General features: G+C 43.4%; 2 protein-coding genes across 15 annotated transcripts; one reads left to right on the top strand and one right to left on the bottom strand.

Moving 5' to 3' along the window:
- Positions 1–11,518: 11,518 nt before the first annotated feature.
- Positions 11,519–36,264, bottom strand: Znf346 (zinc finger protein 346). 3 transcript variants are annotated; one of them, XM_013119337.3, is made up of 7 exons: positions 36,032–36,264; positions 28,689–28,792; positions 28,070–28,162; positions 26,362–26,506; positions 20,912–21,145; positions 16,407–16,500; positions 11,519–13,991 (listed from the first exon to the last, which is right to left on the bottom strand). In XM_013119337.3, exons 1-7 carry the CDS (start codon positions 36,204–36,206, stop codon positions 13,904–13,906), a joined length of 933 nt encoding a protein of 310 aa, XP_012974791.1. In that variant the 5' UTR covers positions 36,207–36,264; the 3' UTR covers positions 11,519–13,903. The 3 variants fall into 3 exon arrangements, with proteins under 3 accessions (XP_012974791.1, XP_005078512.1, XP_021087678.1); XM_005078455.4 differs by having other exon boundaries at positions 20,912–21,097; XM_021232019.2 differs by lacking the exon at positions 16,407–16,500.
- A 74-nt stretch (positions 36,265–36,338) lies between these two features.
- Uimc1 (ubiquitin interaction motif containing 1) lies at positions 36,339–99,478 on the top strand. Of its 12 annotated transcripts, none has more exons than XM_040756020.1 (17): positions 36,350–36,479; positions 45,611–45,721; positions 47,062–47,167; positions 47,532–47,683; positions 54,095–54,179; positions 56,067–56,191; positions 57,187–57,292; positions 57,603–58,339; positions 62,838–62,923; positions 70,138–70,214; positions 77,217–77,320; positions 83,195–83,345; positions 89,457–89,535; positions 94,170–94,347; positions 96,849–96,912; positions 97,907–97,949; positions 98,806–99,478. In XM_040756020.1, the coding sequence occupies exons 4-17, from the start codon at positions 47,540–47,542 to the stop codon at positions 99,002–99,004; spliced, it is 2,178 nt and encodes a 725-aa protein (XP_040611954.1). In that variant the 5' UTR covers positions 36,350–36,479; positions 45,611–45,721; positions 47,062–47,167; positions 47,532–47,539; the 3' UTR covers positions 99,005–99,478. The 12 variants fall into 12 exon arrangements, with proteins under 12 accessions (XP_040611953.1, XP_040611954.1, XP_040611961.1 ...); XM_040756026.1 differs by lacking the exon at positions 36,350–36,479 and adding an exon at positions 44,650–44,754 and having other exon boundaries at positions 47,095–47,167; XM_040756018.1 differs by lacking the exon at positions 36,350–36,479 and adding an exon at positions 44,650–44,754.
- Positions 99,479–102,766: the final 3,288 nt, after the last annotated feature.

Below are 102,766 nucleotides of genomic sequence, written 5' to 3'. Positions count from 1 at the left end.
GCAAGCTTGGTGTGTGTGTATGTGTGTATATATATGTGTGTGTGTGTGTGTGTGTGTGTATATGTGTGTGTGTGTGTGTGTGTGTGTATATGTGTGTGTGTGTGTGTGTGTGTGTGTGTGACTGTCCTTATGAACCATCCAATGTGAGTTCTGGAAAGAGCTGCAAGCACTCTAAACTACTCGGCCAATTCTCCTGTTTTCCTTTCCTATTTAAAATTTAATTTTTAATCTTACTTTATTTTTTAATTTAATTACTTCATGTGTGGGTGTTTTATGTGAATGTATGACTGTGCACCACAAGTTAGATCCCCTAGAACTGAAGTTATGGTATACTGATGGTTGTGAGCCATCATAGGGTGCTGGGAACTGAGCCTGGGTCTTTTGCATGAGTAAGTGCTCACTGTGTCTTCTCTCCAGCCCCAAACTTTAATCTTTTATTTTATTTTATCCTGATTATCAGACCCCGGAATTTGACGGTTCTTGGCATGTCCGAAGCCACCCTGTCCATCCTTTTGTATTGTTATTCAGGATAGCATATCTCTTCACTTTCACTCCGAAAAAGATAGTGGCATTTCTGTGTGGCTAAAGGTTCATCTGCTCTGTCTCTGTCTCTCTGTATCTCTCTCTGTCTCTCTCTCTCTCTCTCTCTCTCTGTGTGTGTGTGTGTTTGAGACAGTTTTATTGTGTAGTTCTGGCTAACCTTGAACTCATTACTAGCACACTGAGCAACATTTTGCTTTTTTAGTTTTTCCTTCCTTTCTCTAACAAAAAGGATTGACTCTTCCCAAAGATGAATCAGAAAATCACTAGTTAGCATTGTTTTTGAAAGCAGCTTGCCCTAACCAGGAAGTGGTGACCAGGCCTTCAGGAAGAGGATCACTGTGGATTTGAGGGGCCAGCCTTGGCTACTTAGTGAGCACGAGGACAGCTAGAAGTACTGAGTGAGAACCTGTCTCAAGAAAAACACAAACAAACACACACATAGGGTGGAGTAGGGGGAGAAAATGAAAAGAAAAAGTTCGTGGCGATCCCCTGTCCAGAATCTAGCCTTTAGCTTGGTCCAGGAAGAAAGAGGCTTTTAGCCTGAGGGCCTGCCTGGCTGAGAGATTACATCTGAACTCCAGGACCTTTTGTCCTTGGTGAGCTGGCAGCAGAGCTAGATCCTACAGCACAGATTTCATTATAATTCTGGGGTGTTTCCCATTTCCCAGGTTCTCCTGTGCGCAGCGCTAATTAACTAGAAGCTTCCGTAGGCAGCTGCTATAACCCCACTCTCTCCCAAGACCCCCAAGGCCCTCAGATTGCTACCCACTCCCGTTCCCAAGATTCATTTTCTAAGTCTCTTGACTTAACTGTTTCCTACATTTACAACGTTGACTCTCACAGGACGGTTGATCCACTCACACCTTGGACTGGTATCTCACTGAAGGTCTGGTAGGTGATGTGCCCTGCTCTACACGGCCCAGCACACTCCTGCCACACAACCCACTTCCTGTGCGCAACCTTCTCTTTCTGTTTTCGCTGCTTCCCTTCCTTTTTGTGCCGGGAGGTTCACCGCCACACCCCGATTTCATGAACTCCTTTAAATTCCTTGGGTAAGGCGGTGAAGCAGATCCTTCTCCAGGCAGATAAGCAAGATTACTGGGAGGAAGGAAGAAGGCCGGAGGGAGGGTGGGAGGGCTTCATTCTCTGGTTCCTGTGTGTGTGGGTATGTGGGGGTGGGGGCCGACGCTATTTAGCCCAGGCTTTCGCCCTGTAGACCTGTAGATCAGGGTTGCCTTCCAGCAGTTTTCCTACCTCATCCTCCCAAGTGTTTCAATTATAGGTTTGAGCCACCGCACTGGCTTCTAGGCTCCCGGCATTTCCTAGAAGGTAGGAACTCACCGGAAGGTGCAAGGAGAGGGACGAGGAATGTGGGGGCCGGGCAGATGCTGCTTTCCCTCCCTTTTTACTCCAGTGCTGATGAGGCAGCTGTGCCACAAGCCGTGGGTGCAAGTTTGCAGACTCTGTGTTCTTGGAGTGCCAGGCATGGGAAGGAGGGTCTCTGAGAGCAGTCCTCATCTACCCCCACCTGCCCTGAGGGAGAGCTGTCCAGGGAGCGAGCAGAGGCTGCCTGGTGCCGGTGATGTTGCTCTTGGCCAGCAGCCTGCTTCAGGAAACACTGAGCTGTGTGTGTGTGGAGGGGCTGCCACTGAGCCAGCCCAAGCCCTGCCCAGGCCCCATGCCAGCCCAAGCCTAGCCCTAGTTCTAATCCCATCCCCTGACCCAGGCCTCATCTTAATTCTTTGCTTCATTTCTGTCTTTTAAAAAACGTTTGAGAGTTTTAAAATATAGTAACATGTTATATTAAGATGCTTTAGTCAACCACAGACCACACATTCGATGGTGGTCCCTTAAGATTACAGTGGAGAGAAAATTCCTACAGCTAGTGCTTTACTGTACCTTTATTGTGCTTTGATAAGTTTGGATACACAAACACCATTGTGTTAAAACTGTCTACAGTATTCAGTACAGTAATATGCTGTGAGGTTTGCAGCCTTGTAGCCTAGGAACAGTAGGCTCTCCCTCCCTCCCTCCCTTCCTCCTTCCCTCTCTCTCTCTCTCTATATATATATATGTGTGTGTGTGTGTGTATGTATGTATATATACCATATGTGTGTCATAGCCTGTAGCATGTAGATTTGTATAAATGTGTTCAGGGCCGGGCGTTGGTGGCACACGCCTTTAATCCCAGCACTCGGGAGGCAGAGGCAGGCGGATGGATCTCTGTGAGTTCGAGGCCAGCCTGGTCTACAAAGTGAGTTCCAGGACAGCCTCCAAAGCTATAGAGAAACCCTGTCTCAGAAAACAAAAAAAATGTGTTCAGGATGTCTATACAATAACGAATAATAAGTAATATTCTCAGACCGTATCCCTGTCAGTAATTGATACTTTACAGAACGGACACAGTGCAGACCTGCAGGCCTGGGGACAACTCAGTGCCTAAGAGTACTGGATGCTCTTTAAGAGGAACAGGGTTAGACCACAGCACCCACACGGGGTCTAACAGTTCTCTTCTAGATTCCAAAGGCCCTGCAAGAATGTGGTGCACAGACATACATGCAGGCAAAACACCCATACACATAAAAATGAGTACACACACCGGGCGATGGTGGCGCATGCCTTTAATGTCAGCACTCAGGAGGCAGAGGCAGGTGGATCTCTGTGAGTTTGAGACCAGCCTGGTCTACAGAATGAGTTTCAGGACAGCCAGGGCCACACAGAGAAACCCTGTCTTGAAAAAAAAAATTAGTACACGATAACCCATGTATAAAACCAATGCTCAGGCCGGGCAGTGGTAGTGCACGCCTTTAATCCCAGCACTTGGGAGGCAGAGGCAGGAGGATCTCTGTGAACTCGAGACCAGCCTGGTCTACAAGAACTAGTTCCAGGACAGCCTCCAAAGCCACAAAGAAACCCTGTCTTGAAAAAACAACAACAAAATTAATGGATTATTACTTTATAGTTTTTTTCCAGCCTCTTTTTGTTGTTTTTGGAACAGGGTCTCACTATGAGGGCCTGGAAAGTCTAGAATTTGCTAGGTAGATCTGCATGGCCTGGAACTTGCAGCAATCCTCCTGCTTCTGCCTCTTGAATTCTGAGATTACAGGCTTGCACCATTGATCCTACTTCCCAACTTTTTTGAGATTTATTTTCTATCCTAAAGCATGTGCACATATGTGTATTGTGTTGGAGTGTGCATGTGTGAGAGCAAGTGTCCACATGGGTTAGAAGAGGGTATCAGATTCCCAGGAACCAGCGTTGGGCAGTTATGAGAGCTGGGAACTAAAGTCAGGTTCTCTGCAACAACAGTGAGTGTTCTTAACCACTAAGCCATCGTCTCTCTAGCCCCCTCCGGCCGCTTTTATTATTTCAAGATTTGTTTTTACTATTTTATTATTTCAAGATTTGTTCTTATTATTTTATTATTTCAAGATTTGTTTTTATCATTTTATAGATACATGTGTATGTTCACAAATGCTCTTGGATCCCCTGGAGCTGGAGTTACAGGCAATTGTGAGCCACCCAACATGTGCTGGGAATTGAACTCCAGTCCTCTGGGAGAGCAGCAAATGCTCTTAAGTGCTGAGCAGTCCCTGCAGCCCTTCCGCCCTCTTTTTAGACCCTGCTTTCTCCAGGCTTCGGGAGGTCCAGTCCGGTGGTCAGAACAGATGGCCAGTGGTAACAACTGAGTGGTCGTTTGAGGTTGCATCTGGAAACGAACTGGTTTTGTGACAGGGGATGACACGAGATGACTTATTTATTCCCAGCTGGTTTCGCCTCCTGTGAAGTGCGATGCGTTCATGATGATTCAGGGTGATGATGTGAGAGGCACAGGGTCAATGCTGGCGCACGGTCCATGCCCAGCAAAGCACAGTCGATACTTTAGACCCAACAGTCCCCATCAATACTTTAGACCCAACAGTCCCCAGCAAAGCACAGTCTATACAGACATAGCCACTTTAGACCCAACAGTCACTCAGAAATGTAGCCAAGACTCTTGGGACCCAGAGGAACTTGAAAAGACTTTCAGGAAACAACATAATGGCACACGCCTGTTACCCCTGCGCTTGAGAGGCAGCGGCAGGAAGGCTGCTGCAAATTTGAGATCAGCCTTGTCTACTTGCTAGGCTGGGTGTGGTGGTTAACGTCTGTAGTCCCAGCGCTTAGGAGGCAGAATAGGGATGGGGGGGGGGGAGAGAGAGACTAAGATCCAAGAGACAGAGACAGAGACAGACAGATAGACAGACACAGAGATACAGAGAGAAACAGAGACACACACACACACACAGAGAGAGAGAGAGAGAGAGAGAGAGAGAGAGAGAGAGAGAGAGAGAGAGAGGGAGGGAGGGAGGGAGGGAGGGAGGGAGGGAGGGAGGGAGGGAGGGAGGGAGGGAGGGAGGGAGGTAATTTTTGGTTCCAGATATGGCTGAATCCAGGCACACCCCATCTCTTTGCCCTTCTGTTTTCATGCTGGCTTCCTTCATAGGCAGCCTGCTCTCCCAAGCAGCTCTAGGCGTCCACATTTACAGCTCCCCAGGGAGTCTTAATTAGTCCCAGTGCAGAATCCAGATGGTTCCCAAGTTTAGGATTTGTGCTTATGCTCATTCCTAAGTAAATCCCAACAGCCCCAAATTTTGAATATTCCTCTATGAGTTAATTAAATGTACTGTTATTGGGGGAACTTGTACTACAGCATTGTGGGAGTCAGAGGAAAGTGTGAAGTCTGCTCTCTCCTTCCACCTTTATGTGGGTTCTGGGGATGAAACACAGGTCACCAGGCTTGGCAGCCAGTGTCCTTATCCTCTGAGCCATCCTGCTACCTCCCCTGTATTTATTTAGTTATTTACTTCTTTCAAACATTTGTCCAGTTGTGGTGGCACACAATACTAAGCACTTGAGAGGCAGAGACAGGAGGATCTCTGTACATTCTAGACCAAATTGGTCAATAATGAGCCCCAGGCCAGGGTTACAAGGTGAGACACTGTTTCAAAAAAAAAAAGATTTATTTATGTGTATGGGTGTTTTTGCTTGCGGGTAAATATGTGTACCATATGTATGCCTGGTGCCGGGAAGGCCAGAAGAGGGCATAGGATCCTCTGGAATTAAAGTTACAGATGGCTGCTGGTATGTGGATGCTAGGAATTGAACCCAGTAAGTGCTCTTAACTGCAGAACCATCTCTCCAGCTGTCCTCCATTTTTCAAAAGATTGGTTCTCACTGTATAGTCCAGACCTGCCTGGAACTCACCGTGCAAGGTTCCTGTTGGTTCTCCTGTCTCAGCCTCCTGATGCTGGGGTTACAAGTGAAGGCCACTACCTGGCTGGTTTGGGATACACGTATCCCACAACAGACAGGTAGAGTTCCCAAGACTCCCATGAACTGTGACTACAGGAGGACTTGGCACCAGCAAAGAACGGAGGGGCTGTTTCCAGAGAGAGAGACATGGGCAGAGATGTGTTGTCAGGGGCCTTAAGAGGGAATATCTGAGGAGTGTTCAGCATGCTGAATGACAGGAAGCAGGGAACGAGAGGCATGACAGAGGAAGGACTACGCCGGGCAGAAAGAAGAGCAGTAGGGTCAGAGGCAGTGGGGTGTGAACCCCTCAGATGCATTCCGGAGGGCCTGTCTGGAGCTTCAGACAGCTGGGGAACATAAGGTGTGACTGGGATGCCCACAGACTGGACAGGAGGCAGAGGCAGAGGCTGAGAAGGGCTGTGAACTTGAGTGCGGAGCTCACGCTGCAGTGTGTGGCGGGGAGAGGTAGAAGAGGAGACAGGTTTACCCACACACATTTTTTGTTTGTTTGTTTTTTGAGCCAGGGTCTCATGTATACCAGGTTGGCCTTGAGCACAGGACTAGAAGATGACCTTGAACTTCTGATCCTTCTGTTTCTGTCTCCCAGGTATGAAGCTGGGGCCAACCTAGGCTGCATAAGACTGTGTTTCAAAACAAAAGGAAAATAACACCTAATAAACAAACAAAAACCCAAGGCAGACGTATCTGGTAGAGATGAAGGAGAAAGACCTTATTTAGGAGCATTGTAATAGGGACAGAGGCGGCTTCTGCCCTGGGTCGTTTAGTGGGGGACAGAGATGGGACAACTCTAAATGCAGCATGGGCAAGTGAGGTCCTACAGTCAAGGAGCCGCGGACTCAGAAGGCAGAGTAGGACCAAGAGGAGACATCGGGGGTGAGGGGATTCTGCCCAACTGACCTAGCGTGATTCTTGCAGCAGACATGCCATGTGGACAGAATCCTGGGGTGGGGGTGGGGAGCAGTGAGTGGGAAGGGGTGGGCAGAGAGATGTCAAGGGTGACCAGATGCTGGGGATAGGGCATTATTCCCAGGGCTCTGTGCTAAATCTGGATTCTACGAGAAAATGCAGATGGGCTCACTAACTACTTGGAGCTGGCCTAGAACTTGTTACATGACTCAGGCTGGCCTTAAACTCATGATTCTGCTGTCTCAGCCTCAGTGCTGGGATTAAAGGCGTATACAGTCATGCATGGCCCACTTTGTTGTATCTTACTTTGTTTCATTTTATTTCTTGAGACAAGTATAAAGTCCAACCTGGTCTCATACTCTGTGCCTGTATCTGAGGATAAGCTTGGCCTTCCCATCTTCCTGCCTCTACTTTCCAATGCTGGCATGATAGGGTTGTGTCACCAGGCCTGGTTTACTCGGTACTGCCGATTGAACCTAGGACCTTGTTAGTGCTCAGTAAGCAGTCCACCAACTGTGCTACATCCCCAGCACCGGATGCCACTCCCTGGGCTGGGGTGTGCCTCAGCATCAGAACAGAGGCCTACACGCACAAGGCCTTGGGTTTGATCCACATCTCCAGAAGGAATTCAATTCCTCAGGGAGACCTAGCCTGTCTCAGCCCAGAGTGAGCTTTGTCTTCTGTCACGCTCTGGTTACACTGGGACTGTCCCTGTAGCACTTGGTCACAATTGTAGCCGCAGGACTTTGAGGTTGTTTCAGGACTTTGGCATACAGTAGGGTCTGAGGTAAAAAGAAATTCTCCTTTATACACTCCTTACCCCAGGGGTGGTGCCCTGAACCCTATAATACAGCAGACTGAGTGAGCCGTGAGCTCAAGAGAGTGAGCAGCTCCCTCCATGGCCTCTGCTTCAGCTCCTATCTCCAGGTTCCTGCCCTGTGTGAGCTGCTGTCCTGACCTCCTTCAGGGTTACCCAGAAATGTAAGTTAAAATAAACCCTTTCCTCCTCAAGCTGCTTTTGGTCAGTGTTTTATTACAGCAAAAGAAACCGTAAGACTTTTTTTTTCATTTGCCATTCTATGGATTAGCTAGGGTTGCTTATACTTCAGATCATCTGTGCTGAGGGCCCGTGATGACCTCTTTGGGTGGGGTTATTAATTCTGTGGTAAAGAGTTTGCCTAGCATGAACAAGGCCCCAGGTTCAACACCCAATACCATCACGAACAAAGCAACAACAAAACACACATACAGATAGAATGGCAGCTGTACGAAACTGGCTGTTGCCTCCCTCATCACACAATCACTCGTCTTCCTGCAGCTCAAGCCAGACTCCTGCACTGTGGCAGGGAGGGAGGCTGTAAGGACTCTTACATTCCAGCCTTGGGAGTCACACAGTGTCGTGACGTTGTATTCTCCAGTCCAATCCCTTCACAAGGCCAGCCAGCATCCAAGCCAAGCGACAGGGGAAAGGCCCTTTCCAGACAAGGCTGCACTGAGAGGGCATGGGGAGGCAAAGACTCATGGGAAGTCATCACTGAAGCCACCACTCTGCCCCACAGCCCACTTCTTTCTCCAAGCCCTGAAACCCGGCTTCTCTGACCTCTACAACAGCTAAAGGCTCATCTCTGGATGCTGGCAGGGATGAAGCCCGGCTTCTCTGACCTCTACAACAGCTAGAGGCTCATCTCTGGATGCTGGAGGGGAAGTGAGTCAGTGGTGGACCACTTGCCTCGTACACTGCAATTTCCGGGTTTAATCTCCAGTACTGAAAAACAAAAGTAAAACGGTGCACACCTTTAAGCCCAGCACTCAGGAGGCAGAGGCAGCATCTCTAAGAGTTTGAGTCTACATAGTGAGAGCCTATCTCAAAAAATAAAAAACAAACAAAAAACCAAAAAAAAAAACTAAACAAATGAACAACAAAACCCCAAACAAACAAAAAACCCTACCAGTTGTCCCTCCCAGGCAAACATGTTCTCTGCTATTCATCAGGGATCCAGTGTGGTAAGACCCAATTTCTGCACATAGGCAGCAGCTTCTAGGAGCCAGCTCTGGTGGTGAGCACCTATAATCCTAGTACCTGGGAGCCTGAGGCAGCAGGATCATTAGGTCCAGACCAACTTGGATTACACAGGGAAAAATGTCTCAAAAACAAAACAACAAAAAAAGCAAAAAGCAAACCCAAAAAGTCAGTTGAAGCGTTCGTCCTGACTCAGTGTATTAAGGGCAGGGTTTAAAGGGAGCACGAGGCACCTGGGTACAGGGAAGGTTGCCAAGTTAGTCCTGGGGCCAATGCTCTTTTGATGTTTACTCACAGCAGAGGTCTCTGGGCTGACAAGAGTACCTGGAGTAGCCTCCATCTGCCTTCCTTCTCTTCCTCCTCCTCCCACCACACACTGTCTACCCCCAGATACATGGTTTGAAGCAGGATGGTCTCCCACACAACAGTAGTGCTATACCTCCAAGGTGTGGCTCTAGCCCCTCGGCAGAACTAACTCTTCACTGAAAATGACAGGAATTAAACGCAGCAAACAGATTCAAGGAAAAGTCACAATTAGAAATTTCTAGGCTATTAGCTTTGGGCATAGCTAGATGGGGGACTCGTCGAAAATGTTTTTCTCACTTCTTAGCTGGATTGTGTTGGTTTAATTCTCAAGCAGATTTTCCTAAGACATTGGCAAAGGTACTCACTAACAGCTCTAAATTTATGCTTTAATTGCCTAGGCTGGATTGCAGTTAACAGACTGTTGTTAGTATTCAGGCATCTGTACTGGCCTGCCCTCAGGGTCCTGACAGGATACGCCCTCAGCTGCAGCCACCTGTGCACACTCACCCTTTTAAAAGGCGGGCCCTGCCCACCTCCCATCTCTCTCTTTCCCTCTTCCTCTCTCTCTTGCTAATCTTATCCCCAGGGATCCGTCTCTGCCCCCCCTCTGCCCTTTCTCTCTCCTCTTCCAATAAACCTCCCATGTGAGCCCTGGTTTATGATCTCTCTCTCTCTGTCTCTTTCTCTCACCATTTTAAAAATTAAAACACAGGCTGGAGAGATGGCTCAGAGATTAAGAGCACTGACTGTTCTTCCAGAGGCCCTGAGATCGATTCCCAGCAACCACATGGTGGCTCATAACCATCTGTAGTGAGATCTGATGCCCTCTTCTGGCCTGAAGGCATATGTGCAGGCAGAACACAATACAAAATAAATAAATACATCTTTAAAAAAAGTAAAATTGTAAGAATGGATAGAAACTTCAAAGCCAGCCCAGGTTACAGAGAGACAAACTCAAGTAAGAAAGGATCCCGAGTTGCTCCAACATCAGCTTACTGTTAGGCAGGTGGTTAATTTTGCAGCCTTTCAAGCCAAGTGTGATGTCAGAAGGCGAGATAGCCTGGGAAGTACAGATGGCAGCTCGTGTAAAGGAAGAGTCGGGAGCTGGTCAGAGATGGTTCAGGGAGCTTAGAACCCCACTCACCTGAGCTTGACCTCCGAATCTCACAGGAGGGAAGTTCTACAAGTTGTCCTCCGACCTCCACATGTGCCCAAGCAACCATAAAAATAGTAATAAACAAAAATATTAAAAGGCAGGGCAGTGGTGACACATACCTTTAATCCCAGCACTCAGGAGGCAGAGGCAAGTGGATCTCTGTGAGTTTGAAGCCAGCCTGGTCTACAGAGTGAGTTCCAGGGCAGTCAGGGCTACACAGAGAAACTGTCTCAAAAACAATAAAAAAGTTAAAAAGAAAATGATTTGGGAGCATGGGGTCAGATCTTTCCAAAGCTGCTTTGTTTTAAGAGTGCCTGCGACATGACTCATGCTTTTCCTGTGAAAACTGATCTTTTCTTTTTTCATTTGTCTTGAGGGTTAAATGAAATATCACACACAGAGACTTAAGACCACCCTATTCTTGTTGGCGTTAAACCAAATACTAAGGTCCTGGGATTGGTGTATTGGCCAGGAAAAAAAAAAAAAAAAAAAGGAAAAGGAGAAAAGGAGTGCCTTCCACCTAGTGGCCAGCATGGGTCACTGCCTGGTAAACTTGGTCCACTTTCATAATGGTTTTGATGTTTCTAGATTTATGGACAGTGACCAGGAGAGTGCTAAAAACGGATGTATGGCCTTTCTCTATAGTTCAGGCTTGGCACAGGCAGAGACTCTAAGGTCGGCACTGTTCCACATTGGGGGTGGGATGGGGCTAGCTAACCAAGGTCACAGAGCTTTGTGGAGAGTCCCCACTGCCTGATTGCAGCGCTTGAGTTCCCTGTGTTACTGCTTCTATAGGGCTCAGCCCTCTCTGTGAGACCTTCCTGGGTCACTACAATATGGGGGAGCTCTCTCTGATGCTTGCCCTGTGTGTGTGTGGACCTGTGCATTGATACCTGGCTTCATTCTAGGCTCCCGAATTCCACAAAAGCAGCCTGAATCTGGTGGCACACGCCTTTCATCCCAGCCCTCAGGAGGCGGAGGCAGGTAGATGACTGTGAGTTTGAGACCAGCCTGGTCTACACAAGTTCCAGAGAAGCCAGGGCTACAGAGACTTTTTTTTAATGATAAGAGTAGAGTGCCATTTATTAGAAGACTTGGTCCCTGAGCCCGACTTCCTGGTTGCCATCAGAAAATCCAACTTTAAAGACTGATAATTAGTACAGACAAGAGGCCTGGGGCCTTTACATTCTGAATGGGTGAGCATCAGAACCACTTTGGCTGAAAACTGTGCCTATCCCATCATCCGACTTCTGAGTGAAGGAACACATACACCAAATGACAGCAGCTTTATTTGGGACAACCCTCAAGGAGAAACACAACTGTCAGCAGTAGGAAGGCTCTGTTGTGACGAATTCAAATAAAGGATTACTGACAGCATTAAAAAAATGAATTTCTTGCCAGGCGGTGGTGGCACACGCCTTTAATCCCAGCACTGGAGACACAGAGGCAGGCAGATGTCTGTGAGTTCGAGGCCAGCCTGGCCTACAGAGTGAGTTCCAGGACAGCCAGCACTACATGACGAGACCCTGTCCCCTCAGAGATAAAACAAAAAGGACTTCTCACATACACAACAACACGGGTGAAGCTGAATGTGGTGGTGCGTGCCTGTCATTCTAGATGCAGGGAGGTAGAGGTCCAGGGTCAGAAGTTCAAAGCCAGCCTTGTGCATGACACGAATGAGACCAGCCAGCCTACATGAAACAAACTGGAAAACAAAGCCTCAAAAGTCACACAGACCACAAGTTCATTTCTGTCTTTTCATACTCCACGCTGGTAGTACTTGTGCCCAGGGCCTTCCCACATGCCCTTACATAACTCTCTAACTCATCGCTTTCCAAGTGTGTCCCCGGAGGGCAAAAGCTGGACATGCAGCTGCTAGGGATCCTGAATCTAGACAAGGTGGGCTTACGAGCTGAGAGTCACGGCAGGTCACCATTCATGACCTTGCCCTTCACTTCCTTACCTAGTAATCTTTACTAGTTTTGACACACTGGACTGCATACAACTATGGGAAAACTGTTGAGGCAGCCTATGGCAGGGAGGTGGAAAGCTGAGAGCCTATTCTAGGAGCCAAGGAGAGCTTCTCACAGCAGGCTAGGGGCAAGCGCCAGGACAGCGAGCTGCAGGGAGCCAGAGCCGAGGCTGCCATCAGTTCCCACGGTGGAGCACCCCTTGCATCGTCTGAGTTACAGAAAAGGCCCTTGGGGGGCCAGAAGCCTGTGAGATGCTCTGTGGAAACCCCTCCAGCTCTTTAACCTGAGCAGGAAGAGGACACCTGCCTTTATGCATCCTCACCCGATCACTCATATCCAGAACTTAAGACACAGCATCCTGGGCATGAGGTTGGGGAGATCTACCCTGAAGGGATGACCCTGGGGACAGCCTTAGGGACCCAGCGCTCACACTGGACTCCCTGCAGTCCTCCACTCAGTAGCTAGAATGACTATCTCAAGAATGAATCAGATTCTACAGCTTAGGTTCTCTCAAGACCTCTAGAAGGCCTATGTGAAAGGTAAATGTGGCTGGGTCGATGAACCAGGCTGGGTTTGGGCACCAGGAAGACTTTTTCTGGGGTATGATCATTACTGGGCTCTGACAGTGTGGGGATATTACAGCAATATCAACATGGCTGGTTATAAATCCTAGATCTGAAGTTACAGCCTAGTTCACAGAAGAAATTCTTTATATGGATGTCTGAGTGGCCAAAGCTTTAAGTTTAAGACCGGCCTCCATCTCTCTATGGTACCCAACTGTATTCCTAAGTGAAGTCTTAGGGTTACTTCCTAGAATCCTTGCTCCTAAGCAATGTGAAAAAACCGACTCGTAGTTCAGGCCCGGGGGACATTTCCCTCACACCAGTTCTCTAGTCCTCCTTCCTGGGCCCCCAAACCTCCTTGAGGATGACAAGGGAAGGATAGCACCACAGCAACCTGGGTGGGATCGTCTACTACACAAGGGCTCACAACTAATACCAGGTAGCCTTTCAGTAGGCTGGCACGAGGCCGTTTGCTGTTAAGGGCACAGAATCAAGGAACATAGCAGGTGGGAGACGTTCTTGCATGGCCTGGGGTCAGAGCACCTCTAATGAAGGACAAGGGCCCCCTGCGGTGCTTCCCACGATCCCACTGGGCACTCAGGTCTCCTCAGGCTCCTAGCTACTGTAGATGCCTGTGAGCACCACTGGGAACTGGAGAGATGGCAGCTGATGGCAGTGCTGTCAGGACAAGCAAGCCTGCACCCTGGCAGGATGGGGAGCGACATATCAGCTCCTAGTTTCTACACAGCAGTCACTCCAGTCTGCTGTCTGCTGCCCCGATGAAGTCCTCAGGATGGAGCCCAGAGATGGTGCTCTCCTTCATCTGCAGGAACTCGCTCCAAACTGACCTCAGGAGGAAAAACAGACACTGGGCCTGCAGGACACACACCACCTCAGGTCTTCTCAAGAGCCCTGTCTCCTCTATCATGACATGTAGGGCCACACTAAAGAGGCAGCAGGAAGAGCCTCATCCGGGCCAGTCAGAGGCTGTCTCAGCCCAATTTGGCCTCAAGCCTCCATATTCTTCTGCTATTAGACAGGAGGAGGGAGTCAAGGCTGCCCACAGTCACTGGGAACTGGCTTGCAGCTGTCCCAACAGGCTGAGCAGGCACAAACACCTCTAGTCCTCTGTCACACTCGAGTCCTTTGGAGTGGGCTGCGTTTGCACTGGCATTTGGCTTGTGGGTGACACCACAGTTTTGGGTGACCTGTAATTTGGGAAGAACAAAGGCACAAGGTGAGTGTGTGGCACGCATGCTCAGTAGCCTCTTCTAATAGTCGTATGGGCAGGGTGGCCTTCCTTTTCCTGAGGGCCACTGACTGCTAGGCCATTATCTCATTTCAACCTCATCTCAGTTCTGAATGGTGAAGAAAGCTTTTTATACAGGAAGCTGAACCTCACAAAGCCTAAATGACTGGCTTAAAATGTTTCTTTAGAAATTTGTGAAATTTAGGACCCACAAAGGAGAGAAAATGTGTTTTTAATGTTTGTCCCCCTGATTTGGCTTGTTTTGCTTAATATGGTGACCTTGAGTTGCATTTACTTTCCAACAAACGTAATTCCTTCTGTGTGTTTGTGTGAGAGTGTGTGTGAGAGAGAGGGACAGGGGAGGAGAATGAATATGACCTGGGGGGGAGTCAGTCCTTATTCCTTACGTGTTTTCTATTATTTTTCTCAAGACAGGGTCTTTCAGTGGTCTAGAACTTGCCAGTAGGTGGCACTGGACAGTGAGCCCAGGGGTCTTCCATCTCTGCCTTCCCAGTGCTGGCGTTACAAGCATATATTACCACATCCGGCTTTTTTTTGTTTTTGACACAGATTTGCAAGTAGCCCAGGTTGACCTTGAATTTCTGGTCCTCCTTGCCTCTACCTATGTAGATTACATGTCTATACCATGCTTGACTGCTTGGCTCCTGACTTTGTTTTTTTGGGGGGGTTGGAGTGGGGGTGTTCTAAGACAGTGTTTCACTATGTTGCCCTGGTTCTATGCTAGAATTCAATCTGAACCAGGCTGGCGTCAAAGTCATAGACATTCACTTGTCTCTTGATTTCTGGGATTAAAAGTGTACACCACCACCACCCAGCAGGAAAATTTATCTTAGCAGCAAACTTATTTATAGTGACACTTCACATGCTGCCTCTGACCCTTACACAGCCTTGGAAGGTGAGGCAGGCTAATGAGCTCCATGGGGCAGCAGAAGAGCAAAGTGAATAGTCTGCAGCCACACGGGGGTAAACTTTTGTTTAACTCCAAGTAGCTATGTGACCCCAGGGCAAACCACTCAGCCTTACTGACACTGGATGAAGGAGATGCTCTACTGGAGCTCTCCCTGAGGATGTAATGAAACGAGTTGTTCAATGATTGTAGTTTTACAGAAATAGTAGAGACTGAAAGGTCTATTGAATTACCAAGGTCACAACAGTAAACAACCCAAAACCCAAAGCAGAACTAACTCTGTCTTGCCTTCCTTCCTGGTGCAGTCTGTGAGCCTTTGGAGACAAGCACATGGCCAGACCCTCACCCTGAGGACCCCGAGTGTCAGATTCCACCCGCAGAACACTCTTAACTGCTAGTCCCTGCCCTACAGAGTAAAAAGCCGAAGCTCAGGACTTGAAATCCCACCAACCCCCACCCTGGAAAGCTCCGCCACCAAGAAACACTATAGAAACCCTGCTTTCGGCTCAGTTCTCTGCCGCTTCTCACCTGAGCAGAGTCGGCCACCTCCTGGGCTTTCCCCTCCCAATACATCTCTTATAGGAGGTAGTCCTTGGTTCCTGGCTGCCAGGAGGATACCTTTCTTTCCAGAGCTATAATACTTTACAGTTAGTCCAGGCTGGGCTGGATCTTGTTAGGTAGCTCATCCTGGCTTCTAATTCTCAGATCTTCTTCAGCTCCCCAAATCCTGGGGCTGCAGGGGTGCACCACTGTGTGTGGATGCACTACCAATCTCAAGTGTGAGTAGCTCTGAAGTTCTGGCTGGCTCCAGGCTGTCTACTGAAACTGCTGGATGCTAAACTGATCAAGTGTGTTTAAACACCAAGAACAAGGTTAGCACTAATTTCCCTGTGAGGGATGTCACAGCCCCTATGAGACAGGATCTCATGAATCTCAGGCTGGATTTGCTAGTATTTGAGGATAGTCTTGAACTCCTGATCCTCCTTCCACCTCCCGAGTGCTGAGATTACAGGCGTGCACTACCACACAAGCACCACGATGTTCACTGCTGGGTTATATGCTTTGTGCTTGCCATCAGAATGTAAGGTTGTGAGAGCAGGGACTGGGTTGCTTTGCCAGAACTTGGATGTCTTCTCACACTGGGTAGTAAGCTGTGGAGGGAGCTCCTGTACAAACTACTGATTGAAAAAGGGGCCCCAGACCAGCAGGAAAAACTCATGTTCTCCTACGCAAGCTGTACAGGGCAAGAAATCCAGGCGCTCTTTGGAAACTGCAATGGAAGTCACCGCGCATCTCTACTGAAACTCTCTTTCTTGTCTATCCACATGCTAGAGGGAAGCTGGCAGGGGAAGCCCAGGAGAACTGCTGCTAACTCACTAATCTTCTGCTGATTGAGAAACCCCAGACTCCTGCTGAACAGCTTGAGTTTCAAAGGCTGTTACTCACTGGTTCTTGTGCTTGAAGCCACTGACGTGAGCTTGGTACTGTTCTATGGAGTTCAGCACTATCTTACACGTCTTGCAGGGATAGCCCTTCCCAGCTGAAACACACATCAAAATGCAGCAGAGTCAGTTACCCGGCAGGAAGGAAGCAGAGGAGAGCCACTTTGCACAGAGCATGCAGAACCCTTCTGAAGATTGAGGGTGGAGCCGAGGGGCCTGCTTAAAACCCCAGAGGCCTGGGTGCTCTGGAGACACAGATTGTAGCCCTGTACCCTGACCCCCTAGTCTCATCAACTCATCCCAGTTCCTAGCCCAGCAAACACCAGACTAGACGGTTGCTGAGTAAATGAAGAACGAAAGAATATGAGCTGCCGAGATGGCCTAGTGGGCAAAGAAACTTGCATCCAAGCCTGATGACCTGGGTTCAATCCCCATGACCCGCAAGGGGCAGATCCGACTCCTCCAAGTTGTCCTTTGACTTCTACAGGCCCATCACAGCATGTGCGTGCACCACCCTCAACAAAATAAATACATCTAATAACAATAAAGGGCCACAGAACAAAGGTGACTTTTACTTTGCTTAGTGGCCTCATTAAGGGCGCCCCTTCCCTGAGAGAGCTCCTGGAAGGCCTGCAGTGACAGTAATTTAGGAATATAGCTGTTATGAAGACCAATCTGTCTTTGCACTGGGGTTCAGACACCCTGGGCTTACAACCAGGGGTCCTCTAGTGACATAGTGGCCTTGTGCCATATGGCTCCAGCAGTGAGTCAGGACTAAGAGGTCAGACTGGAACCCTGGCTCTGTTTCATGTGGTATGGCTAAGTCTTCTTCCTTCCAATGCTTAGCTTTTCACAACCACAAACTAATTATACTACCTTATACTTATAATACTTAGGATAAAACAGTTGCATCTTGGGATTTAATCCCAGCACTCAGGAGGTAGAGGCAGGCGGATTTCAGTGAGTTCCAGGACAGCTGGGACTATTACACAGAAAAACCCTGTCTTGAAACACAAAATAAATACATAAATTCACTTGCACATGTTTGTATGTATGTTGCCAGCTTGTGTGTACACATGTGTGCAGGTGCCTTCCAGAAGAGGAAGTCATATCCTTTGGAAACAGTGGAGGAGGCTGCGAGCCACCTGATACGGCCTGGATCAGACCCTCTTCAAGTCTAGCAAGTGCTGTTAACTGCTGCGCCATCTCTCTAGTGCCATGGTACATTGTATTTTTGAAGCGAGGTCTCACTACACGATGTAGCTCTTGCTGGCCTTAAAGCAATTATACTGTCTTGGTCTCTTGAGTGCTGCGATTATATATGTATCACCATGCCAGGCCAACATGTCTAACATGAGTCATATATTGCCTCTAATTTCTTTTGAGATCATCTCAGGCTAGGTTTCAACATGTGTCCCTCCAGTCTCACCTCCCAAGTGACAAGGTTGCAAGCATGCACTATCACACTTGGCTTATTTCACATACCTTATAATGCAGCACTCGCACAACTCGAAAGCCCCTCCCTCCTGTCCTGGCCCTGAGGCCTCTGAACCATCTGTTACCTTCAGATCTCAGCTCTGTAGTGAGGTCACCTATGCACACAGCTCACCTTTACTAACCCGTGGGACCCCAGGTCAGCTGTTTAACCTCTGACCTCCTTGTGTGGTAAAGGGCAGCTTCTCTATGAGTTTGGGTCCCTGATACATAAAATAGGGTTACTGTTAGTATCAGCCTCAAAAGGTTAAAATGATTTTAAAAAAGTATTGGAGTTGGGCATAGTGGTGCACACGCCTTTAATCCAGGCACCTGGGGAAGCAGGGGGAGGTGGATCTCTGGTTCTAGGACAGTTGGCGCTGCATAATAAGACCCTGTCCCCCAAAACAAAACAAAGAATACATAAAAGTATTGGTAAGGGGAAAAAGGATTATCAAGAACAAAGATATATATATATATATGAAAATGTCATAATGGAGACAAAACGAAATATAGCAAAATCCTTTGTTTAGATAGGGTCTTAGGTCTTATGTAGTCCAGGCTAGCATGGACTCTGGACGTAGCTAAAGCTGGCCTTGAACTCCCGGTCACCCTGCTCACATCTTTCAAGTGCTGGGATTATAGGTGATAGGCATGATTGGGTCTCATGTAACTCAACTGATCTTCAATTCTCTAGGCAGCCAGGAGTGACCTTTGACTCCTGACCTTCCTCTTTCACCTTTCTGGGATTCCGAGGAGTGCCTGGCTTACTAGAGCTTTGTAGTATGTCTGGAAAATCTGCAATGTCTCAAGTTTTGCTCTTTGTTTCTCAAGGTTGCCTTTGCTGCTGGAGGTCACGTGTGACACAATATACATTTAGGATATTTCTCTACTTTTATGAAGAATGTCACTGTCATCTGGATAGGAATTATCCCAAATCCACAAATCACTTATACTTTTACCAACACAGGACATGTCCCCATTTCAGGGATGGTGGTGCCTGTTTGCTTATTTTTTGGGGGAGGCCATGTGGCCCAAGCTGACCTGAAGACCAGTAAGAATGCAGCACAGACAGGCCTTGACCTTGAGGCAATTCTCCTACGTCAGGCTTGTGTGTGTGTGTGTGTGTGTGTGTGTGTTTTGAGACAAGATCTCAATGTGCAAACCATGGTAGGCTTGGACTCAACTAGTTTTCTGCCTTAGCTGTGTTAGTGCTGGGATTAGGCAGCAGCCACCTCACTTAGCCACTTACTAGAACTAACACACTGATTATTAGTGTTTCATGGGTACAGCTCAAATGCACAGCAGAAAGAAGGGAAACCCTGCTTTCATTGACACAGCAAACAGACCTCTGGGTGGGACAGAGACCACAGCTAGACTGAGGCAGAGCATCTTCTCACCCAACTGACAGTCTAACAGTCATCGAGATCAGATTTCCTCCATATCCCTTATAATTAATTATCTTGGTGGTTAATAGTAATAATTGTAAATAGTCCTACATTTAAAAATTTCCTATATCAAGTTGACCATGTTACAAAAATGTCCACATGAGTTGCAGTATTTTTTTTAACACTAAATGGAAGAAATAAGGAAGAGCTGGGTATACACTCAGGGGTAGAGCACTGGAAGGGCATCTTCCCCTTCAACAGTAAAGGATGTCATTGATGACTACACTAAGGGGAAGTGGATGACTCATAGTCAAAGGCACTCTTCTGAGAGGCCGTGGAGCCTTGGTCACAGAGATCACAGCAGGAAGGGCAGTTTACGTGGAAATGCCACTTTTGGTCCAGGCTATTTATTTCATGGATCCTTTTCTCATACTGCTCAACGTGTTGGAGTTATTTAGGATGCACACATGGATGCACGTACTGGGTACAGTATTGTGTTGTGCACTGTGCTGTGGCCTCTGATGCAGTGGACCTTCTGCAGTAGAAGGGTTTCCTGTGGGGAGAAGGGAGTCAGTGCTCACACTCAGTTTCTTAAGATGCTTATGGTGCACAGCCCTGCAAACGCAGCAGCTGGGAGCGGAGGAGGCAGTCAGTCCAGTCAGGAGTTTGTTGTCTGTGGAGACACAGCTATTCTGAGGCCAGCATGAGATATGTATGAAACTGTGTCTCAGAAAACAAAACAAACCCTAAATCCCCAAACCAAACTAAAATAACCCTGCTCTGAGTTACAGACTGGCAGGTTACATTCATAGCAAGAACAATGACCTTGCTTCCATTTATCTATTTAATTGCTTATGTGTGTGCACATGTGCATACTCCTGACCCTCCAGTCTAACTCCCAGCTAGTGCCATGTTTATGTGGTGCTGCTAACTGGGGCCAGCTCTTTGTGTGTATGTTGGGCAAGCGCTCTATCAACCAAGTAACATTACCAGTGCCAAACACACTAATAGGAAGGGCCCTTAATTATTTCCTGTGATGCCAGGTGACACTTTGAGGTTAAGGAAGCTAATGGGCTCCTCCTTCACTATGGCTCCCCAGGGATGCAGGCAGGTCTCGAAGGCGGAGGAAAGAGAGATATCCAAAGGATGCTCAGACTTTGGTAGAGGCTGCTGAGGCCTTCAATCAAGCAATATGGATCTTACCTAGGGACTTAAACCAGGGTTAAGGCTGGAGAGATGGCTACGCAGTTGAGAACACTTGCTGTTCTTCTGGAGGACCTGAGTTCAGTTCCTACCAGGTGGCACAACTACCTCTAACTCCAGCACCAGGGAATCAACCCCTTGCTCTGTTCTCCTTGGGCATCTGCAATTACCCATCCACAGAACACAAAATTTTAAAAAAATGTCTTTGGATCTTGTCACTGAATTTCCTGCTTATTCCCCTGCATCCCCTCAAGACAGGTTCCCACTGCATATCCTTGTGATCCTCCTGCGTCAGCCTCCTAAGTGCTGGGGTGAACACCAAGCCCAGCTTGCCTGCTTGCCAACTCTGCTTTAGAAGCTGCAGGAAGCAGCATACACTTGGGTAGTTCAAGGAGTTCCAGTGCTCAGCTCCTGAGCCAGCTGTGTGTGAGCCGCGCCCTCTCACCTGGTAAGTCAGAGACAGCAGGGTCCGCCAGCCGCCCATAGTGCGCCATGAGTTTGAGCTTGGTCTCCTGCTTCCTGTGTCTCTTGCCCATATAATGCTGTTGAGCCATTGCAGGGTCATTGAAGGTTGAATGGCAGAGGCTGCAGAACTTGTCTGGATCTAGGATCTCTCTACTCTGGTGCAAGGCTAAGGTGGAGGCCACAAGGAAAGGATTTGTAAGGTGTTTCGACAGAGCTGTGGTGAGAGAGTTCAAATAGAAACAATGAAAACCACCCGGAAGGTGCCAGGCTTTTGAGTATGCTTGAAGTGAAAGGCAGGCAGTGCCACCATCACACTTGGAGACTTGGCACCGCCCGCGAGACTCACACCACAAGTGCCTTCTCTGTCTGGGAAAGGTGGCACGAGCTGAGCACTCGAGCGCAAGGAACAACTAATTTGTCTGCCAGCTTTAGGAACATGAGCCCTGATGCTCTCACACTCCCCCCTTGTGCTATCCAGTGGCCTAATTGTGAAGACCAAGCAAACACACTTGCAGTCTCTCTAGCCATCAGAATTCCAAAGTGAGTAGGATAACAAGTGTGAATATTGCATTCCCATCCTCAATATACCTCAGTTACAAGCTGAGGTAGACATTCAAGCTCTGAGCCCATACAGAGTCAGGTAACCAGATTAGGAACTACTTTTATCCATTTATGTATGTATTTATTTATTTATTGAGAAAGGGTCTCACTAGGTAGCTATGTAGCTCTCTGGCTGGCCTAAGATTCAAGATGTAAACCAGGCTGGGACTGAAGTGTGTGCCACCACACCTGGCAGAGATGCCTGTTTAGACTACACTAGATTCTAGGCAACGTGAGGGAGAGAGAACGGTGGTAGTAACAATTATACAGTTTGTACATATATCTTCCCTTTTGGTTCTCACAAGTCCTCCAATGAGGTAGGTATTACTTTGCTATACTACAGAGAAGACTGAAGCTCAGACAGTAAAAATGACTTGCTCAAGATCACTAAGTCAGGGAGAGGGCCTTGGACCGCATGACCTGGAGCTATCTATCATTCTATGCCAGCATAGAGCACAGCAAGAAGGTCTGCAGGCTACCACTGATGCACCTTCACCAGAAAACACTCTGACTCTGCTCACAGAATTCACCCGGGCGGGGGAAGAGCAGGCTCGGTGACTAAGAACGCCTGCGGTTCTTCCAGAGGGCCGCGTTCAGTTCACAGCATCCTTGTCAGGTGGCTCACAAAGCCTTTATCCAATTATTCTGGCTTAGGCAGGCAAGTGTATTCACATGTACACACATGTATGTGTACACTTACACACACACACACACACACACACAGACACACACAATCTCTGTCCAACAAATAGAAATAATCTTTTCTTAAAAAAGAAACCAACTGCTGGGTGGGTGTTGGTAGTGCACGCCTTTAATCCCAGCACTAGGGAGGCAGAGGCAGGTAGATCTCTGTGAGTTCGAGGACAGCCTCCAAAGCCACAGAGAAACCCTGTCTTGAAAAACCAAAAAAAAAAAAAAAAAAAAACCAAAAAAAAAAAAAAAACCAAAAAAAAAACCCCAGCTAATCAGAGTCTGGTATGGACATATGTGTGAGCCTCTCATAGGTAAACATGGGATGTTGAGATCCCATGGATGTGTGTGTACATGTTTGTGCACTCATAGGTAGGTGTAGTTTGTGTGTCTGTGTGTGCCTCGATGTCCACGCCAGAGCACACGTGGAGAGGTCAGAGGTCAACCTTGTGACTCAGTTCTTTCCTCCCTCCCCCCCCCACATGGGCTCTGAGAGTCAGACTCCCAGGACTGTGTGGCAAGCAATGTGACCCACTGAGCCATCTTGATGGCCCAAGGTTATACTTTAAAACATACTAGAGGGTGGGACTGGAGACAGCTCAGTGGCTAAGAGTACTGACTGCTTTTTCAAAGGACATGGCCCCCACATGGTGGTACCACATGGTAGCTTTCAACCATTTGCAACTCCAGTCCTAGAGATCTGATACCCTCCTCTGGGGGTACTATACATACAGATATACAGGCAGGCAAAATATCCATATACACAAAAATAAATAAATATTGTTTAAAAAATACTGGAGGGAAGTAATATAGTGAGCTGTAAAACCAGAGGAGTTGTTTAGTGGATATCCAAAGCCAGCAAGAGCTAGAGTTTTCTATAAAGAAGTACCTGAAATATGCAAAGTATGTTCTCTAGGGATGACTATTGTATTTTTATAACACAAAGAAAAGGGGAGAGGAAAATGTAAAGATTCAATGTTACAAAAACCATCAAGTGGTTTGTATGACTGCTAAAAATACCTACAAAAAGTTTGTAATGACTTGGAGGAATTTCTTTATATCAAAGACTTTATTTTAATTGTGTGTGTCTCTGTGTGGTGAGTGCACACGGGAGCAGTGCCTATGGAAGCCAGAGGTGATGGAGAGCTCTGGAGCTGGAGCTACCAGGAGTCCTGAGCTGCCCCACAGGGTGCTGGGAACCAACCCTGAAACCTCTGCAAGAGCAGAGCTTTAACTGCTGAGCCTCTCTCCAGCTCCCAACATGAGGAATATTATACTAAGGAAGCTGAATCTACTATTCAATATGGTCAACGGTAAAAAGACTTTTGTGTTATCTATAAATATACTGGCATTTAAAAATGTCACCAACACACACACACACACACACACAAACACATGTCATGCAGCATATGGATATATTTGTCTGCTTATTCTTTTTTTTTGGTTTTACGAGACAGGGTTTCTCTGTATTGTTTTGGAGACTGTCAGTCCAGCCCGGCCTCAAACTCACAGAGATCCGCCTGCCTCTGCCTCCCGAGTACTGGGACTAAAGGCGTGTGCCACCACCGCCCGGCTGTCTGCTTATTCTTTTGAGTCAGGGTTTCCCTCTATAACCCAGGTTGGCCTAGACCTTCTTGTAGCCCAGGATAGCCTCAAACTCAGCAATCCTATCTTAGCCTCTCAAGTGCAGAGATTACAAGCATGAGCCACTGTTAACAGTGCTCCTCTCCTTAGAAGTAGGACGTGGGTGGCATTTTACTTGCTTCTTTCAATGTTTTGCATGTTGAACTGCAATTATCCATATATGTGCATCATTTTAACAGAAACAGAAAACTATGTAGTCTATGTTTATGAGCACATATACATGGAGTCAAGGAAGAACATAAAATACAACGCAAACAGATATACACACACACAGGGTGCACAATGCTATGTAAGAGCAATAGCACTCTAGAAGGTTAACAGCACTTTGAATGGTAAAATAATGGAAGTTCCTTTCAATGTATCTGTATTTTCTACAGCATGCATGTTTCACTTTTATGTTAGCCAAATGTTTAATTTCAGGATAGAGCTACAATATCCCCATGAAGAAACATGAATATATGTTTAAACTATAAGGCTAAATGAAAAGTAGTAGTAGAGTAGAAACAGCTGATGCACTAACTGAGTGTGATGTGGACAATAACTCATTGCTCAGAACAGAAGTACTGGGAGAAGGCATGTTCCACAGAATTTTCCCATTTGCGGGAAGCTAAGTCTAGGACATTACAAATTCAGTTCAGATAAGTTTCCTTGGCCTAAGGTTTAAACATTGTGGTGCTACTGTTGTTACCAGCTCTCACTTTATAGGCAAAAATCAATCAGTCCTCATTTAAGTTAACAATTCAACCATAAGAAAGGTCAATGGCACACTCCAGATTAGCAGTTCTCAACCTGTGGGTCTTGACCCCTTTGGGCACAGGTCAAATGATTTTCACAGGGGTTGCCTAAGACCATCAGAAAACAGATATTTACACTATGATTCATAACAGTAGCAAAATTACAGTTAAGAAGCAGCAACAAAAATAATTTTATGGCTGGGGATCACCAACATGAGGAGCTGTATTCAAGAGTTGCAGCGTTAGGAAGGCTGAGAACCCTGCTGTAGATAGTGGCTTCCTGATCAATGACTGCATTTTTAAAGGGATTTCACTCACTGGCTTTTTAATGGTGACAACAATAGGAACAATAGCTGTTGTTTAGTGAGTATCTGCTATATCCTAGACTTTTTTGGGGGGGTGTGTTTGCCTCTTATTAATTTTTTTGGGTGCCATATAGGCCAGGCTGGTCTCGAAGTTGTAGCTAAGGATGACACTGAACTCCTAATCTTCCTGCCTCCACTTCCCAAGTGCTGGGATTTGAGGTGTGCTATTACTCCTAACTGCCCAGTGTCTTTAGTGTTTATCTTCTTGACAAGCTCCAGAGGCAGATGGTGCTGATACTCTACAGGTGCAGAAAGTCAGGCATAAATGGTAAGCAAAAGTTCCAGGACTTAAATCTGTGCTGTTCTGACTTAAAAGTTTATATTCTATTGTTTCATACCCTGGGCAACTAGATTTGGATATGATTAGAGTGTATAATTATAAGTAGATGTTTCTATCTTCAAAACCTTCTAAAACACCATTGTCTTGTTTCAGTGACACAGTAAAACAAAAGGATCAAAAGTTATATGAATAGTGTGGTCTTGATCCCAATTAGATAAGACACACACACACACACACACACACACACACACACAGAGAGAGAGAGAGAGAGAGAGAGAGAGAGAGAGAGAGAGAGAGAGAGATCAAAGGCCTCCCACTTTTGACTAATTGCAGCTTGCCTAGGTTAAAAACCTCATGATTCAAGATGAAAGTGAAGGCTGGGCCAACAGTGACCGGATAACAGAAGCTAACTGTGAAGTCAGTGCTGGGGAGTGGATTCACGGCAGCTGCAAATAGTTTGCTGGACAACATAGCATGTCCTGCTTTGAAGGCTAGCCCCCGCCTTGAGAAGAGACGGCTTTTGTGGGTCAAAGTGAGCAGGGCATAACCTGAGCCCATGAGAAAGATGGGGAGTTAGTGGTCAACTAGCAACACTTAATAGTAAGAGCAGGTGGGTGACAGCAGGAGGGGCAGGCAACAGAATGCTCACGGTGTGTGCGGCCTTTGGCACTCCTGAGTTACAATTGCTGGTTAGGACAAAAGCCTGGGCTAGGCAGCTTCTACAGAAAATCTGCTAGAACAACACAAACGCAAGTAGAGTGAACCCAAGTCTGAGGCCAAAGTTCAACGAAGCAGGGGCTCATGTCGCCCAGGTTGGCTTCAAACTCCCTATGTAGCAGAGGATGGCCTTGAACTTCCAATTTTCCTGCCTCTATCTCCTGAATGCTGAGATTACAGGTGTGCACCACATGTGGCTTATGTAAGACTGGGGATGAAAGTCAAACATTAGGGAAGTATTCTACCAACTGAGTTACATGCCCAACTCTTATGTGGATTTTTCAGGGCTCTTAAAGGCAACCTCTTCAAGTCTGAGGCCTTGGTGAGCATTCTGGAAGCACCTGCCATTGGTGCCCTGAGAACGGGAGGGTCCCAAAAGCACTACTCAGGAAAGCAGTACCTGCCCCCTTGGTGGACTGCTGCTTCAGCTTTAAGTTCTTTGCGTGGGTCTTCCCCAGGTAGTGCGACTGTGCCACAACAGGGGAGGAAAAGGTCATGTTACAGATGGGGCAGCAGTGGTTCTTGTCTTTGCTTCTGCTGCTCTTCTGGTTGGGAGAGAGAACACAGGTCTGATCATGCCACTGCGCATCCAGAAAACCTCCAATGGTTCCCCTGCCCGTGGGCTGGTGGACAGTTAAGACCCCTGCACGTGCTAACCCCAACACACCTTTAAAGTCTTCTCCAGCTGCTTCATGTCAGGTTCTAGGCATGACTTCCCTTTTTATTCTGTTCCTTCCTTGCTTTGCTTGGGTTATCCCTACTGTCTAGAATGTTTCTCCACCTTCCTCCCTGGCATTAGGTCTGCTATCAGCCATTCAATGACTTTCACAAAAAAAAAAAAAAGACTGAACAGTCACCAAGCTCCCTCCTATGTATATGCAGGAAGAATTAACCTCTATCCTTATCTGTATTCCCAGAGTCTATCAGATTTCTATTATACCCTTTGTCACCCTAAACTGACAGCATAACAGCTTAGGAGACTTTTATGCGAGCTCCAGTGCAATGCTGGGTGTTGACAACTTGATTTATCTTTGTTAACTATCTTGTGCTCTACTGTGCCGAGCGCACAGTATAAACCCAGGGCTCTTAGAACGAGTGCATTATCAGGTTCCATTTGTTACTATGGTTATGCTAGAAAGTGTATTTTAATCTTCCCCAAAATCCTGTCCTCTAAAATAGCTGTTTCTTCAACATTTCTCAACCTTCGCACTGCAGACATTTTGGGTTAGTAATTCCTAGCTGGTGGTGGGTGCTGTGGTCTTATCTGCGTCACTCAGTCATCTGAAAAACTGAAGTGCAAAGGGGAGAAAGAAATGGTCTTTCCTCTCTGGGTTCAAGCCACCAGGGCCACTCAGAAGTGATTTCTGGAGGGGAAGCAAGGTCCCTTTAAACCTGCAGTCTTCCTACTTATCAAGCATTTTCTGGGGACTGAAACTTTACCTCATAGCACTAAAGAGGCAAGACCACCTTCACTTTATGAGTGAATCTCAGAGAGGATAAGTGACTTTGAAAGTCACAGTACACCCAAGGAATTAGGCTTGTTCCAACGTAATTCTTAGAGGAGGTATTTATTTTCCTTGATTGTTCAGGCCAAATGCTGAAAGTTTGTTTTCCCACAGCTCAAGAAAATGAGCGCCCAGGCTCCCTCCTACGTCCCCTCTTGTCTGCTTCAGTAACCCTCTAGTGGCAAAACACAAGAATGAACAATTCTAATTACTGCTCCTGCATGACAGAGTCAGGGTCTGGTGCTGTTTTAGAAGTCTTTTTCTACTTACAACCCCCCTGAAAGGTAGCTATCATGTCTTTTTAGTTTGTTTTGAGACACTGTAGCTCAGGCTGGCCCCAAACTTGCTATGCAGTGGAAGACAACCTTCAACTACTGGCGTTCCTGCCTCCACCTCCAAGTGCCTGGTCACATGTACACACCACCATGCTCAGAGTATTCCTGTTTTCACAGAGGAAGAAGTCAGGGCTTGGAGTTATGAGACTTGCCCAAGAGAGACACCAGGGCTGACACTGGCAGCTGAGTCAGTCTAAATCAAAGTCTGTGCTCACACCACACCAACCTGCTTGGGAAGCAAGCAGTCTCAACAAGGCAGCTATATTACCTGATCCGAGTCTAGCCTCTTCACGTCACCTTTCTGTGTCTCCATTCCATGGATTGCTAGGTATCTCTTCACTTTGTTGGCATGTTTTTTGCTCTGCAAGAACCCAAGAGAAAGATCAAAGATAGCCAAATGCCATTCATTTCACAGAGAAGGCAGCCATGACACTCCAGACTCTCACCTGATTTCCCCTCACAAAACTTGTGAGGATGAGAAAATGGGGGAAGAAAATTCATTTGCTGAGTTCCTATTACATGCTAGGCCCTTTACAGGCTATCACATTTAACCTTCAACAACCTATGAGAATACTGGTATCACATACATGGAGAAGCTCAGGCCAAGCACAGTGAAACTTCTTGCCTCTAAGGTGGCATAACAGAGTTGGATTCAAACTCAGATGTACGTAAAGTCAGAGGCCATACTTTCCACATATACTGATCCTGATTTGGATGGAGAGATGAGATTCACAGAAATTAAGTTAACTTCAAGTCCCAAGCAAACATGCATGAAAGAAGCATCTGGTAGCTATGGAGGACCCAGCCTTCATTGTGTTTTGCAGGAGAGGGGAGGGCTGGGCACTGGACTGGAAGGCAAGTGCAAGGCCACAGTAGAGATGGCCTACCTGGTAATGTGCCAGCTTCTGGGACTCAGAAATCAGCATGGCGCAGCAAACCTTGCACTGAGTGCTGGTGAAGAGACACTGGTTCTTCTGGATCATGTGTTCCACTACAGAGGGAAAAGAAATCATGAGGGTTGACAGATGTGACTTCAACAGCACTGTCTCTGATCTATCATAAACACAGACACTGAATAATGGAATCCACACCAGCACACATGCAGATCTCTGTTCCTCCTTGCCAGGGTGCCATGACCCATGCTATGCTTGCAAACCAACTGCTTTATTACTTATAATATATAGGCCAATGTTCTTTACTTAGTCCTACATTGGTGTTAGGAGACTGAGGTTGTCCTATGCTGCCCATGAACTCCTGGCTCAAGGGATCCTTCTGTCTTAGTAGATCTGACTACAGGCTCATACCACTATACATTGTAATCTTAGTTTTAAAGTAGGATGAAGAGATGCACACCTTTAATAACTGCACTCAAGTGACAGAGGCAGATGGATCTCTGAGTACAAGGCCAGCCTAGTCTACACAGTAAGTTCCAGGCTGTGTAGGGCTGTCTAGTAAGAACCTGTATCAAATAACATCAGTAACAGTTTTAATGTGGACTGAAGCATTAGAGGAGAGATAGCTATTCAGGAAAAGGGCAATACACACTGTGGTGGTTTGAAGGAAAATGGCCCCCAGAGAGAATGGTACTATTACGAGGTGTGGCCTTGTTGGATGGAGTAGGTGTGGTGTTGGAGGAAGTGTGTCACTGTGGAGGCAGGCTGCGAGGTCTCACTAACGCTCAAGCCGTGCCCAGTGAAGACAGTCCACTTCCTGTTGCCTTCTGATCAAGATGGAGCCAGCACCATGTCTGTTTGCACGCTGCCATGATGCACCATTATGATAATGGACTGAACCTCTGAAGATGTGAGCCACGCCAATGACATACTTTTCCTTTCTAATAGCTGCTGTGGTAATGGTGTCTCTTCACAGTAACAGAAGCCCTAAGTAAGACAAACACCCAAGCCATGATGTGCATCCCTTATTAGATAATTCCATAATTGAGTTTTAAAAATTACTTCATTTCATGTGTATGGGTATTTTGCTTACATGCATGTCTGAGCCATGGAGGCCAGATGAGGGCACTGGATCCCAGGGAAATGGAGTTTCAGGCAGTTGTGACTTGCCAAGTGGATTCTGGAAATCAAACCTGGATACTTTGCCAGAGCAGCCAGTGTTTTAAAGTGCCCTGGAACTTGTTAGATACACATCAGGTTGACCCTAACTCACAGAGACAAGCCTGCTTCTGCCTCTGAGTGTTGGATTAAAGGCATAGGCACCACACCTGATGGTAGCAAGCATTCCAAGTAATTGCACAGTATGAGAGCAGCAATCCAACCCTTTCTCACGGTTGGAAGGTAACTTTCAGCCTAGTGTATCCTGGCCTCCACAGAGGAACACAAGCACGGGTCTGCATTACTGAGAGCCAGCAGAGCCCAGGAAAAGATCCCTACAGAGGAAAACTTGATGCTCTGTACAAAGTCCTAGTTGAACAGAAAGGGTTTCTAGGAAGCTGGTCCAAGCAAAAACCAGTACCTGGATGTGGAGGTTTTCAGTTTCAGGCGTCTTTGAACAACTTCACTTTTACTTTTAACTTTTTAAATCAGACAGGACCAAATCAAGATGGTTAGACTTGTTGATATCCCTACTTCCCAACACTTAGGGACCTGCGAGTATTAGGTTAGCTTTCCAGCCCCAGCTCTGAGACAAAACTTGTCTCTACTCCTCTCCCTCACAAAATGGATTCTGTGCCTCTCAATGCTGAGGAGACCACTCAGTACTCTCCTTCTGAGACAGAGAGAGAGACAGACAGACACACACACACAGAGACACAGACACACACACACACACACACACACACAGACACACACACACAGAGACAGGAGGGGAGAGGAAAGAGTTCTTGTGTGAAATTTATCACTTTCTGCAGCTGCTTTCTCTACAAGTGTCATCTCACTACACTTTGTATCAACCACTGCTGACAAATCATTCATGCTTATATGCAAAACTTAAAAATGTTTACATTATTTTGAACCGTTGTTTTGGGGGGACTTTCTCTGGCAAGCCTCCTATGGCCGTTCAGAGTTGCTTCCAGCTGCCATTGTTCCCGGGAGTCTGTGAGGTGAACATCCTGAGCTTTGGCAGTGGGTGGATTTTTCTCTCTTCTGGTCTCTTTGGGGTCAGCTGGGAGAAAGAGAACCTCACAGCACACTTGTTTTCTGTTTGTTTGCTTTTTAAGATCTATTTCTAATTGTGTGTGTTTGTGTGTCTGTCTGTGAGAACTTGCATGTGACGCAGGAACCCTCAGCAGTTGGTATGGGTGCTGGTAACAAATTCCAGTCCTCGGGAAGAGCAAGACAGCTCTAAACTACTGAGCCACGTCTCCAGCTCCAAGTGCAACTATTTTGATGCAAAATATTGACAAGAGTCTCTTGAAATAAAGAATTAGTCCCTTAAAAAATTAAATAAACTAGCTTGTCCAAATACCTGTGTGCTCATATGTAAGGTGGCATAATTCGCCATAGACAGGCTATGACGTTAGCTAAATAAATGAATATAGAAAATGTAGGACTGGGGGTGGAGAGATGGCTCAGGGGTTAAGAGCACTGCTCTTCCAAAGGTCCTGAGTTCAATTCCTAGCACCTACATGGCAGCTTACAACTGCCCAATGCCCTCTTCTGGTGTGTAGATGTACATGCAGATAAAGTACCCATATACATAAATAAATCTTTTTTAAAAATATTTTATTTATTTATTTATTGTGTATATAGTCTTCTGTCTGCATGCCAGCGGAGGGCACCAGATCTCACTTAAGGTGGTTGTGAGCCACCATGTGGTCGCCGGGAATTAAACTCAGGACCTCTGGAAGAACAGTCAGTGCTCTTAACCTCTGAGCCATCTCTCCAGCCCAATAAATAAATCTTAAAAAAAAAAAATGTAGGACTAATGAAATGGCCCAGGAAGGTACTTATTGCCAAACAGGACTACCTGACTTTGGATCCTGGAACCCACTTGACAAAAGGAGAGAGCTCAGGGGCTAGAGAGATGGCTTAAGGGCTAAGAGCACAGGCAGCTCTTTCTGAGGTCGTGAGTTCAATTCCCAGCAAGCACATGGTGGCTCACAATCATGTACAATGAGATCTGGCGCCCTCTTCTGGCCTGCAGGGACACATGCTGACAGAACACTATACATAACGAATGAATAAATAAATCTTAAGAGAAGGAGAGAACTCCTGCAAGTTGTCCTCCAATTGCCACACATAGCCATGCCAGTCCCACACACAGTGTGCATTCACAAATAAAACAAAATAAAAAGAATACAGAAGACATGGGACACACACCCAACAGAACATTATACAGCCACAAAGACACGAGATCTGTCATCTGCAGCAAAATGAATAGAGCTTCAGGGCATTGTTTTAAGCGAGGAAAGACAGGCAAAGAAAAATAAGTGCCACACGTTCTTTTATATGGTAGAAGCTAATTATGCTTCAAAAGGCACTGTTTATAAAATAAACACAAGAGCCGGTGAGATGGCTCAGTGGGTTAAGGTGCTTGCTGCCAAGACTGATCTAAACTCCCAAGCCCAATCCCCGGGATCACACGATAGAAGGAAAAATTGACTACTACAAACTGTCCTCTAACCTCCACACGAGTGCCAAGGCACCCATGTGCCCACACACATACACATAAATGCAATGAAAAATAAAGAAGATAGCCAGACATGTGGTGCATTCTATGAGTCTGAGGCTGTACAGGTCAAATAGTACAACATAGGGAAACACCCCCAAAGAAGACAATCTTAACAAAATGAAACAAGAAATAAAGACAAGCCTCAAAGAAAACATATGTGGACATCATATCTGAAATATAGGATTTGCATCCAGAATATAAAATGGCTTATAATTCATCAATAAAACAACCAGGTTACAACATGAGCAACGATATGCCTAGATAGTTCACCAAAGTATATAAATGAGTAGGTGAAATGCTGGCCACTGTCACCAATACTCAGAAAACAAGAAACCACTACAACTCATAAAACAGCTGGTGTGGTGGTGCACGCCTTTAATCCCAGCACTCATGAGGTAGAGGCAGGTGGCTCTCTGTGAGTTTGAGGCCAGCCTGGTCTACAGAGCAAGTTCTAGGACAGCCTCCAAAACAATACAGAGAAACCCTGTCTCAAAAAAGAAAAAAGATACAGAGCTACCATGTAGCCTAGCAAATTCACTCCCAGGAAGAGACCCCTAAAAAATAATGGATGTCCACACAAAAACTCTGCACAATCCCACAGCAGAGTCAGTGGGACAACCCCATAATCCCACCATGGAAGAAGAGACCTCCACACAAACATCATGGCATTCATGAGGCTGTCCATATGTAGACACACAGACAGACAGACAGACACACACACACACACACACACACACACACACACACACACACAGAGTAAAGATTTTCTCACTGGGCATGATGGTGAGCACCATTTGCCCTGGAATTCAGTAGGCCAAGGCAGGTGGATTACTGTAGTTTTGAGGTCAACCTGATCTACACAGTGAGCTCCAGGCCAGCCATGGCTAGATAATGAGAGCCCTCTCCAAAAGAATTTCCCAGAATGAGGTCCAAACTAGAAACTACCCAGATATTCCAAATAGCAAATGTACAAGCACATATAATATACCCATACAGCAGGTTCCTTTTTTAAAATTTATTTTATTTTTAATTTTATGCTCATGCCTGTTTTGCCTGCGTGTGTGTCCGTGTGAGGTGTCAGAAGCCCCGGAACTGCAGTTACAGACAGCTGTGAGCTGCCGGTGGGTGCTGGGAATTGAACCCAGGTCCTCTGAAAGAGTAGTCAGTGCTTTTTTTTAAAATTTAAATTAGAAACAAGCTTTTTTTACATGTCAATCCCAGTTCCTTCTCCCTCCCCTGCCCCCCAGCCCCCTATTCCATCCCTTCTGCTCCCCAGGGAGGATGAGACCTTCTATGGGGAATCTTCAAAGTCTGTCATATCATTTGGAGCAGGGCCTAGACTCTCCCCCGTGTGTCAAGGCTGAGAGTGTCCCTCTACGTGGAGTGGGTTTTCGTGTGCTAGGGATCAGCCAGTGCTCTTAACCTTAACCACTGAGCCACCTCTTCAGCCCCAGCAGAGTTCTAATTAGCAATAAAAAGGAACACACATTGTGACTTGGCTAAGCCCCCAAAACAAGCAAAGAGAAGCTAAACACAAAAGACTGCACACTGTAGGGATCTGCTTGTATGAGATGTTGAGGAAAGGTAAATTTGTGGAGATGGAAACACATTAGTGGTTACCTAGGGCAGGTATGAGAGGAGACTCAGTGGGAAGGACCAGAGACGGGACACTACCTTCGATGATGGAAATGATCTAAAACAGGGTTGTGGTTAGGACTACACAAGTTTCGACTTTTACCAAGAGTCTCTGACTAGGTAAGTGAACTTGTCACTAACCTGACCCTGAGCTCGTTCCTCAAGACCTGCGTGTGGAGGGAGAGAACCAACTCCTGCAAGTTGTTCTTCGACCCCATACACACACCATGGTACGCGCGTGACCATGCGCACCACACTCTCTCTAAATAAAGGTAAGAAAAAAATTAAACCATTGAGTTGGGGGCTGCAGAGGCAGCTAGCCAGTAAGAACATGTGTTGCTCTTCTAGAGGACCTGAGTTCGGTTCATAGCACTCATGTTAGTTCACCATTGTCTGCAGCCCCAGTGCCAAGGGAGCCCATGCATCTGTATGTACTCTGATATGGACACACACATACACATGATCAAAATAGAAGAGCTATTTTAAATCAATGAGTGGTAGACCTACAAAGGTTGAATTTATGATATATGAATTATAATAATGGAGGTGCCGCAAAGAAAAGAAGTGGGCGGGTGAGATGCTCAGGTATGTGAGGCTGGAGGAGTGAAGACAGGGAAATGAACTGGGTTGTGCTATGATTACATATGTACGGTGCTCATGCATGTGAAGCAGATAGTTCATTGAGCAGCTGCCGTGTTCTCTGCTTCAAGGTCCAGGGCACACTCTCCCCATCCATCTCCAAGGCCACTTCCTTTCGTGTATCCCCAATTCTGAGACACCCTCAGCAGTTAAGAGCAGCTACTGCTTCTGTAGAGAACCAGGGGTCAGTTCCCAACCCCTAAATGGTAGCTCATAATGGTCTGTAACTCCAGTTTCAGGGGATATAATGCCATTTTCTGTCCTCCTTGGGTACCCCCTGCCACACACGGGCAAACATGTCTCCCTTGCACATGGTCGGAAATTTCAATCTTATCTAGGGCGAGCAGTTCACAAACACATTAAACTTTCCAAGACTAGTCTGCTGAGCAAGCAAACCATCCAGGACAGAAATCCGGTTTTTCTGTAGAGACCTGACTAGCACAGAAACCCAGATACAGTTCTTGTACGTCTGGGTTAGCATTAAGTAGCTGGCTCTGGAAAAGACTGTTGGAAGAGGCCAACTCTTCCGGCTCTCCTCCATCCTGTTACCCACCCAGTTTTGGGTCAAACAAAGCCATTTATTAACTGTTCAGCTCAGAGGCGAACCCCAACTTTCCATCATTGGGAGATGAGGCACCTGGAGACAGCCGATTACCTAGGCCAGTTTTCCTGGCTCCTGGATCTCCTCTTTGGAATACGGGCTTGGCAACAGACACATAGAAATATGGTACTGCGAGGCATGAAATACGGTATTGCAGGGTATGGTGATGCAAGCCAGTAATGCCAGCAACTAAGCGGGGTGAGGCCAAGTTCAAGGTCTACCAAGAAGGAAATATGTCAAGACAGACACAGACCCCGAGCTCAAGAGGAAGCTGGGGTTCCAAAGCTCAGACCCGTTGTAGGGCAGGAGGCCCGCCACGAGTTTTAGAGGTGTCACAAAACAAACAAATAAATAAATAAAGTAAACTGAATATAGCCATTCAGATCCGTCAGAACTGTAAGGCTTTGAGAGGAAGGGAAGCAATGTGGAGATGTGTAATTAAGGACAGATAGGAGTGGTAGCTGGCTCGGCTGCGGGTCCGGCTGGGAAGGTCCTGTCGATCTCCAAGAGGGCAAGCCCTGGAGTTTGGGGGAAACTGCCCTCGTGTGGATGCGAAAGGAGGGAGGAAAAATCCCTCAGGGCAGCGAGTTTCGTGGTCCCGCACCCTTCCCGAGAGCGAGTCAGGAGTTCCGGGACGTCGCGCACAGGCTGGCCCGCGTCAGGGCAGTGACAGGCGGCAGGCCGTCCCGCCCCCGTCAAGCCGCCGTCCCCGAGCCCCCGACTCACCTTCCTCCCTCCCCGCCGGCTGCGCCCCGGACACGGCTTCCAACAGGCGGCGCGCCCTCTCGCGGTCGAAGCGCACTCCGTCCGGTTCCCGACCCTCCTGCTCCTCAGAGCCGCTGTTCGGTCCGGCCCCTCCGGGGTCCGCAGCCTCCGCAGCACCAGGGGTAGGACACTCCATCTTTCCCGCAAGCCGCGCCGTTGAGGAGCTGCGCAGGCGCCCGTCGCCCACCGCGAGCGGCGGGTGGGCGGGGTTTGACCGGGACAGCGAGTCTCGCGAGGTTCGGGCTCCGCGGAGCACGTTGGGGCGGAGCCCTGAGGCTGGTTTTGTTTTGGTACCTCTGGAAGCTCGGGATGAGAGCAGAGAGTCGGGAAAACGGTGGGCGCTGCTTGCTACGTCAAGACCTCCTGGCGCCGGGCAGTTCTTAGCTCAGGGCGCTCGTCTTTGCTCACGGTGAGCCACTGACTGACACTTCTCATTTCTTTTTGTTATATGTGGAAAAGTTTCTCCCATTTCTTTGGTAGGGAACCTACCAGATTCTGGAAATGTTTGCTTTAGGAGTTCGTTAAAGCAGACGTGATTGATAATCATGCACCGGTGGCGCACACCTTTAATCCCAGCACTCTCGAGGCAGAGGAAGAAGGATCTCTGAGTTTGAGGCCAGCCTGGTTTACAGAGTGAATTCCGACACGGCCAGGGCTACACGTAAACCCTGTCTCGAAAAACAAACAAAACAAAACAGTAACCAAAAAGTATTTTAATACAACCATCTGCCCTTATAGTCTCAACTCACCCCAATAAATTTTATGGGATAGCATTCTTTCTGTTCTCTGGAGTAAGTCATTTACCGGTCTGTGCTTATGAGTAATGCCAAACAGATAGTGGTTTGGTACAGTCAGTCAGTCTTCTACCCTCAAAACAGAGTCAAAAGCTGCTTGTAAAATGGAATCTCTCAAGGCAAGACAAACAGTTACACCATTACATGATCACAACGTAAAGTAGGGCACAGGCTTGAATTATATCACAGTAATACTAGGCATCTTACTGGTATTTGAGGCAAGGTCTCTCTATGTAGCCCTGGCTGTCCTGGAACTCCCAAGGTAGACCAGAGGGACCTCAAACTCCCAAAGCCCCACCTGTTTCTGCCTCCCGAGTGCTGAGACTAAAGGCATACACAACCATGCCTTGATTTAGGTGTCGTTTTGAGGCACAATAAAAAGGCAGAAAACTAAGGAGACATTGAAGTGACAGGCACCCCTGGTGCAGGAATCTAGTTTGCTTCTCTGCTTACTGACAGTTGAAATTTCAAAATAACCAAAGGAGCCAAAGTTGCTTACGGAGACAGTGCTTGTCTTCCTAAAGACCTCTCAAAGGAAGATGCTACAAATAACAAACTAAGTTGGGTGTGCTGGGGCAGGCCTGTACTCCCACAGCTTGGGGGATAGAATTGGAAGATCAGGAGTTCAAGGCCAAGCTGAGATACAAGAGTCACTCACTCTTAAACCAGAAAAGGGCTGACTCAGCCTGTAAAGGTGCTTGCCACCGAGTTTGACAACCCGAGTTTGATCCCTGGGACTCTCACGTGGTGCACGGGTTAGTAGTGGTAGGGGTGGGCAGGGTCAAGGTTGAGTATTTCTACGTTTGTGGCCTCTTATTCAAAGAATTGAAAAGTGAGATTTGACTTTTCGGTGCCTGTGATAAAATACCAAGACTAGATTAAGACTGACTTACAAAAAGAAGGGTGTATTTTGGCTTATAGTTATGGAGCAAGAGTCCACAGTGGGAGGGTGGAAGGACAGCAAGAGGCCAGCCAGATCAGGGAACTTAGAGATCATAGCCACATGCAGAAGCAGAGAGTGGAATCTGGGAATGCAGCAAGGCTGTAACTCTCAAAGCCCACCCTGAGGGATGTGCTTCCTCCAGCAAGGCTCCACCCACTACCCCCCCAACAGCAACCCCAACAGGGGACCAATTGTGAACCTATGGAAGACATGTCTCACCCAATCCAGTAGGTAAGGGCTTACAAAGATTTGCAAAGGAAGCAAGACAACTTTATTTGGAGCAAAGCAATAATAGGTTTTATAGAGTATGACAGTTGACAGCAGGGCGCATGAGTGGGGGCATTCAAAGGCCTGAGTTGCACCTTGGAGTCTGTTTTTATTGGGTGTAAAGGAAGGTAGGGCTGGTTGCTAAGGACTGCAGTTCAGGTGGTTGTCTACTTTGATTGTTGGATTAGGCCATATATTGACTTTTCCTGGTGCTCATCTCCCTTCCCATAGTGTGTCTGATTTTAGAACTAGGCACACATAGCTATGCATAGACTTAAGATGTAAATAGGGGATTCTACTTAAAATGCTTCTAGGTATTTTGCTTTGCTGTACATCATCCAAAACCAGCTCATACCAGATTGGCCCTTCTGTTTTTTCATATCTGAATACATTGGGCACACATTTAAATAGAAACGTCTAAATTTGATTGTTAGTAGGAGTGAAGAAACTCCTGTTCAGAGATGGGAGCATGTATAGCCTGATGCAGGCTGGGGGTTGAGGTTTTGAGCTTGCTAGCTCTATTGGTTGGAGAGAAACGTGTTTGCATAGTACATACAGGTGGAGGAGCTGGGGTGTCAACTGCATTACAAGGGATGTATGTGTACACGTATAATCCAAACTCAAATAGGGTCCTAGGCTAAATTATCTCCTATGCATGCGTGCCTCAGACAGACAACAGACTCCTTCAAATTATCCTCTGACCTCTACAAGCTCATCATCTCACATGCAGGCCCAACACACACACACACACAGACACACACACAGAACAAGTAAATAAATGCAATTAAAATAAAAACCAGTTTATGTGTTCTTAGGGTCAAAATATTTGTGGCATTGAGTTTAACTCTTTGTCATACTTAAATCTAAATAAATGCACCTTACCTATAATTTTGTTTTTTAAAAATATTTCTTGCTAGGTGTTGTTGGTGCACACCTTTAATCCCAGCACTTGGGAGGCAGAGGCAGGTGGATCTCTGTGAGTTTGAGGCCAGCCTGGTCTACAGAACAAGTGCCAGGACAGGCTCCAAAGCTACACAGAGAAACCCTGTTTCGAAAAACCAAATAATATTTATTTCTTAATGTATTTATTTTACTTCATTACAATCTGGACAGTTAATGCTAGTGAGGCTTATTAGACATCTAAGTGCAACGTTCAATGAGCAAGTGAATATAGGTCTGGGGTTTTGCAGGGATGAGTTGCGGGTTGACCCTAGAATTCTACTATAATATTTTCCTTGCCTCTTTTGTATTTCATTGGGGAGGGTCTTTCTGCAGAGCCCTTCCTGTCCTGGAACTCACTATGCAAACCAAACTGGCCTTAAACTCAAAGAGATCCACCTGCCTCTGCCTCCTGAGTGCTGACATTAAAGGTGTGTACCACTATGCCTAGTCATTGTTTTATAAACTCACTAACCTTGCCTCTCTCTGGCTCCTGAAATTCCTTGTTTGTTGTTTATGAGACAGTCTCAGAGCCTGAAGGCTACCTCTGCATTTGCTGTAGCTGAGGATGGCCTTAAGCTCCTTTCTCCTCTACCTTACATGGGTTTACATGTGTGTGCCTCCATGCCTGACTTCATCCTGAAACCCTTTTTTGCAATGCATGTCAAGGACTTGGCCTTCTCTGACTGGAGCTCCCTACGGGGAGTGGGAACTCCTCATGCTGCTGATCGAGAGGCACTCCACTGGTAATTAGATGCTGCATGGTATGCTCAGGCCATCCTGGGCCACACAGGGGCACCCTACCCCAGAAATGCAATCTAGTGCTCTGCAGGAAAACCATAGTCTGTGAACATTGGGTGTGTGTTTGTGGGTAGGAGCGTGTTTGTACGGTGCTCTGCAGGAAAACCATAGTCTGTGAACACTGGGTGTGTGTGTGTATGTGTGAACTTGGGTGTGTGTAGTAGGAGCATGTTTGTGCCATGGTGGAGGCCAGATGACAACTTTTAGGGGCCCCTTCTCACCTTTTTTAAAAATTAACTTTTTTTTCACTGCAATCCCAGTTTCCCCTCCCTCCTCTTCTCCTGCTCCCCCCACTACATCCTCCTTCCACCTCCTGTCTGCTCCTTGGGGAGGGTAAGGCCCTAGGAAGTCGACTAAGTCTGTCTTATCATCTCATTGAGGCAGGACCAAGGTACCCCCACCCCAGGCTGAGTAAGGTATTTCTCCATATAGAATGGGCTCCACAAAGTCAGTTTGTGCATTAGTGTTGGATCTTGGACTCACTGCCAGTGGTCTCATATATTGTCCCAGCTGCACCACTGTCACCTATATTAAGGGAGTCTAGTTTGATCTTATGCAGGTTCCCCATTTTTCAGACTGGAGTCAGTGATCTCTCACTAGCTTGGGTCAGCTGATTCTATGGGTTTCCCCATCATGGTCTTGAGTCCTTTGTTCATATTATCACTCCTCCCTCACTTCAATTGTATTCTAGGAGCTTGGTCCATTGGTTAGTTGTGGATTTCTGCATCTGCTTCCATCTGTTTCTGGAAAAGGGTTCTAGCTTCTCTGGGGTTGTGGATTATAGGCTGGGTATCTTTTGCTTTATGTCTGCTATCCCCTTATGAGTGAGTACATACTATATTTATCTTTCTGGATCTGGTTTACCTCACTCAGGATGTTTTTTTTTCTACTTCTGTCCATTTGCCTGCAAATTTTAGAATGTCATTGTTTCTTACCACTGAGTAATACTCCATTATGTAAATGTACATTTTCTTTATCCGTTCTTTCGTTGAAGGGCATCTAAGTTGTTTCCAAGATCTGACTATTATGAATAATGTTGCTATGAACATAGTTGAGCAAAAATCCTTGTGGTGTGAGTGTGCCTCCTTTGGGTATATGCCCAAAAGTCGTAATGCAGGGTCTTGAGGTAGGTTGATCCCTAATTTTCTGAGAAATCACCATACTGATTTCTACAGTAGTTGTACAAGTTTGTACTCCCACCAGCAATGGAGGAGTATTCTTTTCTCAACATTCTCTCTAGCATAAGCAGTCATCAGTGATTTTGATCTTAGCCATTTTGATCAGTGTAAGATAGAATCACAGAGTTGTTTTGATTTGCATTTTTCCCTGGTGAGTAAGGATGTTGAACATTTCCTGAGTGTCTTTCCACCATTTGAGATTGTTTTGTTGAGAATTCTCTATTTAGATCTGTACCTCATTTTTTAATTGGATTATTTGGTAGTTTGATGTCTAGTTCCTTGGATTCTGTGTATATTTTTGAGAACAGCCCTCTGTCAGATCTGGGGTTGGCATTCTGTAGGGAGCCATTTTGTCTTGTTGACTGTGTTCTTTGCTTTACAGATGCTTCTCAGGCTCAAGAGGTCCCACTTATTAATTGCTGCTCTCAGTGTCTGTGCCACTGGTGTTCTATTTAGGATGTGGTACTGTGCCTATGCGTTCAGGTGTATTTCCCACTTTCTCTTCTATGAGGTTCAGGGTGGATGGATTTATATTGAGGTCTTTGATCCATTTGAACTTAAGTTTTGTGCATGGCAATAGATGTGGATCTATACCAGCACCTTTTGTTGAATATGAAAATCGTAGCCCTCCTATATATTTTCTCCCTATTTTTATAGTTTTAGCTTCTTTGTCAAAAATTAGGTGTTGATAGGTGTGTGGGTTGATATCAGGGTCTTTGATTTTATTCCACTGGTCCACCTGTCTGTTTTTATGCCAGTACCAAACTGCTTTCATTATTATAGGGCTATAATAGAGCTTGAAGTTAGGGATGGTGATACCCCCAGGTGATCCTTTATTGTACAGGGTTGTTTTGGCTACTCTGTTTTTTTTTTTTTTTTTCCACAGGTCTGTGAAGAGTTGTGCTGGGATTTTGGTAGAGATTGCATTGAATCTGTAGATTGCTTTTGGTTGGATTGCCATTTTTACTATGTTAATACTACCTATCCAAGAGCATAGGAGATATTTCCATTTTCTGACATCTTCTTTAATTTCTTTCTTTAAAGACTTGAAGCTTTGTTTGTTTGGTTTTTTGAGACAGGGGTTCTCTGTATTGTTTTGGAGGCTGTCTTGGAACTCACTCTGTAGACCAGGCTGGTCTCGAACTCACAGAGATCCGCCTGCCTCTGCCTCCCGAGTGCTGGGACTAAAGGCCACCAACGCCTGGCAGACTTGAAGTTCTTATCATACAGGTCTTTCACTTGTTTGGTTAGAGTTACCCCCAAGATATTCTATGTTATTTGTGGCTGTTGTAAAGGGTGATGTTTCTTTGATTTCTTTAGCCCATTTATCATCTGTATATAGGAGGGCTACTGATTTTTTTAAATTAATCCAGGGGTTATATGTGTATTTAAGTTGTTTATCTGTTCTTTATTTAATTTTGGTACGTAGTACTTATCTAGAAAATTGTCCATCTCCTTAAAGTTTTCCAATTTTGTGAATACAGGTTTATAGTTTTAGCTTCTTTGTCAAAAATTAGGTGTTCATAGGTGTGTGGGTTGATATCAGGGTCTTAGATTCTATTCCACTGGTGACCTGATGATTCTCTAGATTTCCTCAGTGTCTGTTGTTATGTCCCCCTTTTTGTTTCTGATTTTGTTAATTTGGATATTCTCTCTCTGTGTCTTTTGGTTGGTTTGGCTAAAGGTTTATCTGTTTTGTTGAATTTCTTGAAGAACCAACCCTTTGTCTCATTGATTCTTTGCATTGTTTTCTTTGTTTCTATTTTATTGATTTCAGCCCTCAATTTGACTATTTCTTGCCATCTACTCCTTCTGGTTGAGTTTGCTTCTTTGTGTTCTAGTGCTTTCAGTTGTGCTAATTTGCTAGTGTGGGATTTTCCCAGCTTCTTCTTTTTTTTTTTTTTTTTTTTTTTTTGGTTTTTCGAGGCAGGGTTTCTCTGTATTGTTTTGGAGTTTTATTTATTTATTTTTTTGGCCAGCTTCTTTATGTAGGCACTTAGTGCTGTGAACTTTCCTCTCAGCACTGCTTTCATTGGGTCCCATGAGCTTGGTATGTTGTGTGGTCATTTTCATTAAATTTTAGGAAGTCTTTAATTTCTTTCTTGACCCAGTGGTGACATAGTTGATCATTGTTCAATTTCCATGTGTTTGTGGGCTTTCTGAAGTTAATGTTGCTGTTGAATTCTAACTTTAAGTTGTGGTGATCTGATAGGGTACAAGGGTTTATTCCAATTTTTTTTTGTATCTGTTGAGGTTTGCTTTGTTATCAAGTATGTGGTTTATTTTTGAGAATGTCCCATGAGGTGCTGAGAAGAAAGCATATTCTTTTGTGTTTGGATGGAATGTTCTATAGATGTCTATTAAATCCGTTTAAGTCATAACTTCTGATAGTTCCCTTATTTCTCTGTCATCTCATCCAGGTTACTTCCTGCTCCAGGGCCTGAGTCTTGGGCCTCCTCTGATGCTGCTCCCAGACTGGTGGTTGGGGCCTCCCTTCCCCCAAGTTGAGTTTTAATTGTAGAATTTTATTGTATGAATATTTCATGTTTTATTCATCTTTGTTGTATTAGATGTTTCTGCTCTTGGCAATTTTTTTCAAGGAAATGGACTACCTGAAACTTATCTTCTTATGCCCGATTGTAGAAGTCAGTATTTTTAAGATTTTTTTTATTTTTAAGATTTTTAAAAAAAGATTTATTTATTTATTTATTACATAATACAGTGTTCTACCTACATGCCAGAAGAGGGCACCAGACAGATTGAATCGTAGATGGTTGTGAGCCACCATGTGGTTGCTGGGAATTGAACTCAGGGCCCCCGGAAGAGCAGTCAGTGCTCTTAACCACTGAGCCACCTCTCCAGCCCCTATTTTTAAGATTAAAAAAAAATATCTGTTATATGTGTATGTATCCCAGACTTGCAGGTGTTAGAAAGCATTGGATCCCCGGAGCTGGAGTTATATGCACTTGTGAGCCACCCTGTGTGAGTTCTAGGAACCATATGTGCGTCCTCTGCAAGAGCAATGCATGCTATTAACCACTGCGCCATCTTTCCAGCCTCATTTCTGTATTCTTCTACAAATGACATTGTCATAAAAATGCATGTTTTAGCTGGGCGGTAGTGGCATATGCCTTTCTTTAATCTCAGCGCTTGGGAGGCAGAGGCAGGCAGATCTCAGTGAGTTTGAGGCCAGCTGATCTTGAGTCCCAAGGAAGACAGGACTGTTACACAGAGAAATCGTGTCTTGAAAAACCATTAAAGAGAGAGAGAGAGAAAAATGCGTATTTTAAATTTTACCGCATGAGATCATCCTCAGAAGTGGCCCGTTCTAATTGCTACAGTGCCATAGTTAAGTTTCAGGATGTTCACTTTCTACTGAGATGATCAGACATTAATTTACTATCTGAGAGTTTCAAAGTAGTCATGTGAACATTTAATTTCAATGTAATTCAAAATTCATGCAAATAAAGTACCAGAGGAGGCTTGATGTAGCAGAGCTGATTTCGAAGGGTTTACTGTAGGTATTTGGGGACCCTAGTGACTTTCCTTGTTTTCCCTCAAACCTTGACCAAGTTCGAGGCAAAGCAGTCTTGAGGTCCGCGGCCCGTTCTGTGCGGTTAGTTCCGCCCACACTGCCCCCGCGCCTGCGCGCCCCGCCCCGCCCCGCCCCGCCCCCTCCGGTTCGCGCCGCTTTCTGAAGAGTTGCGGCCGCTCGCGACCCCCAGCGTTCAGGAGGCGCTCGGCGGAGCGGCCCGCGCCGCGGTGAGTATGCCTCGCCTCGGCTCGCTGCGGCCGTCAGCATCGCGCCTGCTTCTCGCTCTCCGCCCGGCGGCGGCCGCTCCGCCCGAGGCGTGCCTCGTAACGAGTAGGCCGCTCGGCCGGGCGGGAACCGGTGCGGGGTCGCGCTCGCCGCTTGGAGCCGGCGTGGCTTGCGAGTCCCCGGTGTCCCCCTCCCCGCGAGGGCGGCCTGCGGCCTCTCTCCCCCCCAGCCTCCTGGGAGGGCGGTAGCTGGTCGTCACCAGCCGGGCTAACGGACCCTCCGAGGGCGCGCGACGAGGCCCGCCGCCCCCCTCCACGTTACTTTGGTTGTCGAGTGGGAGTTGGTTTCACTAGTTCTTCGCCCAAGACACCGTCCCACCCGCGCCTCTGGGTGGTAGTAGCCCCGGCTGGCTTTGAACTCACTGGGTGCCCAAGATGGCCTCTAACTCGCAATCCTCCTGCGGCATTCTCCGAGAAAGATTTTCCCAGGAAATCGTATCATTTGCCACTCGCCGTCGTCGGTTCAGCTGGCGTTCCCCTGTGCACGATGCCAGGCTGTGCGTCCGAACCCGTGAGACCCGAGCTTTGGTCTCGGGATGGAGCTGGGTGTGAATCTGGTGTCTGCCTGACTCCAGTCTAACTGCAGTTTAGTCATTGTATCAAGCACGGGCAACGCTGAGGAGAGAGAGCTCAACACTTAGGGTTGTTTGTTGTGTTATGAGAGACAGTGCTTTGTGGTCGAGTCAAAGACAGTAGTTTGGAATCAGATACATTATATTTTATTTCCCAGCGTAGTCACTTGCCAGCTACTGTTTCCCCCCTTTGGTGTTTCTTTTTTAACTGTTTCCTTACATATTAGGTAGTGATGGCTACCATGGAAGAGTTCTTGGGAGGCGTAACCTCTGTAATGGTGTGATATACCTAGAAGTCTGTCCATTGATTCTGTCAGTGGTAACTGTTACTGCTCAAGGTGTGTTTGAAATCTTTTATTTTTGCCTGTTTGGGTACTTGTGAGTATGAACACACACACACACACACACACACACACACACACACACACACACACACACCCCTTCCACTGAGTTTAATCTCTACTTACTTTTAAGGAATACCATAAAGTTTTTAGTTTAAAAATTTTATATACGTTGTTAAAGTTATTCTTAAGAATATTATTATTATACAATAATTATTATACAACCCTTACAAACTTATGAACGGGTTACATATCAGATTTCCTGCATTTACTTACATTGCAATTCATAACTGTAGCAAAATTGCAGTTATGAAGTAGCAACAAAAATAATTTTATGGTTGGGGGCCACTACAACATGAGGGACTGTAGTGATATTTTGTTTATGTCCTAACAAATAAAGTTTGCCTGAAGATCAGAGTGTAGAGCTAAGCCACTAGTTAGCCATAGAGGTGGCCATACCTTTCATCCCAGCATCCTCTGGAGACAGAGGCAGATGGAGTTCTGTGAGTTCAAGGCCACCCTGAGCTACATGAGCCTGAATCTGTCTAAAAGAGTAACAGAGCTCACACAAAGGTGATCTCAGCACTTGGGATCACAAATCTTTAATTCCAGCATTAGGGAGGAGGAGACGGGTGATATGGCTGGGTGGAGAGAGGAAGATAAGGCAGGAGGTGACAGGAGTTGAGGGCAGTTTGGGGATTCATCTGAGGAGGCAGACTGAGGACAGGATCGCCCCTTTGGTCTGAGCATTGGTAGAAGTAAGGTCTCTAGTGCCTGGTCTCTCTGCTTCTCTGATCCTTCAGCTTCCACTCCCAACCCCCATAGCTAACTCCGGTTTTTATTATGAAGAACAATTAGAATTAGAATTCATACTACAAGGAACCTAATGGTTGCAGCATTAGGAAGGTTGAGAACCACTGGTATAGAGATGCTCAGAAGTTAAGAGTACTTGCTGCGTGTATAGAAGATTTAGGTTTGGTTCTTAGCACCTGTGAATAACTGCAGTTCCAGAGGATCTGGCACCCTCTTATGTCCTCTGAAGGCACCAGGCACACAAGTGGTACAAATAATACAGTAGACAGAACACTCATGTACAAAACTTAAATAAATGCATCTTTTAAAAAGTGGAGTTAGGAGATGGAAAGATGTGTCAGTGGTTATCCCTGTACCCACCTGGTGACTTAGAATCACCTGTAACTCTAGTTTGATGGGCTGCCACCTTCTGGCCTTTGAGGCACCTTTATTAACCTATCTAGAACTTGCAGTATAATCTTTGGTGATGAAAGCAAACGTTTTTTCCTTCTCTTTCTGAGGCATGATCTCACTATTTTGTTCAGTGTTGCTTCTACCTTATCATCCTCCTGCTTCAGCCTGCAAGTAAACTGGCATTATAGGCACAAGACATAGCCAAAGCAGACTAAAGGCGTGCACCATCAACACCTGGTGAGTATTAGTATTTTTTAGAAAGGTCTTTTGGGTAAATTGTTACTGTATACTTGAGGAAATCAGTTTGTAAATTAATGTATAAGAAAGCAAGATAAATTGTTTTTATGGTATTGAAATTTCATTAGAGAGATTAGACTTATTTGTATGTGTTTATATGGGCACATACGTATGTCTATCACCTGTATAGATATGTATATGCATATGTGTTTATATTCTTTTACAGAAAAAAGGTAAAATTTTTAATGAACAGAAAGTCTAAAAGCTAGAGTTATTTCCATTAAATAGTTGTCATATGACCAAATCGAATAGCCTCTAGATTAGAAATGTATACTTTGAGTAAAGTATTGAACTTGCATTTCAGGCAAAAGGATGCCACGAAGAAAGAAAAAAATTAAAGAAGCCTCTGAAAGCCAGAACTTGGAGAAGGATCAAGAAACCACCAGTTCTGTCAGTATGAAGAAGAAGCGTAGACTTGAGGACTTACTCATAGTGATATCTGATAGTGATGGAGAGGTCAGTATTTGACATGGCGTTGGAGGTCTCAGGCTACACAAGGGTTTGTTTCAACTGTGCCTGCACACTAGCAGTTTTTACTTGATGTTCTTTTGATTTCTAAGTGGAATTATGGGTTATTTAAAAGAAAGTAGCTATGTTGTTTCACTGGGGATGGATTATAGTTTTCCTTTTTGTAATATGTTAACCCCATTATGTTTTAGAACTGTTAGAGTAGGTTAAACCAGATATACAGTGTAATATTTGTTTGCAAAGTAAAAGGAAATGTGAGTGTTGCTTGGGATGGAGCCCAAGCTTTGTACAAGCTAAGGAAGCACACTACCAACTGAGCCAAGAAGTTTGCATTATTGTGGAAAAGTTTCTAGGAGAGAGTTTTCTAGATTTAACCCTTCTTTATCTACCATTTCTCTTTGTTTCTTTCTTATCTGCTTGTTAGGTCACATCCAGTGCATGATGAGCCAAGCCATTGTGTCTTTAATATCTTTCTTTCACTCAGTGGGAAAAGAATTCATTTTTCTCTATCAATTTCAGTGTCACCTTTGATTCCTTTTTTCATCTGTTAGCCCTAATTGGTCTCCATATGCTTTAGGTTTTACTTCTTAAGTGATACATCTGTTTCCATTTCCATTTCTTTGCCTGTTCATCTGTTCTGCAGATTTTTGCAATAGACTAAAATGCCTCTTTGGCCTTGTTTTTCCTCCCTATGTTTCACTTCATTTATTGCAACTATTTATTTAGGTGTGTGTCTCTGGGGGGTATGTATGTGAGTTTGCCCCTACTCATATGTATGTGAGGCAGAGCGTGAGTATCTTTTACTCACTACTGCAGAAACTTTGGTATTTTAGTGTGTTCCTCTCCTTTTGTTTTCCTTTCTTACTCATTGCTGTATTTTTCTTTCCTTTGCTTTTCTTTTCCTTAGTTTCCTTTTTAAAAATAGTTGGGTTTTTTTTTTTTTGGTTTTTCGAGACAGGGTTTCTCTGTATTGTTTGGAGGCTGTCCTAGAACTCGCTCTGTAGACCAGGCTGGCCTGAAAATAGACCTTTTTTATACAGCATATTCTGTTTATGATTTCCACTTTCCCAATTCCTTCTAGATCCTCCCCAGTTCCCCAACCAATCAGAGCCACACTCTTTCTCTCTCTCATTAGAATACAAACTGACATCAAAAAATAATAGTAAGATTAAATAATAAAAAAACTGGAATAGAACAAAACAAACAGAAGAAAAAAAACCAAAGAAAAAGCCCAAGAAACACACAAGTTCACACACAGCAACCCATAAAAACACAAATTGAAAACCATAATATATACCCAAAAGACCTGTAAGGAAAAAAGAAAAGTAGTGTCCAGATAAAGCACTATAAGACAGAACCTCCAAAAATGCCATTGAGTTTGTTTTGTGTTAGTTTTCTACTGCTGAACGTGGGTCTGTCCTTAAGAGTGGTTTGTATACCTAGTGAGACTTGATTGGAGAAAACTATTTTTCCTTTGTGAGTGGTTATCAGTTGGAGATGGCTCCTGGGTAAGGGATGAAGGCTTGTTTCTACTTTTCCTCCCAGCACTGGGACCCCAGCTGACTTAGACGTGTGCAGGCCCTGGGCATGTTGTCACAGTCTCTGAGTTCATGTATGCATCAGTCATGCTGTGTTTGAAAGGCTTTGTTTTCTTGGTGTCCTCCACCGCCTCTGGCTCTTACAATGTTTCCTTCTCTTCTTTGGCAGGGTTCCTTGAGCTCTGAGGGGAGGAGTTTGATGAGACATCCCCTCTAGGACTGGATGTTTCAAAGTCTGTTGCTCTCTTCACAGTGTCCATTGTGGATCTCTTTTTAGGCCCATCTACTGTAGAAGGGAGCTTCTCTGGTGATGGTTGATTTCCATGTTGGTGTGGCCTTTTCCTTAGTATGTGTGTATCTCTGTGAATGTACTCCATGTGAGCTAAGGCACTGCAGGAGGCCAGGACAGAGTGTCAGATCCCCTGGGGCTGGCTGAGCCACCTGTGGGTGCTGAGACTGAACTGTAGAGCAAGCAGGAAGTGCTTTCAGCCACTGATCCATCTTTCTCCACCCCCCTCCCATTTAGCTTTTTTGCATTTTAAAGAATACTTTTTTTATTTTGGTTTTTGGAGTCAGGGTTTCTCTGTATAGTAGTCCTTTTGTCCTGAAATTCACTTTGTATACTAGTCTGGCTACTAATCTGGCCTTGAACTTACTTAGATCTGCCTACCTCTGCCTTCTGAGTGCTGGGATTAAAGGCATGCACCACCACTGTCCAACAAAAAATACTTTAAATGACTGTTTTAGAGTATTAAGAAGCAGTTGGTATTAGGAAAAACAACTTTTTGGTTTTGTCAGTTGAAAGTCAGTATGAATGAGTCCATATTTCTTCTGACGTTTGTGTTACCGACTGTGCTTTTCAGCTTGGGTATCAGCTTTTTTGGTTTCTGTTGTAGATCTTCTAAGGCTAGGTCAGTTTCCTGATTCTTATAGTCCTTAGAACTTGTGCTTATTTCTGTGGTATTATTTGTCACTCTGAAATAATAAACTGTATTATTATTATTATTGGTTTTCCCAGACAGGGTTTCTCTGCGTCTTTGGAGGCTATCCTGGAACTAACTCTTGTAGACCAGGCTGGCCTCGAACTCACAGAGATCCGCTTGCCTCTGCCTCCCGAGTGCTGGGATTAAAGGCATTTGCTACCAACGCCTGCTTGTATTACGATTTTTAAAAATTACATTTTCATTATTTTGTGTGAATGTGTGTGGATGCATGCTTGTGGAGGCTAGGAGTTTGCTCTCTCCTACCATGTGTGTTTGGGAATTAAACTCAGACCATCTGGCTTGGTGGCAGGCATGTTTACCTCTGAACCATCTTGCTGGCCCCTGCCCATGATATTTTTTTAACCTCTATTATTGAACTATGCTTTTCTGGAGAGTAGTAATTTTGTATGTTAAGTATCTATCAGTAGAGCTTAGCTTTTAGCATTCTTAGAAAACACTTGCACCAGATTTTTCTTTTATTTAAAAAATTATTATTTATTTTAATGTATGTATGTGTTCTTGCATGAGTTTATGTGTACCGTATGTATACAGGTGCCTGTGGAGTCCAGAGGGTATCAGATCCCCTGGAAGTGGAGTTATAGGCACCTGTGAGCTACCTGATCTGGGTGCTGGGAACCCATCTTTGGTCCTTTGTAAGAGCAGTAAGTATTCTTAACTGATGAGTTAACTCAGCCTTCAGGTTGTACTTTTATTTATTTTTAATGGTTCTCCCCCCCACCTTTTTTTCCCCTCAATGTTTTGTTACACATTCTCACTATGTAACAGTCTCACTATGTATCCTTCACCAGCCTAGAACTTACTTTGTAGACCAGAGATCTTCATAATTTTGCCTCCCAAGTGCTGAGATTGAAGGTATGAGCCACTATACTTAGCTTTATTTAAATATTTCTTGAAGAAAATGTCTTACCTGGGGTATAGCTCAGTGGTCAAACATTTGCTTAGCATGAGTAATGGTCTAGGTTTGATTGCTACCATTATAAAACACAAAACCACCAGATATAGTGCACACCTTTAATCTTGACACTGGGGAGGCAGAGGCAGATGTATTTCTGTGAATTCAGTGCCAGTCTGGTCTACATAATGAGTTCCAGGACAGCCAGGGCTGCAGAGAGACCCTGATCAACACAAAACAAAACAAATTACAAAGAACAAATAACCCCCATAAAATTCAAAAGTATCCAATAACTAAAGTACTCTAAACAAAAAGTACTCAAGAAACCAAGAAGTTGTTCTCTGGTGTCCAAGAGGCTAGGAAATGCCTTCTTTTTAACATGTAAAGGTGATAACATACATAGTCATGATGTAATTTGGGCTCTAGTTCTCCTGTCTTCAGCACACATTCTCTCTTGGGTTGGCTCCAACCCATGCTTTCAGCCTTTTTTTTTTTTTTTTTTGGTTTTTCGAGACAGGGTTTCTCTGTATTGTTTTGGAGACTGTCCTGGAACTAGCTCTGCAGACCAGGCTGGCCTCGAACTCACAGAGATCCGCCTGCCTCTGCCTCCCAAGTGCTGGGATTAAAGGCGTGCGCCAGCTTTCAGCCTTTTTATCCTATGGCCCTGGCATCTCCAGTGCTGGGGTCCACTGCAACCTTGGCCTCAACTTTCATAGCTTCATCTATGGCTCAGGGTCTCTGACCCTAACAAGTTGCCTGATCTCAGATGCTCTCAGAAAACATGGTATACAGGACTCTGTGACCTCTTTACTCTTGTTTCTTCTGTGCTTGCAAAATGAGTACCAAAGGAAGGCATTGCCAAGTCCTGCTGTCAGCTCAAGATGTAGCCTGACTCAATTGGAGTGCAGCTGTATCGGCTTTTGAGTACTGACCATGAAGAGACTTTGCTAAGTAGTTGTTTTGAGGAGTGGAAAATCCCTTCAGTTTAGGTTTTCTTCCTTTAAATGCATTTGATTTTCGTAAGACGGCCTCCAATGGATTTTGCTCTGAATATACCTTTCCTAGTGTCTGACTGTACCACAGTTTTTAGTGCTAGATACAATTCAACTTTATTCAGGTTCTCAGGATACAGTCAGAATGAAGCCAGATTCCTGGTCAAAATGTGACATAATGACCTGTATCCTAGTTCCTGATAGTCATTGTTTTCCTCTGAGCCCCACTGTTGTCCTTCCTTCCTTCCTTCTTTCCTTCCTTCCTTCCTTCCTTCTTCCTCCTCCTCCTCCTCCTCCTCTTATTTATTATGTGAACAGTATTGTCTGCATGCATGTTTCCATACCAAAAGAGGACATCTGATCTCGTTGCAGATGGTTGTGAGCCATCATGTGGTTGCTGGGAATTGATCTCAGGACCTCTGGAAGAGCAGCCAGTGCTCTTAACCTCTGAGCCATCTCTCCAGCCCTTCTCAGCATTTTTGTCTTACAGGCTCCCATTAGAATAGTTCATTACGCTCTGTTTATAGCACTCAGGGACTTTTCTAACACAAAGTTCCAAACGTTTCCATGTTTCTACCCACAAACCAGTTCCAAAGGCCTGAGAACCACACGGACAGGCTTATCATAGCAATGACCTTACTTCTTAGTACCAGATCCTGTCTGAGTTGCTTTACTCTTGTGATAAAATGCCCCGACAAAAGCAATTTATGGGAGAAAGAGTTTATTTTGTCTTGCAGCTCCAAAGTCATGGAACCCATCATGGCAGAGAGGACACAACAGTAGGCAAAGAAGGTTGCTTGGTAGCAGGAGCAGGAAGCTATTGTTTACATTGTGTCTACCCTCAGGAAGCAGAATTTGAATAGGAAGTAGGGCAGGTTGTAAAGCCTTAAAGACCTTCCCCCAGTGACCCATTTCTTAAAGTGAGACTCTAGTTCCTAAAGGTTCTACAATACTCTCAGACAAAGTCACTGGGAACCAACTATTCAAATATACAAGCTTATAGGACCACATTTTACATTCAGACCACATTGATTGTTCAGACTGTTTTCTTAGAGAACAGTAGACACTTTCATGATTCCTCATTCCTCTCTCCCCACCTGAAATTTAATATTTTAATTTAATATTTAATATTTTGTCTCCTTCAGGATCCCTAACAATACGTATATCATCTTTGCCTCTATTCTCTTCTGCTTTTCTCCTAGCTATTTTTTAAAAATTGCTTTCTCTATTTCTCTTTTGGTTATCTTGATTATTGTTTGGTCTCTCTTGGTGCTACTTAATTAAGGTTTTTTTTTTTTTTTTTTTTTTTTTTTTCGAGACAGGGTTTCTCTGTATTGTTTTGGAGCCTGTCCTGGAACTCGCTTGGTAGACCAGGCTTGGTCTCAAACTCACAGAGATCCACCTGTCTCTGCCTCCCGAGTGCTGGGATTAAAGGCGTGTGCCACCACTGCCCGGCTGTTGTTTTAAGATAGGGTCTCTACATGGCTCTGGCTGTCCTGGAACTTACTGTATAGATCAGGCTGGCCTCAAACTCATAGTGCCTGATCTGTCTCTCAAGTACTACTTTCTAAGTTTTGATGTGGAGTGGGGTTGGTGTATTTGGTTTTCTAATTTTGTAAAATTCCTTTACTTTCTTTTTCTTTTCACCAACCAGTGGCCAAAGAATGATTTACAATAAATGAATATACACAAGTGTTTGGTGAATCAAGTGTCTCTGATCTTGGGTAGATGTCTATTAGTATTTTGGAGATTGGCCAGTTTTTATGTGATTCTGAGTATGTGATAAAATGTCCTGTGACTATATTATACAATTCCATTTTTATGGTTTAATTAGTTCTAGATTTTGCATGCTCTTTTTTAACTAGAAGAAAGGACTTTTTGTGTGTACCATTTTAACAATCACTGATAATTCATAGGCTTTTACTACTAATTTTGATGTTATTAAGTTTGATCATATCTCTTGTTTACAACAGGAAGCAAAAGAAGAGAATGGATTGCAGAAGATGAAGACGAAACAGTCGAACAGATCAAAGTGTGTGGCCAAGAGACGAATTGCACGTAAGCTTTCATTTTCTAGTTGAATCGATGTAGTATTTTCACTAGGAAAATAAAGTTGTCTAGGGTGTGTATACTTCCTGTTCTTTTTTTTTTTAACTTTTACAAGCTTCATAGAGAGTTACTTTCTGCTTACACATTTGACTGTTGAAATTGTAAATGTGATTTTCATGGCTCGGCACTCTTACTAGAGCCCTTGATTATCTATCCACCCCTTTAAGTTTTTATGTGTGTGCTTGCTTGTGTGTGCCTGTCACCAGACGAGGGCGTTGGAGCTCCTGGAACTGGAGATAGAGATGATTGGATTTGAGCTACTGTGTGAATGTTAGGAACTGAATGCAGGTGCTCTGCAAGAGTAGCAAGTGCTCTAACCATTGACCCCAAGAGAAAGTCATTCAGCTCCCTTTCTCTGTCTTTGCTGTGTAAATCTTAGATTGCAGTTTTCGACTGACCTCTGGTCATCAGTAAAAGGCATGATTGGGAGATGACTTATTATTCTTATTGAGAAAAAAATTAAGTTTCATGTGGACTGTTTAAAATTAGTGTTAGCTTAGATAGGTAGTTCTGCCATGGGTCGTGTTAAGCAGCTTATTATTACAAAGCTGAAAATCACAGTTGCCAGGCATTGCCAAGACTCAGAGCTTCAGTCTGTGCATGGTGTCACTGCCCAGGAATGCTTGTGCTGGGACACACAAATGGACCATGTTATGGAAATAGAGGCGGAAAAATCAGGGTTGAGACTCATATCCAGCTCTGCAGTGAGGCTCCACTGTGGGATTCAGATACAGTTCTCCACCTTGGATCACAGGAAGCTCTGTGCTTTGATTAGAGAGTTAGGTGTAGATACAGTAGGGTGGCTGAGATGTATTGATGCTAAAGTAGGTTTTTGAAATTTTGGGAGAAACTGATTTGTTCATGCCTTCTGCAGGGAACTCTATACTTGAGCTCATGAACAGAAATGGGGTCAGAGGTTTTGACTTTTGGTGGACCTATCTAAACATATTGAATAGTTCTTGGCAAGGGCATCCTTAAGTAGATGCACAAATGTATAGCTCAGATTATTATTATTATTATTATTATTATTGGTTTTACGAGACAGGGTTTCTCTGTATTGCTTTGGAGGCTGTCCTGGAACTCACTCTGTAGACCACGCTGGCCTCAAACTCACAGAGATCTGCCTGCCTCTGCCTCCCGACTGCTGGGTAGCTCAGATTATTAATCCTAGTAAAATTATATCTTTGGGTAACTCATTTTAAAAGGAAAATGGGCCTTTTTCTGTGCTGAAATTTGTTTATAAAATAAAAGTGATGATAAAAATGACATTGCCCAGTTAAAGAGCTGAAGACTGGCTTCCAGGAATTGTTCTCTGAGAATGTTTCCTTAGAGTGCATGAAGTCCTGGTTGAATCCCCATCACTATATAAAGTAGGTAGTACATGTCTATAATCCTAGCGTAACTAGAGGCAGAAGTCATCCTCAAGGCAGTCTGAACATCAGACCCCATCTGAAAAAAACAAAGGCCCTGAAGAGTAAAATTGTTCTGGTTAAATGTTGAGCATAAAGCAGTGTGGTATTTAGCAAAAAGGTCTAGAGTGGTTTCTGTTTGTTCATTCAACAGATACTGATTCCTGGTGCTCTTATGTGTAGAGATGCAATAATGAACAGTATAGGCAAACTATGCCTTCATGAGGGCTTATGCCCTAGATAATGCAGGGTTCTTGTAATGCAGGTGATAATCTTGACCACACTTTTTAGTTGGCTTTCTTTATTAGATTACAAATCACCCTGAATGGTTTACAGTATTTTCCATTGACAGTTTGATGGGTTCTGTTTTTTGCCATCATGCTAACTTTTTGTTTGTGGTGTTCTTCTCTTCCCTACAATCTTACAGAGATGTCTGAAGAAGAACAGTTTGCTTTGGCTCTCAGAATGAGTGAACAGGAAGCTAGGGAGGTGAACAGCCAGGAGGAGAAAGAAGAGGAGCTCTTGAGGAAAGCCATTGCTGAGAGCCTGAATGTAAATACATGCTGTGTTGAAAGTCTGTGGAGTTCATTAGTAATGTTCTTAGTTACTTAGTGATTGCTATAGTTGCATTAGAAACTGGATATGGTAGTTTATAGGATTTTCAACTAACTATATCTCAGTCCTTTTTTTTTAAGTCTGTGTTGTTGAATTGCTGGTTAATCCAGTTTTTGTTACTGTATGAGTTTGCTTCCACTCCACAGATTTTTTTTTTAGTCAATGGCTTAAAAGAATCATAGTAAGTGGGTAACTTCTGAAGAGTTACAGAGTACCAAGAATTCTAGAGACCAGGTGTTTACTGCCCCTCATTTATGGGGACAGCAAAGAAAATGAGAGGAAAGAATTGGCAGTTTTAAAAATAACCAAGTAAGGGTCTGGAGAGATGGATGGCTCAGCGGTTAGAAGCACTGACTGCTCTTCCAGAGGACCTGGGTTCAATTCCCAGCACCCGCATGACAGTTCACAACTGTTTGTAACTCCAGTTTCAGGGTGTCTGAAACTTCCCATGGCAAAACACTAATGCACATTAAAAAATATTAAATTATGATTTGAATATATGCAATAGAAATGATTTTAAATGTTAAGAATACTTGCTAGTGGCAGATTCTGAGCCATCCTTGGTTCTTTTTACTTGTTAGCTTCTCTGAGCTGGGACCACCTGGAGTTGAAAGGGTTGGCTTTGAACTTGTAAGTTCAAGCAGTCCCCCATTTCAGCATTCTGAAAAGCTTAGGACTACAGGCGTGTCTCACCATGTGAATACATATGTCTAATTTGAATCACTCTTTATACTATATACCCTTCATATGAGAAGCGGTATAGTAAATATAGATATTCACTTCACACTGGGCAATCTGTTTGAATTGAGCAGCTATATTTTGAAGAGGAGAAACTCCTAGGGACAGTACCTCCCATTTCTGTTCTTCCTGTGACTCTTCATATACAGTATTTTAATAATAAACCTGGTCTGGCACGGGGCCACTTGTTTCAGAGTTGCTGGTCTTCTGATGCTTCTACTACCAGATTGCGACCTCTGGCTACTGGATCATCTTCACATTCCCATCAAGAGAACACCAAAGACTCTGGAACCACTGAAGGCATGTCTTCCTGTTCTGACTCCTTCCACGAATCCAGTGTAACTATATCACAGGGACTTCTGCTAAGTATAGAGACAGAGCTGCCCCAAATCATTGTTACGATGTATAAGAGATTCAAACAGAAATAGTTGAAATTTCGTTAATATCCAACATACTTTTATCTTCAAGGAAAAACCACCCTTTGGCTAAAGTCAAAGAAGGGCTTTTTGTAACCACATTTTGTAATTCTTGGTAAGTGATAGCTTACCAACTTGTCTTAATTGAAAAAAAAAATTTGTCCTTAGCCCTACTTTTTCTCAAATACCTACAGGCGTATGGCAGCTGGTACCTCCATCACTGTTTAAAGGCTCACATGTCAGTCAGGGAAACGAGGCTGAGGAAAGAAAGGAGCCCTGGGACCACAATGAAAACACTGAAGAGGAGCCGGTCTCTGGCAGCTCAGGAAGCTGGGACCAGTCAAGCCAGCCAGTGTTTGAGAATGAGAGCGTTAAATGTTTTGACAGATGTACTGGCCACTTGGCTGAGCACACACAGTGTGGGAAGCCACAGGAAAGTACTGGGAGCGGTTATGCTTTTCCCAAAGCTGTCCAGGGTAGGGGGGACACATCTAAGCAATGTCTTCCTACCCCAGCAGACACCAAAGGTCTCCAGGACATTGGGGGCACTGTGCACTACTACTGGGGTATTCCATTCTGCCCTGCTGGAGTAGATCCTAACCAATACACCAGTGTCATTCTCTGCCAGCTGGAGGTTTATCAGAAGAGCCTGAAAATGGCTCAGAGGCAGCTTTTTAAGAAAAGAGAGTTTGGGGAACCAGTGTTACCTAGACCTCCTTTTCTGATCCAGAATGAATGTGGCCAAGAAGATGAGACTAGTGAAAAAAATGAAGGCACCTCAGAAGATATGGGAGATGAAGCCAAAGAGGAAAGGCAGGAATCTAGGGCATCTGTCTGGCACTCAGAAACCAAGGATTTTCAAAAAAGTCCAATTAAAAGCTTGAAACAGAAACTTTTATTGGAGGAAGAACCAACAACCAGTCATGGTCAGGTAAGGGTCAGTGATACTATAACTAAGGATTATTTATTTACAGATAAAATAAGGATTATTTTAACTATTTTTGTGGTCTTTCTGCTTATTAAAATAATACATGCTTACTATATGAAATGAGGAAAGTGCAAAAAAGAAGAAAAGAACCTGGGTGGTGGTGTACACCTATAATCCCATCACTCACAAGGCTGAGGCATCCTAGCCAGCCTAGGCTGCATTGTGAGACCTTGTCTCTAAAAAGGAAAAATTACGATAAATATCTGCAGTCTAACCACCAAAAGGCAACCATCATCATTTCTAAACACACAAAACACAATTTTCTTTTAAATTTTTGAGCGATTCTTCTGCACAGACTTTGTTCATTTATTTTATAATTTATCAAAAATCTTATTCTACTTAACAGATATACATCAAAACATTATTCCATTTTGTTAGGATAAACCACTATTAATTTTCCAAACATTTTTATTTTTTCAAGATTTCTCTGTGTAGTCCAGGCTTTTCTGGAACTCACACTGTATATCAGACTGGCCTTGAACTCACAGATCTGCCTACCTCTGCCGCCAAGTGCTGGGACTAAAGGTGTGTGCCACCACACCTGGCTTCAGATCTTTTATTTTTAAAATGTTTTTCTACAGGCAATGTCTTAAAAAATTCTAGGAAATGTAAATTAAAAATATATTTGTCTTCCATCTCTACCTTCTAGCCAGACATTTCCCATACTGGATTCAATCCGTGCTACTAATTTTAAGAGTACCTTCCATGATACTTTATGTAATATAAAAAAATAACTTTCCTTACTTTAAAAAAATTTTTAAATTTATTTTTAGACAAGTGTCAATGCAAAAAAACACAGCTCTCATATTTGAAGGCATAAGAATAGTTTATTTTGCAGCCAAGTATGAGTTGCTGTTGCTGAGTTGGTATCCCCGAATTACATGTTCCAGCAAGGTATCGGTTTTATGAAGATTTATAGTAACCGGACAAAGAAAGTTATAGATCAAAACACCTTTCAAGGGACCTGGAGAAACAGCTCGGCAGTTAAGAGAGCGCTTGCTGCTCTTCCAGAAGACTAGGGTGTAATTCCCAGCATAGCTTCCTCCAGGTGATTGGACACCTCTGTCTTCTGAGGATACCTGTACTCAGTGTGTACATACCCACATGCAGAGATGCACCTTTACACAATTAGAATAATAAAAATAAGTCTTTAAAGAAAAAACACATTTTTCACATACATTGGTGGGAATATCAGGTAGGTGGATTGCAGTGAAATGGGGAAACCTCTGTATAGGCCTCAGATGCATTCTTGGCTTTTAGGTTTGTGGAAGCTAGGGTTCTGCTCATTCATTCTATCATTTAATAGTCACAAGGATGTAAGTCAAACTCACAGGTGAGCAATAAATGACTACTATGTGGCTAAGATAATTTGGTTCTGACATGCAACATTACATTCTTTCCACAGTCATTGAGGTTATAATTAAACAACTTTGTAGGATGTTCAGTTTAGATGTCGCTTTTTTTCTGGGAACTTCAGTTCACATAGGTTCTCATGTAGCCCACATAGATTCTCATGTAGCCCAGGCTGGCCTTTACTTGTTAAGTAGAAGTACGACCTTGAATGTGTGATCCTCCTGCTTCCATCTCCAGAGTATTGGGGTGGGTTACAGGCAAGTATTGTCATGCCGTGCTTTATGTAGCGCAAGGGATGGCACCCAGAACCGCGTGCACACTAGACAGGCACTGCACCTGAGGTACATCCTTCGCTCCCGGCCTTGTTTATACAAATGCTAGTTTACGTGTTATTCTGCCCTTTTCTTATTTGGCAATACTGAGATTGTTTTATAACAGTACTCACTTTACTCTTTATTTGGAGGTAGGGGATATACACTATAGATAAAAAGTAGCTTCTTCAGTAGCTGCCTGTTGGACATGTAGGTGGTCGCTAACATCTTCCTATCACAAGTAGTACTGTGTTAGAGGAAATTTCATCTACATGGGAGATATTTGTAGGATAATTTCTTATAGACACAAGGGTGGATATATCACAAGATGCTTACACTTAGTTTTGTTAACCATTACCAAACTGTCATCTATAGAAGTTATATACATTACATTCCCCTTAGAGGTGCATGAACATTTGCTTCTTAAACGTACACCATATGATATTCAAACTGACGGACATTTCCTGATTGAAGAGATGAAAAAAATCTCGTATGTAATGTTTTAAAAATTACAGTTTATTGCCTGGTGTGGTGGTGCGTGCCTTTAATTCCAGCATTCCAAGTTCAAGGATGGTATGGTGTACAAAGCAAGTTCCAGGCCAGGGCTGTTAAACAGAGAAACCCTGTCTTGAAAAACAAAACAAGCCGGGCGGTGGTGGCGCACGCCTTTAATCCCAGCACTCGGGAGGCAGAGGCAGGCGGATCTCTGTGAGTTCGAGGCTGGGCTGGACCGACAGCCTCCAAAACAATACAGAGAAACCCTGTCTCGTAAAAACCAAAAAAAAAAAAAAAGAAAGAAAGAAAGAAAAACAAAACAAAACAATTATAGTTTGTGGGGTGTGTGTGTGTGTGTGTGTGTGGCATGTACAAGGTCAACAGACAACTTTCTAGAGTTGTAACACTTAGGGGCCATTCTTTAACAATCCTGTCTGTGTGTGTGTGTGTGTGTGTGTGTGTGTGTGTGTGTGTGTGTGTGTGTGTGTGTGGTGTGTTACAGGTTGGAGGCCAGAGGTTGACATTGTCTTTATTATTTTCCACTTTACTTAAAAAATAACATATTTTAAAAACATTTGTGTATTTATCTATTTTGGGGGTGCCACAACATAAAGGTGAAGATTAGAGGACAACTTGTAGAAATCAGTTCTTTTGTCATTTGCTTGACTTAGGGGCAGGGACCTGAACTCTGCTGCTGTAGCAGTACATGCTCTTAACTTTTGAGCCATTGCTTTGGTTCCCTAAATCAACAAAATTCTGTTATGTGGACACTAGGTGTCAGTGTTTTGTTTTGTTTTTCTCCAAAGAAAAATTAATTGCTTAATTCAAAGAGTTGGGTGCATTATTTACTGTTGTTATATTTTGTGTTTGTGCATGTGGATAACTTGTGGGGAATCAGTTCTTCCCCTTTGGTGTATGAATCCCAGGGATCCGACTCAGGTTGTCAGGCTTGGTAGCAAGTGCCCTTTTCCACTGAACCATCTTGCTGGCCCATTGATAACTGTATTTTAGTTCAGATAGTATTGTTCAACTTTTGTCACAGCCACATTTCCAGTCATAATACAACTTTACCTTCCTTTTGATTATAGATTCAGTTTTCCTCCCTTTTCCCTATTCACTTCTACTTTTCCTTCTTTTAAATTTCATCTTTTATTGGAATCGTAGAAGGATGCCTAACTTGTTTGGGGTATTGATAAAAAAAAAAACCCTGAAAACTTTTATTAAGTAGCTAGAGAAGTTTTTTCCTGGAAGAAGGGAAGTGTCAGAACCAAGATACTTTCTCGGAAAACCCACTTAAGGTAGCATTTGTTGCTTCCTTCATGGAGCTCACTAAATAGATCAGATTAGCCTTGAACTCACAGTGATCTGCCTGCCTCTGCCTCCCAGTTGCTAGGATAAAAGGCATGGGCCACCATTTCTGGTCTTTGTTTTGTTTTGGCTTCTGAGACAGGGTTTCACTGTGTAGACTTGGCTGTCCTGGAACTCACTCTGTAGACCAGCCTGGCCTTGAACTTGCAGAGATACACCTACTTCTGCATCCCTAGTTGTGGAATTAAAGGCATGTGCCCCCACACCCAGCATATTTCATTTCTATTACTAATGTTAAATGTTAATTTTGAACAATTAGATTTTTTTAAAGGAAGAAACTAGAACTGAGGGGAATGGTCACCTGGATTGCCATGTAAGCTTGAGGATCAGAGTTCCATACCCAGAGCCATGAAAAGAGGCTGGGTGTGGTGGCTGGCACTCACTTTTAAGTCTAGCACTGGAGAGTTGGAGACAGGTGGATGGAGACCTGGGGCTAACAAGACACTTAGCCTAGTCTACTTTGGGGTGCTTCAGGCCAGTGAGAGGCTACCTTAAGAAACAAGGTGCTTGTCACCACCAAGAAAGAGGGACCTGTGACCTGAATTTGATTCCTAGAATCCACATGGTGGAAGGTGTGAGCTTGCTGCTTGTCCTCTGACCTCCTCGTGCACCAGTGACATGTGCATTCCTTCTCCCAAAGATAAACAAATAGATGTGTTGTAGCTTGTGCCTTTAGTTCCCAGAAGAAAATGTGAGCTGGAGGCCAGCCTGGTCTACATTTAGTGAGACTCTGTTACAAACAAAACACAGCAAAAGCAAACACACTAACCCAAGGTGGATAACTTCCGAGGAATGATACCCAAGGTTGACCTCTGGCTTCCACGTGCGCATATAAAAAACATGCACAAAATAAGTAATAGCAAGGGAAGAAATAAGTCATTTGTGTATTTAGGATGTTTCCTGTTTCTTTACAGTCTTCCCAAGGTCTGTTGGTTGAAGAAACTTCTGAAGAAGTTCTGAAGAGTTCTGAAGAAGGAAACTCTGTGCCTGCCTCACAAAGGTGGGAATTCAAGTCTCTTTCTATGGTATAGGCATAAAGAAGATGAATCCCTTGAAAGAGACTAACATGGAAAACTTGCCAGGGAACTTTTTATCTCCTTTATGTGTCAAGACTAGAAATCTTATTTAGCTCTAAGTTTGCAAATAAGCATATCAAACCCCCCCCCTTTTTTTTTTCCAAGACAGGGTTTCTCTGTGTAGCTGACTGTCCTGGAACTCTCTCTGTAGACCAGGCTGGCTTTGAATTTAGAGATCCACCTGCCTCTGCCTCCAAGTCCTGGGATTAAAAGCAAGCGTCACCACTGAATATTGCAAATATGCATCTCTTAGAAACCTAAACTACTAAGCCTGGAAGAGATCATAAAGGTTTTCTTAGTATTAATTTTACCTGGATTATTTCTTGCTGTTCTCTAATCCTAGCTTCCTAGACTGTTTACCTATGACTTGCCTTCCTGTCTTCTTTGTCCTTGGGTTCTCTCTGCTTATGTTACTTTTTCCTTTCAGATTACATACAGATAATAGGTTTCATGTCATCTCCTCATATTTGTACAGTTGTCCTTCACTTGCCTCCCTCACTGTCCTCTGTGTCTCCTTTCTATCCCTTTCTTCTAGTCCATTGCTCTATCTCTCCCCTGTCTTAGAGTCTCTTCCTCCTCTCATGATACCCTAATAGTTTCATGCTCTACAAATATACATATATATAATATGTATAAATCTAGGTTTTGCATATGAGAAAGCATGGTATGTAGTCTTTGTTTTTCTGAATCTGCTTATTTTGGTTAACAGTAACCTTGCATCCATTTTTTTTCCTGCAAATGTTATGATTTCATTTTTCTTTATAGCTGTACAAAATTCCATTGTGTATATGGACCTTGTTTGTCCATTCATTGATTGAAATCTAGGCTGATACCATTTCTTGGTTATTGTGAATATTGTGCTTTAAACATGGATAATCAAGTATCTTTGTGGTGTGTTGACTTAGGGTTCTTTATATGCATAGGTATAATGTAACTGGATTGTAATTTTTTTCTTTCTTCCCCTCCTCTTCCTCTCTCCCATCCTTTCCTTTTCCTTTCCTTTTTCCTTTCCTTTCCTTTTCTTTTTCCTTTCCTTTCCTTTCCTTTCCATTTCTTTCCTTTCCTTTCCATTTCTTTCCTTTCCATTCCTTTCCTTTCCTTTCCTTTCCTTTCCTTTCCTTTCCTTTCCTTTCCTTTCCTTTCCTTTCCTTTCCTTTCCTTTCCTTTCCTTTCCTTTCCTTTCCTTTCCATCTTCTTGGAACCTCCATATTAATAGTGGGTATAAAATTTATATCTCCCTGAATCCTTACCAGCATTTGTTATTTGCTTTTTTGATTCTGACTGAAGAGAGATAGAATTGAAAGGCTTTTTTCTGTTGCTTTTTTTTCCTTTTTCCTTCTTTTGGGGGGGGCAGGGTGATCTACATAACTCTGGCAATCCTGGTACTTACTAAGTAGACCAGGCTAGCCTTGAACTCATAGAGATCCACCTAAGTGCATCCTAAGTACTGGGATTAAGGGCATGCATCACCATGCCTGGTGAATTGTTCCCTTTTAATATGTAATCGCATTTTATGTCTTTGACTAATGTTGGTTTGAAGTCTAATTTGTCAGATATCAGAATAACTCTGCCAGCTTGCCTTTAGTTTCTGTTTGCTTCAATTTTCTATCTCTTAGCTTTTACTGGAGACAACAGAAGGTTGGAATAAGTCAGTCTGTGTCTTTTTATTGGTGAATCAGGGCCATTTATATTTAAAGTTATTATAGTTAGACACTTATTAATTCCTGTAATTTTGTTGGGTCTTTTCGTTGGTTGGATTGCTGTTTCTTCTTCCTTTCCTATTGGTATCATGGATTTGCTGGTTAACAGTGTTGGACATGATGGGCTCTTTCCTAGATCCCCTTTATTTAGCCATTCTTCTCCTAAAATGTATTCTTTCCTGTGCTCTTGTAATTAGGACTGGCTTTTCTTCTTCCCTTGTGTATAGTATTCATCTCCATATCTTCTGCTGTGCCAGCTTGTTGATCATGAACTGCCTTAGTCTGCTTATCTTGAAATGCTATTAGTTTTCATAGACAGCTTTGCTAGACAGCACTCTTGGTGGCAGTTATCTACTCTCAGTGGTTGGGATGAGTAAAAAAATAAAAATATAAGAATATTAGAAAGTCAATAAGGTAAACTCAAGATATTAAGTGTAGAGAGCAAGAGGAAAAGAGGAATCACTGGGGAGAGAGAAGTGAAGAAGAAAACTGAGCACTACCAGTGCATGCCTTTAGCCCAGCTCTTCCCAGGCGATGGCAGGCCAGCCTGCGTGATGAATTCTAGGCCAGTTAGGGCTGCACAGTGAGATCCTGTCTTAAGAAACTAGGGAAAAGTTTTTCCTAAAAGGAAAAAAAATATGGGTAAAAAAATAAATATTTGAAGAGACAATAGCAAGTAAAGACATTTTTAAAAATTTTATTGTGGCCGGGCGGTGGTGGCGCACGCCTTTATTCCCAGCACTCAGGAGGTAGAGGCAGGCGGATCTCTGTGAGTTCGAGGCTGGGCTGGACTGACAGCCTCCAAAACAATACAGAGAAACCCTGTCTCGTAAAACCAAAAAAAAGTTTTTTTTTATTGTGGGGGCTAGAGAGAAGGCTCAGTGGTTAAGAACACTGACTGCTCTTTCAGAGGACCTGGGTTCAATTCCCAGCACGCACATGGCAGCTCACAACTGTCTGTAATTCTAGCTCCTGAGGACCTGACACCCTTGCCAAAGCACCAATGCATATAAAATGAAAATTAATAATTAAAAAATTTAACACAGTACAGCCCCTGCTCCCCCCAAAGAACTTCTTTTAAGGAGGCAGAGACTAGAGGATCTTTGTTTGAATCCAGCCTAATCTACATAGGTTTTCAGACATTTAGGCCTACATAGAGAGACCCTATCTCAAAAAGCAAAACAAAACAAAAAAATCCTGGATGATATGGGCTCAGTGGGTGAAGGCACTCACTGCACAAGATTGATGGGCTTGATGACCTGAGTTTGATTCCTAGACCTTGTGGTGGAAGGAGAGTACTGACTCACAAAAACTGTCCTCTGATCCCCATGCCTGTGTACACACAGACACACATGTACACACATGCATGCACACACACATACAAAATAAAAATTTAAAAACCCTTGTAAGCATGGAGGGAAAAACACACGCGTAAACACAAAGAGCAAAGCGTAAATGAGAAGAAAAGATGAGATGTTGCAGCAGTATCTTTCTGGACCCTTGAATAATACTTAGAGAGTCAGGAGGTGGGCCATTTTGACTGTGGTCTGCTGGTGTGTCTTTCTTTTGATTTATGCTGTATTGCTGTCTGCCAGAGTTCTCTTCACCATCAACTTCTTTCTTTGCATGTCAGGGCCTGTGGGTCACACTTAGCTTTGCATTCTGTTGCTGGACAGAGTTTTTCATCCTCCTTAGCCTGCCTATATTGTATTCTCTTGAGTGACTGTTTACCTAAGTAGTGTCTTCCATATGGGTTGGGAGTATGGAAATCATACCATAGCAGTGAGATTGGTACAGGCAAAAAGACCTGCCTTCATATTTTCAGGATCTCTTATGTATTAATCGCCCTGCTGGAGGGATGCCTTTTTTTGGGGATCATTATATCCCAGGAACTTGAGAATTCTTGGGCTTAACAGTAATGAATGTAGTAGGTGGTTGTAAAGTTTGATCTGCTCACTGGCCTAAGGCTCAGAGCTATTAAACTCTAGCATAGTGTTTGGTTGATGTGATCTGTTCCTGGTTCCTGTGCATGGGGTTGTCTCTCCTATATGTGATCTAATCTAAGCCAGCCTCCTGTTGCCTGTTCCCTTTGGCCAGAGTCCAGCCCTGTTGCTGTGCACAGCTGCCTTTAAGAGGCTTCCCTGACTAAAAGTTTGTAGCAGGCCAAAATAAGGTTCTTCATCCTGTGGATGTTCCTTGATCTCAGGCCCCCAGGCCAGTTCAGTTACCTATCTATCTATCTGTCTGTCCGTCCGTCCGTCCGTCCGTCCGTCCGTCCGTCCGTCCATCCATCCTTGTGTGTTTGGGTGTTTTAACTGCATGTATATTTGTGTCTGGTACTCTTAGATGCCAAAAGAACACATCATATTCCCAAGAATGGAGTTACAAACAGTTGTGAGCTGCTGTGTGTGTGTTGGGAATTGAACCTGGGTCCTTGAGAGGAACAGCCAGTGCTTTTAATCACTTGGCCATCTCTTCAGACTCATTTCAGTTTTTAACACCCTCCCCCCCCAAAAAAAAATGGTTCCTGGCCACTGCCTTCCAAGTTATATGGTGTAACAAAAATCGGATTTGTCTCCTGGAGTAATCACTGCCTCATGGAAATCTGAAACTGAATTTGAGGCTTGTAAGAATGGGGGCTTTTCCTAGGGGTAGAACTACCTTGCTTGCATCTGGCTTGTGTTTGGAAATGGCTTCTCAGGAACTGTATAGCCACTATGCTCAGCTTGCTATAGACTTGGTATACCTTTGTTCTTGCTCTCTCCAATATGCTTTCACTTACTTTGTAGATTTCCAAAGCTTTCCCCTCTATCTCTTTGGCATACTCTGTTTTTTTCTTATTCTGATGGTCTCCTTTATTGGCTTTACCAGAGACAGCCATCTTTCTAGTCTGCTTATGCTTATGTGCATTTCCAAATTTTATTTCTTTTCTTAAAGGTTATTTATTATATATACAGTGTGTTCTGCCTTCATGCCAGAAGAGGGCACCAGATCTCATTATAGATGGTTGTGAGCTACCATGTGGTTGCTGGGAATTGAACTCAGGACCTCTGGAAGAGCAGCCAGTGCTCTTAACTTCTGAACCCAGCCCCAAATCTTATTTCTTCTTCTTCTTCTTTTTTTTTTTTTTTTTTTTTTTTTTTGCTTTTTTGAGACAGGGTTTCTCTGTATTGTTTTGGAGGCTGGCCTGGAACTCGCTTTGTAGACCAGGATGGCCTCGAACTCACAGAGATCCACCTGCCTCTGCCTCCCGAGTGCTGGGATTAAAGGCGTGGGCCACCAACGCCCAGCTCCAAATCTTATTTCTTAAACCTATATATTGTTCAGGCCACACCGATTCTGTACCACCCTCACTTTATATCTCTGACATTGTGTTTAGTGTCTTACGTGATACTATAGCTATGTATGTGCATCACTTCCATTTTTAAAAATTTTATTTATTTTTATGTGCACTGGTGCTTTGCCTGCATGTATGTCTATGTCAGGGTATCAGACCTTGGAGTTACAGATAGTTGTTAGCTGCCCTGTGGGTGCTGGGAATTGAACTCAAGTCCTGGGAGAACAGCAGTCAATGTTCTTAACTACTGAGCCATCTCTCCAGCCCCACTTTTTCTATTCTTGATGATTAGTTGATGGGAATACTTTTCCAGTTTTTTTCGTTAATAACAGATAATGACTAATTGGTTTGACAGCTGAGTTTTGGGGATTTCTCAAGAGTTGATCTTTGTATTGAATGACTATCCTCCCTGGTATGGAATTTAAGGCCTAGTTGCCTTAATAGGTAATAGAATTTATGTAGTGGTCTTTGTTAAGTGTTTGGTGGTTAGTACTAGGTATTTATCCCTAAGCTGAAGAATATGGAGTTGGTTTGATTCTCCTGCTGTTAAGAGACTTTTGGGTTGGGTGGTGGTGACTCACGCCTTTAATCCCAGCACTTGGGAGGCAGAGGCAGGTGGAGCTCTTTGAGTTTGAGGTCAGCCTGGTCTGGAGTTGGTTTTCTGCTCCCTGCAGGCTTCTCTGTTTTATTGTGGTAAGCCTGTGCAAAGCAGATGTAGGCTTTAATAAATGAGTATATAGGTTGTCACTAGGAAAGAGTTGAAATCACATACAATGTGTTTTGACTTCAAATTGATTAGCCCATTTTATAAATGTCAACAAATTGTCTTGTGATGGTCTTTTTGAATAGAGCCTTAATGTTACATGCAGAGTAAATTGTGTCTGGCTTGGGTTTATAACAAATGCTCTGAAATGTATTATTTAGAGAGAGAACTCACTTGTGGTTTCCTGTCATGATTTAGTTATTTATCATGAGTCTCAGTGGTGGCTATTCTCTTTTCTCTGTGGTTCTTGGTTGATGTGAGGATTTGTTTTTTTAAGTGTCTTCTTGCATACTTGATCAAACTAATCATAAAATTCTGTGAAGCATGAGGGGACTATTTCAGATGCTCAGATCTCTCAGCCGTGTGTTCTAATGTCAGGAAGAGATCACACTCCATGAACAGTTAGGAGAAACTAGAAGGTTAGATAAGGGAATCCATTCATAATTAAGTTTTTCCCAGAGGAGATATTCAACTTGTGTGGGCAGATTTTGCTGTAGGACACTTGGGGATTTTATTTTATTTTTGTTGCTTAAGGAGAAACTTTTAACTATAAGGTGAGGGAAAACTACTGTGCTGTCAGGAGAAGTTCCCTTTTTCTGAGTTTATATGTCTCTTCCTTTCAGAAGACTGTAACTGGTAGCCAGGATTGTTATGATAAAGCGAGAAGGGGGATCTTGGTGGATTCTATGGCAGGAGAGGGTGACCGAGGTCGGGGACAAACATGACAGGAAGACAGATCTTAAGTGAGAAGTTTTATTAGAAAAGAAAGTAGGGGAGAAGGAAAGAGAAAAGAGATAAAGAGAAGAGGAAGACAGGAAAAGACTCCTGTCTGCCCGAGGGGAGGGGGGAGAGGAGAGAGGAAAAAGAGAGGGAAAGAGCTCTTAAGTGGGCTGAGTTCTTTTTTTTAAAGGGGTCCTTTGCACCTGTGCTGACCAGGGTACTGCCTGAGTGCATTCTACCTGGTGACAGGCAGGCCAGCATAGTGCCTGAATCCTTACAAGGATGCAAAACACCTTTGACATTTTTATACTGTAGTATAATTTTTGTCTTTTCTGATAGTCACTGATAGTTCTTACCCTTTAAACCTTCCTTTGTGAAGACTAGAAAAGGGAGTTTCTTTTCATTCAGTGATTTCACTGGAGCTGGAGTTGTAAGCATGTTTATTTTTCCCAATTCTGGCCCACTTGCACTGTAGATTCCTTGCTTTCTGTTGTGACATTGTACAGGATATATCAGTTTACTTGTGGCTTTGTAAACAACCCACCATTGCTTGTAGACCTGTGCTCCCCTTTGTTTTATGAGAAGTTCACTTTTATTTATTTATTATTCTGTTTTCAGCATTGCCACTTTGACCAGTAAGAGAAGCTTAGTCCTTATGCCAGAGAGTTCTGCAGAAGAAATCACTGTTTGTCCTGGTAAGCACACCATGACTTTAGTGAATTTCTGATATTACTTAACTACCTTTTCATTCCTATTAAAATTTTTGACTATTCAAACCATTCTCAGGAGGGTTATGTGTGATTTATGTGTGTATGTGTTTATTACTAGTATGTATACACGCGTACATGCTCACATACTTGTTTCTAGTGAACACAGGTTCTGATTATCAACCTTATTTTCTTCTTAAGGATAATTTGGTTTTGAAATTAACTGGCTCTTTTGTCTGCTTGCTTACCATGTGATCTGAAGAAGTAACAAAGTATCAAGAATAATCTTTATTTAACAGTGAATTCAGAGTCGAGGAGACTAAATGTTTGATTTTTATGTGTTCTCAAAGTTATACTGTTTTCAAGTCACCTTCATTATTAAGCAAAGCCCTTTAATAGTTTTTTGTTTTTGTTTTTGTTTTTTTTTTTGAGACAGAGTTTCTCTGTGGCTTTGGAGGCTGTCCTGGAACTAGCTTTTTTAGACCAGGCTGGTCTGGAACTCACAGAGATTCGCCTGCCTCTGCCTCCCGAGTGCTGGGATTAAAAGTGTGCGCTATCACCGCTGGGCTCAGTAGTTAGTTTTGAAACTGCTACTCTTTGAGGTTTTATGAGTTCAGGAACTGAATTTTTGTGTAGTTTTGTGACTGGTATAGTTTTAATCATAGACAAGATCTGGTTAAATGCTTTAGTTTAAAATTATAAAGATGGAGATATATTCCTTACTTAGGCATGAGACATAATAATTTAGAGTTTCATGTGGATTGGTTTAGATATATAAAAGGATTTAAAATGAACTAAGATAGCCACTGTATAAGGGAACTCTTTGATGAGTCATTGAATAATATGCATATTTTTCTAAATGAACCACTTGTACTTTTTTTTTTTGGTTTTTACGAGACAGGGTTTCTCTGTATTGTTTTGGAGGCTATCGGTCCAGCCCGGCCTCGAACTCACAGAGATCCGCCTGCCTCTGCCTCCCGAGTGCTGGGATTAAAGGCGTGCGTCACCACCGCCTGGCTCGTACTTTCTTTTTTTTTTTAATGATGAGAGTCCTCCCCCCACCCTTTAAAAAAAAAGATTTATTTATTTACTATGTATACAGTGTTCTGTCTGCATGTATCCCTGCAAGCCAGAAGAGGGCACCAGATCTCATTACAAATGGCCACCATGTGGTTGCTGAGGATTGAACTCAGGACCTCTAGATGAGCAGTCAGTGCTCTGAACCACAGCCATCTCTCCAGCCCCCCACTTGTACTTTCTAAAGAATTTGTTTTAAGCTGGGCGGTGGTGGCGCACGCCTTTAATCCCAGCACTCGGGAGGCAGAGGCAGGCGGATCTCTGTGAGTTCGAGGCCGGGCTGGACCGATAGCCTCCAAAACAATACAGAGAAACCCTGTCTCGTAAAAACCAAAAAAGAAAAAAAAAAAAAGAATTTGTTTTAGTCTGCCTGCCTGCCTTCCTTTTTCTTAAAAGTAGAGCCCATTATATTACTCAGGAATCTGAAGGAACTACCTATTAATATTTAAACTCACTGAAAAAACAAGTAGTGTATAAATGTTACTCAAAATCTTATTTGGGTTTCCTTTAGAACACACATAGCCTGTCAGAGTGTTCATAGTTTTCTTACTTTAATTTTTCCCACAAAGACTAAAACTTTGTTAACATGTACTCTAGGAAAAATCCTATAAATATTTTAAAACACTTGGCAGCCTATCAAAAAGGTTTTTATTGTTTTAAGGATATGAGTAATGTTGGTTTTTAATGAAAGTGGTTTCGTATTACATTTGAAATATATTTGGATCACTGTCTCATGACCTACTAAGAGACTCCTTTACCAAAGTGTTCTGATTTTGGCAAGGGCATTCAAGAATGTGGTGCTGTCACCTGGTGGTGGCGGCACATGCCGTTAATCCCAGCACTCTGGAGGCAGAGTAGGGTAAATCTCTGTGAGTTCAAGGCCAACCTGGTCTACAAATCGAGTGTTCCAGCACAGCCAGAACTGTTACACAGAGAAAAACCCTGTCTCAAAAATCCCAAAACAAACAAAAAAGAATGTGGTGTTGTCTTTGTGAAAAGACAACTTGGAGAATTTTGTCATCCTGGGAAGTCACTCCGTCTCCTTGTTTGAGATGGTGGCGTATGATGTCATTGTGGCATCTTTCCAAGAGGACCTGCATCTTAGCTCATAGGGTTTTATTTTCACATGAGGATTTCCTAAGGAAAATAAGGTAGTAGGATATATGTGACATGGAAATGCCAAGAGGACTACCTGGGGAAGGAAGGGTGAGTCGTGCTGGAGACATGGTTAAGCAGTTAAGAATACTGCCTAGACTCTTCCAGAGAACCCAGGTTTGAGTCCCAGCACCCACATGGAAGTGGTCTACGTCAGCAAACAGGTGGATTTAACCTGTAAACTAATGGTAGGAAGTCATGATCATAAAAGCTACCTAACTTGAGTTAGGAAGGGCTTACTTTTCCCCTTTCATTAGCTAGCACTATTTGTTGGGTTTTGTATGTATGGAGTGTGTGTACCATGTTCATGCAGTTCCCATGGAGGTCGGAAGAGAGGGCACTTGGTTTCCTGAAACTACATGGGAGTTAAATCCAGGTTCTCTAGACGAGCACCAGTGCTCTTAACCACTGTGTCCAATTTTGACTCATGGTTTCAGGGAGTTTAGTCAGTAGCTGCTTCTCTCCATGCCCCTGAGCAGAACATAAACATGGTGGGAATGTGTGGCAGAGAAGCTTCTTTACCTCGTGTTGTATAAGAACCACTAGAAAGAGAAATAACAGAAAGACTTGAGCAAGACACTGCTCTAAGGATGTAATTGTCAGTGGCCTTGAACTAGGCCTCACCTCTTCCCTTTCACTATCTCCCAATAAATGTGAATCCCCAGAGATGACTTCACCCTACTGGGTTAAAGCCCCAGGGTCTGACTGTATCAGGAACCGCTGTCAGGCACCCGTTTGTATGTTAGTAATCTTCTAGGTCTCTTAAGTCAGTCAAGCTGGACATCAAGGCTAACTCACAGGGTGGTCCCAACATTGTTGGTTTCTGAGGCACCAAGACTCTAAGTGTTTTCATAGTTAGACCATTTGTCTGTTCATCCTTTTTATTACTGCATTAGGCTGTGGAGAATGATTTTTTTTCTTTTTTTTTTTTTACTTAGGTTAGAAACAATCTTGTTTCACATGTCAATCCCAGCTCCCTCTCCCTCCCCTCCTCCCTCACCCCTCCCCACCAGGCCCCCCAGTCCCCCATCCAATCTCCACTCCGATCACCAAGGAGGGTGAGGCCCTCCAGTAACTGTCATTTCATCCAGGGCAGGGCCTAGGCCCTCCCCCCAAGAGTCCCGGCTGAGAGAGCTTCCCATATTTTGGCATGGGCACTCAAAGTCTATTTGTACGCCAGGGGTAAATACTACCCAAGGCCCCATAGATTACTTAGGCCTCCTCACTGACACCCACATTCAGGGGGGTCTGGGTCAGTCCCATGCTTTCCACACAGCCATCACTCTGGAGTCCAAGAGCTCCCCCTTGTTCAGGTCAACTGTTTCTGTGGGTTAAACCAGCCCAGTCTTAACTCCTTTGACCATCAGTTCTCTTTCTGACACTGGATTCCAGGAGTTCAGTTCAGTGTTTGTCTGTGGGTATCTGCCTCTGCTTCCATCAGTCACTGATGAAGGTTCTGTTTCCTAGACTCTCTGACAGTGGGATTGTATGCTGGCATTCCCCTGATTCATGTCTAAAATCCATAAATGAGTGAGTACATGCCATGTTTCTCTTTTTGTCACTGGGTTACCTCATCCAGGATGGTTTCTTCTAGTGCCATCCATTTGCCTGCAAATTTCAAGATTCCATTGTCCCCCCCCCCCATAGTACTTCATTGTGTAAATGTACCACATTTTCTCTATCCACTCTTCAGTTGAGGGGTGTTACGAGAAGCTTTTCGAGAAGCTTTTTCTTTGCTAGCTGCTTTGGTTTATCCCCCGCCAGCCGCCTGGGCTCTGCCACATTGTAGTCCCCAAATAAACACACAGGACGGAAGCTTTTTCTTTGCTAGCCGCTTTGGTTTATCCCACGCCAGCCGCCTGGGCTCTGCCACATTGTAGTCCCCAAATAAACACACAAGAGGCTATATTCATTATGAAGCTGTTGGCCTTGCTTGTCTCTTACTGGCTAGCTCTGCTTTAAGTAATTACCCCATAATTGTTAATCTAAGTATGTCTCTTACCGGAGAATAGTTCTGGGCTCCTACCCCCATGGCGGTTACATGTTGACTCTCTTGTGTTTCTCCTTCCCAGAATCCTCCTGGACTCCTAGCCCCACCTATCTAGATTCCTATAGGCTCAACAGTACTTTATTGACAAATAATAGGCAAATAACAGGACTTCCCCAACAGAGGGGCATCTAGGTTGCTTCCAGGTTCTGGCTATTACAAATAATGCTGCTATACAATGTATTTGGTGATAAGCTCTTTCAGGGATTTTTTTTTTTTTGAGACAGGGTTTCTTTGTGGCTTTGGAGGCTGTCCTGGAAGTAGCTCTTGTAGACCAAGCTGGTCTTGAACTCACAGAGATCCGCCTGCCTCTGCCTCCCAAGTGCTGGGATTAAAGGCATGCACCACCACTGCCCGTCCCCTCTTTCAGGGAAATTTAACACAGAAAATTTTGCAGTTTAAGAATTGTGAGCCTTTTACCACCAACATAGATAAAGTGTGTGGGTGTGTCCAGTTTTCAAATATAGTTAATTCTATAAATGTATTTAATCCTTTAGCAATTATGAAGATAGTTTAGAAACCTACAGATTGTTTATTTATGTTGACTATTCATGTATGTATGAAGCATGAAGCATAAGAGTGTCAGGTATAGTGTCAACTGAGAACTTAATAAGGTTTACCTTCTGGGATGGATTTTTAAAAAAATCTTAGTTATGGTTATTACTGGAGAGATGATTCAGAAGTTAAGAGCACCGATTGCTCTTCTAAAGGACCTGGGTTCACACTATAAGTACCCACATGGTCGACAATCATCTGTTCTAGGGGATCCAGTTCTCTCTTCTGCCCTCCATGGCTATCAGGCATGCATGTGGTGCTCAGACATACATGCAGATAAATATAAAATAAGGATATAATGTTAAAAACTTTTTTTTTTTGGTTTTTATGAGACAGGGTTTCTCTGTATTGTTTTGGAGGCTGTCGGCCAGCCTGGCCTCGAACTCACAGAGATCCGCCTGCCTCTGCCTCCCTGAGTGCTGGGATTAAAGGTATGCACTGCTGCTGCTGCCACCGCCACCACCAACACCTGACTTAGCTCTGTCTTAAGTATTAACCCATAACTACTAATGTATGTATTTCTACAAGGTCTTATTTTACTGAGAATGCCAGACTCATTTGTCTTCTCCTTCTGGGATCACATGGCGACTCCCCTCTGCCTATACTTCCCAGAATCCTCCACAGCTACCAATCCTACCTATCTTGCTTCCCTGTTGGCCAACAGTGTTTTATTCATCAACCAATAAGAGAAACATTATATATATACATACATACATACATATACATACATACAAATACACACACACACTCTCCCCATCATAACATTAGTAAATATTTTAGGCTCTTTAGATATTTTGTTAAAGCTATTCATGTTTGTTTCACTGCAGAAGTAGGCATAGACAATATCTAGCTGAATGAACATGGCTGTGTTCCAATAAGACCTTATGTACAAAGCCAGCCAGATGGCCAGGTTGGGCCCAGAAGCTTTTTTTTTTTTTGCTCCTGATTTACACTGTATCTCTGGGTTAATAGTAGATAGTACAATGTTATCCCATTAGTATTTGTTGAACTAATAGATAATGCCTAAAAAACATACTAAAGGATGGCATATCTTTGTGTAGAGTAAACATTCTTTTTATGTGTTCAGTGTTCTGCCTACATGTATGTCTGCTCACCAGAAGAGGGCACCAGGCCTTATTACAGATGGTTGTGAGCCACCATGTGGTTGCTGGGAATTGAATTCAGGTCCTCTGAAAGAGCAGCAGTGCTGTTAACCTCTGAGCCATCTCTCCAATCCTAGAATACATTTTCTTATTTTTTGACCTACTTTCTGTTTTCCCTATTCATTCTTTAACCTTAGAGCTAATACAGGCAGATTTTGGTTTCCATGGAAATTGATAGATTTTGATACTAGGACAACAGTGAAGTAAGCCAAATGGATTAACTGGTAGATAGAAAAACAAACTGGTGTAGTCATTCAGCAGAGTACTGCCTACCAGAAAAAAAAGGGATGTGTCATTGGTGTCTGACAACATGGCTGCCTCAAGTTACGTGATACTAAGTAAAAGATGGCACCAAAGACTATATACCCTGTGTTTTTTGTTTGTTTGGTTTTTGTTTTGTTTTGTTTTGTTTTTTTTGGTTTTTCGAGACAGGGTTTCTCTGTATTGTTTTGGAGTCTGTCCTGGAACTTGCTAGACCAGGCTGGTCTTGAACTCACAGAGATCCGCCTGCCTTTGCCTCCGAGTGCTGGGATTAAAGGCGTGCGCCACCACTGCCCAGCTTTTTTTTTTAACCTTTTAAAAAAGACAGGTCTCACTATGTTGTTCCATGTTTGAACTTGAATTGTGTTCTGCCTCCTGAGATTATAGGTGTGTGCCATCACATCTGACTGGTTCCATTTAGGTGATATTCTAGGAAAGGCAAAATGGTAGGAGCACATAGCAGATTTGTAAATTGACTTCAGAAGGGTACAGGATGATTTTAATGGGATACTGGAAACATTTTCTGTATTGTTGTGGTAGTTACATGGTATGTATTAGTCAAAACCCAACAAATTACAAACTGAAAAATTGGTGAATTCTGTTGTATGTAAATTATGTCAGAGTGAAGCTTCAGGAAGAAAAAAACTGGGTCTGTAGTGTCAGTTTAGCATTATCATACCCTAAACGTTAAAGAAATGAGAATTAATGATATTTACTTTTTTTAAACTACAGAGACACAATTAAGTTCCCCCGAGCCCCTTGACATCAATAGAGAAGACTCTCTGGATAGCAGTGAGACCCCCGTTGAAGTAAGAATAGCAGTGAGTAATAAGCAGGTGAGCACTCTTCCCCCATGATTTTCTCATTAGTTTGTTTATGCCGTTGGTCTTCTATGTGACATAGTGTTCACCTCAGCCTGAAAGATTCTGGTGGTACAGTTTCAGTTTGGGAGCACTTGTCTCAGGGAAATTTTTATAGTTAAATTATCATTTCATGCCAGGCAGTGGTGGCACACACCTTTATAGCCAGCACTTGGGAGGCAGATACGCAGGTGGATCTCTGTGAGTTTGAGGCCAGCCTGGTCTACTGAGTGAGTTCCAGGACAGCCTTCAAAGCTACAGAGAAACCCTGTCTGGAAAAACAAAAACAAAACAACAACAACAAAAAAAACAATTACCATTTCAGCATTGTTTATAAAAATATCACCAGTTTTTTGTTTATTTTGATTTTGATTTTTGAGACAGGGTACAAAACCCTAGTTGTTCTGGAAGTTACCTGTACTTAAACGTGTACACCACCACACCCAGCCACTTACCATTTCTTGAGTGCTTTTACTATTTCTGTTAGAGATAGGGAAAGAAAGATTCAAAATGTTTACATAGTTTGCACTGGTTAATGTTACTATTAATTACAGAACTAGAACCTGAACTAGATCTGTCTGTAAATCTATAGACATTTTCCATTACATATAGATAAGTTGAAAAATTAAACAGTGTGGGGGTAATCACTGTATAACGTAAATATATTTTTCAAACTTAATTTATAAGTTATCAGAAATACAAAGGGAAGACAAATAACATGCATTTCTATTTGCATCTTTAGCCGTCCCTGTCCATAGCCATAAAGTTGAGATTCTTAGAGTAAACCAGGCATGGTGGCACAACCCTTTAATCCTAGCACTAAAGAAGTAATGGCAGGTAGATCACTGAGTTTGAGGCCAGCCTGGTCTACAGAGTGAGTTTCAGGATAGCCAGGGCTACACAGAAACTATGTCTCAGAAAAAAACAAACAAACCAATCTTAGAGTATATTTTCTTTTGAGTGCACTCATCTGTGTGTGTTCATATGGAGACCAGAAGTTGAAGTTGATATCTTTCTCAGTCAATCTCCATCTTAGTTTTTGAGATAGGGTCTCTTACTGAATCTGGAGCTCACTGTTTTGGCTAATCTGACTGGCCAGCAAGCCCCTGGGTTCTTCCAGTCTGTGCTTTCTGCATCTCTGCTCCCCTCCCTGTCCCCCAGTACAGGAGGTACAGGTGTGCACAGCTAACTTTTCTGTGATTGCTCAGTGTCCCAACTCAGGTCCTCAGACTTGAGTAGAAAGTACTTCACCACTGAGCATCTCTCGGGCTCCTTGACTGTAAATGTTTTTCATTTTGGATTTTACTAAGCAATTTCCTGGAATTCTGTTGATGTAAAAAGCAGTTTGAAGATTGAATAAATTTTTATAGAAATAAAAAATTTGCTTATATTTATGTTTATTGTCCTGACCACTTTAAAGAGATTTAATTTTCTCATTCCTTCTTATACTGTAAAGGGGATTTTGGAAACAATTTTCACAGTAGATGTTAATCCTTTCCTGGTCTCTGCACTGCAGGTAATTGGCTAGAAACTCTGCTTTCATGAATCATGCACAGGTTTCTTGGAACCTGGTGTGTCACAATGACAGGCTGGGATTTCCTCATGCCACTGCACAAAGAATTGGCCTCTGTAGCAGATCTACTAAGGATAGATCCTGCTAGATAATATCAAAATAGCCTCTGTTTGTTTTGTTTTTTCTCCCCAGAGTAGATATTGAACCTTCTAAATGGAAATCAAGGAATAGAGTATTAATAATATAGTTATCCTAATATGCAGAAGAACATGTATCTATCTATCCATCACTACAAATGACACTGTTCTTGGGGCCAAAGAACACAAGCCCTATTTAGAATTTATAGCATGCATTCTGCACTGCTGCATGTCAAAACAACTGTTGCTGTTTAATTATGTCTCTGTATGCCTCTAAGTAATCTTGGAGGTTCCTTGGGATCTATCTGCCTCTACCTCCTGAATGCTGGGATTAAAGCCATATACCATACCTTGTTTTATGAGACAGGTTCTTTCATAGGCCTGGAATCGTCTCATTCCAGTAGGCTGGCTGGTTACTGAACCTTTGATACTTGCTTATTTTTGCCTCCCCAATACTGAGATTATAAGTATGTGCCACCATGCTCAACTTTTTGCTGGGGATCAAACTGAGATTCTTCTGGTTTTTCGAGACAGGGTTTTTCTGTGTACCTCTGACTGTCCCGGATCTGGCTTTAAAGACCAGGCTGACCTTGAACTCAGAGATCCTACCTGCCTCTGTGCCCTCAGTGCTGGGATTAAAGGCATGTACCACCACCATTTGGCTCCCCAAATACATTTTTAAAAACTGGGCTTCTTAGATATTAAACTAGAGTATATAAAACATATAGCTGATCTGGTACAAGTAGAACTATGCATATAGAAATAGTTTTTCTGCGTTGAAAATTTTGTGACTGTTCAGTGCTATTAGCTTGTTAATGGGGGTAACTGCTTGACTGCTTGGTAGTACTGACTTAAACACATCGACCATCCAGTCTTTCTTGATTTGATTTCTTACAGAAGTCTGCTTCCTTCCTTCCCTCCTTCCATTTTTCCCTCCCTCCCTCTTCCTTCCCTCTTTCCTTCCCTTTTTTCTTTTTTTTTTGGGTGGTGGTGGTGGTTTGAGACAGGGGTTTCTCTGTGTAACAGCCCTGATTGCCCTGGAACTCACTCAGACCAGGCTGGCCTTAAACTCACAGAGATCCACCTGTCTCTGCCTCTGGAGTTCTGGGATTAAAGGCCCGTGCAACAAGCCCAGTTAAGTCAGTTTTCTTTGGAAATGGTAGAATAATATTTTCTCAATATTGTGCTTGAGAATTTTCTTGAGGTGCAATGCCATATAGATACTCTGTTCTCAGGTAAGATAAGAGAAGTGCTCTAAGCCAAACAGAATCTTTAGTAAGTTTTTATGTGAATAAAGAGTCATATAGAGCCCAGTGTGGTGGCACGCACCTTTAATCCTGGCATTTGTGAGGAAGAGGCAGGCAGATCTCTGAGTTCAAGGTGATCTACATAGTGAGTTCCAGGACAGCCAGTGCTATGTAGGGAGGTCCTGTTTCAAAAAAAACAAACTAAGAAAAAAGTCATAGTAAGAAGGATCAAAATGAATAGCTTTCTAAACTACTAATAATCCAGGTAGGGAGAGTGAAGGACTTGGTGACTTACAGGGTATGTATTTTCACTGAGCTTTTTTTAGGGTGACATTTCTTTTGAGGGCAGAAGTTTGTGCCACAGGAGTTTTCCAATTTTTTGACATAGTGGCATGATATTGTCATCTATAAATATATTAGGTGGCATTCACAGCTTTTCTGAGTTGTGGTCTAAGTATATCAGACTTTCTTTTGGGCCACCAATCAACTCCCAAATCATGACACGGAGACTTACTATGAATGTTCGGGCTTATCGTATGCTTGTCCCACTAGCTTTTTAAATTTATAGTAACTTGTTTCTTTTAATCTACATTTTGCCTCAGGGCTTTTTACCTTTGTTTCTGTATGTCCTATCCCTGTCTGACTGGCTGGTGCTGGCTGTCTGGCCTGGAGCGTCGTCCCCTGTCTTTCTCGTTCTCTCTTCTCATTTTCTCTAGGGCCTAGATTCTCATCCTTATTCTCTCCACCTGCCAGCCCCTCACGCTCCTCTGCTGCCTAGCTATTAGCCATTCAGCTTTTTATTAGACCAATCAGGCAGGCAAAGTGAAACAAATGTAACACACCTTTACATAGTTAAATATTCCACAACATAAACAAACTTTTGCACATCTTTGCCTAGTTAAAGTTATATCCCACAACACCCAAGAGCTGAAGATTGGACATACCCACGAGGGATTATGAATTCTGTGTCTGAGTAGCACTTTTAATATCTCATTATGTGGTGTTTTTACTTATTTATTCTACACGGTGTGTGTGTGTGTGATTGTGTCTGTGTGTGGTGTGTATGTGTGTGTGTGTGTGTGTGAAGGTCAGAAAACAACTCACAGGAGATGGTTGTCTCCATTCATGTAGGTTCCAGGGGTTGAACTCAAGTTGGCGTCAAACACCCACTGAGCCATCTTGCCTGTATGGTATTTTATAGTTTTATCTGATTACACGGTCTTAGTAAAAGCTGCTTTACTCAAGTCTTCTGCCTTAATTCCTTTCTAGTAAATATTTAAATAGCCTCTTTAGTGGTATTGGGGGGGAGGGAGGAAATATCTTTATTTTTAAGATAAGAATTTTCAGAAAGTTTCTGAGGTTTGTATAATGTAGTTAGAAGTCATTTGAATTACAGTGAGTCAATAAGATTCCTTCCTCCTAAATACATTAATAGTTATGGGTGCATTCATTGTATTTTATAGAACAGTGGATGAATACAAAACAATATAGTGTTTTTTTTCCCTTGCCCTCCCCCCAGAGTTTCTCTGTGTCCCTTTGGCTGTCCTATAACTCACAAGAGTTCGCCTGCGTCTGCCTCCCAACTTCTGGGATAAAGGTGTGCACCACTGCCTGACAAGTATAGTCTTTTCTTGTTTGTTTTTCCTGTGAGCACTGGTGATACTCCTTTTGTATCACATCTTTGTGCTTAGTGAACTTTAGAATGCTAAGCAGCTTCTCAGTAACCACTAACCTTCAGTAACTCAAGACTGCTTGCAAATTAGGGCGTACCTGCTTCCTCCTTTTACTCAAATAGTTTTACATGCATAATATAGTATTTTCTTAGAGCATGTGTGAACAGTAGAACCTAGGTTTATAAGAAGCTCAGTGACTGACTTGGAATAGTATCATCTAGAACTTTCAGACCCACTTGAATCTCTTGACTTCCTACAGAATAATCAGTTTGGGCCAGTAAAATGGCTCAGCAGGTAAAGGTGCTTGCTGTACAAGCTTGATGACCTGAGTTTGATTCCTGAAATCCATATTAAAGACTGGATGATAACACATCCAGAATTCCTAAATCAAGATTGGTAGAGACAGGAGAACTGCCTGGAAGCTTGAGAGCTGGCTAGTTTCATGTCGGCTGACATAGACTCCAGATGACTGGGCTATAAGCAAACCTGTAGGGCATTTTCTTAATTAGTAATTGATGTGGGAGGGCCCAGCCCTTTGTGGGTGGCTCCAACCCTAGACTGGTGGTCTAGGGTTCTATAAGAATGAAGACTGAAGCTGGTGGTGGCGCACGCCTTTAATCCCAGCACTTGTGAGGCAGAGGCAGGCAGATCTCTGTGAGTTTGATGCCAGCCTGGTCTACAAAGCTACACAGAGAAACTCTGTCACAAAAAAAACAAAACAACAAACAAACAAAACAACAAAAAAAGAAGACTGAACAAGCCATGATGAGAAAGCCAGTAAGCAGCCCTCCTCCATGGCTCTACATCAGCTCCTGTCCCCAGCTTCCTACCCTGACTGTCTCTGATGATGAACTGTAATATGGAATTATAAGTGGAAATAAGCTCCTTTCCTAGTTGCTTTTGGTCATGGTGTTTCATGGGGGGGGGGCCGCACATGACCCTAAGACTGCCAATCTGCCTGGTAGAAACAAGAGACCTTACCTCAACAAGGTAGAAGGAGAGGAGAAGCAACCCCCAAACTTCTACATGCATACTGGCAACTACAGAGCGAGAGAGAAAACTTAAGAAGAGGCTTCAGTAAAACTGATTGTCTTACCTAATGACTTCCTTAGGATTTAAATACTTAAGCCTTTGCTTTCAATCCTTGAATTTGAATCTGGTATAAACTGATAGGTGTTGTTTCTTTGAAAGTAAATAAAATGTGGATGTGTCTTGCTCTGTGGGGGAAAAGACTTGAATTAAAGCTGCTACTTACAATTGTTGTTTGCTATGCTCTTTAGGTTGATAGAAGAGATGGTGAGAAAGCAAATCCCACTTCTGCATTCTCATCTCGTGCCCAGGTGTCCTGCCCACTGTGTGGCCAAGACTTTCTTCCCACAAAGATTGAACAGCATGCCATGTACTGCAATGGCCTGATAGAGCAGGAAACAGGTAAAAACTCACCATGTAGCTACAGGGCTTCACCATGTAGCCTTGACTGGCCCGGAGCTCATTGTGTAGACCAGGCTGGCCTTGAACTCATAGAGATCCTCTGCCTCTGCCTTCTGATGCTAGGGTTAAAGGTGTGCGCCTCCATACCCATCTGACAGGGTAACTCTTAACTTTTTTTGCATAGTACTTTTGTAATCCTGTATAATACAGTGCAGGAGAAATAGCTCTATCTTCAAAGTTGCTGTTGTTTGTATATAATTAGTTTCTAGTTCATTGTGTTTCTTATGCTTAGTAGATGTATTACCTTGTACCCAGTTCCTCAGGAAAAGGTAAAGGTAAAGCGTTCCACTTAAGGTTCCATTTGCTCTTCACTGTGAATACCTGAGAAGCTAATACTCTGCAGTAGACTTTGCATCTCAGCTTGTATATTTACATGCTGAGACTCCTAAGGAACTTAAGTTCTAGCATGGTCCATTTTTTATTTAAAAGAAATGTCTTGTGGTTTATTTCAATAGACATTCCACTTAGAGACAGTTGTTAAAACTGTCCCTAATTCATAAATGTGTCCCGAAGTCTTTTCTGGGTTATGCTGAAACTGTGGGTCACCTTTCTAAGTATACCAAAGCCATAGTTTTGATATTGTGTATCTGAGATGTGGACCAAGAAAATATTCTTGTTAATTATATCCCTTGTTTTTCCATCCAGATTCTGCCTTTCTGTCTTATGCTTTTAACCTGTAAGTAAATTTGTGTCAGCGTAGTTAGCTCTCCATGATCCAGCATACAAGTGAATGTAAGCCTTAAGTAACTGGAATTGTTGCAACCTTCTTAGTGCCACTTGATCTTTATACCTTAGGTGTATTTAAATCTGAACTTATACATTTGTGAAGTAGTTCGTAAGTTAAAATTTCCAGAAAGGACCACTTGGCTCATCCACAGTGGTGGTATATGAGTTGGCAGCCCAGCCATCCATGACCCTAAATATTCAGAAGTGACCATCTCTAAAGATAACTGGAGTAGACTAATAATTCTACTGGATTTTCCTGCTTACCACCCATGTGATATCTCAGAGATCCCAAGCAGGTGAAATGGGCCAGTGGGTAAGGTCATCTGCCACCAACCTGATGACCTAATTCTGACCCCTGAGTCCCACATGTGTAGAGGCTAGAAGAGGGCATAGAGTGTCCTCTTCCAGTACGCTCCCCCTGTTCCTTTGGGGCAGGAGCAGGTCTCTCTGAACATGGGCTCACATATCAGCAAGTTCCACTCTCCTCCTGTCTTCGCTCTGCTCAGAAGTGGGGTTACAAGCACTTGTGGGACACCCAGCTTGTTACATGGGTGCTAGGATCCAAACCCTGCCCTCATGACTGTTTGGCAAGCACTTTTAATCACCAAGCCATCTCCAGCCCCTGGAACATGCTTTTTAAAAATTAGTGGTAGTCCTTTATGTGAGTTACTAGAGAAGTTTTAAAACAAGGTTTCTGCTACCAAGAGTTTGTGATGTTAGTGAGAAAGTACATTTTTACTCAGGAAAGTAATTACAGTTGCTTAGAGTGCATGGTTTATACCCAAGTTGAATAACCCTGCGAATGAGTCCAGTGGGGAGAGAAGGGCAGTGAATTGGGATTCTGTCCTCGTAGGCTGAGTTTTAGCTGGACTGTGACAGGTGGCAGTTTAGACCTTTTAGGACATTCTAGAGCAGGGACTCCTTACTGGAACCATCCTGTAGTCTGCTCACTGCTTTGTTTTTTTGGGAACAATTTGGGGATCTAGGTAGGCTGGGGAAGTGAGGGAATATGTGAAATACTTACCAGGGTGTGTGACCTTCATCTGATCCTTGACAAATCTGACCTCTTAGTTTTCATCATTTTGCCTGTGCCCACATTTTCCTTGCTAGAGATGGAAATTAGTTCCTCTCAAAATAGTTTCTAAATCTTGGATGGCAGGCTTCTCATACTGCAGAGGGAAAGTTTCCCATCTTGAGAATGGGAATAAGCCATATAACTGAGCCTGGTGACCATTTGCATAATTCCTGGGGAGGAGAGTAAGAGAGTTCTTACCCCTCAGAGCTAAGTACAAGATTCTCCCTCCTTTCTGTCTCTCTGAAGCTGATGCTAGACACGCTGGTTTGGCTGTGTAACAGGAATAGTAATTAGCATCATCTACAAGAAATGTCTACCATTTATGCCTAGTTACCGTGCAGCACAATAACAGTTATGCATGTCATTAAAGATGCGTCTGATTAACTTCACTGTAAGTTTTATTTGATTACAGTATTACAGTGTAGTGAAGCTGGCTTGTGTGCTCAGTTTATTTAAGTGACATGGCTATCTGATCAGAACTATAAAAAATTGAATGTTCTTTAAAAGGTTTGTTTGCAGGCGGTAAGATTCACTATGTTGATCCAGGCTAGAATAAAGGCAAGCTGCCTTTGTATTTTATTTTATTTTATACATTGGAGATCATTTTTTTGTAAATACTTAGGAAAAATAAAGCTCCCTACTTATTTATTCAGCAAGTATGTATTAATACCTATTGTATATCAGATACATTGAATTAATATGAAAAGTCACTAATCTCATGGAATGTACGTTCTAGTGATGGAAGATAAACCAGAAAAAAATAAGAAAGCAACATGTCAGTGTGGATGTTGATATGTGTGTGCATAGGTCAACCTCGGTTGTTATTCCATGGGAGCCATCTACTTTGTTTTTTGAGACAAGGTTTCTCACTAGGACCTGGAGTTTGACAGTTAAGGCTAGGCTGACTAGCTAGTGAGCTCCGGAAATCTTCCTGTCTCCACTTCCCTAGTGCTAGGATTACTAGCATATAACATCATACCCAACTTTTTATGTGGGTTCTGAGAATTAAACTCATGCTTGTGTGACATATAACTACCTAAACTAGATATAACTATCTAGCCTGGTGATAAATATTTTAGGGGGTGGGGAGTATAAAGCACGAGGAGGGAATAGGGAGTACCGATGTAACAATTTAAAATAGTTGTCAGAAAGGTCCCATTTAAGATGGTGGCATTTGGGTCTGGAGAGTTAGCTCAGCAGTTAAGAGCATCTGCTGCTCTTGCAGAGGGCCTGCGTTTCATTCCCAGCACCTACACAGTGATGTATGACTGTCTGTGACTCCAGTTCCAGGGCATCTGACCCTGTCTTCTGACCCCTGAATAATTCACATAAAAATAAAAAGTAATATAAAAAGAAGGTGGCATTCGAGGAATGTGAGGGAGTTTTAAGGTGAGAAAGTGCACTAGTCAGGGTCCTCTGGAGCAGCAGTGTATAGAGTGAATCTATGTAGAAAGGGGGTTTAGTGGGGTGACTTACAGGCTGCAGTCTAGCTAATCCAACAGTGGCTGGCTGTGAGTGGAAAGTCCAAGGCCCAGTACTGGATGACTCGGCTGTCTTCAGCATAGCTGAAATCCCAAAGGAGGAGGCTCTAAGCCAGTGGAGGAAGGGATGTGCTAGCAAGGCAAGGGCAAGCAGGCAACCAGCAAAAGCTTCCTTCTTTTATGTCCTTATACAGGCTTCCAGCAGAAGGTATGGCCCACATTAAAGGTGTATCTTCCTCCTCAGATCCAGGTCAAAGGCGTGTGTCTTCCTACACCAAAGGTCCAGACTAAAAGTGCATTCACCCATTTCAAACCAAGCAAAAAAAATCTCTCACAGATGTTCCTTCAATTTCTGGATTGTAATTCATTACAGATATACCCAAGTTAACAACTGATAATAGCTACCACAGGAAGAAACTATGTTCCTGTGCTAGATAGTTTTATGACAGAAGCTAGAGTTATTTGGGAAAAGGGAACCTCAGTTGAGAAAATGTCCCCACTGGACTGGGCAAGTTTGTGGTACATTTTCTTGATTGATGATTTATGTGGGAGGGCCCAGCTTATTGTGGGCAGTGCCACCCCTCAGCTGGTGGTCCTGGATGCTATAAGGAAGCAGACTGAACAAGCCTTGAAGAGTAAGCCAGTAAGCAGCATCTTCCATGGCCTCTGCCACAGCTTCTTCAAGTTCCTGCCTGGACTTTCTTTAGTGGTGGACTGTGCTGTGAAACGGAAAGCTGCAGTAACCCTTCCTCCTCAAGTTGCTTGTGGTCAAGTGATGTTCATCACAGCAACAGAAGCTCTGACTCAGGCGGTTCGGAACAGAGAGGAAAAAACAGTACCAAAGACTTGCATATGAACCGGCTTGAGTATAGCTGGAGTGGAGCAAATGAGATTGAGAAAACAGACTAGAAAATAACTAGGGAGGGGCAGGTGGACAGATCACAGAGTTCTTAGCTATAAAAAGGAGTCTGACTTGGGGAAAATGAACATTTAAGCTGGGGATGGTAATTTTAAGGGTCACTAAGGTTGCTGTAGGATAACAGATTATTAGAATGGGGGGGCAAGGGTAAAGCTGGGAGAGCAGTAAACATTTTGTTTGCGGCAGTATGATAGAGTGGACAGAATGTGGGCTCTGAAGGTGGGCAGGTCTACATTTAAATTTTATCAGTAATATTTGCCAGCTGGCTAATATTTACCTATTTCAGAAACAGGCTCCTCACTTATAAAATTAGTCTAACAGCAGGGTCATGAGAATCTAAGACACTTTGTAATAGATTTGAGTAGATATATAAAGCATTATGCCTAGATATTTAATAAATGCTAGCTGCAATTATGAATCTCTGATTAAATTAGTTGCATGATTAATCAGCTTAGAGACCCCCCTCTGAGTAATTCATAAGACCTTTGTATGTGATATGTACTTTGGGTTTTATTCAGTTTAATTTCATATATGAGTAGTATGTGTGTATATTTGAGTGGGGGCGGGGGAAGCATGAATGTCTTACCACATATGTGGAGATCAGTTCTTTGCCTCCGCAATGTGGGTCCTGTGATAGATTCTGGCGCTTCAGCTCAGGTATCGGATTTAAGGGCAGTGTCATCCCAGCACTGAGGAGGCAGAGGCAGGAAGGTCAGGAATTTAAGGTGAAACCAATGTGTGCTACATAGTAAGTTCTAGAACAGCTTGGGTGAAATAAAAAAGAAGGAAAAGAAACACATGCCTTCATACACATGAACATAATGAAACTGTGAGCACAGCTCACCAGGGGAGAGAGCACCCCCTTTCTCTGTGTATCGCTGACTGTTCTGGAACTCGCTCTGTAGATCAGACTGGCCTCGAACTAACAGAGATCTGCCTGCCTCAGATTCCCAAGTTCTAGTATTAAAGGTGTGTGACATCAGACCTGATCATATCCTGTTTTTTTACATGGGTGCTAGGGATCAAACTCAGTTCCTTATGCTTTTGTGACAAGTACTTAACTGCAACCTAATTGATGTTTATTCAATTGCGGGTATAACCCAGATTATACAATCTGAAAATTCAAGTAATTCACAGGCTAGGTTATGTCTAAGATTTCTAAATTCTCTGTGATGTGGTAAGTGTGAAGAAGGCATGTTTTGAAGAGAAATGGTTAGTGTTTTTATGGCAAAGACTAGCAAACACTTGATTAAATAACCTGCAAGGTCATTAAGAGGAATTATGATTTTATAAGCAGATATCTTTTGATACAAATGTTTATATCGCCTATACTGAACCCATTTATACCCAGTAGAAGTCAGAGGTGGTCCTAGTATAGTGGAAGAGACCAGCTGTGCTCACTGTTCCAACCTTCCTTCCTTACAAATGGAACAGGGAAGGACGTGTAAGGATTGGGGCTTGTGTCAGTGGTATTCACTTGTAGCTATCATGACTGCATTTCACAGAGTACTTTATTGAAATATGTTTCGTATCAGACAGAATGGGGGGGGGGATGTATATGTCCCTTCCTTGATTACTACAGGTATAAGTAGTACACAGACATCTTCCTTGGTGTGATCTGTAATTTTAGATATCATGGTTTGGTAAACAGGGAATGTCTTGTGGCTGGCAGTTTTGGTTACAAGTATTATTTTCAGTATTAGAAAGGTTGTGGTTTTCCAGTCAGGGGACTTCTTCCCCACAGAACAGTTTTAAACTGCTTCTTCATATGAATGTTGTCGTTTCTTTTATACCCTCAATCTACTGCCTACTAACTTTTTCTTTTCTTTTCTTTTTTATAAATGTGAAAGTGTTGACTCGGAGACAAAGAGAGGCCAAGAACAAACGTGACGGTAGGACAGCTACACAGACTGCCCTGGACATCAACAAGTAAGTAGGCACAGTGTATTCATCAAATTCATCTTGTCTAACACACCATTGCTTGGACAGTGAAGAGACCAGTTCCTGTTACCATGTATTTCTTTGGTTGCCCGTCCTTCCTTTATTGTTTGAAAGCCTGTATTACTTCTTTTTTCTATTAATAGTTTATTTCAGTGTATACCTCCTATCTATTCCTTTTCAGTACATTAAAAAATGATCCTGTTTCTGCATTGTTCTTAGGTTTGTGTTTTCTTTGAGTTTATATATTGGTGTTTAGTGCTTTGGGGAAGCAGTGAACATTTTGCAATGTTGTATAGAAGTTGAGTTGCAAGAAGTTGAGCAATATTGAAGACTTCCTTGGGATGTGGGTTGTATCTTGACTAAGAGAGTACATTCTGAGGAAGGGGTCAGGTATACAGGCTGCCTCCTGAAAGTAAATCTACTTCTAACAGTGTATTAGACTGGTGAGATATTAGGCAGAAACCTTTGTTTTCAGGTTTTTTCTTCATTAAAACTTTATTTTCATTAAAATATATACATACTTTCCCTTCTCCCTTTCCGCCTTCCAACTCCCCGTGTACCCCCCTTCTCCCTTTCAAATTCATGTCCTCTTTTCTTTGATTATTATTGTTATGCTTGTGCATAACACAGACACACATAAATACAACCTGCTGAGTATGTTTAGTGTTTGATTTCTAGGTTGACCACTGGAATTAGATAACTAGTTAGGGGCTCATCCCTAGGAGAGACTAATCCCCTGTCTCAAGGAGTCATGAGTTGACTGTGGGTCTTTGTGTGGGTTCCCCCTTCCACTTTACCATTCTGTTGGTCAAGCCATATTGTTGAGATACAGGTGTAGCTTTCAGGAAACACAGTCTCACAGTAGACTTCTTTCCTCTGGCTGTGTGGGTGGCTGAGGCTCACATCTTTAATACCAGCTCTTGGGAGACAGACACAATTGGATCTCTGTGAGTTCAAGGCCAACCCTAGTCTACAGAGTGAGTTCCAGGACAGCCAGGGCTACACAGAGAAATCCTGTCTTCAAAAACCAACCCCCCTCCAAAATTTTTTTTATATATGAGAGTTCTGTCTGCATGTAGATGGTTATGAGTTATCATGTGGTTGCTGGGACTTGAACTCAGGACCTCTGGAAGAGCAGCCAGTGCTCATCACTGCTGAGCCATCTCTCCAGCCCTCCTTTTCCAAGATGTTCCCTGAGCCTCAGGTTCAGGGATTGTATTGTAGATACATCCTTTAAGGCTGGGCTCCCCACAATCATTCATTCTTTGTATTTTGACAAGTTATGATTTTCTATAATCTCCATTTTAAAAGCTAATTGTGAAAATTCCATTAAGTTTGTGCAAATTAATGGAGTCCCATATAATGTTTGAGTCATGTATACATTGTGTAATGTTTAAAATCTGGTTAAACATCTATTCATTCATCATTTCTTTGTGGTAAAAACATTAAAAACTCTTCTAGCTTGTTAAATTGTAATCATTCCACAATATAATAGTAAATCAGAACTCCCTATTACTATCTAGCAGTAAGTTAGTACCACTAATAACTTCTTCCTTCTCTGGGGTCTTGCTTCAGTATAGACCTCTTGAACTATATCCTCATATTGCTTAAGTTTGTTTTACAATCTCTGTGTTCTTGGACAAGACACTGTTAGGGTGTGTAGATACTCGTTTTCATCTTTGTTTATATTCAACATCTGGTAAGATGCATCTGAGATAGCACTTAATTAGCTGTTTAATGAATATGTCAGTCATCATTGCAGATACTTCATTTACTTTATAATAAACAGTGGAGTGGCATAGACTTTTTTTTCTCTCTTCTCTCCCCACCCCTTCAAGTGCTAGGAATTGAATACAGGACCTTGTACGAACTAAGAAAGCAGTCAGCAGCTGAACTATGCTCTCAGCAACTTTTGCCTCCCTCCCTCCCTCCCTCCCTCCCTCCCTCCCTCCCTCCCTCTTTCTTTCTTTCTTTCTTTCTTTCTTTCTTTCTTTCTTTCTTTCTTTCTTTCTTTCTTTCTCTCTCTCTCAAATAAAGGTTAATTATTTATAACTAAGTCATGTGGCCAACAGTAACAGTTAAAGTCTGCCTGACTTTAATTTAAATGTCCAGGTCTTCCCTATAGTGCTGTTGTCTCTCCTGTATTAGTTTAGTACAAAGGAACTGTGGTTTTAGACCATGAATTCTAAATTATGACTAGGTTCAACCACACTTTATTAATCAAAATAGGAACCTTTATAGTCAGTGCATTTTTGCCAGTGAAATATGTTTGTTTCTTCCTGTAGAGTACAAATTCATGCTTCAGGATTTGAGGAACTCTTGGAAAGTATCTTTCTTCCTCTCCCTCTTGCCAAATTGTGTGTGGAGGTCAGCGGACAGTGTGTAGGAACTGATTTCCTCTTTCCATGTAGGCTCCAGGGATTGAACTCAGATCATCAGGCTTAGTGACAAGTACCTCCCTCCCAGGGGTTTTATTAAGGAAAGGGATCATAAAAAGGGGAAAGGGGAGGGGGGAGGACGGGGGCATCAGGAAAAAGGGGGAGAGAGAGAGAGAGAGAGAGAGAGAGAGAGAGAGAGAGAGAGAGAGAGAGAGAGAGAGAGAGAACTTTTATCCAGAGCCTGTTGTTAACCGCCATAGAAAGCATTTTCTGCAATTGTCTGATTATAGAACATTTTTCTTAAAAGTTGTGAAGATGCTTGAAAAAGTGATAGCTGATTGGAAGGAGGTCAGATAAATCAGAATTTTGTAACCAATTTGTTCAACTTTAGAAGTGTTGGTTGCACCTTATGCCGTCTGATGTCCTAAGGTGAATTTGGAGTCTTTCTGTTGGCCAGTGCTGGCTGCAGGCACCACAGTTCTCAGTGCTGCATCTCGTTAGCTTGCTGACCATCACATGTCTCAGACATAGTGTCTCCCTAGATTCAGACCAGCAGCAGACTCTAAAGAGTTAGCTCTGGCCTTGTTTGGTACAAGTTTGCCTGTGGGAAGTGCTGTAGAGCCTCTTGGTCCAGCCACTGAACTAGTTGGTCATCTCTAGCTGTCATGCACAATTCCGTTTTGTTACCTGTCACAGTCTTAGTAAGAAATGGTTTGCTATTCTGTAGAATAAGAGGAATTGCAGTTCAAAACAACTTAAATTTTCTTTTTTTTTCCCCAGTTCAATCATGAGACACCCATTTGTCAAACCTTTTCACCTTTTGGATTCTTTGCCTCAAATGCTAGAACAACTTGCATTGCTCACACTGAGCTTTGGCAGCTTCTTGAGTCAAGGACGAGAGTCTGCTTCAGTGTGCTCTTTGTTGCTCCTGTGGCACCACTAAGCCCCTTACCTTCAAGGCTCTGAGCCACCACTGTTCTGTGTGTCCTTATCAGTTCCTGGACCAGAAACCTGTTGATGCTGCAGATTGCCTCAGCTGTTTTACCACATTTTGCCAAATAAAACTGCTCAAATATTTGTTTCACCCCATTTCCATATTGCAAAATAAATATAAACAATGGGTAATATGCCATTACCAAAAAACAGTAAAGTGAAAAATGTACATTAAAATGATGTATGTCATAACTATGTTTATTTAAGAGTATATTTCATTATCAAATGGCAAATTTCAACAGTGCAGAAAACAGAATTACTTTTGTACTAATCTAATAGTAAGAATTAATAGTGCTTTTTGCAGTAATTGACAAACTTTGAAGATATACTAATCTAACTTTTCTCATAAGGTAGAGATTTACTCGCATTCTTCCAGGTAACTTAGTAGTTTGAGATGCTCTTTTTATTATTTTATTGTCCTTTAGAGAAAATCTTCCATAGAGCAAATCGTTTGCCATAGTTACTGAACAGTAATGGTCAGAAAGAGAAGTTTAAGATGAACTTGTGAGTCAACTGTGAGCTCTGATATTCATTAGCTGTAACAACCTTGGGGACTGAAGAATTGAGAAATTATGTTGAAAGGTACTGACCACAGAGAAAATAGCTCTTAAGTATTCTTCACCAACTCCCACAGCTCTGTCATCAAGAACACTCTTTCTTTCCTCAGAGCGACTTTGTTATAAGAAGACGACAGTAACTATGTTCTTGTGCAAAAACTTCTGGCAGAGCCACGTGTTTTAGTAACTTCCTAGTTGCTGCGTCAGGTTACAGCGTTAAGGAAGTTAGTATATAGACAGACTGGGTTTACTAACCAAACACATTCATCCACTAATGGTAAAACTCTCACTGTTGGGTTAATGCTTTTGGTACTCACTTTTCTGTCAGAAATTTAACTTCTCTTTGAAGAAATGATTACACTTAATTTCAGAAGAGTTTGACAGACTGTTTTATGTCTGAGGAGCAATCAGCATTGTTTGAGATAGTTAGAAGAGCTGATTTCATTACCATCCCACTGCTGCAACAGCAGGATACAGAGAAACAGCCAGGGACAACTGCTAATCATTTAGTCCTTATGATTGGCATAGGGTTAATTTTATTGGTGATCCCACTGAGTGAATCTGCATTGGTTGACAAGTCCCCTCTGCAGACGTTTTTGAGATGTAAAAAGACAATTTGAAGCCTTCCAAGAGCTCACAGGCAAAAACAGATCTTAAAACTGCTTTCCCTCCCACCCCTCTTCTGATTACCCAGGAAGGAGAAGTGTTACCTGTGTAAGTCCCTGGTTCCACTTGGAGAGTATCAGTGCCATGTGGAGGCCTGTCTCCAGCTTGCAAGGGGTGACGGAGGAGAGGGGCCTGAAGGGAGTAAGAGAACAAGAGTGTGTGCAGCTGTGGAGGGGAAACAGCAGCCACGGCTGAGGAAGCCAGAGGTACGTGCTTTAGGAAAAGCTACAACTCTGCTCTACCTATCTTCCCTCCTGTCTTTCCTGTTTATCTCCATACAGAGTTTGTGCTTGTAAGGATGTGTGTGTGTGTGTGTGTGTGTGTGTGTGTGTGTGTGTGTGTGTGAGAGAGAGGGGGGGGAGAGAAGGGGAGGGAGAAAGAGAGAGAGAGAGAGAGGGAGAGCGCGAGCGAGCATATGTGTGCATTTATATATGGAAGCCAGAGGTCAGACTTGGGTGTTATTCCTCAGGAATCATCTACCTATTTTGAGACAGGGTCTCTCACTGGACCTGGGGTTTACAGATTAAGGATGCTGCCTCAAACTCATCCACTCAGATTCAAGACTATGGCAGTTTTAATTGCTATGCTTTTTACAGTACATATAGTTTCTACTCTTATAAAAACATAATGGTTTAATTGTGAAAAGCATAACTTTTAATATTATTTTACCATGCAGGTGCCTATGTTTATGCCAGGTGCCCAACTTACCTCTCATAGAACCTGGTGTTATTGATGAGCTAAACTTGCTAGCCAGTTAGCTCCAGGAATCTGCCTTTGTCTACCCCAGTCCTCATGCAGGTTGTAGCTGCTTGGGACCATGCCATCTTTTAAATTTGTGTTGGGACCCAAACTCAGGTCCTCTTTTTTCACAGCAGTCACTTCTATAGCAATATCCTATTCCCAAATTACTATATGTTTGATTGTATTTTGTGAGAATGTTTAATTTAAAAAATTGCTATTTGAGTTGATAATGTGGGCTGCCTAAAAATTTCATATTGAAATTTGGCTTGGGATTAAGACAAATTTCCATCAGTTTCTGAAATGGCCCTAAGCATATACCTGTCAATTTTTTGTATGTATTTATGTGAAGCAGTGTTCTTAGGACTGATGATAATAAAATCAAAATATCAGTCAACTCTGAGAAGCATTGAAGATGCTCTACATTTGCAGTGTTAGATAGTCAGCAAGGATTTAATTCTTATATAGACATTCAGCCAGAAATTAATTCTTATGTAAAAATAAACAAGTATGGACTGGAGGTTGTGACTGATTAAAATAAAGGATTACTAGATAGCATTAAAAAAAATTAACTTCTTGCCGGGCAGTGGTGGCACAGGCCTTAATCCCAGCACTGGGGAGGCAGAGTCAGGTAGATCTCTTATGAGTTCCAGTCCAGCCTGGTCTACAAAGCAAGTTCCAGAATAGCCAAAGCTACACATACAGAAACCCTGTGTCGACCCCCACCCCCCCAAAAAAAAATCCTCAAATTTAACATAGGGCAGAAGCTTTTCCTTTTTCTTAAGATTTACTTTTTATTAATTTTGGTTATGGATATGTGTGTATGTGTCTGTGTGAGGGTATGTACATGCATCCAGTGCCCTAGGATGCCAGAGGCCAGAGGCCCAGGAGTCCTTTGAACTGGAATTACAGGCAGTTGTGAGCCACCAAGTGAGTACTGGGAATTGACCTCCAGGCCTCTGAAAGAGCAGCCTGTTCTTAGTCCTCAAGCCACCCCCAGCCCAAAGCTCGTCCATGTGATTTGTGGATGGATTTGATTTGATGCTGAAGCCATCCTTGAGTCTGTCAGTTCCCCCTTCACCCCTTTCTGTCTCCCACTCCCTCCTCCTCTTCCTTTCTTTTCTTCTTTTTTATCGGGTCTCCCTGTGTAGCCTTTACCGCCCTTGAACTGAGAGAGATCTTCCTGCTTCTGCACGCTGAGTCCAGGGCTTAAAGGTGTACACCACCCCTGGAAAGCTAGGTTCCTGATATAGTGTTTTAACCCCTTCATTACAGTTGCTGTTCTTCTCATCTACTCTCATTTATTACAAAGCAAAGACTAATAACCTAGTGCCAGCTGTGCCACCACAGTTTCCTTCCGGTAAAGATTTGATCTGGGCTAAACTGTAGTCAGGCTTTTCTTTGGGCCACCAGCTCACAAAAATGACATGGAAAGTTTTATATATATATAAAACATATATATATATGTTGTTTTTCGAGACAGGGTTTCTCTGTGGCTTTGGAGGCTGTCCTGGAACTAGCTCTTGTAGACCAGGCTGGCCTCGAACTCACAGAGATCCACCTGCTTCTGCCTCCCAAGTGCTGGGATTTAAGGCGTGCGCCACCAACGCCCGGCTATGGAAAGTTATATTAATTGCGGAAGCTTAGCCTTAGTTTAGGCTTGTTTCTAACTAGCTCTTATTACTTAAATCAAGCCATTTCTATTAATTTACTTTCTGCCTTATGACCTTATTACCTCCATACTGCCCATCCTGCTTGCTCTGCGTCTCCTGGCGTCTCTGCCTTCTTCTTCCCAGTGTTCTCTCTGCCCGGAGATCCTGCCAAGCTATTGGCCATTCAGCTTTTTATTAAACCAATCAGAGTGACTCTTCTTCAGAGTGTACAAAAAGATTATTCCACAACAGTAAGTCAATTGTGTTTTAAATCTTGCCATGAAGTAATACTTCTGTCTTGTTTTTCTCTATCACAGGAAAAAGGCCAAGGTCAAGGTCGACTTCTCAGTCTCTTGGAACAGTCTGAGCACAAGACCACAGGTGAAGACCCCGAGACTTAATTTTCTGGGTTTCTGTGTAGGCCAGTGAAGATAGCACATCTCAGCCTTCCTTCCCCTGGTTGTTGGGGATTATGAGTGAAGCTTTTTGGAGCCAGTCAGCTGACCTTTGAAATTTAACCTAGGCTGTTTCTTCCCAAGGAAGGATGAAAAGATACCCTGTCTTATCCATCATAGGTTTACTGTAATGCTTTATAAAGTCTAGTGTCAGGACTGCCTGTTAAATTGGGGGGGTGGTTGCTCCAGATTGCAAAGCATGCCAGAAAATAGATGTCCTATAGGAACAGTCATGGAAAACCACACGTGCAGACATTACTGCCGCTTCTGAATGTTTGTAAATCATTCATATGTTACCTTTTTTTTTTTTTTTTTTTTTTTTTAGCTTACTGTCCCAACTTATACTCCTAAGAAATTGTGGAAGTGTGGAAGTAATTCCTCTTTGTGTCTGTAGCGTTTAGGGATCATCAGAGTAGACTCATCAGGAGCGTCAGTAATACTGACTTCAGAGATTGCAGGAAGGCTGACTGTGTCCCTGGCCTTTGATGGGCGGTACATGCTACTGCTCTTTCTGTTCCTGTTAGCTGCTGTTGTTACAGTTTACCAAATGCAATTGAACGTAACTTTTTGCTCACTGTCTAGTTATAATAGTTTATTACCACCAAGCAAATCTGTTTTGTTTTTGTGATGACTGTAGAAAGAGCCTGTCTCACATCCTGCTTCTAGATCACCAGGTCATGAATCTCTCAGGTGGCAGATTTCCCCCCTGCCGCCCTTATTGCCTGAGTCTAGATCTGAAGTTGATTTATTCAGGAATGATTCATTCAGAAGTGTTCACCTGCAGCTGAGCCTGCTGGATGCTAATGTGAGCATTCCATTGGTCTAAGGATTGGAGATCTGAGCTGCTTGAATAGGCCTGATGAAAAGCACCAGACAGTGAGAAGCTATGACTGCTAATGTTAGTACTTTTATCTCTCCAGGTGTAGAGAAAAAAACCAAGTCTTCAGAAGCAAGAACCTTCAGGTAAGTTGGGGTATGCACTGAAGTGTGTCTGTCAGCAGCTCTGGCAAGTGTAAGCCTGATGCTGGATTCTCTATGTAAAATGATAATTAAAACATTAAAATAGAAATCACTGTAGAACTAATGCAACTCGTTAACTTGTTGATCCTGTTACATCTGCATTAGGAATCGGTTGGATAGCTGTATTGATGTTTAAATAAGTAGGGTTATGTGTTAATCCTTTTTTTCTTTTCAATTCCCATCCAAACCTGAATTGTAGCAGATTTGGGAATTCGGATTTGATTCTATAGTCTCTCCATTTCTCCATGGCTTTAGTGATTTGTGTGACTTATCCACTAGCCTCTCTGTGGAAGCAGGACGGTACAACTTACACAGCTAGAGTATTACAGAGACTATGTGTGCTAACATATTTAAGGTCCCCACTATAGCTCATAGCCCATACTTGGTGCTTACCAGCTTCATATTGAACTTAAAACCAGGCATGGTTGGCCACATCTTTAATCCCAGTACTTGTGAGGCAGATGCAAACTGATCTTTGAGTTCATGGCTGAGTGCTTAAGAGCAGTGACTGCCCTTCCAGAGGACTCAGGCTCAATTCCCAGCATCTGCATGGTGGCCTCAACCATCTGTATGTAACTCCAGTCCCAGGAGAGCCAGCACTCTCCTCTGTCCTTGAAGGACACCAGGCATACATATGGTATACAGACATACATGCAGGCATCTTTACACATAAAATAAAAAATTTAAAGAGCTGGATGGACATATCTCACACACACACACACACACACACACACACACACACACACACACACACACACACACACACACTGTCTCACTTGAATGTTTTCTTTCTGTCTAGGATACCTTCACCAGAGGTGGAAGAGGCTAGCTGTAGTGGAGAGATGCAGAGTTCCCTATCACAGCTCAACTTTAATGAGTCTCCCATCAAGTCTTTTGTTCCTGTTTCAGAAGCCACAAACTGCTTAGTGGATTTTAAAGACCAATTTACTTTCCGGTCACGGACCAAATCAGGCAGAGGAAGGAGGAGAAAATCTTGAATTTCTTAGGACTGGAAGTTGACCAGAACCATTATTGCTGGGTTGATGGTGTGCATTAATTATAATGGTCCCTGTCGTTGTTACCAGCAGCAGCACCCACTCAGCATCCTGACTTTTATGTTTTATAAGATCTATTCAGACAATTGTGAATAGTATTCTGTTTTACAACAGTCTGTTTGGATTTGCTTATAGTTAAAATTTAAATATATTTATCTATGTTTGTATGAAATCTAATTTCAATATGTTCAATATGGAGATTTTTCTTTGTATATCTGCTATGCGCTTTGGGGTGGGATTTTTTTTTTTTTCTTCTTGTTTTGGTTTTCCAAGACAGGGTTTCTCTGTATTGTTTTGGAGGCTGTCCTGGAACTCGCTTTGTAAACCAGGCTGGCCTCAAACTCACAGAGATCCACCTACCTCTGTCTCCTGAGTGATGGGATTAAAGGCGTGAAGAGGTATTTCTCCACTCATTCACTATGTGTCCCTGAATGATGGCATCGCTAATCTTTGACATACTACCCAAGTTCATTCACTGCACTGCACGATTCTGAACGTTGACTGAACCCAGCATCCTTTTGAATGCACCAAAGGTGTTGAACCCCACTGCTTACTGTTACCTTTCATTTAGTGACCTATACGTTTATCTTGCTGCATTTACCCAGTTAAGAATTGTAAGCCAGGAAAAAAGAAATGTGACCTGCCATTCTTCCCCTGGAATTTTGTTTGTTTGTTTTTATTTTATGAGACAGAGTTTCTCCGTGTAGCTCTGGCTGTCCTGGGACTACTTCTGTAGAACTAACCTTAAACTCACCCAGATCTGCCTGCCTCTGCCTCTGAGTGCTGGAATTAAAGGTGTGTGCCACCACCACCCGGCTTCCCCTGAAAATTTTAAGTGAACACCGTTGTATTAGTTCCTATGCAGTTTTTTAAAAAGTAGATTTACCAGTGGGCATACCAGGCACAGTTAGCTGTTTAAATCAATTTTTTTTCTTTTTCTGTTACAGATAGATACGTGCAGCAGCAAATTGTGTTTCAGTGGTAGTACTAGATAGCAGTACACATCCTCTCTACAGTGTTAGCTGAGCTCTTCCAGTGCAGAGTAGAGATGTGATTTATTCTCAGGTGGACTCATAGTGAGAGGCTTGAACAGCTGACGTAGCTAACCAAAGGAGACAGTCAAACAAGGGTACAAAACAGCAAGCTCTGGCCCTAGCTGATGGACAGTCTAGTGAAAGAGACTGTAAGAGGTAGGCAGGTGGTAACCAATACAGGATCTTAGACCAGGGTAAACTGACATACAACTCAGATGCCTAACTTTTGATTCATCATATCTAAAGCTGTCTTTTATTTTAAAATGTAAATGAGATGTGTGCTACACTGGGGATTCCATAGATAGCTGGATTGGAAGACCCAGTACAGATACTAAGGCACTATGGCATACCCTTTACACAAACTCTGAGTTATAGTCAAAATGGAAAATGTTTTGCTCTTGGAGGATGCTGACACTGTGACCAGCATCACACGTACATCTCTTATTTTTTGATCACTCACCACAGTCCAGCCTATATATGTACTGTCATTTGATGCTTGTAGAAACTGGTTACAACCAGCTCTGAGCTGAAGTAATAGAGAAGAACAAGTAAAAGGACTATATACCCATGGCTGTGAGACCAGTCATGGCCTCTCCATTTCTAAAGAAAATTGTGCTTTGACATGAGTACTGATTGTTTTCCTGTTTTTCCTTCTGAGGAAAAGTGTACCAGATATATCCCATCAGTATAACCTTCATCTATATCTCTCACTAAGTGGTCATTTAAGAGGGAGATCTCAGTAAATGGTACAGTTCATATTTCTGTATATGAGGTCAAGGGAAAGTACTGCTTCTAGAAAGAGATTAGCTTAAATTGAGCAGTCGTCAGAGAATGTGAGTCATTGGCTAAGGGTATGTGTGGATTAGCTAAACCAGTAATTCTCAGCCTAAATGGGAGGAAGAATCTGCCGAACCCCACAGCTGCCATCAGCTTGTTTGTCCAGTCTGTTGTCTTCTTGCTGCAGTCGGACAGTAGGTGCATTAATCAGAGCGCAGAGATAGGTGACGATTATGCCACATCGACCCAAGTCTGCACTCTACTTTTGTAATAAGTTACACAGCCTCTCTTGGACTTAGTTTACTAGTTCTAAGCATTGGCAAAATGTTTACATAGATGCTAAACACATTTGCTACAAATGTGTAGTGGCAGCAACTATTACTAGCATTACTCTTGTAGTATTTCAGGGAGGGGTGGCAGGGACAGAGGTGGTCTGTAGCTGTAAGAGGGGACATTTATCTCAGGAATGAGTACATTGGGCGTCTACTTAAGACCCACGACCCACAGGAAGCCTAGGTCTTAGACACTTAGCTTTCCTGGGGCCTTTGGGTAGTTCTGAATGTGTTATAAACCAAGGGAGGGAGAGACTTCTATCTAACAGAATCATAGTTGTGTTCATTTTGTCCTTATCAGAGCCCTCTATCAGAGGCTGTGCCCGGCCTACTTCACCTGGGCACTTGCCCTTCAATAGACTGTACTCACGGGGTTTTATTGCAAATCCTTCTAACTGTGAGAAGGTGTCCCTTGCCTTCTGTTTGCACAAAGCTGGAAGTGCCAAGAACTAGTGCTCTTGTGTAGCTCTTGGCCAATGAAAATAGAAGTTGTAGTATATAAGTAACCCATTTTCTTTGTCTCAGGTAGAATAACTGAGACACATTTACCATTTTCTCAGGGATCCTCTTTGACCATCATACCACTTAAAATAGCTTAAATATGCGAGCTGTCTTGGCTGCTTTTTCTTGCCATCTTAACTTCCAAATTCCCTCATGATTAAATATGAGGCCCTTTCTTTTGGGTTCAGGTAAGTGCAGGGTTAGCACTTGCATGAGTCTTAGAGGACTTTACACTCAGTATTCTATCTAGCTCACTTTCATCACCCAAATCTGGGGAACCCAACATCGAAGTAGACATCTTGAGTCTACTTAAAAAGATAAACATCTGTTAGGTAATGGTGGTGCATGCCTTTAATTCCAGCACTCGGGAGGCAGAGGCAGGGGGATCTCTGTGAGTTCAAGGCTAGCCTGGTCTACAGAGTGACTGCTTGGATAGGCTCCAAAGCTACACAGAGAAACCCTGTCTCAAAAAACAAAACAAAAAAAGATTAAAAATCTGATAGTGGTGGTGCACACCTTTATCTCAGCACTGGAGAGGCAGAGGCAAGTGGAGCTCATAAATTCAAGGCCAGTCCATAGTTTGAGGACACCCAGGGCTATATAGAGAAACCCTGTCTCAAATAAAATAAAGATAAACATTGGGTCAAGCAAAAGTAGACCCAAGGAGTTGGCAGCACTTGTCATAAGTATGACTCATAGCTGCACCTTTCATATTCTAGTCCATACTCTACTTCGCTGAAACAAAGTTGAGAGACTGTGATCCCTGGCTAGACAGGATGCTGTGTTGTGGGTGATGGTCATTTGCTATTTTGTACTCCCCAGCATCATCTTTTACCTCTCTACCTTTTATTGCCTATATGGCTGGTTGGTATCTGATAAATGTACACCAAGGCTGATGCCTACCATGTTTACAGGTCTAAAGCAAATCCTGTGGAGAAATTAAATGTTTTATACATAAAATTCAGACTCAGGGCCAGCAAGATAAAGTACTTGCTGCATAAGCCTAATGATCTGGGTTCAATCTGTAAAGTTCTCTGACTTGCTGTGGGGTGGTGGTGGTG

Source organism: Mesocricetus auratus, unplaced genomic scaffold (genome assembly GCF_017639785.1).
Source record: "Mesocricetus auratus isolate SY011 unplaced genomic scaffold, BCM_Maur_2.0 Super-Scaffold_100013, whole genome shotgun sequence".
NCBI classification, from domain to species: Eukaryota; Metazoa; Chordata; class Mammalia; order Rodentia; family Cricetidae; genus Mesocricetus; species Mesocricetus auratus.
Note: the sequence above shows the minus strand (reverse complement) of the source record. Positions and strands in the feature narration are given on the sequence as shown.

What these genes read in the sequence shown, in the direction of transcription:
- Uimc1 (XM_040756019.1), top strand. Translation starts at nt 47,540, where the DNA reads ATGCCACGAAGAAAGAAAAAAATTAAAGAAGCCTCTGAAAGCCAGAAC. An exon ending in TAGCAGTGAGTAATAAGCAG is followed by an intron (nt 77,321 to 83,194) that starts GTGAGCACTCTT and finishes TATGCTCTTTAG; the next exon opens with GTTGATAGAAGAGATGGTGA. An exon ending in GTCTGAGCACAAGACCACAG is followed by an intron (nt 96,913 to 97,906) that starts GTGAAGACCCCG and finishes TTATCTCTCCAG; the next exon opens with GTGTAGAGAAAAAAACCAAG.
- Znf346 (XM_013119337.3), bottom strand. Translation starts at nt 36,206, where the DNA reads ATGGAGTGTCCTACCCCTGGTGCTGCGGAGGCTGCGGACCCCGGAGGG. An exon ending in GCCGGCGGGGAGGGAGGAAG is followed by an intron (nt 28,793 to 36,031) that starts GTGAGTCGGGGG and finishes TTCCCTCTGTAG; the next exon opens with TGGAACACATGATCCAGAAG. An exon ending in AGAGGCTAGACTCGGATCAG is followed by an intron (nt 26,507 to 28,069) that starts GTAATATAGCTG and finishes TCTCCCAACCAG; the next exon opens with AAGAGCAGCAGAAGCAAAGA.